Here is a 144,179-nt window from a genome sequence, read left to right as displayed (position 1 = left end):
TAAATGTAAGATAACAAGGAGGCTAGAAGAGGTCCTTTTCATATACCTTCTCATCCTGGCAGCAAAGCACTCTTTTGAAGTTTTACAGTACTTCTAACTGAACACAGGCATAACCAAGGAAAGGAGCTAAGGACTGGATTTAAGTACTGTTTGCTTATAATAAACTACAGCCGAGCTGTTGGCCAGTATAGTTGCTGCGGTTATGTAAAAAAAACTACTGCTAGTGCAACAGCTAATAATGATTACAGTTGGTTATAAACAGTTGCAACTCTAAATACGAAATCCTGAAGAGAATACTCCCTGTTTAGCACTAATGTACTTTACTCAAGCCGAAAAGCACTTTAAATGCATGAATAGAACCCTGTTACAGTCAAAGAAAAAAAGCATGAATTGGAATTAAGGACTTTAACCTATAAATGAAATGTGCAAAGTCGAAAACAATGTGGCTAAGAAATTTCTTCCCTCACTTGTTTAATTATAGCACAGTTTTTAGAAAGATTTTTAAATACAAGATCAATGAAGAATGGAGTTTTATAGGTATAGTATGATTTCCAATGAAGTATTTTTGTATTTGAATGTTTTTAATGAACTATGCAAATAAATAAACTTGAAACCACCAACACATGTAATCATGAATATTAGGTAAACAATAAGGAATACTACCCAAATTGTCTTGCAATGGCACCCTACTGGGCTAGCGTAGTGTATGATTCATTGTCAATTAGTCTCTAAAGTACGGAGAGGGTATAGTATTCGGTCATTCATGCTGGAGGTAAGATCAGTGGTGTCATCTCGGATGTTTGGACATTGGGATTTGGTACCAGACATGGAAACCCACAGTTGCCATTTATTTTTACAGTAGTAGTGGAATTACTGGCAAGTATTCCCCGCTCGGAGATGAGTGATTGGGAAATTAAGGTGAATGAACAATGCATGTGTTTATATATATTAATGTACATGTTGCATCCTGACACTGCAATATCAAAGCTTCTCTGACTATCAGAGGAGTTCTGAGATATATCTAGACTCAAGCTAAATTAGATTAAACTTTTTCACTCAGGTGAACTATCTGGGCGCAGAAATAGCCTAGGTGCCTGCCGTGAGAATGACGTGGCACCTAGGCTGGGCGGAATTTGTGTTACGTTAACATAATTGACGTAAATGTGGTTAATCTGCATTTCGCTGGCAAACCAAAATACCTGAACTTATGCTACCATGCCACATTGTGACGTATACACAGTTCAAGGTGAAAATGTAGAGCAAAATGGATATTTATAGTAAAAAGTTACAGTAAAAGCATGGGAACAAAGCGAACAATAGTGCACTAGTGTCAGTTGTATGCAGTGCTGTGGGGCTTTTTTTTGCACAATTCTTTTGCAAGATAGGTATCCTGGCATCCAAAGTGGACATAAAGATGCATTTAACACTCAAATACACTGCCAAACGCCACTTTCCAATTTCCCATAATTATGTGTAATGTTGCTGATAATTTATGGAATTTCCTAAAAGCAAATTGGGTCACTTTTCCACCACTCTAATGGTACTTTAAAGTACTTAGGTATCCAAATGATACACATGGAATAATATATTATTATTAGGCTTACTGCAGGGAGTGCGAAAGAGGTGATTGACAGAATAACTGATTTCTTTGGTGCTGTGCCTCCAATAGGGATGATGGCACGAATAAATATGGTGATTGTGGCCTTCTGCTTCAACATGTTCCAGGGAAAATGTTCCTGTTACTGAGAGTGATATTCAGGGAGTCATACCACATGGTTGCAACGCTGATTTGGGGTAAGTTCAGACTGATAATAACGTTGGCAATTCTCTAGCTATCATATGAACACGGGGCTTGGTACACTTAGACTTAGAATATTGCCATCTTGCCTCTGCCCCAGTAGCTAGATACGCAACCTGATAGGGAGATTTCTGATCTTCAGCTGGTGCTCTTGATGTCTCAGGTATGTGGCAGGTTGAGAAAAATGGCTATTCACTATTTACCAGTTTATTGTAAATGCCAAGCTATGGAGTCTTTCCCAGTTTGTAACCTTAAACGAACACATATGGGTCACAGAATGGAGAAGAGGGGGCTGTGGCAGGATGGGAGACATGTGCTATTTGGACATATTACAATCATTTGATGATGAACTAGACTGATTTAGTGCCTGACCGTGTCAGTTTGTACTGTACGCTGAATTTGCATGTGCCACGTGGCATTGTTGGGAGGGTTTTCCAGCCAGATCAACGGAACCCATACACTGGTGGAGTTGTATGTGCTGATAGAGGGAGGTAGACTCTGTGCGTTTACAGAAGCCTGGGCAGGGACTGCCTGGTAGAGACACTAGGGATGAAAGGCAAATGGGATAAAAGGTTTAGGAACAAAACTATAAGATGCAGACTGAGAATAAGTACTGACATACAACAAACAGGTGACAATTGAGGCCAGATTTCCATATATCCAATATAAAATATTTTATAGAGTCTACCTCAGGCCTAAGGCCTTTAACAAGACCTACCGAACTTCCTCGACCGAATGTCCTAGATGCTCCACAGTTAATTCTCTTTCCTATGGGAGACAGTTCAGCGATCTTACCGAATGTCTCCTGTCAGAAGAGTTGCAATGGAAATGATACTTATAGATGACAGATAATTTAATGGAATGGAGAGAAATGCAGGAGAAGTTGACTGAAGGGCAGACTAAGGAGGAGTAATTAAGAACATGGAGGCATATTATCAAGGGGGTTTATCTCCGCTTTTTTGGCTTTAAAAGACAAGAAAGCAGAGATAAAATTATCTCCCTATTACCTAGCTGTCGCTAACACTAGTTAGCGACAGCTAGTAGGAGATAGCGACCATCTTGGGCCCCGCTCTGCATGTCAGTCAAATTTATCACTAATGACATGCAAAGTGGGCGTGCCAAGATGTTAGCGACTGGAAACAGTCGCTAACATCGCTATCTCCTATTACCAACTTTTGGAGTTATTTGCGCTAAGCGCGAATATCTCCAAAAGCTAACACCTGCCCCTGAGCAGTTCTTAGCCATGTTATCCAATGGTAGGTGGACAACATGGCTAAGAGCATTAGCTCGGTAATGCATGAATATCGCTGACTTTTCAGCGATATTCATGCATTTCGGCCGATTTTTATCGCTTAGGAGATAAACCTTGATAATAGCAAGGTTCCAATGCGATAAAAATCGCCCCAGCTCAGCGATAAAAATATTGCCGCTAAGCCAACATAGCGATAATTATCGCTAGTTGTTGGTAATATGGCCCATGGTTTCTTACTTAACTGACTCAAATACCTCTTATGGAAAGGCGTACCTCCTGTCTTGCTGCACTCGTCCATATCTGATATATCGATTCTATCAGAAACCTGACCATTGCTCAACTTTGTTTATTTTTTTGTTTTGTGTTTGTCTTACATATTTGTCTTCATGTATGATAGTAGTTCAAGAAACAAATTAAATTGTTTTCAAGCAGAGTACGCATATCACGCTCACAGTATCACCCTGCTGCTACCTATAAGATATAACATAACATTGGGTTACCTCATTACCTTTAATAAGTAATGCATTTTGATTAGCAACAAGCATGAAACTCTTGTTTGGTGCCTGATGAATTGCAATTTAAAACCCTCTTTGATAGTATATTCAGTTAGCCTTTGAGTATTCGACCCAGAAAGCATCACAATAGAGGGTTTGGGAATTGTCAGGATGGGGTATCCTAGCTTAAAGAGGGGCCGAACTGCCATCTACCACACTTGTACCACAAGGGAACTGGCCCAGCTCACACACAATTGACTTCACACTCCCAAACAGACTGGGACTAGGGCAGAGAGCCCGGAAATTCCAGACACTTCTCTTCTGGGTAACACCAGAAGCTTCTGCCACTTCAAACGGGCACCATGTAGTAACAGGGGATCGTCAGTTGGACTTTTCAGTACACTTCGGGACCTTTAGATACTACTGTAGAAGGACACCATGCTGCCCTGCTGCATGAGGCCTGCCCTACTTGCTGAGAAGGAAGATTGGACCTGCACACTTCATCCCAGGCTGAAGTGACTCCAAGAATCATCTGAGTGACCTCCTGGTCTATACTACAGGGATATAATAAGCTCAAAAGGTCTCCCTGCAACTACCTAGCCGAGCTGCTGCAACTGGACCATCCTGGACCTGTAACTGGACCTGCCTGAACCCTGCTGGCCCCTGCTGGAGTGAGTTTCTGAGCTCAATTAGGTGCCTCACATGTTCTGTATCATTAGAGCAGCATTAGTGGAACTCTACCTTGAAGATAAGGAGAAATCCTGAGGTTTTGGGCTCCTCCAAACGGAGCCGACTGCCAGTGTGAAGCTCTGGTGAACTTCACACTTTACACAACATCAACCGCTAACAATGAGCAGAAATACAAGAACTACACTTCAGGCCCGAGCAAAGACAATCCACAGTGACCACCATCGTAAATCTCAAGCAGACATTATTCACAATGCCTGACAGGATCTTCGTGCTACAGTGACGACAATCCGCAGTGCCCGGCCTGCTCTTTGTGATAAAGTGACAACCATACATAACGCTTTCCCTGCTCCATATGGCCTCCTCCAGTATGAACTGGACGTGTCACACTGGATTTTGGAAGGTAACTTTTTCAGCCATACTAACTTAGTCCCTATATCCACCCACACTCTGTTGTAGTTGGCCTGAACTTCTGACTTTCACCCAGTTTCACACGCCTAGATGTGCTTTTAGGAACAAATACTTTCCTGAAATCTTTGAAATTGCATATCTCTGGTTCTTTTGATTGGATTATTGTTGTTTTGGTGTCAAATAACGTAATAAATTCCACTCAATTCTTTTAAATTGGAATGGGATTTGCGTGTGTTGTGCTTTTACTTTATTATTGTTTCAGTGCTGCGTAAATACTTTAAACATTGCCTCTACGTTAAGCCAGACTGCTTTTATGCCAAACAACCAGAGGGTTAAGCATATGTTAATTTAGTGACTCTTGTGGTTCACCCTGACAAGGATTGTGGCTGTTGCTTGAGAAGGGTTTCACCCCCATCAATGGACAACCCATTTACTCTCACCTACCATCTAGTTTCCCATTCACCAGTAAACACCACACCAGGTCCTGCACTGTTGCTAATGCCTGGAATGGATTGATGCTCTTCACCCATACAGACACACCTCAGCAATACGAGGAGTACAATGATGAGAAAAGGCTCCCCCTCCACTTCTTTTTCTAACAAGCATGCCCCTGCACCATGAGTTATGTCTCATAAAGAAAGGCTAGCAACACACCCCAAAAGTTTTCAGGAATTACAGTAATCCATGTTTTTTTATGTAGTCATTTAGGACCTTGACATTCCAAGAGATTGTTTTATGTGACCTAACATTAACATTGAGTAACTCATTATCAAGTGTTCAGTACAATAGGCTCTCTAACCTCTTTTCTCATTTCTCATAAGCACCATATATTTACCTATTCAGATACTAGCTTTTTGAATAGAACTCAACCCGATCAACTCACACCCAGGCAATGCAGTCTCAAAACATTTTCCTAATATTGTAGTTCAGCGGCCACACTCAAGAACGACACTGGCTGAAGGGTCAATTAAAAGAGAGCATCCATTGCTGTTCATGACTTAACTAACCCACCCCCACACTAACCATAACTGTCCAAAACACATAACAATTGCAGAGTGCAGCAGCCACCTATCCTATTATCCAATCTGAATTACCGGGGTCCCAAGAGCAATCAGTTAGATGCTTATGGGATTGATGGTGCATGCAGATAATTATCAAGGTTTAGTTCCCTCTAATGGAGCTACATTTTGTTGAAGAGGCAGCATGCCTTCGTAATTCACTACAACATGGTGGGAGAGTTGTTGCTCCATGATTTACTTTCTGTTTTGTTTTGTGGATAAATGCCAACTCCTAGCCAATCTGTCCTTCACTGTCTCCACTTTGTTTTGTGTCTCAGCCTTCCCATGCCTCGTTATTTATGCCAACTCTCCGGGAACTCCCATGCAGTTTCTGGTATGAGGAAGAAGAACACTTTTCCTTCAATGTTCACCTTTTTTTTGCAGGGTAGAGTAACATGTATATTAAGCCAGCCACACAAATTTGGCACATCATTGACTGAAACTATTTAGATTGCTGCTGGACCTGTTGAGTGCAGTCTGGAAAAACCTGTAATGGGAGTCTTTCCACTAATCACCTATTAGAAATGAGTTTCCTAGCTAGCTGGGGTAGGTACCTAAGCCAGGCAGAATCCACCATTCTAGCCGGGATAAACGGATTACACACCTAAAATAACCCCTGCTCACCCCCTTGGTAGCTTGGTATGAGCTGTCAGTCTTATCTCAGAGGCAGCGTGTAAAGCGCTTAAATAAAACAAGCAATAATACAGTGAAGAAACTACAAAAGGACACCACACCAATTTTTGAAAAATGTCCAATATTTATCTGTGTAAAAGAAAACCAAATGATAAAAAATCCAACATACAGTGATCAATATACGAATAATGAAAACATAGGCTTTATATAAAGTTCTTTGCAGTTGATAGCTCGGTCTGGGGCTATAACGGCGTGGTAAACAAACAAATCTAACAGATCCAACTAGCCTTGCCGTCGCATGCCAGCTACGGTGCCGGGGAGACCCATAAAACAGTACTTTTGGAGATATAGGGCGTCAGACCTTGCAGTGAGCCAGGGAGAAGTAACGTGAGCAGGTGTTGGTTCCATAAGTTAGTGCAGGAGTTTTCGGGTGCTCGAAGTCACACACGTTGCAGGTCAAACTTCGTGAATTTAATGTCAGAAGCGCTGACGTTGGCAGGCATCGGTGCTGCAGTGGGAAGTGGAGCGGTGCAATGTGTGGTGGCATTAGGTCGTGGTACAGCCAGCAGTGTCGGTGAGACCAGGGCTGCAGTGCAAAGTGGGGCAGTGTTTATTGAAGTGCTAACAGGTCAATGTGCAAGCAGCGGCATTGTTGTTGCTGAAACACAGTCGATGGTAGACCCAAGGCTGCAGTGCAAGGTGAGGCAATGCGGTGTGTGGGGGCTACAGGTTGCGGTGCAGGCAGTGTGTTGGTTGATGAACTGGAGTCGATGGCATTGGCGTCGTGGGCCAAGGTTATGGTGTGAGACGGGCTGTGCATTGAGTAAACTAGTAGTGGGGCCCTCAAACCACGGTGCAGGCAGTGGCATCAATGTCAGCTTAGAGCTACGTCGCTGGTGAGATAAGGGCTGTGGTGCGAAGCTGGACTGTGCTCCGTGTTCTCCATGAGTGGTGTCCACAGGTCATGCGGCAGGCAGTTGCGTCGGTGACAGCATTGCAGCACTGTTGGGGAGACAAAGGTGGCGGTGTGAAGTGAGGTGATGCAGAGTGTGATGCCACAGGTCATGGTGCAAGCAGTTGTTCGGCAGCGGGCAGCATTGTAGGTGAGACCAGGGTTGCAGTGTGAAGTGCAGCGGTGCCTCCTGCAGTGTCTTCAGGTCACAGAGCAGGCAGCAGTGTTGTTGATGGCGTTGGTTTACCTTTTTCCTCTGTGGCAGCTGAAACATCCAGTTCCAGAAGCTGGTACCCAGAAGTAGTTGAAGTCTTTGATTTCACCTGAGATTTCCAACAGGAGGCAAGCTCTACATCAAGCCCTTGGAGACACTTAGGATGCAGAAAGCACAGTCCAGTCCTTTCTGTGCCCAAGACAGAAGCAGCAACTGCAGGCCTACCCAGCAAAGCACACAGCAAAGTGGTAGTCTCTCCTCAAAGCTCTTCCAGCGCTTCTTCCTGGCAGATTTTCTTAGTCCAGCAGTAATCTAAAGGTCTGTGGTCAGGGCCCAATATGTATACCACATTTCCCTTTGAAGTTGGCACAAACAAATTTCCACTGGCATCCATAGTCCAGTTGGGCCTGGCTCAGGCCAGACTCACTCCAGGGGGTGAAGACAGCATTATGTAAGGCAGACATCATCCATACAGATGCAAGCAAAAACTCCTTCCACTACTCTAAATGCAGCCAGGTCTATTCAGCCTGGCTAGGAGTCACCCAGGAAAGGCAGGACACCTCAACCACCCTTGTGTCTGAGTAGTGTGACTGCACATCCCCTGCTCCTGTCCCTCTAAAACCCAGACAGTGAATATACAGCAGGCAGAGACACATAGATGGTTAGAACAGAAAATAGGCACCTTCTAAAAGTGGCATTTTGAAACACAGAACATTACAATCTTTTTCATTAAAATATGTATTTTTAAATCCTGAGTTCTGGAAGCCTAAACTCCATTTCTCTACTTTGTCTCAATTGAGCGTTATACTTGTAAGATGTTACAAAGCAATGCCCGTGTCAGCCTATGGGACAGATAGCCTTGCAATATTGAAAAACGAAATACACAGTTTTTCACTATCAGCACATGTAAAACACACCAGCACATGTCCTACCTTTCACATACTGCACCCTGCCCATTGGAGGTACCTTGGGCTTACCTGAGGGGTTGCCTTACAGTAAAGAAAACAGAAGGTTTGGGTCTACCAGGTAGGTGCCCTTGCCAGGTCGATATGGCAGTAAAAACTGTGTGCAGACACTGCAGTGGCAGGCCTGAGACACATTTGAAAGGCTGCCAGTCTGGGTGGCACAATCAGTGAAGCAGGCCCACTAGCAGGATTTGATTTACAGGCCCTGGGCGTACACAGTCACTGTAGTAGAGAATTAGTAGTAAATCAAATAAGCCAATTATGGAAACACCAATCCATAAACATACTTTACATGGAGAGCATATGCACCTTAGCACTGAATAGCAGTGGTAAAGTGCCCAGTTCTACAACCAATAAAGACAAGGTCAAAAACAGGAGGCCAGAATGCAAAACGTCCGGGGGTATACCCGCTGAAAAAGCCAAGCCTAACATCACATCACCCATGTACCAAAGTATCTTTAGGATAAAAGGCAGCAGAGTCTGAACCAATGCCCTGGGCATCCATTCAATTGAGGTGCAGCGTGTCTAGAATTCATCTCTCAACAAAGAGGTTTATCTATGCCCCATCCCCATTTTTCAGAAATCAAAGAAAGTGGAGGTATATTCGAGAGAGTCTGACTCTCAGCCTCTTCCACCCTTGTCTCCAATACTATTATAACCTTCCTTAGTTTAGTAAGTGTGGCCCACGTCATCCCAAAATTTCTTGTAATAGTTTTGTTCATGTCCTCTTTTGACTATCTGAGGTCTGATCTAATCAAAGACATTTGTTGGGCCACAGTGTCAATTTATAATTCAACTTCTGTTCTATAGGATTTAATTACATGTAACAGGTCTGCAACAGTTAGCATCTGTTCCCAAACTGATCAGGCTCTGACTGACTTAGAGGCGCGAGGACCTGACATCTCATTTGTGTATTGACCTATTTTATTAATCAAAGGAGGATGACCCACCCTCCATATTGTAGACCGTGTTCTTCAAAAATCATACAGACATGTGTAGTACTTTCAGATTATATTTTGTTTTTAGGATTGAGCATCAGCAGCATAAGTGGCTGCATATTCAGATCCAGTAGGGACTTACTTGAAAGCCATGTGCGCCAACACATGACCCTGCAATCACAGTCTTATGTGATTCTCACCTCCTGAAGCCGAATTTCAGGATGATATTGTCATATGTGTCAAGTATATCACATGCGCCATGCACATTGCATGGGAGATCACATCATAGTTTCTCTCAAAAGTCCTTCTCCCTTCCAACACTCAAGTCACAGCAGCATTCCAGCAGCACCTCCTGTGCCTCCTCCTCTCCATCTCAACAGCCTGTGCCTGAAAAAAAGTCCATGAGGAGTCACCCAAGGACTCACCTCTGTGAACGGGAACCTTGTGGCAGTGCATCCAAAGTTGGTCTGCTCAGCATTTGTAAGAAAGTGCTGATTTTTCTGCATGGTTGCCGCCACTTTTTACCAAACTGTTTATGTACTTTGACTGAGTGTGCCCTGGATCCTGCCAACCAGTTCACAGGGCCTATGTTCTTTCCCTAAAACTGCATTAATACAAAGCCAAACTGGCACTCTTTGGCCACATGTCAGTCCCTTGTAAATAGTACCATAGGTACCAAGGGCACTGTGGCCAAGGAAGGCCTCTAAGGGCTGCAGCACTTATTGTGCCAACATTAGAGACCCTGGGCCTCATTTATGAGAATGATACATCGCTGCGTGAAAGCAGCGATGCATCACTTCTCAGTGCGCACTCCTTGCGACATTCCTGATGCGTCATATTTAATGTATGACGCATCATGTCGCAAGGAGTTACAGATACGTCAGTATTTCTGATGTATCTGTAAGCGCAAAAGTGACGCATTGCTGGAGTGTGTCACAAAAGTGACGCAACTCCAGCAATACTTCCTTTCACATCGGGCAAGCCCCATGTGAAAGGGCCTGCGTCAGTCTTACGCCTGCTGTGAGGCAGGCGCAAGATTTTTACGCAATGGTGTCCTAAAAGTGACGCAGTGAAATCTCATAGATTTCACTGCGTCACTTCTACGACCCTTCCTTGTGTCAATACGCCCCCCTTGCATACCTTATACCTGGCGCAGGTATAATGTGGTGCAGGGGTTTACAAAGTGACGCATCTACCTAGATGCGTCACTTTGTAAATATGGCGCAACAAGGCGCATTTTTTACGCCGCTGGTGCGTCACAAAAAGTGACGCACCGGCAGCATAAAAGTGACGCACAGCCTCATAAATGAGGCCCCCTGTACCTTCACGCAGACACACTGCCATTGCAAGCTGCATGCTTTAATGCAGTAAAAACTGAAGAGTCGACATGGCACACATCCCCATGTGCCATGCCTACAACCAACTGCCCTGGCAGAGGTCAACCACCCCTCTAGCTGGATGCACTATACCAGTGGTGAGGGTACAGGTGCATGAGCCCTGTACCCCTACAGTGTCTAAGCCAATTCTTAGACATAGTAAATACTGTAATGCCATTAAGAGTATATGGTACCAGAAGTTTGTCATTATGAACTCCCCAGCATCATAATGGCTTTACTGAAAACTGGGAAGTTTGGTATCAAACTTCTTAGCACATTAAACTCACATTGATGCCAATGTGGGATTTATTGAAAAATGCAGTAAAAGGGCATCTTAGAGATGCCCTCTAAAAACGTAACTCTAGTGTCCTGCCTGAGTGGCTGCTCACCAGCTGCTACCACCAGACATGTTTCTGAACCCCTGGGTAGAGAGCCGGCTGCTCTCTGGGGTCTGAAACAAAGCACATTCTGGGACGAGGTGCAAGCTTCCTCCCTCAGGATGGACAGAGTCCACAAAGGGAAAGCTTCAAAGGATTGACGCCTTTGGGAGTTACCCCAGCCATTTGTTGCTTCTAGCTACTCGTGCCCATCGGTTCTAACCCCCACTTTGGGTGGTAGAATCAGCGGGGAAACCGAGTGAGGAAGTGGGGTGTTCCCACCTTTGCCAACCTGACCCCTCATGTGGGGGAGGCCCGGTGAAGCACAACTCTCAGTCCTGCCATCTTGCAGATGGCGGGACCCAGTCAACCAGAGAGAGACATATGCCTCCCTCCCACTGTAGGGTGGCATAAAATGGGGTTTGCCCACCCCATGGGAGGGACCCATTGGTCCTGATCTTTACCTGCCTGTAACACCCCTAATTCTAGTATTTAGGGGCAACCCTGAACCTTGACTCCTCAGACAAGAACCAACCAGAAGAAAAGAAGAAGAAGGACCAAAGAAGCTGTGCTGAACTAAGAACAGGAAGAAGCCCACTGACTTGGCCCTAGCCTTACGAGCCTGTCCCCACCTTGAACCTGCTCCAGTGATATCCTGGGGTGTCCTGCTGCCAGCAGCCCCCAAGTAACTGGAGGACCTGCCCTGCCTTCCCAAACCAAGACTTTGGGCCAGATGTAGGTAGCCAAATACCGGTCGGTAACGGCCAAAAATACCGAATTTCGGTCGTTACAGACCGGTATTTGGCTTTTGAGATGTAGGAGCCCAAAAAAAGGCAGAATCGGTAAATATGAGCTGGTAATTTACCGATTCGGAATTTATCGATTCAGTATGTACCGAATCGGAATATACCGAATCGGAAATTACCGAATTCTTATTTACCGAATCGGTAAATAAGAAATGGTAAAAAATTAGTTTTGAGATGTAGGAAACTTCTAAAATACTGAATTTCATGAAATATAAAATGTAAGAGTCGGTAATTAACATGGATTGAAAGCAGGTGGTAACCAGGTGCAGGCTATAAAAAAGGACCCAAAATGCAACAGTGTGACCAGAATGGCGGCATTCTACGTGATAGCAAGGCGGCTACTGCTACAGGCAGCAGGAGAGAGAGTCTGGAGAAGGGAGGAGCAAGTCAACAGACAGAGGATAATGCTCTTTCAACTCACAGAGGCAGAGATATTACAAAGGTACAGGCTAGACCCCCAAACCATCTTGGACTTGATCAGGGACCTGCACCCACTCCTGCAGCACCCAACACCAAGGGTGCACAGCATCCCACCCCATGTGCAGGTGCTCTGTAGCCTACACCTGCTTGCATCTGGGAGTTACCAGTGGGTGATTGCTGCGGTAGGTGGGGTGTCCCAGAGCTGCCTGTCCAGTTTCTTCCAGAAGTTCCTAGAGGCCATGATGCAGAGAATGTATCATTACATCAGCTTCCCTTACACACATTCAGATCTGATAAAGACCAAGACTGACTTCTATCAACTGGCACATTTTCCACATGTTATTGGCTGCATTGATGGCACCCACATCCCAATATGCCCACCTGCAGCCACAGAGTACATTTACAGAAACAGGAAGTCAACCCACTCTATGAGTGTGCAGGTAATCTGTGATGCCAACAACATCATCACAGACATTGTGGCCACATTTCCGGGAAGCAGTGGGATCTACACACGCCTAACAGTGGGGTAATTTGGAGAAGGATACCTGCTAGGTAAAACACTGTGACACACCCTGATAGGTATTGCAGTTGTATGTGTTGTTGCGCATTTGAGTAATGGCTGTATCATTTTCAAACAGGTGACAGTGATGGAGCAAGGATTTGCCCGTAAAACGCCTTGCTTGTATGCAAAACCCTTGTCTAAGCTGCATAATAATATTAACCTCATTGTTCGTCATTTATAAAGCGTTTTCCCAACACGCGGGTGTCCCCAGGATGCTTGCTTGTTTGTCTTTTCGTACTAAAACGAAGCTTGCACTGAAAATGGCTGCTTTGCCGAAATTCAGTCTGCGCATGCGTCGGTCATACCCATGTGATGTGACGCACTCGCATTCTGGAGGGATTCTGTGCTCATGCGCATTGATGCTAAATATGGCTGCTTGTCTCTCACCACGCTCTCTGCTTGCTGCAGCTGCTTTAGCCTATCTGTCTTTTCGCACTAATCCTTAATTGCTATAGTCATTATAAAGTAAGGGTTGGTTAAGTTTTATCTTGGTATACAGTGCGATCATTTTTATGTATGATTTTAATTTGTTTTCGCTTACTTTTCATGTACCGCGTCTTTGTGGGCTGGGGCAATCATGAGCGGAGCCATACTTGAAGCTCTGCTGGGCACCGTCACATGACCGGAGAAAGTTCCAACCGCGCAGAAGCTAAATCTAGCCAGCTGGCTCCTGAAGCACAATGCGCCTGGGAACATCGCTGGGAATACGGAGTCTTACCTTGGAAAAAGCAATACTGTTGCTACCTATTGTGAACTGTCCTGTACTGCTGTATTCCATGCATGGGAACGTGAACCCGGGGGGCGGGTGTGCAAAATTGAATATTAAACATGTGAAAACTGAATTCTAGGAGGTGGTAATGACCGCACCACCTCTCCTGACCAATCACAATGTGGGAAACTGTCACTTGCAACATTAGTGGGTGGTCTAAGGGTCCCCAAACCGTATAATTGCCCTAGTTTAGCTTAGGAAAATTGTCCGACTTGTCCGAGTAGCAGACCTGTCACTGACCCTACGATCTCAATAGGTGCTCATTCTGAAAGTGCTGCGGAGCACTTTGTCCATACTTTCCACAATCTCCTAAGGGGTGGAAAATCCTAAGTGCTGGCGAAGCACTTTGCTGGGGAATTCGAAAATCCAATCGGGGTTTCTGGCGGATTACTTGCAGGAGGGGGTAACGCAGGCGTTGCTGTCCGAAGCTGTGGGTGTTGGTCGTACCCTGGGAGGCCCAGACCTTGACCTGAACCTGAGGGGTATCCTGTCCTTACTGTCCGTGAGCTGTACCTGCTCGCATTCTGGCATTCCTTTTCTGAGGGTCCCTGTCCCCGTCTTCCCAACTGACCCGTGGCCAGGGTTGGTCTTCAATCTGAACTAGGTAATTACTTGATTGTGGGTTTGCGTATCTCTCTCTCTCTCTCTCTCTCTCTCTCTCCCGTTTATCTGATATTGCTTTATTGCCATCGCAATTATATGTGTCTGAATTTTAGTTGGTTCCTTCTCTCCCCCTCTCCTTTAGAAACTCATTGATTTTATAAAACCATAGCATGTTCCCGTTTTTCCCTTTCCTTTAGTGGTTTGCAGTGAACTTAGCAAGAATAGCTTAAATACTTAGGTTAAGTACATGTTCTAGGTCTCATCTCCATTCCTACGTTCTAGTATAAAATTGCAGTGACTAGTTTTGTTCTAAAACCTCCTACCTTTAGTCTCCCCATATATCCTAATGGTCATATTTTTGATACAAAGCTACCTATTGGTGTTGATTTTAATGTTTGATATATTACTCTGTGTATCGCTTATTATCTTGGCATCTTCTCTTTGAATTCTTATATAAAGTTTCTTTGACTTCATCAGGTGTCTGTGGTCATTTTACAGAATTGTGGAAAGTATATTACTGATTTTAAGGTGTATTGGATGTTAGGCCTGTCTACTATTTTCCCTAATAGCTCCAGGTCCGTCGAAATAACTGTGCCTGTGGTAAGTCAGGTGCATGGTAAGCAGAGGTAAATCCAAACTTGATTACTCTTAGCAGCGTGCAGGAGGAGAAATCCTCACCCGGATCACCCAATCAAATTAGTGGGGTAATAAAAAGGTTTTTTCCACGCCAAGGGCCCAGTGCGTGTAAAAGAATTGGTAACTCGGGTGACCTGGGGAAAACTGCGCGCTCTAGCAGTAATTTCTGGCAGCCAGAGGATGGTTTGGACTAGTTAGATTAGGTAGACAGGATAGTCATAAACAAACCTTGAATATAAAAACGTGCTGCTGATTTCTACTGTATTTTTCCCAAAAATTATGAAATGTGTTTTTTTTATATGTAAATGTATATGATTTTTGCATTGCTGCTATAAATATTGCATGTTGAATTAACCCAGAATTGTTTGTAAATGTTCAGTGTAGTCCGAATCCCCGGGGAAGTATTTTAGCTAAACGGTGAGTAGAATCCGGTTAGCTGTTGAAGTCACTAAGTTTGAATCATTAGTGCAGGGTTAAAGGAGTAACTGGAAGCACTAATTAGGACCTTTGTTTCTGGAGTGAATGATAGCTACGAGTCCATTATAAAACTTTCATTGCGATATCACCTAGTAAGGGTCGCATACGGAAGGAGTAGTAGGGTCTCCGAGGCTTGTCTGGTAAGTAAAATAGTTCGCTGGTGAAATCCTGGCTCAGTACATATCCCCGACTAAGGTGGATGAGCCAGAAGAATAACGGGTTCTATGTTACTAGTGTGAAGGGACAGGCAAAGAAGTCTATCCAGAGTGAATGAAAAGTAGACAGAAGTGGTTTACTAGTAGCGAAAGAAAAGTCTTTTCTCTCTTTAGAACACTCAGACATAGTGGCAAACGTTGTGTGTTGTTGACTAAAACTTGCACTCGCACTTTAGAGAGAGTAAAAAGTTTCCGTTACCTTGTGAAGGAGGGAGTCAGTCGGAGAGCTGCTCTGACGTCACTCCGTGCCGTGCTGGTATTGGTCAAAACAGCGGGTGGGTAGCGGAGCTGAATTTGTAAAGGAGGGGTGAGTGCCGAAGCGTGAGACTCTGTCTTGCGAAAAGGCCGCGCACCCATTGGTTAACCGTAGTTGTATTCTCTGACCTGATTGGGTGGTGCGAAATAAAAGTCGCGCTAGCATTGGAAGCACAAAAGTAAACAAAATTAATCAAGCCGAGTTAGAAGCGAGTCTGGAGAGTTGCATGTGGTATCCAGATTTCATACCGAATCCAAAGTACCTAGGATTTCATAAGGATCAGCTTATACGAGGTAGACCGCACATGATGTATGGAATAAAGAGAAAATTGTCATTCTCTGATAAAGTAAAGAATTTTTTCAAAACTGACAAGCCCATTAGAACGAGGGAAGGCGTACTCATTCCCCCACCAAATACCCCTGCCTCTTTCATGTTGTTTGATAAAGGGTATCACACTTGTGTCTGGCTAGAAAATTGGGCAAAGTATACTGTAGATGACGGAGTCCTAGCATTCCCTGTTGAAGGTACATTTAATGGTCGGATCCTGTTTAACTTAAGGACCTGCATGAATGAATTGCACCCTAGACCTAGGTTGACCCAGTACGAAGCTTTGGAGGAATGGGAGATTGAGGCTGCAGAGCGAGATAAACCTCGAATGGATAAGGGAGTGAGTAAGTGGTATCCCAGACTTCCAACGCCAACCAAAGAGCAGAAAATGAAACAGTGGAGGCAGTCTATGTTAACGGAAGGGCTGTTCCCCATGATGGGGGTATTAGAGGAGAAAAGAGGAAAAAGTAAAGAAAAGACCCATCACCTAGCACCTATGGGGGACATAGAAGATGAACACCTGGAAGACTTGTTAATGAAGAATCCACCTCCCTATGTAGCAGAATCAGAACCGGTGCATTCTCAAAATCCCTTTACAAATTACCCCCAAAGTAGGAGGGATAGTAATACAGACGGGACAGCTACAAGCAGTAAACATAGTGGAAGGGATGGGTTTTGCAGACCTAAATCCACAGTCCCGAATTATCAGCCATTCGGGGAAAGTCCCCCTCGATTGGTTGCCCCGACTGCCCCGAGTATTTATCCGTCCCTAGTACCTCAGGTATTGCATGGCAATTCTGCTGAAAGCGGGCTGCAGGAAAAAGAGAGAGAAGCCCTGACTAAACAGCGAGAGGAATTAGTCAGAACCATTGCCCAGATGCATCCCCATCCTGATTCCTTGACCATTCCGGTAACTATTGGTCCTGCTATCCCAATGTATAAAAATGACCTGACTAGTCCCCATCCTCCTGTTATCACCCCAATACTGCCTACTCCTAGCATCCAGACCCCGAGGAAGGAAATATTCATAGATGAGGATCAGGAAAGTGAGTGTGAATCTGGAAGTTTGATGGATCTGCCCATAAGGGAGTCAAGGGCCAGTGTAGTAGGGACAAGAAGTCAGCCCAGACAAAAGGAAGTGGTGATTGAAAGTGCAACTGGAATTAGGAACGCCTCTTTAGTTTCCCCTGAAGAATTAGACAGATGGACAAAGGAGATAGAGAAGGAGACCACTCCCCAACCTAAAGCATTGGAAATATATAAATTAAGAATAGAAATAGAAGAAATGATGGCTGGGAACGTGGGAGTTGAGCGCCTGAGCTCGTATAATGAAGAAGAGTTACTATTCATCAGTAAAAATCTTACCCGGAGTGCTAGGGTGCTCCATGAAAAGATAATGGATGCCGCCACAGAAATGGGAGTTGATGTTAGTCGCTCCAAAATTCTTCAGAAACCTTACAGAGTAGACTTCTCAGACAAGGATTTAGAAAGCCTGAATGTGATGGGAAAGCAGATCCAAGTAAGAGAGTTGTTGAAACTCTTGCAGAAATGGGGCGAAGTGGGAAAATGGAGAACCAGGTGGGCAAAGAAAAAGGAAGGCAGCAGGGCTGGGTCCGTAACTTCAGAATTCGTATTAAAGGAAGTAACCCCAACAGAAAAATTGTGCCCCATGAGAGAGGTCCCGGGAGGAAAATATGTCCATGTCCCTTGGTCCAGACAAGACATTGTGTCATTTACGAACGACTTCCCGAAATTACGTGAGAAGCCAGTTGACTGGTACAGACAGGTAGAACGTTTCATAAAAGTTCAGAAATGTCTGCTGAAAGACCTGGATGGGTTTTTCGACATTGTAGTCCCTGTAGATTTGTGGACCGACTGTAAAATTGAAATTGATTGGCCCAGTGAGGAATTCCCCAGAGATGAGAAAACAGGAGCTCCCGCACCTGAAGTAATGAGGAAATATGAGCAAGTCATACAATACCTCAAGAAAAAGGTGCCAGCAAAGGAAACAGATTGGACCAGAATAGATAGAACCACCCAAGAACGTGATGAAACGGTGCATTCATTTTACGAAAGGTTACTACAGGTATTCAAAACTTACAGTGGTATCGATAATGTAGACATGAAAGACATGACGCATTTCAGTTACAGATTTGTGCTAGGATTGAGGCCTGAAATATCACAATGGATTCGAGATAACAAAATCAGTTGGCAGGGAAAACCCATAGATGATGTCCTGAAATATGCAAAATACTGCGAAGATGAAATCGAAAATAAAAAGAAAGCCCTCAAGGAGAAAGTGATGTGGGCACAGGTAAAACTAGCTGAACAGCAAGAAAAACAGTTAAGTAAAATGACTTCTGATAATAATGTTCCGAATACCAATTCTGGGGGGGGAGGAAAGCCCAGACCTAAAATGAGTCGTGAAGAGGCCATGAAAAAGTTTCCGTGCCATGGGTGCGGCCAGATGGGGCATTGGAGAGACGAGTGTCCACACCTACAGGCTGGTAATGCCCCTGTAAATGGTTTGAATCCACAGGTGCCGAAAGAGGGGACAAGAAAAACCCAGCAACAGGTAAAATTACCTCCAGTACCCCGCGCTCCTAGACAGAATTTTAAGAGTCAGGGTCAGCAGAATGAGAGGGCGGAAGTATGGGAGGTTGAGAGTGAAAGAAATGCAGTCATTCCACAATACTTGCTAAATGATACCTTCCTTTGTGAAGATCAAGATTGACGGGGCCTGAGAGGGGAGGATGAGGAGTGCGTACTTGGCGCCTCCTTACCGGTAGACCAGACTGGACCATACATTGAAGGAAAGGTAGAGGGAAAAGACGTCACCTTTCTGTTGGACACTGGTGCTACCAGATCTACTGTAAGAACAGTGGATGTTCCTAACCTACCCCTCTCGGGAGAAGCAATCCAAGTAGTGGGAGTCTCGAATCAGATAATAAGTACCCCTGTAACTGAACCAATGGAGATTTCTATAGGAAATTTCAAGGAAATGCACAGATTTGTGGTCTGTGATTCCAGTCCTGTAAACCTACTAGGACGTGATTTGTTGTGCAAAATGCGTTGTACCATTTACTGCACACCAAATGGCGTTGAAATTCAGACCCCCGATGAAGATGGCCTGTACAAACTGATGTTAGTCAGACAAGATGCTGATATCAAGCCTTTGACAATTGAGGATTTACCTGAGGAACTCCAGCTAAGAGTGGTACCAGAAGTGTGGGATTTCACAGGAAAAGATGTAGGCCTGATGGCAAATGTGGACCCAGTTAAAATAGCAATAAAAACTAATGCTGTATACCCGAAAACCAGACAGTACAAAATGAGTGCAGAAGTAAAGGCAGGAGTAGCGACTGAAATTACGAGGCTGCTCGAAGCAGAAATAATAGAAGAAGTGTTGAGCAGCCCCTGTAATTCGCCTATCATTGGGATCAAAAAGCCTAGTGGGAAGTACCGGGTGGTGCAAGATTTGCGCAAGGTAAACCAAATTGTTGTGCCTTGCTGTCCTATTGTACCCAACCCTGCAGTAATACTATACCAGATTCCCTGGAATGCAGAATGGTTCACTGTCATCGACCTGTGCCACGCATTCTTTTCCATCCCATTGCATCCCGAAAGCAAATTCCTTTTCAGTTTTGAATTTGACAGCCATATCTATGTCTGGAATCGTGTCCCCCAGGGGTACACCGAAAGTCCATCGATTTTCAACCAAATACTGAAAAAGTGCCTTGAATCCCTAGTGCTGCCAAGAGAGTCTGTTTTGGTGCAGTACATAGATGACCTGTTAGTGGCATCTAAAACCCAGTCTGACTGTGTCACTGACACAATTGCCTTGCTGAATCACCTAGGAAAAGGAGGACATAAAGTGTCGCCTGACAAATTACAATTCTGTAAAAACTCAGTAAAATATCTGGGGCACCAGATAGAAAAGGGAATCAGGAAGGTCACTACCGAAAGGATCAAAATAATGAAAGCAATGGAACTGCCCACCACCCAGAAAGAGGTGAGAATGTTCTTGGGAGTTGTGGGTTACTGCAGACAATGGATTGTAGGATTTGCAGCTCTAGCCCGACCCCTAATAAATATGACAAAGAAAGGAGTGGAAGACCCCGTCCACTGAGACAGTGAAAGCATGAATGCTTGGGTAACTCTGAGAAACTGTCTATGTACCGCACCTGCATTGGGTATGCCTGAGTACAATAAGCCCTTTGAGCTGTTCTGTGACACGAGAGAGAATTGTGCTCTTTCGGTCCTGACCCAGGAGCACGGATTAGTCAGAAGACCAGTAGCCTACTTTTCAGCCACCCTAGATCCAGTGGCTGCTGGACTGCCTGGCTGCTTAAAAGCCGTTGCTGCTACTTGCGTCAGTCTGGAACAGAGTGAGAACATTGTCATGGGACATCCCGTCACTGTCTATGTTCCTCATTCTGTTGTCATCCTACTGACTAGAACTAAGACCCAGTACCTCACACCTAGTCGGCTGACTAAGTATGAGAGAATTTTGATTGGTGCTGAAAATGTAACTATTTCCCGGTGCAATGTCCTAAATCCTGCGACACTGTTACCTGTCCCTCTGGATGCAGAATCTGATGAGGACGGGGAACATAATTGCATCGATCTGACTGAATACAGCACCAAGCCCCGTCCTGACATTCGTGAAATAGCACTACATGACGGGGATAAAACAATGTTTGTGGATGGCTCGTGTTTGAGACATGAAAGTGGGAGTCTGAGTGCTGCCTATGCTGTGGTTACACTGACAGGAGTCGTCGAGGCATCTTACATGCGCGAGGTGAAATCTGCACAAGTGGCAGAGCTCATCGCGTTAACTCGAGCATGTAAGAGGGGAAAAAACAAAAGAATTACTGTTTACACAGACAGTCAGTACTGTTTCGGGGTTGTTCATGACTTCGGCCAATTGTGGTTACAAAGAGAATTCATGACTTCCTCTGGCACACCTATCCGAAATGGGAAGGTGGTGCATGACTTACTGGAAGCTATCCAATTACCCAAAGAATTGGCTGTGGTCAAGTGTGCGGCTCACAGATCTGGAAATGATGATGTGACTGCCGGTAATAGGTACGCTGACCAAATTGCACAGTTTTGTGCCCGACACCATATGTCCCTGCAAATTGCCCTGTGGGATGGAACCAGCTGCCAACTTATGTTGTTTGATAATGTGTCAACGTGGGAAGAATTAAAGGAGATACAACAAGCCACAGACAGGCAAGAAAAAGGCAGGTGGGCCGCAAAGGAATGCGAATTGCGAGAAGATGGTGTGGTGGTAGATCCGGCTGGGGTGCCTGTATTGCCTGATAGCTTGATCGACCCCATGGTCAGAATGATACATGAACCAACACATATGGGAAGAGACGCGATGTGTCGGGTGTTTGAACAAGTGTTCTGTAATTCAAAGTTCAGGGACCAGGCGGAAAGGCTTTGCCAGAGGTGCCTAGTGTGTCAGCAATTCAATGCAGGAAAGAAGACCGTAGTAAAGCAGAGCACTATTGGAAAGGCAGTAGGGCCCTTCGTTAGAATGCAGGCAGACTTCATAACCATGCCCAGATGCAAAGGATATAGATATGTCTTAGTCATAGTATGTCTATTCTCCAGGTGGGTGGAAGCATATCCAGCTAAGAAAAATGACGCTATCACCACAGCCAAATTATTGCTCAGGGAGTTGATACCTAGGTATGGGATCCCAGAGACGATCGAAACGGACCAAGGTGGGCATTTTGCCAACGATGTCCTAGAGGAACTCTGTAAAGCATTCAAAATGAAGCAAAGATTTCACTGCGCCTACCATCCAGAGGCTTCTGGGGTAGTGGAACAAATAAATGGCACCCTGAAGTCCAGATTGGGAAAAATGTGTGATTCCACAAAAATGAACTGGATAGAGGCTTTACCCCTGGTGCTGATGAGTTTGAGAAGTATCCCGAATCGAAAGACTGGCCTAAGTCCCCATGAAGTGTTGATGGGAAGAGTGATGCGCCAGGCATGGGTACCCGGAAACAAACTGCTAAGCATTTCTGATGATATGGTGATAGAATACTGCAAGCAGCTGGGTGACCAAGTGCGTTCTCTCTCTCAGCAGATTGGAGAGACAGAAGACGAGTGGCCAAAGGATCCAGCACACAAACTGCAACCAGGAGACTGGGTGGTGTTAAAGAAACACACCCGGAGCAGTTGCCTGAAGCCAAGGTGGGGAAAGCCACGACAAGTGATCCTCGTCACTACCACTGCTGTGAAGTGCGCTGGTGTACCGAAGTGGATCCACGCCAGCCACACAAAGCGGGTACCTGGAGAAAACGCGACTGGAGCTGAAGGCAGCGCAGCTGAAGAGGCTTCCGAGGAAGAAAGTCCGGAGCTAGCTGACATCGAACTGCCGAGCACAAGTCGAGACGTTGAATGGTATCCCGCCGACGAACCAGTTCATGATCCAATACGAACCAGGAAATATTCCTACTTAGACAGTGAGTGGGATAGTCCAGGTGAGTTAGAAATAGAAGAAGCAGGTCAGGTCAACGAAAGCCACAACACACCTGATCAGGACATAGGCCAAGTAGGGTCAGATCAAGACCTCGAGACTCCTCCTGAAACTCCGGAGCCGAGAAAGGGACAGTTAGAAATTAGAGCTGACGTTCATGCAGAAGAAAGCGAAGAGATCGAAGGGCATGAACAGGAACAGATAGAATTAGATCAAAGTGCTCAGACAACGGAAACAACAGTAACCAGAAATAAAAAGAAAGTGCGATTTGAATCTGAGCAGGGACAGATTAGCGACCAGGCAGAAGAAATAGACGAAAGACCTGGAACTAGTCAGACAGGCAGGAAAACAGAGGTGCCACAGCAAAAAGTGAAAAGAGTGCACGAAGAAGGCGAAGTCTCCTCAACCACTGGGAGGCACGGAGGAAGAAGTGCACCCCGATACGTCAAGAGACTAAGGCTCAGACTAAAGACAGTCGAAGAAAACGATAAAGACCGAAAACGGGCTCAAAGTGAAAGAAGTGCAGCCCAAGGCAAGTCGCTGAGAAAAAGCGACAGAATAAGGAAACAAAACCGACTGTATCGGAGCCCTGAGTGGACGTACTTTGTGTTGGAAGAAATTGACGAGCCACACCACAGTGGCAACAGTGACAACGAGTCCATTGCTGATCGGAGTTCGGACGAAGACCCTCCGTGAGAGAACCCCTGAAGTGAGCCTTTGGTACAAAGGAACGAAGAGGGGTAGCAAAAGCCACCTGTAAGCTAAAAATGTCTGATCCGAGTGTCTCTGGGAGATCCCGGTGTGGGTGTCTAAAAACCTGTTGTAAGATATGCTTATGTAGTGTAGCTATGCTAATAGTAATGTGGATAGGACTAACAATTTTTCTACCCTTTATGATAAGTAGAGATCCAAACTTGTCCCCTACTGAACCCGAAGCAGTAGATGTAGGGGTTGTACAGACTGCAGAAACACCACGAAGACTAGAAAGACGCGACAAAAGAGTAGGACTGACACACACACGACCTAATTTAGAAGCACCAGATGAGGAGGGACTACACTTTCACAAAATGAGAAACAGGACGCATTTAAATGTTTTTGCTAACTTGTTGGTGCATTATGTAGAAGCTATGGAAATAGAGGACTGTTATGTCTGCATGAAGCAACCAACCTCAGTGGCTGAGGGCGTGACATACCACCATCTACCTTTGACCTATGGAATCTCCTGTAGTATATTAGCTAGCTTGTTCTATAGAAGCACCTTGCAGTACTATTATTCAAATGATGACGTAGTATTTTCTGAACTTCCTGTTAGAGGACATTTGAACCGTGTACATACTACAAGTGACGTGACCCGCTATATGGGAGAATATTTCCTGACTATAGGGAACATAGACTTAGATCAAGCAAGAGAAGACAATCTGACCTGTTCACTGCAAGAGCAGGAAAAGATGTTTATAAAGATGGCAGACAGAAGGAGAGAAAAGTTCCAAAAGAAGGCAAATGACGAGAAAAATAGAATCCCTAGGTGGGCTGAGCACATGGATAACACCTCAGAAGGCGAAGCCAGTCCTGCCTTGTTGCTGGATTTTGAAAGAAAGGGGAAACTTTGTATCCATAGGGAAAAGACAGAGTACTATAACAATGTATTCATCGGTTCCAGCGAGTGTGAACATAATTATAAGGTAATTGGAGGCTGGGGTTTCAAAAATGGGTCAGAACCTGTGTTTCCCGGAATATATTATATATGTGGGAACAAGGCTTATTTCAAATTGCCGGATCACTGGTATGGAAGCTGCTATTTTGGCATTGTTTTCCCGAAAATATACCATGTGAATAATGCAGCTGGAAGCGATGATGAAACTAATGGCTTAGTGCGTAGTAGGCGCGAAAGTGTAGGTGAAATTATAGGTGATATTTTTAGTGCACTGATACCTGGAATGGGGGTAGTTCTGAACACCCATAGAATCTGCAAATTGTCTACAGTAGTGGACCGGTTATCAACGGACACTGCTGCTGGTTTCCTGCTGGTCAATACTGAAATGGTTGCGATCAGATCAATGGTTTTACAAAACCGTCTTGCCCTTGACACCCTATTAGCAAAAGAGGGCGGAGTCTGTAGAATGCTGAAAGCGCAACATTGTTGCACCTACATTCCTGATAAAAGTATCGAATTAAAACAATATGTGAAGAACATAACTAATTTGGAAAGGGAACTCAAACCATTGGAGGTTGACAGTGCCTGGACGAGACTGACTGGAGGTCTCTCCTCAATAGGTAGTTGGTTTACTAACTTAGGTAGGAATATTTTGTGGAAAATACTGATGCCAATAGTTATAATAGGTGTGATTGTATTGATCATTTTTATCTGCTGCAAATGTCAAAAGTGCAAAAAGAAATATACAGTAAATCCGAGGGGGGTGAAAAGAAATATTGATGATTTAGAATTAGAAGAGTTGAAGAGTGCAATTTACAAAAAGGCGAAAAATGACCACTCTCATAGAGAAGCTGCAAGAAAACTCAACGACAAATTTGTTGAAATTCGGATGAGTGATGTGGATGAATGAGAAAAGTTGGCATCTGTTTCCTTCATGTAGTGATGATAGTAAATATCATCAAAGAGGGGATTGATGGAGCAAGGATTTGCCCGTAAAACGCCTTGCTCGTATGCAAAACCCTTGTCTAAGCTGCATAATAATATTAACCTCATTGTTCGTCATTTATAAAGCGTTTTCCCAACACGCGGGTGTCCCCAGGATGCTTGCTTGTTTGTCGTTTCGTACTAAAACGAAGCTTGCACTGAAAATGGCTGCTTTGCCGAAATTCAGTCTGCGCATGCGTCGGTCATACCCATGTGATGTGACGCACTCGCATTCTGGAGGGATTCTGTGCTCATGCGCATTGATGCTAAATATGGCCGCTTGTCTCTCACCACGCTCTCTGCTTGCTGCAGCTGCTTTAGCCTATCTGTCTTTTCGCACTAATCCTTAATTGCTATAGTCATTATAAAGTAAGGGTTGGTTAAGTTTTATCTTGGTATACAGTGCGATCATTTTTATGTATGATTTTAATTTGTTTTCGCTTACTTTTCATGTACCGCGTCTTTGTGGGCTGGGGCAATCATGAGCGGAGCCATACTTGAAGCTCTGCTGGGCACCGTCACATGACCGGAGAAAGTTCCAACCGCGCAGAAGCTAAATCTAGCCAGCTGGCTCCTGAAGCACAATGCGCCTGGGAACATCGCTGGGAATACGGAGTCTTACCTTGGAAAAAGCAATACTGTTGCTACCTATTGTGAACTGTCCTGTACTGCTGTATTCCATGCATGGGAACGTGAACCCGGGGGGCGGGTGTGCAAAATTGAATATTAAACATGTGAAAACTGAATTCTAGGAGGTGGTAATGACCGCACCACCTCTCCTGACCAATCACAATGTGGGAAACTGTCACTTGCAACATTAGTGGGTGGTCTAAGGGTCCCCAAACCGTATAATTGCCCTAGTTTAGCTTAGGAAAATTGTCCGACTTGTCCGAGTAGCAGACCTGTCACTGACCCTACGATCTCAATAGGTGCTCATTCTGAAAGTGCTGCGGAGCACTTTGTCCATACTTTCCACAATCTCCTAAGGGGTGGAAAATCCTAAGTGCTGGCGAAGCACTTTGCTGGGGAATTCGAAAATCCAATCGGGGTTTCTGGCGGATTACTTGCAGGAGGGGGTAACGCAGGCGTTGCTGTCCGAAGCTGTGGGTGTTGGTCGTACCCTGGGAGGCCCAGACCTTGACCTGAACCTGAGGGGTATCCTGTCCTTACTGTCCGTGAGCTGTACCTGCTCGCATTCTGGCATTCCTTTTCTGAGGGTCCCTGTCCCCGTCTTCCCAACTGACCCGTGGCCAGGGTTGGTCTTCAATCTGAACTAGGTAATTACTTGATTGTGGGTTTGCGTATCTCTCTCTCTCTCTCTCTCTCTCTCTCTCCCGTTTATCTGATATTGCTTTATTGCCATCGCAATTATATGTGTCTGAATTTTAGTTGGTTCCTTCTCTCCCCCTCTCCTTTAGAAACTCATTGATTTTATAAAACCATAGCATGTTCCCGTTTTTCCCTTTCCTTTAGTGGTTTGCAGTGAACTTAGCAAGAATAGCTTAAATACTTAGGTTAAGTGCATGTTCTAGGTCTCATCTCCATTCCTACGTTCTAGTATAAAATTGCAGTGACTAGTTTTGTTCTAAAACCTCCTACCTTTAGTCTCCCCATATATCCTAATGGTCATATTTTTGATACAAAGCTACCTATTGGTGTTGATTTTAATGTTTGATATATTACTCTGTGTATCGCTTATTATCTTGGCATCTTCTCTTTGAATTCTTATATAAAGTTTCTTTGACTTCATCAGGTGTCTGTGGTCATTTTACAGAATTGTGGAAAGTATATTACTGATTTTAAGGTGTATTGGATGTTAGGCCTGTCTACTATTTTCCCTAATAGCTCCAGGTCCGTCGAAAGAACTGTGCCTGTGGTAAGTCAGGTGCATGGTAAGCAGAGGTAAATCCAAACTTGATTACTCTTAGCAGCGTGCAGGAGGAGAAATCCTCACCCGGATCACCCAATCAAATTAGTGGGGTAATAAAAAGGTTTTTTCCACGCCAAGGGCCCAGTGCGTGTAAAAGAATTGGTAACTCGGGTGACCTGGGGAAAACTGCGCGCTCTAGCAACAGCGCATATGCCGTCCGCTCATTCATCCTGACACCCTACCTGAACCCATCTACGCCAAGCCAGAGACGATATAACGTGGCACACAAATCCACTAGGATCGTTGTGGAGCGCACCTTTGGGCTGTTGAAAAGCAAGTTCCGCTGCCTCCACAAAAGCGAAGGCGCACGGCAGTACTCACCACTCATCTGCTGTAAGATCATTGCAACATGCTCAATGTTGCACAACCTTGCTACAAAGAAGGGCACAGAGGTGGAATTGTGCGATTTTCAGGACCATGATGATGAACATGCACTGCCTGACCCCAACACAGCAGGAGTTGCGCCAGCAACAGATGGCAGTCAGAGACGAGCAGTGATCACATGCAACTACTTTTGAGTAAGTAAAGAGACACAGACAGGTGGAGTATGTACCCAACATAGTTTAATATTTGGCACTATGCAGGTTCTCAAAGGCACAAATGTGCAACACAAATGGTATCCATTAGTAATGTGAGTCCTGGCTCACATCCCCATTAAAGGTCATGAAGTGTGGGCAGCATAAGTCATTTTCGGCCACGCCTACCAGTGCCAGATGAAATTGGCTGGCTGTCGTCACTAGGTGTGTGGACAGTTGGAGCACCATGGAGCCTGCTGCTCCTCCGTGTCTCAGCAACAGGGGGGCTTGTCATGCTGCTCCTACTGGTGCTTTCGTCACTCTCAGGTACATCCAGAGCAGCAGTATGTGTTGACTGAGCATTGAGCAGCACATCTACAGCACTTGTCACCCTTGCTAGGCCCCTGGACACCTCATTGCTGCTGTGTGTTAGTCCTTCTTGCATGTTGACGCATTGCCTGCACAGAAGGTAAGTTGCAGTGGCCAGGTGGTTAACAGCCATGGTGTGTCGCTGTGCTTCCTGCCTGTCCTTCCTCCTTGTTGTTCTGTCCTGATCCAGTTTTGTGCACAAGAGAAGCATGGATTTCGACATGTCCCGCATCCCTGCAGCCATCTCCCTCATACCTGATGCCATCTCTTTGTTCTCATCCACCAGTGCACTGATGCCCTTCCCAATGTTTTCCATGTTTGCATCCATGTGCCTCATCTGGTGTTGCACCAACTGGATGGCCTTCCCCTGCATTCTTTGTATCTTAACCATGCTACCCTCCAGCCCACGAAAGACACTGGGACCCTACACATATTGTGCAGCACTGCTGTCTCTGGGCCTGCGGCATCTGGTACCTGTGCAGACACCCTCTGCGCTGGACTGCTGTGTGGCAGTGCTTCCTTCTCCAGCCAAGGTTGGTGTCTCATCCCCCTCCATGTCACCTGCTGATGTTTCCATTTCGAATAGTCGGGCAACAACATACCTCTTGCTCTTTTGAGCTGCAGGTGTTGTTTGAGGTTCAGGTGAGGACAGTAGCCTAGGGGATCCTGAACGCTCTGGGGAGGCCTCCAGCTGTGGAGACATTTCAAGGTCTTGGTATGGTGGCTGTGTTGTTGGTGCACCAGTGTCCTCTGTGTCATTCCCTGCACTTGTGCCTGCCTCCTGGCTGTCGTCCCTCTGTGGTGCACTGCCTTCCTTCTCCCTGGTATGCCTGCGAGATGTCTTGTCTGTGGACATAAAAGCGTACATTAGCTATGTGCTCCTGCCTCACTGCTTATACAATCAAATTCTTCTCACTGAAACACTGTACATATTGCCGCGGCTTGATTATCACTGATATATGTTGCATAACTTGTTGTCTTGTGTGCTGTATGACATGGTAGGTCTTTCCATGACTACCTCTCTCATAATGCATTGCTGCTGTATATTGGTACCTCTACTGGAGTGGAGTAAACACATAGGGGAAAGGGAAGGTGATGGGGTGGGTGTGATTGCTGTACATGCTTCTTACCTTTTCTGGTGGCAGCTCTGGCTGAGCTGTCTGCATCTCCCAGTCCACAGACGCTCTCTGGTTCTATGGTGGACTCCACCAGCTCCTCCAGCTCTGTCAGGGGAGGTGCATGGTTCCTCCCTCCTCCAGTTTGGTTTGCCTCATTGTGGAGCTCTGCAATTTTCTTCTTAGTCAAGCTCCTGAGGTCGTACCACCTCTTTTTCACATCATCTATGTCCCGTGGAGTCACTTCTACAGCATTCACCTTAGACTGTATTTCCAGCCAAATCTTTCTTTTGGCAGATTCAGCCACAGTCACGGACTGCTTTCCAAGCAATTTATGGTGTTCTTTCACCACCCCCTCCACGAGGACCTGTAGCTCCATGGTGCTGAATTTTATTTTTCTCTTCCTCTCTGGGAGTTCCTTTTCACTGGTGTTTACCATTTTTCAAGTTCAAAAGCACAAAAGTTTTCCTGTGGCTCAGAGACTCAGCTCTGCTCTCACAGCCTCTCCAGAAGCTTCTAATTGCTTCCAGCTGCCTGGGTGTAGCCACTTCCAGGTTGGGAGGGGGGTGGTTGCGCCTGATTGGCTGACTCCTGAGTTTTACTTTTTTTTCCTAGCCGATTTGCTATTTACCGATTCAGTATTTAACATTCGGTATTTACCGAATCGGTAGTTCCCATTCATTCCTATGGGCCAAAAAGGCCCATAGGATTGAATGGGAATTACCAATTTGGTAAATACCGAATCAGTAAATACCGAATCGGTAAATACCGAATGGCTGATACCGAATTTGACTGAATCGGTAAAAATTACTGGATTTTTACCTACATCCCATTTACCGATTCTAAAATACAGAATCGGTAAAATTCTGTATTTTAGAATCGGTAAAATAGGATAAACTACATCTGGCCCTTAGTCTCCTGTGAGCACCGGATTTTCTCAACAACAGACTCTGGCCAGATTCGCAAGTCTGCACCACTCTGCACCTGGTGCACATGGCCCAAGTTCGAGTTGCTCAACACCAGGAGGACCTGCCTCAAATCTTCAAACAACACCTACAATCCCTCTCTGAAGCATCCCCCCGACGCGAACCGAGCAGGAAAGAAAACCCAACACCTAAAGACACCCCTGCACACGATATCCATTGGCCTTTGGTGGCCCAACCGACAGTGCCCCAGCATCCCCAGGCACCCCAACTTACCTCTAAATCTGGTGGTCACCTCCAGAAGATCTTTGACCCTGAGCCTGCGGTGTTTGTTGCAACAAGAGAATCCCTATTGAAATCAACAGGGCACCCAATGCCAAAACAGTACCCTGCAACCAACCGCCCCTGTACAGCAGTGGGTGTACTTTGGGTGATAACTGGGATCCTCCTTTTCCCTGAGCCTAAACCCAGGAGCTTAGTTTCCACAACCTTGTGGCCTGCTCGTGAGCAGCCACCAACTTGATGCCCACTTATTCTCCTTTGGGTAGCTCTGGGCCTCCGCACTCTGCCCTTGGCCGTCCTAGTGCCACTGAGGGTGTTCTGAGAGTGCATCCCTGTCCCTGGGGGAACCCTGGTTCTAACCCTAGAATACCAACTCCAACAAATAAGTACTTACCTGCAAACCATTAACTAAATTTTTCTCCGATAGGATTGCATTGACTGTTTTTCCTTGAAAATTCTTCTGAGTGTGAAGTTGTTTTTTTATGAAACATTGTAAAAACGCAAATGTACTAAAAGTGAATTACCTTCCTTTTGTATGGGAAATGTGTCAGTTTGATATCTAGGCATATCACACTGATTAGCAAAAGTAACCTAAAAAGTAATCTAAAAAGTAATCTGCAGAGTAATCTGTAAAGTAACTGAAAAGTAATTTCGAACTGCTGACATACCTGCAATTTAACCAACTGCAATTGAACCTGCATTCAACTGTAAATCACTGCTTTAGATTGTGCAAAGTATTATTTCACTTACCTGCACCAGGCTTGGCTTGGCTCTAGAAATGAAATAACGAAATATTATTTTTTTATACAAACAAGTTGGTCTGAGTTGTTTCTTGTGAACTTACATTGCCTTTTATACAAAGGCTAGGCCTTCTGACATTGTTCGCTAAGTATTAAATCCCTTTTCCTCACTTTTTAAACTTCATTTTGTATGCTTTGCAGTTCACCATCATATTTTCAACCTTAGCTTCTGTTGAAGATGGATGCAGAAAGGCAAAGTCTGCTTGCTCGATAAAGAACAAATCTCAGGATGGTTTTTTGCAAGGTCATTATCACAAATCGTACTGACAGAGAGATAAAGAAAGTGAAATTGGAGAAGGAGGAAATGATTTTATTCACTCAGATAGTAAAGAAAAAAAACGAAAAACATATATATGTGTTAGCCTCCAGTTGACAAGGATTCTTTATATAATTCAAAACTTATTTTGTTAGAAGCCAAAAGCGGTAAATGTCTCCATGCTGAGGTCACATAATCAAGTGATAACAGAAGTTTTCTTTTACTTACCTACAGTTACACAGACAACTGAGTGAAAGGGGCATTCCATGGGTGTTGCTGAGGCAGCGCCAAAAACCTACACCTGGGGGCGTGGCTACCGGCCGATCAAGATGGCCGCTTAGCCTGTGAGCTCCGGGGACCCAGCCGCCCTTTCAACTAAATCTGTGCACTAATCCGACTCTAACACGGCCATGAAGGCGACCCCTGATACCGGAGTGCGAGCGGCGCGGCCTGATATGTTTCCCGTCTGATTCGGGCTTGATCTTGCCCTGTGTGACCGTCCGGCGACCTGAGGCCTAACGGCGTTACCAAGACCGGGGACTGCAGTAGTGCGCTGGCCGCCATCCGCCGCCCGGAAGCGCAGGTCTGGCGCCTTCTTCGGCGCGGGTGACACACTACACGGGTTGAGCCCTTCGGCGCTGGCGCGCGCTCAACCAGCGGCACGATATTTATCACTGCAGATTACAGGAGGTGAGGCTGCCTGCCCCCGCCCGACGCTGGGTGAGGCTTGATGACGGCTCCGGCCGCTGGCCGTGTCGGTGCCCATGATTGTGGAGGAGGTGGGACTGGGGCTCTATTTGACCAGCTACTGGCACGAAAGGAAGACTCTGCATGGGAAACGAGTCCCCCCCCTCCGACCCCCGCTGTGACCACCAACTGATGCTGGCGCTCGCCCTGATGGCCCACCTTAGCCGGAGGTCCTGCCCTTCCCACATCACCACCCCACAGTGCAGTAAAGCTGGGAACTGAGTAGTGGGGCGCTATTGCACAGCGCTGCAGGCCCATGCCTTCCCCCGCGTGCAAATGACACCCCCACTGGCACACTAAAACGCAGTGAGCCCCCCCGGGTGACGGTTACTGGGCCCCACGCGCTGCATTGATCCTCCTGCTTTGTCTGAGACTCTCTCCCCCCCACTGGACATACAAGCGGCCACGTGGTGCTACAGGATCGGGAGGCCATGGCGGGCAGGGGACCGAGACACACCGCTACTCAGGCAAAATTAGAGAAATACACCTATGACAAAGGATCCTCCCCGGCCACTCACAAACTAAACCTACAGAGGATGAGAGATCCAAAAAGATTACCCTGGGGGGCGCTGGCTAACGTGCAGGCAACGGTGGGCCTATATCTACGGACGTCACCCTGCTGCGAGCAGATCTACACAAGATGGCGGACAGGGTCAAGGAAGTGGAGATAGTGGCGAAATCTCTCGTTGCGGACACCTCAGAGTTACAGACCTCAGTTGTCCTGCTTGAAAGAGAAAATAAAACACTGGCGGAGAAGCTCGATGAGCAAGAAGGGAGGGCAAGACGCAATAACATGCGGATTATTCGCATTCCGGAATCAGAGGGTTCAAGAGCGATGGATCTGTATGTTGAGGATTTAATTACCACCAAACTGCAACCTAAGGGGCTTTCGTACTTTTTCTCGGTGGAGCGGGCACACAGGGTGCCCGGTGGCAAACCTAAACCGGGTGCGCCTCCTAGACCAGTCCTCGCGAGATTATTCAGTTTCAGAGACTGGGACGCCATCTTACAGGCAGCCAGAAATTCCCCACCGGTTCGTGTTCTGAACTCAACAGTGACGTTCTTCCCAGACTATACAGCGGCCGTTTCTAGGAAGCGTCGAAGCTTCTTTGAAGTCAAGAAGCTACTCAGGACACAGGAGTTACCCTACTCGATGCTCTTCCCTGCGAGGCTTCGGGTGGTAGCAGACGAAAAGACATGGTTTTTTGACACGCCAGAGGCTGCGCATGACTGGCTGGAAGGTTGCCGCACTGTGGGCAGATCACACCATCGACCAAAATCGCAACGGCACGAAGACACGGAGGGTGCAACTGGAGGTTCAGACTCAGAAGGGCTTGACCTGAACTGCTCTCCACTCAACGAAGAGGAATAGGCGCCATGCACATGCCACGGAGACCTGACTTTGACAAGTGATCCTGCTTTGCTGCGGGCTTGTGCCACCTCGGGCTCCGGGCTGGGGCAAGACTGGGGGCTTAAGGGACTGGTACCTGGTTGAACTCTCCCCCCGACAAACAGGTATTGGGTGATGGGAGGGATAAAGCGCTCTGCTGAGTTGGGGTGGCGGGCAGTTGAAAGTTCGTCTAGCAGGGAGGCAGGGAGGGAGGGTGGGTCTCAGGGTGGGGGAAATCAGGGATTGTTCTTTGATGTTTTTTCTTTTTGTTTGGGAGGACGGCTGGTTGGGTTGTTTTTCCTTATTTCCCTCTTTTCTTGTATTGCGATGAAGACGACCTGTTTCCTGAAAGTAGATGCATTACAGGATCTACCCCTCGCAATATTATGTACACTGATAGATGGCTGCACAAGTGGCAGATACAGCTGAGACTCATATAACCCGCCAGTCAGCTTTAACAGTCCTAACTTTGAATGTTCGGGGATTGGGGGACAAGGTGAAGCGTGGCCTAGTGCTGCAATACCTAAAGCGCTGTAGCCTGGCCATAGTTTTACTGCAAGAAACTCATTTGGTATAAAAAGCAATGGATAGATGGGGATATAAGTTCATTGCACATGCAGACTTCTCATCGGGTTCAAGGGGGACAGGGATACTAATAAGAAAGAACTTTCAGTTGGTGGTTCGGCAGACACGTGTAGATAAGCAGGGACGCTTTGCAGCGGCAACGGTACAGTGGGAGGGCCAGCTTTTTAATTTTGTGTCCGTATACATTCCACCAGGCCTACATGCTACAGCGCACACAGCCCTCACGGCTTTTCTCTTGACTTTGCCGACCGCAACATTGGTGATAGGGGGCGACTTCAATGACATTGCTGATCAGGAGTTCGATAGACACCCACTCACGGTAGCGGCGCGGGGAGCCGGACGACTCCACGGACTACTTGACGCCCTGGGACTCACGGACTGCTGGAGACACAAACACCCTTATGATAGGCAATACACTTACTACTCAGCTGCCCACGATTGTCTCTCCCGGATAGATTACATCCTGATGTCAGGGGATGGGCTGCAGGGCATTGAGGGAATAGACATCCGCCCTAGAGGAATATCTGACCACTCTCCATTGCGACTCACCTACACGAACCACCGCCCCCATAGAAGCCGAATTTTCCCAATCCATGCGAGCTACCTGCAGGTCCCCTCTCTAATGAAAGGTTTAAATAAGGCTGCCGAACAATATTTCCAGGAGAACTCTGGATCGGTGAATTCACACAGTACCCTATGGGAGGCTTACAAAACAGTCCTACGCGGACAGGCGATAGCCTCCGTTGCTGACCATAAGCGAACACAACGACGGGAACTTGGCGCTTTGGAAGAGGCGCTTCACACTGTGATCCAGGAACAGGAGACTCGACCGTCTCTCGGGGCTGCCCAGGCTGTCCGGCTACGGCGCACCGAGTGGATGACATACCAAAAAGAAATGGTACTGAATACAATTCAGGCCACCCGCCATAGGGTTTATGAGCTTGGAGATAAGGCCGGAAAGATGCTGGCTTGGTTGGACAAAAAGGAGAGACCGGGTAGGGTCATTGCACAGCTGACGTCACCTTCTGGCCATTTGACCTCGGATCCCGAGGCCATAGTTGACCTTCTTGCAGACCACTACAAAACACTGTATACTCCCCAGGCGCAGTACTCGATCGAGGAGGCATATGATTATATCAAAGACTTGACCATTCCTGGCCTTCCCCCAGAAACGGCGTCCAACTTGAGGCAGATATCACAGTGGAAGAAATACAAGAGGCAGCCTACGCATTGGCGTCTGGCAAGGCACTGGGCCCCAACGGGTTCCCAGTGGAGCTGTACAAGAACTCGGCCGAGATCACGGCCCCCCATCTCCTCAGAATGTTTACCGATAGTCTGGAGACAGGAGAACTCCCTAGAGACCAGCGCCTCGCCACAATCATTCCGATCCATAAACCGGGTAAGGCGGCTGAGGCTTGCGCCTCTTACCGCCCTATCTCTTTAATAAATGCGGAACCAAAAATCCTCGCCAAATTATTAGCGCACCGACTGGCCCCGCACCTTATTACCTTGGTGCACCCGGATCAGTCTGGCTTTTTGCCATCTCGTAATACGTCGCATAACCTACGACGTTTGCAGGCGGTTTTGGCCCGCCGGGACAGCATAAAAGAACCAGCTGTTCTCCTTTCCCTTGACGCCACTATGGCGTTTGACACCGTGGAATGGCCCTATTTATTTGCAGTGCTTCAGCATATGGGCTTTGGCCCCAAGTTCTGCGCCTGGATCCGATTACTTTATACCGGGCCACTGGCCCAGGTGGTAGCAAATGGCCACATATCTAGGGACTTCCCGCTCCGTCGAGGGACTAGGCAGGGTTGCCCACTCTCCCCCCTACTGTTTACTCTGGTCCTTGAGCCGTTGGCAATTTGGATCAGATGGGAACCATCCATTAAGGGTATCAGATGGTCACCGACGTGGGAGGATCGCATATCTCTCTACGTAGACGACATCCTCCTCTATCTCACCTCTCCCAAGAAGTCAATTCTTGAGATTCTTAACGTCTGCGAAAAATTTGGGAGAGTGTCGGGATATAGGATAAACTGGACTAAGTCGGTTCTATTCGTTCTTGCAGGCCACCCACCATTGCTCCCGGCGAGCTGCTCCTTGAGTTATACTGACGTGGCGTTTAAATATCTGGTTATTTATGCTTCGTCAGACCCGGACGAATTCTACGCCCTGAATTTGAAACCCCCACTGGACCGTTTCAAACGGGATGTGAAAATATGGCGTTTCCTCCCTCTTACTCTCCTAGGCAAAACTGCACTGTTCAAAATGATGACGCTTCCCCGCCTCCTATACATTTTCGAAAATACATCGTTCCCGGTCCTCCCCTCCTACTTCGCGGCGATCTCATCTGCGATCTCGGCCTTGCTGTGGGATGGTGGGCCGGCACGGATAGGGCAATGCAAACTGGTAAAAGATTGATATGATGGAGGTATAGCACTTCCTAACATAGAACTATACTACTGGGCGGACCATCTCAAACAAATTAACTACTGGTTGCATTCCCCGCAAGATAAGCCCGCTTACTTAGCTGATAGACAATGCTTGGAGCCCAGAGAGTTGTTGCGAAACCTCTACAGCCGTAGTGTGCCGACCGACCTGGTCGGACCGACGCGACACATTATTCAACTCTGTTACAAGGCACACAGACACCTCCAATGCGCTAACATAATCACGCAAATGACACCATTGTGGGACTCTTATAAACTAGGTTTCCTTTGCAACAGTAAAGGATTCCAGGCTTGGGATAACTTAGGAATATCGGTTGTGGGAGACCTTTGGAAGAAGCGCAAGGTAGTGGACTTCGCGTTTCTACAAAACAAATATGAGTTGGCACAGTCTGAAAATTATAGGTACATACAAATCCGCCATGCACTACAGACAGCCATCCCGGCAGAGACAGTCCTACAGGAATCCACTCCTCTTGAGGATAGATTGCTAACAGAAAACATGCCCCGCAAAGCAACGTCACTCACATATCGAAAGCTGGTAAACAATCTTCCGGACAGGTTGGCTAGGTTACGGTTGAGCTGGGCGAGAGATGTGGGCGACTTTTAGGATTCAGAATGGCAGGAGGCTATCGCCTCGCCGCGGAAAACAGCGATCCCCTCCAGACTTAAATTGGTACAGCTGAAAATACTGCACCGCATGTACTACACCAGAACAGTCCTGCATAAGATAGGGAAGACTTCTCACGAGTATTGTCTTCGAGGATGCGGGGAAAGGGGAACGTTCTACCACACTATTTGGGACTGTAGTCGAGTGGCTGTGTTCTGGGCCGCTGTGATGCGCACCATATCCCAAACCATGACTGTTTCCCTGCTCCCTGAACCCCGGTGTTGCCTGTTAAATGTATGGGACGCAACTGATTTAACCCTTCGACAGCTGGACTGGGCCATGTTGGGGATGATGGTGGCAAAACGAAACATAGCCAGACTGGGGTGCTGAAGCTTCACCTACGCTGAGGGACTGGTGTAGGGATGTGGATGTAGCGATGGTTGCCGAGAAAGCGGTGTTTGTGCATCGGGGGTGCCCCAGGAAATGGAGGAAGACTTGGGGGGCGTGGAACTAGTTCAGGGGAGATATTTGTGAACCGCCCCAGATTGACTCGGATGAAGCCCTTTCAGACTAAGAGTCCCATTCCCACGAGGCAATGCTGTAAGGTGGGTTTTCTGTTCGTTCCCGAATTTAGCCCCTAACTGCAGAAGGTTTATCGATGGGGACTTACCTGTATTTGCGCTACGAATTTTCAAAACTACTGCATACAAGATTGTTTATGTCGTCTTCCATATTTGATGCGATACAAACAAGTTTAGTTAAATAAAAATAGAAAATGGACCTGATTAGATTTATGATCCTTCTGTGAATTAGGTACTTGCATGATTATGGAACGCCGCTATACCCCTGGGATGTCGGCACACGGGCTGTGTCATTATTGATATTACAGAGTAACGGTAAATACGCTGCGGCCGGCCCAAGGGGTTGTAGGCCAGACGCTGTGTATGATGGTGAAGTACAATAAAGGTCTTCAAAAAAAAAAAACCTACACCTCTCCAGTGGAGGTGCAAGGAGGGCACAACGAGGAGAATTATCTTAATTTGTCCTTGTTTTTCTCCTTTTTATGTGTGCTGCATCATCCCTGTAATGTAGGCATCCTTGCACCATGGTGCAAAGGTGCCTCTGTTGGCTCAGGGCAGCACATTGTGCACCAGCGCAGTTAAAATGGACAGGAATGCACAATATCTAAAAGATATGGCACATTCCTGCCCTTTTCTTCTGCCGTGGGGCAACACAGCTGCATGGCCGGGTGTGCTGCCCTACAACAAAGAAAACGCATAGATGAGGCCCAATATTTTAGTTTCATCAGTTAACCTGCAGATCATTCAATTTGTTAAACTCACATAGCCTCGTCAGTTGGAGCTGAAGCGCTTTTAAGGCAATACAATATCATCTGCATAAACAAGATAACTAATGGGCTTAGTGTCTAATTTGCGGGCAAGTTCATTTGGATGACCCAAAAACAGGGACAGGTCTGCCATATATAAAAAGAGTCAATATCAGGGGTGCTAAAACAAAAACAGACCCATGTTTTAGACTGGGGATGGGTGGGAAACATTGCTCTGCTGGTGGAGTTCATGGCTTTTTGCCACTCCGCTCTCTTTTTGGAGCAAAGAGTTCGGCAAAAACTGCACCAACCACCGGCGGGGCAGAGTTTACCGGCGTGCTAATGCATTGCGAGTTTACAAGACAAGTGCTACTCTCTGCTTAAATTGCTTGCTATGCACTCTCCTGGGTTCTTGTTCTGCTTTGTGACAACATCTTAACAACTTAGGGCCTCATTTACAAGCCCCTTGCGCTGCCGGTACATCAATTGTTTCCATATTAAAAGTTACGCATCAACATTGCAAGGGCCTTGTAAATAAGCCCCCTAAAGTTTATACAAAGTAGCACCTTTGCACCACTTCTCAGTCCCCTCTAGTTCAATCTGCGCTTATCCGCTGCAACCAAGTCTTCCTGCCTTAGGTACGCATTGTAACTAGTCCCCTCCTTCACAGCTGTGTGTCTGATAATTATTCTATGGCAGCAAAAACCAATTTTCTTCTTGGTGCTGAAGCACTGAATGTTATTGTTTTATCAACCACAGAAGGCTGAAAGGCCAAATTAACCCTGCTAGCATGCCAATCTGCAGATTACACACAAGCCTCAGCAGCAAATTCTAATCCCTGACTTTCATTACCAGTTCTGATGAGAGGATATTTGCACCTGTCAGTATGTGCTATGATGGTCTGAGGAAAAGGATTTTTTATGACATGATGTGGATCTGCATGGTGGTATGTGCCAAGCTATCTTTGTATGTATGCAAACGTGTTTAACAGGAACCCTGGGAGAAGGTACAATGCTGGACATTGTCAAAAAGTAGGTCAATCTCATTTAGAGAGTCAATGTAGTCTGTACTGTAGTGATATCATTAAATTGTACATTCACATCTTAGTAATGATTGTGAATGCAGATTTCTTAGAACGTTTTCCGAATTCCTTGATTAATTGGCCCTCATTTGTTTTGAACCAAGGCATATCATTCTTATCATCCAACTAGACATCCATTTTATGGTTAAGTCTAAGAAGGAGGCATACTCTGGTTCATTCACTCTATCTCCCGACCCTAACATCGCTACCTCCCAACTCCACAACTGGGTGAGCTCAGCAGCCAAAGACTTGGTTCAAGTCAAACAACGGTCACGCAACAGATCTACCCCGTCGGCCCCATGGTACACAGAGGAATTACGTACACAAAAGCAACAGTGTTGAAACAGAGAGAGACACTGGCGGAAGGATTACACTCTCGAAGCCAAATCTCTGTACAAAGAGTCAGTAGCAAAATACAAAAATCTCATTTTTGACGCTAAGAAAAAGTATTACTGTGACAAAATAGAAACTGCACAAAACTCGAACAAATCTCTATACGAGACAACCAAACAATTAGCAGGTCTCTCTGTCGATCTCACACCTCCCCCGTCCCAAGCTCTCTGTCATGCTCTGTCTAAGTTTTTCTTCAGCAAAGTTGACGACATCTATCGGGTCTTCGCCAACAATGCAAACCCTCCCCACAGGCCTTCAACTCACCTTGACGGTCCAATCTTTCCTCAGTTTAGAGAGGTCACCTGTTCTCAGGTACAGAACATCGTATCCTCTATTAAATCGGGCTCGGCCCTAGACCCTTGTCCCCTGAAGGTTCTGCGGCCAATCATGGATGCAGTTCTCCCGGACATAACTGACATCTGCAATTCCATGTTTAGCACAGGTACTTACCCAGAGACATTAAAGAAAACCCTTATAAAACCGCTCCTCAAAAAACACACCCTTGACAAGGAAGAACTCAAAAGTTACCGCCCCATTGCCAGTCTCCCACTACTAGCGAAAATAGTGGAAAAAATCATGAATGCCCAACTCTCTCTCTTTATTGAGGAAAACAAATGTCTGGATGAATCGCAGTTTGGCTTCCGCCGATTCCATGGAACTGAGACCGACTTGGTCAAAGCGGCGGATGATATCAAATCCATTCGGGATGCGGGAGGCACAGCTGTCCTGATCCTGTTGGATCTATCGGCGGCCTTCGACACGGTCGACCATGCCATCTTGGTCGACCGTGTCGAGAGCATAGGCATCCGAGGTAACGCTAAAAATCTTCTTGCCTCCTTCCTGGCTAACAGGACCCAGGTCGTCACTGTTGGACCTTTTGAATCCTCCCCCCTGTCACTGCCATGTGGAGTTCCCCAAGGCTCATCCCTAAGTCCGACACTATTCAACATTTATGTGTCGGACCTCGCCAAAGTCATCAGGGCACATGGGATGAGCCTCACGTCCTACGCAGATGACACTCAATTGGTCCTCGCCGTCAAGAATGACGGGCTTCAAATAGTCAACATGTTCAATCAGGGCATGCTGGCAATTGGGAGCTGGATGGCCCACAACTGCCTGAAATTAAACTCCGATAAATCGGAAGTTGTAATTTTTGGCAATCTTTCCCCGGAGTGGTCCCCCCTTTGGTGGCCTTCACCTATGGGCCAGCCCCCAGACCCGGTCAACAAGGTGAGGAACCTGGGAGTCTTGTTCGACAATCGTCTGAACTTCTTACCACATGCCAACCAGATTTCCTCCTCAGCCTTTCATAAATTAAGGCTCATTAAGAAAATTCTGCCCTTCCTACCCGAAAATGCCGCCAAAACACTGGTGAGCTCCCTGGTACTCTCCACCCTAGACTACTGTAACGCTTTGTTTCTAGGTGCCCAGGAGAGAGTGCTATCGAAAATACAGGCTATTCAGAACGCAGCCGCCAGGCTCCTAGGGCGAATCCCCAAATACCAACCGGTGTCACCCACCATAAGACAGCTTCATTGGCTACCGGTGAAGATGAGGATTAAGTTCAAGTCACTGTGCCTGGTATACAAGGCTTTACATAATGCCGGACCTGTGTTCTTCACTCAGAACCTAATCCCCTACTGCCCTTCTAGAACACTGCGCTCTTCCAGTTCCTTTGAACTGGTGGTCCCCCGAACCAAATCTGTCAACTGGGGTGACAGAAGATTTCTCGTAGCCGCACCGAAACTGTGGAACACACTGCCTCACTCAATCAAGACCAGTATAGGCATGGGCGGAAAATCCGTTCCGCTCGCGGATTTTGCGGATTTTCGGGAAATCCGCAATCCGCGAGATTTGCGAATTTCCTGCAAAATCCGCAAATCCGCGAGCAGCGGATTTTGCTCGCACTGCTCGCACTGTTCGCGTGAGTTCGCGCCCCGCGAATAAGTGCGAAATTGCAGAAATACGATCTAAGCAAAACTGAAAGTAACTACTTACCAGGTTCAAAAGTTCAGGCACATCATTAGTAGCCATTTCCTGTAGTGCTTCCTGAGGGGCCCCTCCAGAGTTCAGTTGCCAGTTGAAACTATTATGTGACCCTGCTCTGAACCTCAGAATAGTTACACATATGCCACAAAGGTCATGAATTACAGCTAAGGGAGACAAGCAGGAGCCAGGCTGGAAGTTAAAATCCATTAATCAGCCCCTAATTCATTATTGTCAGTTGGGGCAGGGCAGGTGTTGTAACTAATTTTGCAACAATGAAAGCACTTAGCAAGTGCAAAAGATCACTAATCAGGGCGCACTAAGGAAGCAGGTGCCAGCTAAAAAAATATTCTGTGACACATTAATCAGCCCCAAATTAATTCAGGTCACTTGAGGCAGGGAAGGTGTGCTTTGCTTTGCCGAAAATAATGTACACTGGACAACCAGAGGGTGTGGTGATGAAACAGAGGGTGGCATGGGTGGGCCAGAGGGTGGCATGAGTAGTCAGAGAGTGGCAGTGGTGACAGAGAGTGGCAGTGATGAAGAAGAGTGTCCCAAACAGGTTGGACTCGTAGAAACAACAAGTTCGCAAAACTTGCGACCCGACAGGTAAGTTCGCAAATTGCGAAATTGTAAAAACCCTCGCGAACTGGCAGAAACACGGGCGAACACAAAAAAAAAAAAATCCGCAAATTCGCGGGAATTCGCGGATTTTGCAGATTGCGAATCCGCAAATCCGCAAAATTCGCGAACGCGAGATCCGCAAAATTCGCTCATGCTTAGACCAGTACCTCCCACTGGTCTTTCTGCAAAAATCTCAAAACCTGGCTTTTTAATCAATGAACATCAGCTACCCTTGTTGGCTAAACATTGCAGTAACCTAGCGCCGAGATGCCCGAGGGCCTTCGTTCGCGCTTTACAAATGTTGTTATAAATAAATAAATAAATAAATAAATAAATTCAAGCCCCTCTTCTATTTCAATACTTTAGAATTGACCTGAAACTGAGCAGAAACCAGCACTATTAAAGTCACTCTACACAGCAGAGGTCTTCAAACTTTTTTGCACTGAGCCCTCCCTTAAACAAAATGTTTTGCGGTCGGACTCCCCTCCAATACTTTATGGCAAGGAATAGGAGAGCAGGACGGACATGGCTACGTGCAGGAGTTGTAGCTTATGAGATTCTCTCAGGAGTACTTTTTCCATAGTTTATAAACCACACTAAATATGGGACTTATAAAACAGCAAATGCTTCAAACAAAAACATGTATTGTCCCAAAAACTGCTCTCCAGAATTGGGTTTATTTGTGAGCTCCTCACACCCTTGGACCTCAATGCAACTACACCTACTGTACTAATGATAACTGCAGTCCTGAGTAGCAGGCTAGCTCCTCTGCATCTTTCACCTCATCGCAATCATGCCTGACCATCACTCCAATCTTGAAACAGGTGCACTGTCCACTTTGAAAAAAAGAGCTCCTATGTTGTATCCCTTTCTTCTGCAAGGTTGCCCTCAGTCATAATCGTAGAATGGCTAATAATCTCCCATGCCCCCTTTTTAAAGGTAGACAGGCATAACTGTGATGCAGTGGGCCCCTCAAACCCCTGGGCCCCAGCCCTGCTCCATCTGCTACTTTAATGATAACCAACAGTGGCCACTTACACACCTGACAGCAGTACCTGCTGCACTGATGAATTGCCCCTTCTTTGGGGTGTCGCTCTGACGAGGCTGTCTCTGGCCTTTTTTAAACATAAATATTAGTCCCCATACAGTGCTATATATTCTGGGCCATCTATTTGACAACATCCATAAATCTCCCTCCTTTCCTCTTTCTCCTGGACCATTACTTTGATGCCCCAGGGGTCGAGAAGAATAGGGTTCTGCATCTGAATGCAACCCAGCTGGCCTTCCACCTGCCTCCTCATGGACTTAGCTATCACAATAAAAACTGTCCCGAACAGTTAATGCTGACATTGAGGTGCCTCTGCCTGAAAGTGAAGGGTTTGGTGGTAGTGTAGAGGTGGGCCTCAGCAAGCCCTACCAGTGCTAGGGGGTTCGCTCTTCTCTGCACACAAGTCATCAGACCAATAAATAGAAGTTGGCACGGAAACTGAAATGTCAAAGAGATAGTTTATTAAAACTAATGAGGTGGAACTACATTCACACAACACCCTCCGGTACAGTAAGAAGTATAACAAGGAGTAGAAGAACCATGGGTCTGTTATACCCATACAGGGGCTCAAAAGAAGGCGGTACAAGCACACATAGGAGAGTTAAATACATAAATAGTCATACAGAAATGCACAGTCAACAAAGAACGAGGAGCCAACAGTTGCTGACTTTAGTAGAAACATCCTGACAGTAACATACCTAAACGGGTGCATGAGCAGCTTCAAACTTCTCTGCACATGTGCAGAGTAGCAGAGGCTAAATATAGCCAGTTCTTTGAGCAAGTCACAAGGGCAAATAACAGAGAAGAAGGGAAGAGCACATGGCAAGCACATGACAGACAAAATGGCTTCTGGAAACAAGATGGCTTCAGCTAAATGCTAACATCGATCTCTGCCAAATTTCCACTGACGACCCATTTAGCATTAGCTGAAGACATTAATTTTCTAGAGGAGTCTAAATATACATCATGTATGCCTATTTCCATCAGTCTATCAACTTTTTTGTCTAGTATACGCTGAGCATTCATTTGTTTAACAATACGTCTCGCGGGTGTACAAGCAGTGATGCAGATGGAGCAAATCATTAGACCACATTGTATACATAGGCAGCATGTCAGCAGAATTGCAAATAATACACAAAGAACTGTCAACAGTTTCCAGCCCCAGGTGACAAACAGTGTCCAAAACCAGCTGGCGAAAGTCCATTTGCCAGTATCAGGGTGGATCTCAGCAGCAATTTTGTGAAGCTTGGAGATCTCCATCAAAAAATGAAGGGGCATGATCTGGAATGTATATACAGCTGCTGCTTCCGATGATGCGACATGCACCACCTCTACCAAAATCACATCTAGAACCATACGATTTTGGAGCGCCACAATCTTTGCAATTTGCAGTTCCTCTGTGATGTTTCCAAGTGCCATAGCTGTCTGGCTTGTTACAGTTTCTACGACACAAGTGAAACATCTGATTTTCCTACTGTTCAAAGCAGCACCAACAAAGAAGAACAGTCCCAAATTAAAATCAATGTATTGCTGTAGTGCGGTGTCAGTCTGGTCCATCTAATCATTACTTATCGTTCTTTTGTATCTGTTTTTAGAAATATCATTAAACAATCGATAGTCCTTGTGATATGATGCAGGTGCCAGAAAAACAGGAGGTAGTAAAAAGGACACATAACAGACTCCAGACCATCCAAAAGGTAGATGGTAGTATCCCTTATTCGCAAAGATGAAGCAGGTATTATGTGATGACGTAAAGCTCCTGTTGTTACTACCCTCAATGGTGAAAACCTGAGTACATTCGCTTCTTCCCACTGGAATTTTCCCAACGCTACTCACACACAAATCTGCTCGAGCTCTAATTACAGCAGTAACAAATGGTCAATTACCCTTTGCAGTTCGTGTATTTGGGTAAACATAATGTGTAAAAGCATTTCTTGGTCGGTACTCCTCCCACTCCCATTTAGTCCTTTTAGCTTGTGGATCACCTTCTTCATCAGGATAACAAGCTTTATTAAGATAATAGTTTAGTCTCCCTACAGCCATATCAGTAATATTTGTAGAAGCAAATAGGAGTGCAAACCAGGCTTGACAAGAGCCATTATTGGAAAAGGGAAGAGGAATGAAAAGTGTTCCTCCCTTTTTCTGATGAGCTGGCATCATTCCACACACCCAACAGTCAGTAATGTTTATAGCATTATGATTGTGGTGCAACATCTGGATGAACGTGTTGTTCAGATAAGATTGTCTATGCCTCTGCTCATGATAAGGGAGAGTAAAATAGTAGTGTTCAATGGTAGTCGGAATAGTGGCAGTTAGAACTTGTCGAGCAGGAGCTACTTCCTCTACAACCCAAGTTATAACTGTCATAGCAACAACAGTGACAATAAATCCAGCAATGCACATTATCTTTTTATCACCGATCCTTGCAGCAGATGATTTTTCCTCCAAGGCATATTCATCTCGTTGTTGAAGTAACAAAATTGTTGGAGCTCTCAAGTCCTGGGCAGCTGTTGGTTTCTTCACTGAGGGTTAGGACGGGTGTCACTACCCAGGATCCCCACCTCCCTTTTCAGCTCAGTTTCTCACTAACCCAGGACGGTTGCTCAAACAGACTTTTTCAACAATAAAGTTTCTTTGCGGGGCCGCAGTTGATATCGGGTTACACCAGGGATCGTGTGGTATGGGAAGACTTCTGTAGGTTCCTCAGAAGATATGGCTTGGCCTTTCTCTCTATCCAGGATGTCTCGATGGTCAATCAGGGCAGCAGGTTCCACCAGGGTAGACGGCACCATCTTGCAGTGAGTAGAGTGCACCCAGTTCCTCCTGTTCATCACTCAAACTGCAGTTCTCGTTGCGAGGAGCACTTGCTCTGGCCGCGCCACCTAGGCTCCAAGCTGCTCGACCTCTGGAAGGATCGGACCATTACATGGTCCCCGGGCCGGAGTCCATGGCTCTCACCTGCAGACCGTCAGGAAGAGCTTCTTGAACCTGTTGATGAATAGAAATCAAACTGTCAGTTAAATGTGATAGGTAGTCACTCATCAAAACACATGGTACATCATGTATGGGGCTTGGCTTAGGAATTCCCCAAATATTCATAGGCCTTCCAAATACCACCTCATATGGTGTAAGACCAGATCGTGAGTGTGGCACTGATCTAATGGACAACAATGGCAAGGGTAGTGCATCAGGCCATTTCAAGGATGTGGAACCCTGGATTTTTGCTAGCTTCAGCTTGAGAGTAGCATTGTATCTATTCACTATCCCTGCTGAATGTGGATGGAAGGCAGCATGAAACCTCTGCTTAATCCCTAATCCTATCAGGACATATTCAACAACTTGCCCAATAAAATGGGGTCTAGTTGTAAATAGGCTATGGCCAGGTTCCACCTAGGCATGTCTTTATATCGCCAACAGCCCTCATCTTCCAATGTTCCTTCTTTAGACCATTGCTCTAATTCTTCATCAGAAGCAGATCTCTGCATGTCTAGCACTTCCTGCCTAACATCATGCCAATGTTCAGTTTGTGACTTCACTAAGTACATTGATGTGGTGCTTCGCTGCATTGCAGTTTCACGAGCTGTCTGATCTGCTAAAGCATTGCCTTCTCCTATTTTATCGGTCACTTTCTTGTGTGCACTACATTTAACAGTTGCTATTTTCTTCGTGTATATCAAGGCAGTCAGAAGATTATGTAGCAATTCTCCAAGCATTATTTGCGTCCCGTGGGATGTAAGAAAGCCTCTTTCCTTCCAGAGTAACCCAAAATCATGAGCCACTCCGAAATCAGTATAAATGTTCACAGACAAGCTGATACTAAGCTCACACGCTTGTGTCAAAGCTATTAGCTCAGCTGCCTGGGCTGACTTCTGTGGAATAGGAACTGTCTCAACTACCGTCTGAAGTGTTATAATTGCATATGCAGCTGATGCCGTGCCATCTGGTGATTTCAAACAGGACCCATAAACCCACAGTTCCCCATCAACATTTGAAAGGGAAGTATCTTGCAAATCGACCCAACCCTTTGTCTGTTCCTCAGTAAGGAATATACAATCATAAAGCTCTTGTGACTGAGACTGAGTTGCTGGGTATGGCAACAAAGTAGCTGGATTCAGGGTTGAACATCTTTTCAAAGACATATTAGAGCAAAAAGGGTCAATTCGTATCCTGTAAACCTAGCACTAGTTAAATGCTGTGTTTTAGTTTGGTTCAGAAGAGCATCAACTGCATGGGGTACTAACACCAAGAGTCTGTGTGACAAGACTATCCTTTCACTCTAACGTATAGACACAGCTGCCACTGTGACAGAATGGAAACACTAAGGCAATGCACGGGCAACTGGATCAAGAACAGCTGAAAAATATGCACAAGGACATTGCTTATCACCATGTGTCTGTACTAAAACTGAAAGTGCACACCGATCTCTCTAGTGTACATAGAGTGTAAAAATCGTAGTGTAATCTGTAGTGCCCAATACTGGTGCAGAACAAAGAGCTTGACGCAACTGATAGAAAGCATTCTGACATTAATTCATCCATGGAAGGGGCATTAGAGTATCTTTAGTCAGAAGAGCTAGCAAAGGTTTAACAATGTGTGAGCACCCTAAAATCCATTGCCTACAAAAAGAAGTAAGACCAATGAATGCACAAACATCTTTCTGAGTGTGGGGCACTGGTGTGTCTAAGATACCTTGAATGGGATCTGGTGTAAGTGCCCATCCCTCCTTAGACAGGAGGTGACCTAAATATGTAACCTTCTGTCTACAATACTGCAACTTCTTCCATGAAACCTTATGATGGTGTGATGCAAGAAATGAAAGCAATGGCAGCATTCCTTCTTCAAACTGTTCAGGCGTATCAGCTGCCAACAAGATGTCATTGACATATTGTATGAGAGCCACCCCAGTCGGCACAGGAGAAGAATCAAGTTGTCTTTTCAATGCTTGGCTGTAAATACTAAGACTTTCAGTATAACCTTGTGGAACACTACAGAATCTAAAGGATCGGTTACTCAAAGCGAAGCGGAACAAATATCGGCTGTCAGGATGAATAGGGATTGAGAAGAAAGCATTCTTCAAATCAATCACAGTAAAGGTAGTAGCAGTCGTAGGAACCATGGTAAGGAGTGTCGTGATGTCAGAGACTACCCGGTATTGTGGCAGTACAATCTTGTTAACTTCTTGTAAATCATAGACAAACCTGTAGATTTTATTATCAGTATCTTTCTTCAAAATAGGAAGGATAGGGCTATTGCAAATATTGTAAGGGACTTCTTTCACTATCCCCACATCAATCAGATCATGAACAACGCGTCCAAATGCCTCTTCACCTTCTCAAGAAATTTTGTGTTGAGGCAATCTTGGCCATGAAGCTCCCTCCTTGACATGAATATGCACTGGTGGAATAACCATTTGCCCCATATCAGTGTCTGACGTAGCCCACAAAGTACTAGGAAGTGAAGCCAAAGCAATATCCTCTCTGATGAGACAGGACTTTTCAGTCACCGGATAGTTATCATTCAAAATAACACGCACACCTTCTGGGGAATAGCATATTGTAGCACTAAAATACTTGAGCATATCAAGACCCACGATATTGTCTGGTGTGTCAGAGGAAAGCAAAAATAGACATAGAGCAGTAAATATATCAACATGGAATGCAAGTGGTTGTGACAGTGGGCTAAGGGAAGGTGTCCCATCGAAACCTATTGATGTAATGGTTAAGCCAGACAGGGGAGCCCTTGGAACCTATTGTTTAGACAAGGCACTATGAGTAGCTCCTATAGCAACCAGAAACCGATCAGTAGAACCCAAAGCATGTGCTTGGACATATTGACCCTTCTGATTTACTGCGACTTCAACTGATTCCTTACCCCATCCTAGGCATTCCTATGCAATAGTAGAGTCCTTCAAATTTGAATCCACATAATCAGATATTTGATACTGATTGCGCCTGTCAAATGTGTTAGAAGAATTCGAAGGATGCCCAACAGTCTCAAATCTAGCACAATCATCCATACTTTCCCTGGATCCTGGATACCCCAGGCAGCCTCTCATTTGTTCCCGACCATGCTGATACTGCTGAGTGCGCGAACGAGGACATTCAAAAGCCCAATGTCCAGTCTCCCTGCAGTAAGCACACTGATCAGAAGACAAAGTAGCTCGGGAAAAAGAGGGTGTACCTCGACGATACATTGCACGTCTGCCTCGACCACTATTTGAATAAGATGAGCCATAAACCTGAGCAATCATAATCTTTGTTTTCAGCTCCCTATTCTTTTTATCCTCATTGCCCTTAGCTTCAAATGCCTGACATTCATAATACTGGGCCATAATAAAAAGACAGACTGGGGAAGACGTAGTCAATGAACTTTCGCGGGCTTTTAGGCAACTGGCTATTCCTGGCAACATGTTCGCAACAAATTTATCGACAAACAGATACCTGATCGTGTCATCTGTCAATGAATGGACACTAAAGTCGTGAAATGCCTCCTCAAAACGTGTGAAAAAATCAGAGACCGATTCATCTGCCTTTTGCTTGCAGGATGCTAACACAGTCCAATGTATATTTTTAGGAGGGATATGCGTTTTCAATTTAAGTATTATAGCTTTTGGAAGGTCTAAAATCTCTTGCTGTGGTTTTTGTGCGGGTTCCCTTTCTGCATTAACCCTTTCTAGTTCTTTCCAAACATCCCCAAAAGTTGTATGATCATTGACTTTACAACTAGATATCCACATATCAAGGGGTAAAATAAGCCCAAAAAACATATCAATATCAGAAAAAGTCATAGTACAAGAACTAATGGCTCCTTCAACTTCTTCATAAAAAGCAGCCAGATTTTTCTGCAGGTCAGGCAAAGCAGCTTTAAGAGCCATGACATCTGCCCTACTCCAAGGAGTGTAAACCCAATTATAAATAAAATAACCCTTCGCATCCATGGAATTTTTATCATCATCTGTTTCCGCACCCCTAGGAGAGACATACAAAGGTGCGGCTTCCCGCACGGGTCTTTCATGAATTACAACATTCTTATCTGTCCTTGAAGTGTCGGCGTGAGGCATGGTGGTCTAAAGTGTTTGCGCAGCTGCAGCAGCTGCCTTTTTCTCCTCTCGCAAATGGAATGCATCAGCTCGCTGGTTAACCACTCATCTAATTAAGTCAGCCACCTGAGGGAGAAGAAAGAGACCATCACGCAATTGCTTATAATCCTTTGCTATATCAGCAGGCTCTAACTCTGTGGAATGCTTCCTAAACCGTTAAATTACTTCTATCGCAAAAATTTCTGCAAAATACAACTGCTCCCTTTCCTGCAATTATTGTATGTCAGCTAAAAGTTCAGAAGTAGAAATACTATCACAAGCAGCTTTACGAGCAGTGGTGGATCAAAGGATAGCAGCACGATCAGCGGTCAGCATAGAGTGAGTCTCTCGCAGAAGATCTGATCCTGACTGATCCTGATCCGAAAGAGAAGCATCATCATCAGAATCAGGGACAGGAGCAGAAGGAAAAGTATATGGAGGTGGAGAACGATCTAGCAAAATTAAATCATCCTGTGGTTTACTAAGGAGAGGGTAGAGAGGCGCCAAACAGGGTATTGGCCATTTACCAGTAAATGACGCTCCCTATCCTCTCTCTCTTTTATCTCCTTCATTTCTTTATTTTTTAATTCCAGCTCTTTCGCATGGATATTTTTGCGTTATTCTTTATCTATCAAAGCTTGCCCTCTTCTCACTCATTCATGTGCTCCTTTCACCCACATTCCTACACAGTCAAACATATCTTGTCTACTTTTGCGCTTAAACATACATTGATCCACATACTGAATTTTTCTAAGATCAAATGACCCATGTACAGGCCACCACAACTCAGGATCCTTGCTAGTATATTTATTCCATAATGTGATGTACATTATAGAAGAAATACAATTTTTAATATACATGTCCCTATTAGGTGTCCCCTCGGGAGGAGCCAACTGACTTCGCTCAATACTCACATTGGTACCTCCAAAGAAGCAATATATTTTACGAAGTGTGCTTGAAACTGGCATGCCAAAATATTGTAGCATATACAATACTATACAGCAGTGGCACTTAACATGATGTGTGCTGTTACGGATTATTCAAAAGTTGGAGAAAAGTCCCCTCATTACATGCCTATATAAATTTCAATTCATATATATATATATATATCCAATCAAATTCCATATATTGGCCAATTTCCACATTATTATTATTATTATTATTATTATTATTATTTAGGCATTTATAGAGCGCCTGGTGACCCGAAGGCATCCCCACGCTATAAAAGTCACATACAAAGTGTCGCATCAAACGACCTTACCAAACAAAAGTCTTCAGATTCCAACTGCCAAGTTCTGAATCAACCAAATGGTCTCCGCACGGCGAACACCAGAAGAGATCTCAGTCGAGGACCGGCCTGGAGTGGAGACCAGAAAGAGAGAAAAAAAACGCAGTGGGTGCCAATACGCGGGTCTCCTCGGGCAGTGATCATCCGCAACGAGATTCCAATCCTTCGTTTCGACCACTCCTTTGGGCATTCGAGTCGCCGATGAGCCCCACATGGTTGGGCGCCAAACGGTAGAGGTGGACCTTAGCAAGGCCTAGCAGTGCTAGGGGTTTGCCCTTCTCTGCACACAAGTCCTCAGACCAGTAAATAGAAGTGGGCACGGAAACTGAAATGTCAAAGAGATAGTTTATTAAACCTCATGAGGTGGAACTACATTCACACAACACCCTTCGGTAGAGTATGAAGTAGCACAAGGAGTAGAAGAACCATGGGTCTTTATACCCACACAGGGTCTCAAAAGAAGGCAGTACAATCTCACATAGGAGAGTTACATACATAAATGGTCATACAGAAATGCAAAGTCAACAAAGAAGGAGGAGCCAACAGTTGCTGACTTTAGTAGAAACCTCCTGACAGTAACAAACCTAAACAGATGCATGGGCACATACAAACTTCTCTGCGCATGTGCAGAGTAGCAGAGGCTAAGTATAGCCAGTTCTTTGAGCAAGGCACAAGGGCAAACGACAGAGAAGAAGGAAAGAGCACATGGCGAGCAAATGGTAGACAAAATGGCTGCTGGAAACAAGATGGCTTCAGCTAAATGCTAACATCGATCTCTGCCAAATTTCCACAGTAGTGCAGAAAGTTACAAAAGAAACCAGCATTCTTACCAGCCTTAATTGATTGAGACACTAAATGCCATGGTCACCAAAATTATGAGCTTCCGCAGTAGCAGCGTTTCCCACATTATTATGAGTTTACCGCATTTGCTACATAATCTATCATCTGCTGCAAAATCTGCAGAATTTAGCCCATAAAAAATTGATTCCAGCTCAACTGGAACAAAAGTTACTTAAAACGTGACAAAGTGATCAGGAGCAGTGGAAGCCTTTTGCAAAGATTGACTTGTAATCTTATAGATGCTTATTGCTGTATTTGGGTGTTAAAATGGTACTAATGAGCTGAAATATTGCTCCTAACAGCATACCCATGAATTAAAATGTCAAAATAATGAAGAAATGCTAACCACAAAATGTGCTGGATTGTGCCACATGATTTATCTTTTCTTGCTGCATAATTTATTCAACCATGTCACATAATGTGGTGCTCTCTTGCTAAATAATTCCAGTAGATCTGCTTAAAGCTTCATGGTGGCAAATATTTATTCTGTTTGAGGTGTAATGTTGAGGTGTTATCAGCTGAGTCCTGGAATAATGGAAACACATAGACATGGCTGCATTAGATACAGTCTGATTAATTATTACTAAAAACTATATTTTGTAAAAACTTGTTTTATCTCAAACACTGCCTCAATTTGTAGCACGCTAGCTTAGAATGTCACGTTCTAATCTAGGACCCTGATCAATACTGTGACCTTATGCCCCTATACGGCTATAATCCCTTTGTACCCCTATATTGGCATATCCGAGCAAATGCAATATTCAGAAATTCGTCTCTGGCCTCACACGAACAGTGCCACATTTCAGAATCGCTTCCTCTGCAACTTCCTTTGCAGCTCATTAGTGCAAATGACACAGCAGAAGCTACTATCTAAGATTCCTAGATTACACTCCGAGTTCTTCAACAAGATAAAACTCAGCAACATGGGAAAGCCCCGCTTGCTATGTTTTGATTAGTAATAGAACTCTAATGAGCACTGAGAGACGATCACTTCCTAGTGACATCTTTATTGACGTCTTATGTCCAAAAACTTACGTCAAACCAGGCACCTTTATGGTATAAATATTACCAACGTTGCCTTAAGCAAATGCTGATGCAGCTGATCCTAACACGGCTGCTACTATCGCTACTGCTATCGCTGCTAACGAGCGAACGATGGTGTGGTGAACACAGGAGCTGAACAGCTGTCCCCTTCAGAGCCCAGCAGATGCAAGCTGCCCGCGGACTCTGCCCCTCCTCCTCTTCCTCAACGCGCTGAGAGAGACGCTGTCTTTTCTCCTGCTGAGAAATCCAGCTCCGGCGTTTCCAGCCTACTCTTGCGAGTGACTGGGATATCGAGTCCCTGGAAGGAGATACCAGACCTCCAACATTCTATTTCAGAGGTATGGTGTTCACTAAACCCTTAGAGAGAATTCTTGAAGCAAACCTTGGCAAAACCAACTTAACTTAAACTGCTACTTACTTACTCCCTCCCAAGTATTAGGCTTAGGTCAGGTCCCCTGGGGTAGGCGTAGTTAGAAGCACCAGTTGAGTACGTTAGCCTAATGTATATATGAATGTATATATGTTTTATTCATTTTAAACTATTGTATGGCTAAGAAACCATATCAATGCTTTTCCAGTATTATTTCGCAATACTCATTTTACTGTACGCACTTTTTATAATAACTAGTCTTGCAATTGTGGCAATACATTTCTCTTGTGCGAGAAGAAAGACTGTTCAATAAATAATACCTTATATTGAAAACGCCCGTCTCTCTATTCTCTGCACTTTGGTGAAATTAATCTGCACAAAACTGACTGAGTAAAATAACTGTCTATTGTTTCACACAACTCTAGAGATTGACTATTATTCTAAGGAGCAAAGTTGTCATGTTTATGCGGTTGTTGGAAAACTGAATCCCTTCTTGTCTGTACCAGGGAAGCTGATCACTTCCTATTCAGTCAAGAAAGTTTCCAGTGACCTCTGAGCAAGTTGGTAACAAACCCAATTAAGTTTAGCATAGTCAGTGGAGACCTGGAAGATCCGCACTTCTACGTCTATACTACTGTTTATGTTATTCCAATGCGCAGGGCCTATTGGGAAAATAGGAACTACACTACAAGAATAAGTGAAATACTATTTTTAAATAATGACTTACATATTTACAGTGCTTTCTGCCACAGACAGTGACCACTAGCCCTATAAACAGGGCTACTGGAATTATGTGGCAGGAGAAGGCCAAATTATGCAACAGGGTTAACAACATTTTGCAGCAAGCAAAGGCAAATTATGCTAAATAATGCTGAACATTTTGTGTTAATATTACTGAATTATTTTGCCACTTTTACACTTGTTAACAGTGTCCTGGCATATTTCCCTTCATAAGTACCAGTTTAATACCCACATATAGCAATAATGCACTTCAATTACTGTGAATACACAAAATGAAGACCTTGATTTTAGCAACATATTTAACCCTGTCAGCACACACAGTGACCTCTGACCCCAAGGCACTCCGATCACAGTTCTGACTTCAAGGGCCCTGAGTAAATGAAGACAGCCTGGAAATGCCACAAATACACGCCATACTTCCAGGCCCTCTTCATTTACATGTGTTTGCAGAGGCATTTGCTCCCCCATGGGTACCCATCCAACCCCTCCACCCCCCACAGGGGTCACGCTCCCCAGTTTGAAGATCTCTGCTCCACAGCCTCATTACATGCGAAAAGTTATTCAGCCTCATTACAAGCGAAAAGCGCTATACTTTTCTAAGCATTCGGCGCTGCTCATGTATCTCCTTCACAATGGGTCTCTAAGGTTGTTAAGGAGTTGGTGTTCATTGATCCAGCTTTCCTGGCAAATCAGCAGCTCACCCACGCTCCCAGAGCCAGCTCTCTCAGAATCGCCCTCTGTGACAGGCAGATAGCCTTTCATCAATCTGCTCTCCTGGAGGGCACATCTGGCCCCTTCTGCTGTTCCCCATCTCCTGCTCCGGATCAGGCTGCATCGCCCGGGATCACACAAACAACACACAAAAGACATGTAATTAAACATATTAACGCCTTATTCACCCCAAACCCTCAACCCCAGTTCCTGATCTGTCCTCCGCTCTCCAGACTTAAGGCAGGCACCAGGATGGGCCTGGAGGCTGGACGCTCAGGCGCAGGGAACTCGGGTAGGTGCTCCGAGTCGCAGAAATGCATTAATGCAGACGGGCCGGACTCTAATCTTGTCACCAAAAATTAACTCACTGTGGCCAGAGTCCAATAAAAATTTACACATATACTGAATTTAAGGCCGCTTGAGTGCCTACCAATTGGCAATGATAGATAATAGAACATCTAAAGGTGAGTCCGGTGGATCCTCATAATTGAATAGTAAGTATTATTAAAATCACCACTAATCAACACATTGGCAGTCGAAAAGAGAACTAAGAGATCTTCATTTTCTTGCAGGACATTAAAAGGTGAGTGACTTAAAGAGCCCTTCATCGTACTTTGGCTGAGCACTAGTTTAATTGCAGTTAGTAAAGCATTGTAAGGAAAAGAGTTGTTGCTGTTGAGAAAAACCTTCTTTTATATATTAACCAAGTCATTCTAAATAGTGTGTAGGAAGCCCACAGTCCTGGGTGCTTAATATACACAAGTGGGTGTGCTAAAGATTAAGAAAAGTATGCCCCCACAGTGAAGTATTAACAAATCCACAGTTTGTCACCATGTAGGCAAAGCTGTGTTTTCTATCAACAGACCTCTTCATGAATATAATTACATTTTCCAATCTTAGTTTTGCAAAATCATAAAGTGATTGTTGGATTTGGCCCCCAGCAGGGTAATCCCCAAACTTGTTGTATTCAACACTCCTGTTTTCCGAACCCGTTTTCCTTGGCCTTTAGGACTCTGCACACTTTACCACTGCTAACCAGGGCTAAAGTGCTGTTCTTTCCTTTAAACATGGTGAAAGGCACTTACACCCAATTGGTCCATTTTATTTACTTGTAAGTCCCTAGCAAAGTGGTACTACAGATACCCAGTGTCTTCAAATGAAATGTTACTAGCGGGTCTTCAGCCCTGATTGCCCCACCTACTTGAGTAGCTATTTAAACTGTGTCCCAGGCCTGCCATTGCAGTATGTGCAACCAGTTTTAAACTGCCATTTCGACATGGGAAAATGAACCTTTGCCTGGCCTAAATCTTCCTTTTTAATACATATGTCACCCCTATGGTAGGCCCTAAACAGCCCATAAGGCAGGATACTATGAATTTAAAGAGTTAGACATATACTTTTCAAGTTTTACATGTCCTGGTAGTGAAACACTCCCACGTTCATTTTTAGCTATTGCAAGGCCTACACCTTCTATGTGATAACTTTAGGTTAATCTTATTACACTTAATTAGTGATAACGTTTGATTGTTAGCAGGTATGACAGCCATGTTTGATGTCTGAGGAATCAGATTTTAATTCACTTTTTTAATTCACCATTCTGTAAGTGCCACTTTTAGAAATGTAATGTTTTCCTGTTCTAACCACTTGATACTTGCAGCCTGATTCCTGCTTCATATGACTAGATATAGTTAGCAGTTGACCTTTGCGTAATCCTCCTAGACAGCATCACTATAGAGCATCTGGGTGCTGGCAGGAAGGGCCATCTCTGGCAGGATGGGGGTGGAGCTGTCACCTACCACATTTCCACTTCAAAGGCACTGGTCGAGCTAACACACAAAGGACTTTACACTAACCTATTGTGTCCCCAGACAGACTAGCAGTAGGGAAGGGAGGAAGGAAATTCCTGACACCTCTGTAGCAATAAATACCAGAAGCTTCTCACACTTCATAGTGGGCACTAGGTAGAAAAAGGGGAACCTAAAACCCACTCTTCTGTACACTTCTGGACCTGTGGATACTACACAAGAAGGACACTCTGCTGCCCTGCTGCTTGAGGTCTGTCCTGCTTGCTGAGAAGGAAGACTGGACCTGCACCCTTCATTCCAGGTTGAAGTGACTCCAAGGATTAACTGACTGACCTCCTGTTCTGAGCTACAGGGGCACATAAGCTCCAAAGGCCCCTCTGCAACTGCCTGACTGACCAGCAGCAAACAGACCTGATACCGGAACTGCCTGAGCCCTACTGGTCTCTTCTGCAGTGAGTTCCTGATCCCCAAGAGGTGTATCCCAGATCTTTAATCCTTGGTGTGGCATCATTTGAGCTTCTCCTTGATAAAATGACAAATCTTGAAGTTTTGTGCTCTTCGCAACCACTATTGAACTAATCCATGTCAAGATATTGCTGCCTGTACTGACCGCATTGCAAATCTCCAGTGAATCCAACTCTTCTCGCTACAGCAACTTCCAGTTACAACTGCCAATGTGAGATTTACACTTCATGCTACAGCATTGAGAGCCGGCAAAGACCACCAACACGAATGTTTAGCAATGAACATCTACAACTCCCAACAGACCTTTGTGCGATGACCAACCTTAGCGCCTGGCTTGCTCTTTGCGCTACAGTGATGACAATCCTCGATGCTCTCCCTGCATCTCGCGGCCCCCTCTACCATAAACGGAACTCTTCACACTTAGAAGATAACTTTTTCAGCGGTACAAACCTGGTCCCTGTATCCTGCCCACGCTCAATCGCAGACAACCTGAATCTATGAAACTGCATATCTCCGATTGCACTGATTCGATTTTGTCATTTTGGTGCCAAATAATTTATATGAAAAAGTACTATATTTTTCTAAATTGGTGTGGGATTTTTCTTGCTTTATGTTTTCACTTTATTACTGTTTACGTGCTGCATGACTACTTTACACATTGTCTCTAAGTAAACCATTGCTTTTGTGCCAAGCTACCAGAGTATGGAGCACATTTAATTTAGTGACTTATTTGGCATTCACCCTGACAAAGATTGTGGCTGTTTCTTGAGCAGAGTTTCACAGCCCTCAACCAAAAATCCATAGTGATCAATGAAGTGTTTTTTCAAAATCGAATTCAGTATTTAATAACTTTGGTGGAAAAGTAACAAAAAACATATGCTTTATGTCGGAAAATCAACTGATTTTGCAATTACTGCATACACATCCTTGTCTGAAAAATTCTCCTGGAGCTACTTAATGGCACTAGCCATGTTGGAGGGACAGGAACAAATGACAACACAAAGGACAAAGTTGAACCTAAACTGGAGGGACAGAAACTATAACCACTGATTCCTAGTGCCACCCTAAACATTTTGTTTGTGTCTCCAGCAGGGGGATATAGGTTGTAGCACTGGTAGGATACCTCTTTTCAATGAGGGAATGGGCAGAGCTGAGTATTTCATTCCTACAACTAGAGGCACTCTAGGCCATTTGAGCTGAAGGATTCTGGGAAGGGAAATGTTTAATGCAGCGCACATGGAAACAGCAAAATGCCAATGATTGTTTACGTGCAGGAGGTGTCTGATTGTGCACATAAACAATAATGTTAAAAAAATGAAGTTTTAAAACTTGTATGTGTACTGCATTGAGCAGCACACATATCATTTACAAAACACCATTTAAAGATTGTTTATGTGCAGGAAGGGACACATTCCGGCACATAAACATTAATCCCCCTAACGATGGCACCCTTGCACTGTAGTGCAAGGGGGCCTGTGTTGGCGCTAAGCAACTAAATTTAGCACCTGTGCAAGGAGAAACACTGGGCTGCACCATATTCTTGTAAATATAGTGAAACCCTCCGTTTCTAAAGTGAAAGAGTATGTCTTTAGCTTCTTGGCTTAATGATACGCTTTGCCACTTTACTAGTAAATATGCCCCATAGATCCCAACACTGCTACTCCTTTCCACTGCTGGTGCTAAATCCCTAAAACTGCCCTTCAATGGTCAAGTGGTTGGTCTACAGTTACCTTCTACAGAGACAAATAGCACAAGATCTCCTGACTCCAAAAAGGCTCACTAGTATTGATTGGACCTTGCAGAATGTCTAGGTGGGGAGATACCTGGTGACCTGACTTTTTCCCTGAAGGCATGGGGGCTGAAGAAATGACAGAAGGTATCTTTCCCCGTAGTTGAAAAAAGTTGGAACTGTATGCTTTTTCCACCTTTGGGGAACCAGGGTGCTCTGACTTTCCACAGGGGGCTCATATTTGGAGGGGAAATATATTCAGGTGTATTCCTTCAGACAAAATTTACAAGAAGAAAAATACCTCAGTAGGATCTCATCACAAATGTGTCTGACCTTAAGAAGCTCTGCCTGGCTACAACTTCTAGATCTGCCCACTGGTGGATTTTGAGATCCCAAAAAATGTGATTAATTCTAAATGAAAAATCTTGGACCTGGGGTGATACGTCTACAGCAGTGGCCAGTGCAGTTAAGCACAGTGGTGCAGCCGGGTGGGAGGGGGGAAGTCTACAGATGTCGGAATAGGTAAAATTAAATAAAGAAACAAATCCTATTCTGACGTCTGTCAACATAACCCCGCTTACCTGCCCAGCCACCCCACTTACCTGCACCAGCCGCTGCTGGACATCAAATGTACCCCAGCAGCTCAGAAACCTCATTGATAATGGAACCCATTTTGTCTGTCATTGTGCATGAAGATGACAAGTTAAGTTTTATTTTGATTTTTGCAGCACACCAGAGTCCCAAATCTTAAAGGGTCATATGACTGTCTTCTCCTCGCATCATCTAGTTTTTATGCGGACCTGCTTTCTCATACTGGAGCTGTGCCCTCGATGGCCTGGTTGAGTAATTTGTCATGAAATAGCAAACATTTCAAAATTTTGCAATTCAGCTGAGGTTCCATAGGGCCAAGGCTCCTCAATATTGCCAGACAGCAGGTACGAATCCCCCTCTCGTTGAATATCCGTTGTAAAAATGAGAGGAGTGCTTTCTTTAATGTGAGACATATGCAAACCAAATGCAAAAAATCCTCTTTGAAGGCGCCACATTGGAGTTCTGGACTTTTTGGTTCCGTCCAGAGGTGTCAGGGAACAACACCCAAAGACCCCGGAGTTCCCACCTGCCTTGGTGCGCAAATGAACAGAAACACGGGCTTCTCGATGGTGGCGTCAAAGACCAAAGGTTTATTACTGCAGGGACACAGAAGTCACAGATACTACACACGGGCAGTAACCAGGAGCCTGTTCGATTTGTACAAAGAGGGCTGCTCCTTATATACTGTTTTTTATGCTAGGGGCAAATTCTTTACATGTAATACATTCCCAAAACCTTTGTGTCTAAAACAATAAATATTTGGCGTTACACAGGAACCGTCGATAATATCTGAGGCCAAACATTGCGAAAAGAGGGGTTCCCACTAGTTTGTCACAATTCCCTGTCAATATTGCATTCAGGACTCGGACCGCCTCATCGTAAAGTTCGTTACCTCCCCCTAATAAAGATTCAGAAAGAAAGAAACAGAGCCAGGTGTGGAAGATAGAAAAGTGGGATAAGGGATGTTTGTGGGTTGTAAATGGGCAAGGCTACCGGCTTCGGCCGCCTAATCATGATCAGGTACAATGGACACGAAGACCAGTTTGGCAGGGCTGGCCTCGGGCAGAGGAGGCAGCCCTTGTCGAGTCATGCAGCTACAGCGTGATCTGGTTTAAGGTGTACGTGTCATGTAAGAGGTGAATCTCCGGCTAAGGCTACGTGTCCTTAATCAAAGTGGAGTGATCAGAGTTTATTGCGTATGTGAGGGCAAGAATCACAAAATGGCGGCCATGATCTAAGATGGATGCCGTGGGTAGATCAGAAATATGTCAATAGAAGGAATGCTCTTGCTTGTAGCGTAGCGAAAACACCAGGATATACTAAATGGATCATTTGCGGTTCGCTGATACCAATATTATGTATTTCCGACAAATTTGAAAACACGGGTTCAAATTGTCACGGAACCGTCACGGAACCTCAGACCCTCCTTTTGCCCTTACATAGGCAATTACTCAGTCTATGTCTGAATCTAGTTCTATGCTCATCAGGTCAGTGACATGCTGTTGTATCATCATCCTTTCTCGTGTCTTTTCTCCAAACGCAGGTGGTTTTCTGAGACAAGTTGCAGCACAAAGACTACACAGAGCAGGACCACACTGGATAATCAGACAACATGAGAATAGGAATACTAAGATGACACCAATGACCATTAGAACCTTCCATCCCCACGCTGATATCAGAGTCCAAAACCACTCCATGAAGGACCAGTTTCCCTTGTCTACATGTATGGAGTCTGAAATCTTGTGCAACTTAGAGATCGCCTCATAGACTGTTGGAGCATTATTAGGAATAAAGACACAGCAGCTCGATTGGATCATTTTGCATACCCCACCTCGATCTGCAAGTATAACGTCTAGAACCATACGATTCTGCAACGTCATGAGCCTATCCGCCTGAAGCTCAGCTGTCAGATTGCTAAGGGCACCAGCAGTTTCGGTAATAGTAGATTCAACTACCCGTGTTAGCTGACGTATGTTTCTACTATTGGCCATAGGCCCCCAGAACGGAAGGAAGCCTTTGAAGAAGTCTCCAGCTTCCTGACTAGCGGTATCTTCCTTGCTGAAGACACCTCTCGCTACTCTGGTTCGGTGGTAATCAGGTGAAGCAGTGTATGTCGGAGGCAGTAATCGAGCAATATAACATGATCCTGAAAAGTCGGCAGGCAACCATGTATAAGCTCTGTCTCGACAAATGAAGTAGGTACCCCTAGCAGTGAGAAAGGCAGGGGAAGAGTTAGCCGGAAACACGTAAGTCTCTACGCACTCACTTCTCCCTAGCTGAGCTCTCGGATTTCTCCCGTTACCTTGCAAACAGACCTGACCTCGGTGAGGTACGACCCAGATTGGAGTTGAGCTTTTACGCTTGCTTTCTCCTAAACTAAGGCGATACTCTGAAGTATTCCAACTTAAATATACTCGCAATTCGTCTCTAGGGTAAGATGGAGTATTATTGACGTCCTTGACCATGTCAATAATTCCCTGGACTAAAGCTTTGTTGGCAGAGTTATATTTAGCGGAACGCGGTGGACGTGGAGGATAAGTTTCATGGGCATAAGCAAAGATGGTTTGGAAGGCCTGAAATGATCCATTATAGCTGTAAGGCAAAACCAGATAGGGAATACCTTTATCCATAGTGTGGGGTATCAAGCCACACACCCAGCAGTCTGTAGTGTTAACTACCAGTTGGTGTTGGTGCAAGAGCTGTACAAAAGTGTTGTTGATGAATTCTGAGCGTCGGGCTTGCTCATGTTCTGGAAACGAGTGAAAAGAGTGTATAGAAGAAACAGTAGAAATAGCAGGATCAAGGGGAGGTACTGTAGTAACTGGCACAAAAATCAAATTTATACTAAAGACGATTCCACCCACCAATGTTGCTAAAACAATCAAAAATGTAATGGCACATTGCATCAGAAAGCATTTGCTATGAAGAATTCTATTAAGTCTGTTTCTGCGAACAAAAATCACATTTTCTCGTTGCAGCGCAGGAAGCTCCATCTTCTACAATCCGCTCGCGACCACTGATGATGTGTACGTAGATGAAAATGCCTCTATCAGCCCTGGGAGTTCCCAGAACCAACAGAAAGATCGACCTTGTGTCAGACCCCTGCAAATTCAAACTAGGCACACAGCCACGACCCTACGGCTACCCAGACGGCAAGGCAATTTTTAAAAACAATAAACAATAGTAAACTTCCTGGCTGAAGGCAAAAGTTCAATATATATATATATCAAAATCACAATATGCAGTTGCCTGCTTTATTTGTCCATTTTACGGCTTCTTAGGTTGTATCTCTGCTTCGCTGGTACTGTCTGATCGGAAAATAGCGTATCACTAGCAGCTGTTGCAGAGTTCAAGTTCGCAGATAGCAAAGTTTCTTCTGATGCTGGAGACAAATGTTCAGTGTTCAAAGGAGTCTTTTCAGGAGGAGAGTCAGGTTTTGAAGTGTCAGTAATCAATTTGGCATCGCTGAAAGAGATGAACTTCGGTGTGCTTTCAGATTCGGAGGCACCAATTCCCTTTTTCACCCAGTCGTCGTAAGGGAGCGGCAAAGGAACACGCTTAACATGAGAAGCGTGTATCCAGTGCTTACGGCCAGCTACACGAACTGCTGTCCTCGTTGCCAGTAAGATCTGAAAAGGCCCCACAAATCTCGGCTGAAGGTTCTTCGTCCTCGCGAAGTTCTTGATGACAACCAGATCTCCTGGTTTCAGCTGATGCCCTGGACTCTCCGGAGGTTTTGGCAAAGCATCGAAAACCTGTTGATGAATAAGACTCAATTTAGCAGTCAAGTCGTAAAGGTAGTCTATCAACATAGGATATTCAATGGAGCAAAATTGTTTAGGCCTTGGCACACCCCAGACATTTGCCGGGCGACCAAAGACTATCTCGTAAGGACTAAGCCCTATTCTAGAATGTACTGTTGCTCTCGTTGATAACAAGGCCAAAGGCGTCTGGCCAGGCTAAACCTGTGGATGCTTGTATTTTGGCTATTTTCAGCTTGAGGGTGCCATTGTAACCCTCGACTAAACCAGCAGACTGGGGATGGTTTGCACTGTGAAATTTCTGTTTCAATCCTAAGCCGGCACACACACTCTGCATAACTTTCCCTATAAACTCACTTCCGTTGTCCGACCATACAATCCGTGGCATTCCATATCTAGGGAAAAATTCCTTGAGAAGAATTTTGGCAGTAGATAGGGCAGTGTTGTCCTTTAGTGGGTATGCTTCTATCCACCTGGAAAAAGCACAAACTACCACCAGGACATACTTCAAATTGTTGCAGCGTTCCATGTGAATGAAGTCTAACTGAATTACTTCAAAGGGACAGGAAGGAGGAGCGAAATGACCAGCTGGAGTTGGAGTTCCCTTGCCAGGATTATGCATCAAGCACACCATACAATTTTTCACCACTCTCTCTGCACACTTACTGATTCCCTCATTCTTCCAGACCGGAGCCAACATCTTACATATCCCTTTAGAACTTATATGCGCTACTCCATGCGCCATCGTCACTACTGCAAGCACATATGCATCGGGCAACATCCAACGCTGCTGTTCTGTCAAATCAATCCAACATCCATTCGAGTCCAACTTGCCCGTACTTTCTCTCCATACACGTTTCTCTTCCTCAGTTGCTTCTTTCTGAATCTCTTTCACACTTTCCATAGTGTCTTCACACATTCCGGACTCAGCAATCCATCTTGCAGACGTAGCAACATACATTCTACTCATCGTGTCTCTAGCTGTCTGTTTAGCAATTTCATCAGCAAAAGCATTCCCACGACCAACATCATCCGTGATTGCTTTATGAGCACTGCACTTCACAATCGCAACTTCAGTCGGCAAGGTTAGAGATTCCAACAAGTCGTTAACTAGCTGACCATGTTGGATCTTAGTCCCATGGGACGTAATGAAACCTCTTTCTCTCCACAACCGGCCAAAACTATGGGCCACACCAAATGCGTACTGACTATCTGTGAACACATTCACTCTCTTTCCCTCAGCTAAAACACACGCTCTCGTTAGAGCTATTAATTCTGCAGCTTGGGCAGAATTCTGACTCACTCTTGCAGTCTCCACAATCGTCTTCAAAGTCGTTACCGCGTAAGCAGCAGTCACATCACCATTCTCCAATTTAAAACATGACCCGTCCACATACAGCGTACCATCCGGATCTGATAGCGGAGTATCTTTTAAATCAATGCGTCCTTTTGTCTCTTCCTCCGTTTTGAAACAGCAATCATGTGGCTCGGAATCACTCGACTCTTGATCAGTCGGCAACAGTGTTGCTGGATTTAATACATTGCATCTTTTGATCTGAATATGACTCGCTAGTAATGTCAGCTCGTAACCAGATAATCTCGCACTAGTAAGGTGTTGTGTCTTCGTTCGGTTCATGAGTGTATCCACTGCATGAGGAACCATGACCACTAGCATATTGTTCATCACCAAACCAGCAGATTGTCGAATGGAAGCTGCAGCTGCCGCTGTAGCTCTCAAACAACTAGGCAACGCTCTGGCTACCGGATCTAATGTTGATGAGAAATACGCACAAGGGCGTTGTTTATCACTAAACTTCTGTGTCAGAACACTCAACGCGCAACCTTCCCTTTCGTGAACGTAGAGCGTGAATGGCTTACTGTAATCAGGTGTACCCAATACAGGAGCTGAACACAATGCTTTTCGTAATTCAATAAAACTCTCTTGACATTCATCAGACCATGGCACCGGACTCGGAACATTTTTCCCAGTCAAAGCTACCAATGGTTTCGCTAACAGAGAAAAATTTGGGATCCACTGCCTACAGTAAGAGGTAATGCCTAGGAAGGCACGCACTTCTCTCTGTGTGCGTGGAACACTCATCTGTGTAATTGCTTTTATTCTTTCTGGGGTCAACTTCCTTCCCTCCTTTGACAAGAGATGACCTAGGTAGGTCACTTCTTGGCAGCAGTATTGCATTTTCGAAGGAGACACCTTGTGATTCAAATTAGACAAATGATGCAATAGGGAAATTGTAGCTGCTTTGCAAGTTTCCTTGTCATCGGCAGCCACTAAAAGATCGTCTACGTACTGTACTAGGGCAGAACCTGGAGGAAGGACAAAAGAATCTAACTGGCTTTTTAATGCTTGACTATAAATTGATGGACTCTCACAATAGCCTTGTGGAGCGCGTTTAAATCTGAAACTGCGACCTCCTAGACAGAAGCCGAAAATATCCCTACTTTCTTCAGCTATCGGAATGCTGAAAAAGGCATTCTTTAGGTCAATAACTGAGAACCATGTGGCTGTGGCAGGAATCAATGTTAACAAGGCAGTAATGTCTGGCACTACAGGAAACTGCGGGACTACAATCTTATTAACTTCTCTAAGGTCTATGACAAACCTATAAACTGGAGGTTTTGTAGGATCAGTTCGTTTCAGGATCGGCAATACAGGACTGTTACAGACATTTCCTCTAGTTTCTTCAACCACACCTTTCTTAATCAAATCTTGCACAATCAATAAAAGTGCACGCTCTCCTTCACTAGATATTTTATATTGGGGAATTCTTGGAAATTTTACATTCGCTTTCAAAGTTACCACATACGGTGGAATTTCTAGGAGACCTACATCATTAGGACCAGTCGCCCAAAGAGAATCAGGGAGTGAACGTAGCTCCGGGGGGAGTGCGTCCATTGACAAGTACATCGGAGAGGTGATATTTTTACCCAATGTAAGCTGTACTCCTTCCGGAGAACAGTACAATGTCGCATATAGTCGTTTTAACAAATCTAAACCAAGCAGGTTTTGCTTACAACCTGTCGTCAAAATCAGGGGTGCTTTCAATTGGCACGGTCCAACAGAAATAGACAAAGGACCAGATATCGGGTTGTAAACAGGGGCGCCTGAAAAACCTACGGAAACATTTGTTGAGCCAGACAAAGGTGCGCCAGGGAGTTTCGCATGAATGATAGAACTTTTTGCGGCACCAGTATCCAACAGAAACGGTTCGACTACACCTGATGTTGCTACTGCGACATAAGGCCCACTCTGATCCACTGGAACTGATACTACTCCCTCTCTCTGTCCATGGCTGTCCTAGTACCCATTTTGTTGATAACCCTCATCTACTTCATTATAGTCCTCGACAAGATATTGTTGAGATCTATTTTGCTGAGTAGATTGTCCATTTCGTTGATCAAAGTGATTGGAGGGACGATCATTCGTTTGTGGAGGCATAGCACCTCGTCCTCGACCTCTAGAATTCTGCACAAAACCACCACGACCTCTCTGAGCTGCTGCTGCATTATTTTGCGCTAAGATCGGACATTCATTTTTATAGTGACCCTCTTTCTTACAGTACGCACACTGATTCCACTGATATTGAGGTCTTGATGAACCATAATCTGTCCTTTGGTACGAACCTTGCTGCGTATTAGTCTGATTCGTGCGAGGCGGATACGCCTGTTGCAAAAGAACTTTAGTTTTTAAATCTTTTGTTTTCTTTTCTGATTTTTCCTTTTCCTCTTTATCCCTATTTTCGTAGTACTGTGCAGTCGCAAGTATTTGCGCTGTCGTAGATACAGCCCACGCACTTTCTGAGTCTTTTAATTTATTGCATAATTCAGGTAACAAATTATGCACAAATTTATCGACAAACAATCTCTGTCCTCCTTCTGTACTCATGTCCTGACCACTATGATCTACAAAAGTCTCTTCAAACCTCGTGAAGAAGTCGGAGACACTTTCGTCTTTCTTCTGCCTGCATGCTGACAGCTTGTCCCAATTAACACGCAATGCTGGCATCAGAGTCTTCATTAGATCAATTATTCTACCTGGCAGATTAGCAATTAGAGGTTCGGGTTTCGCACCACCTATTTGCTGACCATCTGCTGCAGTGATAGCTGCCCAATCACCACCTAAAGCAGCTTGATGATCCTCTCTACGAATTTTAGCCCACACTGGTTGCAGAACTACGTTACCAAACAACATATCGATGTCGGCTAAGTTCATTATACAAGCCTCAACTGTCTGTGTTAATTCCTTGTAATATCCAGCTGGATTTTTACGTGGGTCTGGCAAGGCCTGTTTCACCGCTAGCACTTCTGCTCGCTTCCATGGAATGTGTATCCACACTCGTTGGAACTGTGCTGGAGCAGCTGCAATACCTGCATTATCATCACGTTGTATTGCTTCGCGCCAAATTGGAGGAACCTCCCTCATAGGATATTGGCGACTTAGCTTCACTTTACCTTTTTCTAAATCTCTCGGTGAACGAAGAGATGGATCATTCCTAAAACTTAAAATAAGTTCCATCGCTTCCTTTATATTCTCACCCACTATCATTCCAGCAGCAAACTCTTTTTGAACTCTAATTAAATCTTCCAAATCTGATTCGACATCGTCTTCTTCTATTTCTTCACGTAACAACGAGCACATCTCATCAAAGACGTACCGTTGCGTTGGTTCCTTCCACTGCATAAATGTGTCTAACACATCTCTCGTACTATACCTTCTACTCTTCGAAATCCATCTGAGAGCCGTGGAATCTAAAATTCCCCGTTCCTCAGTACTTGGTAGCTGACTACGTCTCTGAACTGAATCAGGATTAGGAGTCTTAATCAAAGTTTTATATATAGGAGACAGCATATTAGTAACAGAATCAGTGATTCTTCGACGAACAGAAAGTGGAGTTAGCACACTCGCAGACGTAGAGAATGCAGTAGAGGTAGGAATAGATAACGGAACAGTAGGAGTATCGAGCAAAATAGTTTGAGGAACAGTAGGTACGGATGTAGGTATAGAGGCTGGCAGTGTAGGAAGAGGAGGAGCTGTAGGAACATTCACATTCATCACAGGAGGTACGGGAACTTGATTCTGGGGGACAGGAGCAGGAACACCAGGTAGTCCAGCAACCGGTAATTGAACATTCGGGATGAGTGGAGCCGCAGCACCTTGTGCATACGGTGGAGGTGACCGTAACAGATAAGATAACAGAGGATCGTTTTCGGAATCCTCCAGTATCTTAGCCATTTTCGATGGCAAGGCAGGATAGCACTTGTCGATCGCTAAGTTATGCTCTCTAATTGCTATATCTATGGCCTTCTCACACTCGTTAGCCTGCAACTGTTTAGCCGCTTGCTCTAGAGTTAACTCTTCTTGTTCTTTCTGTTCTTTCTTCAACCTTTTCATTTCTCTCTGTTTGGATTCTTTTCGCCAATAACGGAAAGAATCAAACATTGCCGGCCGGGCTTTTTTCTTAAACAATTTCGCTTCTAAGTTGTCGAGAATCTCTGGTTTAAAACTACCATGCAGTGGCCAACTAAGGACACCATCCTTCTTACAGTAACGGACCCATACCTCATTATAGGATATAGGACCCACGCCATGCTTACAATATAAATCATATAGGGGAGTCCCAATCGGAGGAACCAGACAAGAGTCCTCCAATCGTGAGTCACTGTTGCAACTAAAACAAGACAACATTTTCCGACTTACCATTTTCAGTCCGGAACACAAAACAAACAAACACGGAACAAATGTGTGCACTCGAACCAAGAACTTAGGCCTACCAAAACGAACTGATGTATCGATACCCAAACTAAACCAAAAAGATTATCGTAACTAGAACAACCAGTGATAATCTTATAAGACTAAACCAAACTAAGAACCGATCAAGGATTTTAACAATCCTCACAAAAGTAACCAGCTAGCTATCACTAAATACTTAACTGAGTCACTGAAGACGTCACCAAGGAGAAACCCGTCACGTTTCGCCGTACTAAGGACTGCACCACGGGTCCAAGACAGGGCGACGGTCAAGGCAACGGCCCACTGCAGCCGTCCTGAACGGGAAACCCTCGTGGAAGAGAACTTCGGGCCACTTTTGCGATATGCCGGGATCGATGAAGTGGGGCGCCTCCCTCAGGAATCTTCACACGAAGCTTCTCGAACTCTTCAGGCTTTTGGACCGGTACCGAATGACGTCGCCCTACGTTGGGCGCCAATTGGAGTTCTGGACTTTTTGGTTCCGTCCAGAGGTGTCAGGGAACAACACCCAAAGACCCCGGAGTTCCCACCTGCCTTGGTGCGCAAATGAACAGAAACACGGGCTTCTCGATGGTGGCGTCAAAGACCAAAGGTTTATTACTGCAGGGACACAGAAGTCACAGATACTACACACGGGCAGTAACCAGGAGCCTGTTCGATTTGTACAAAGAGGGCTGCTCCTTATATACTGTTTTTTATGCTAGGGGCAAATTCTTTACATGTAATACATTCCCAAAACCTTTGTGTCTAAAACAATAAATATTTGGCGTTACACAGGAACCGTCGATAATATCTGAGGCCAAACATTGCGAAAAGAGGGGTTCCCACTAGTTTGTCACAATTCCCTGTCAATATTGCATTCAGGACTCGGACCGCCTCATCGTAAAGTTTGTTACCTCCCCCTAATAAAGATTCAGAAAGAAAGAAACAGAGCCAGGTGTGGAAGATAGAAAAGTGGGATAAGGGATGTTTGTGGGTTGTAAATGGGCAAGGCTACCGGCTTCGGCCGCCTAATCATGATCAGGTACAATGGACACGAAGACCAGTTTGGCAGGGCTGGCCTCGGGCAGAGGAGGCAGCCCTTGTCGAGTCATGCAGCTACAGCGTGATCTGGTTTAAGGTGTACGTGTCATGTAAGAGGTGAATCTCCGGCTAAGGCTACGTGTCCTTAATCAAAGTGGAGTGATCAGAGTTTATTGCGTATGTGAGGGCAAGAATCACAAAATGGCGGCCATGATCTAAGATGGATGCCGTGGGTAGATCAGAAATATGTCAATAGAAGGAATGCTCTTGCTTGTAGCGTAGCGAAAACACCAGGATATACTAAATGGATCATTTGCGGTTCGCTGATACCAATATTATGTATTTCCGACAAATTTGAAAGCACGGGTTCAAATTGTCACGGAACCGTCACGGAACCTCAACATAGCCTGCACATTCCCAGGCCTTTCTATCTCTAGGAGGGTTTGTCCGCTAAGGATGGCAGTTCTCCTAGGCAAATAGCTTAATAACTTCTTCTTTATATACACAGGATAAGGTAAGAAAATGTATGCTGCTGGTTGCAAGGTGACGTATGTTTGGATTGCCATCCAGACGTGATCGCCACGAAGATGTATTTTTATTTTCAACAAGTGATTGACTTTTTGCTGCTTTGTCGATCAAACGGCAGAAAGTGGAATGCGAGAGATTTAGCTCCCATAAGTCGACTGTATACCTTTTTTCAAAGGACGACAATAAATAATTGTTATAACTCAAATTTGTATCGTTCATCAGTGACTGCCATAGAGCGCTGACTAGAGGGCTTAACTTTTTGTTTCATATTTTATGCCAGGATTTAGTTGTGGGGTATCTTCTTGCTGTCTCTTATTGCTTCAATCCAATGTTGCATTGATAACTGCTAGCAATGGCTGAAAAGAGGCTCCTTCCAGTTTTTTTTACAAGTGCGCAGAAGGCATGCATTAAGCATTGTTTCTTCTAGGCATATACTGCTAGTGCCTAAAAGTTGAAGTTCTTATCAAAGTAGAAGCCTAAATATTTTTTTATGTTAACCTCTTCTATGCTTGCATTCCCTAGTTTGATTTTCACAGGGACATTGGATCTGTTCCCTATTGACATGGTTTTTGTCTTTGTAATATTGATTTCCAATGTATTAGTCTTTGTAAATACAGCAGTTTCCTCGATTAATCTTTGAAGACCCACCCTCGTATGGCTCAGCAACACAATATCATCTGCATATGTTGGTTTGGGAATTTCAGTGTGCTGTTTTCTGAACAATAAAATTGTGTGTCACTAAATAAACTTAAAACACATTTCTCCACAGAATGGCCTGTGGGTTTTACCACTGCTATCGTAGGTTATCTGGGGTTAAGCAAAGATAGTCTTAAAACTGTGTTGTGACCTAAACAGACTGTATTCATTAGGTTGTTAGGGACATCCCTCACAAATTAATAACCCAGTGTTAGTTTTAAATCTTTTTATTGACAAATAAGATGCTGTGAAAAATGAGGCGTGCATCATAGGCCGGCAGCTGTCGTATTCATCCGCAGAGCCTCAAGATAACGCCACAAAGAACTTCCCCGCCCCCTCCCTTTCCGCACCCTCTCCTCCCCCCTTCCATCTCCTCCCCTGTTCAGGATGGCTAGTCAGAAAAGTGAATAGCAGACTCAACAGTCCATTGCACGGTATAACAATGCTTAGCTCACGCTTTGGCTTAACTCGGGATGACGTGGCAGTCGTAAACATCTAGGGAAGGACAGATCATGGAATTTAGTGCACAAATGGCCGCCACATATCAGCAAAAGAGGCCCTATCTCCTTGAAGTGAGGAGGAGGTGCGTTCCATGCCAAGAACATACCACAATGGACCCAGCCATCCCTCCACAGTTGGCATTCTGTCTGTGCCCCTGTGTGTTTGTATATTCTGTAGTGCCACCCCTAAGGCTTTTACCTAATTGTTTACCTTTACGAGGCTTGAGCTGAAAGGTAAGTCTATCAGACACACCCAGGACCACATATTCAGGGAAGCGTAACGTGTCGAAGTGACTGTCAATTTCATCCGGCACTTACGTCCAGTAAGTGGTGAGGGCAGGGCACTCCCACAGAAAGTGCAAATGTGTGCCTTCAGTATCACATCCTCTCCTGCAAGTGCGAGAACGGTAAGGGTTGCTCTTGTGGAGTCAGGAGGGAGTAAGATACCAATACTTCATAATCTTAGATGACGTCTCGGTGCTAGATATATTACGTCCTGAATGCCAAGCTCCGTAATAAATGTCTGTCCATTCTTTAGGGGTCAGGGTCCGACCGAGCTCAACCTCCCACCATCTTTGACCCGCTGACTTACCTGGCTGTTCTAGGGTACGCAAGCTGTGATAAAGTTCTGTGATAAGTCGCTCTGTGGATTGTTTTGAGAGCAACCAGAGCTCATACTGAGTGAGGGACCTCTCCACCCCAGGATGGATTTGGGGTTGCATAGCCCAGGTCATATTTGCAAATAATGGTAGCCTTCTGTTTTGGGTATGTTGAAGTCAGACTCAAAATCATCGAAGGATCGAGGGCCCTCCATATCAAAAAGATTCCCTACACACCCGTGTCCTGCTGTGTCACAATGACCAAATGCTTCCCAATCAAGGCCCAGGGGGAAGTCCGGATTCTCTGCAATAGGAGTGAAGGGCGAAGGGAAATTTGTCAGACCGTTGCAGGTAGCTGTAGCGTCCCAAACTTTCAATGTGGCACAAGCCACCGGAGAGCCATACAGCCCAGAGGGCCTAGAGCCCTTGCACAGGAAGGAGATATTCCAGAGAGCCTTTTTCGCTAGCGCTCGCACCATAAAAATCCAGCACTTCTCAGATTTTGTTTGAGCCCATTCTAATAGAGTCCGCAGCTGCGTTGCTTTAAATATAGCGGTCAAGATCGGGTATCCCGGGGTCTAAAGCTCTATTCATTCATGGCATTTTGTCCGCCCAGACAAAGGTGACAAATTTGGATTGTAGCTGCTTTAAAACACCCGAAGGAGGTTCTACCGGAAGGGTTGGGAAGAGGTATAGGACTTTGGGGAGTAAGCTCATCTTGAGGGCTACCACTCTACCCAGCTACAAGAGAATAAATGGCCACCATCATTTGAGCTCCTGCCTTGTCTGATGCAGCAGCAGAGAGTAGTTCATGGATGTCTTCTCAGCGATGGGTGAGGACAGCATAATGCCCAAGTATGGCATAAACTTTTGATCCCACTGAATAGGGCATGCTTGAGCCAGAGTTGTGACCTTGGTCTGCTTCAATTAGAAGCCCAACGCTTGGGACTTGGCCACATTAACCATGAATCCGTAAGCTGCTGCGAATTCCTCTAATTCAACCAAAAACACCGGAACTGAGTTGTGGGGGTCTCCAGCATGGCGATGACATTGTCCGCATAAAAGCTAATGGTATTAAGCTCTCCTCCAAAAACGATCCCCTTAATCCGCTAGTTCTCTCAAACCCATTGGGCTACAGGCTCCATGTAGAGAGTAAACAATAGGGGGGAGAGCGGGCAGCCCTGGCACGTGCCCCTGGTGAGGTTAAAGAGGTCATAGGTAATGCCATTTACCCTAACAGTAGGTGAAGGGTGGCTGTAGCCGCTAAAAACCCATTGATGAAAACTATTCCCAAACCCCTCCAGGATAGTCTCCAATTAGGTCCAATGGACCCTATCAAAAACCTTCTCGGTTTCTATTCATAGGAAGACGCACTCCTCTGACTGTTGGTGGGACTTATCCAAGAGAAGTAGCAGCCTTCTGGTATTATCACTACACTGCCTAAGCGCAATAAGTCCGGCCTGATTCGGATCTATCAATCCCGGCATCAAAGCCCCAATCTAGCCGCAAGGATTCCTGTGAAGATCTTGAAATCGATGTTCAAAAGAGATATTGGCCTATAGGAGGTGCAGTATCTATTGTCTTTGCCAGGTTTGGGCAAGACTGCCACTGACGCTAAAAGCATTGTAGGCGCCAGCTACGTGGTGTCGTCGATGGCATTTAAAAAGCTTGTCAATATTGGGCTACAAGTGAAGAAAAAGGTTTATAAAAAAAAGGGCGGTACGTCCGTCTGGGTCGGGGATTTGAGACGTTTAAGTCGAGCTATGGCCAAGATAACTTGTTCGGTTCTAATAGGACTATCTAGGGCTGCCTCCTGGTCAGCCGTCAGCTTAGAGTCTGTTATACCTTGATAATACTTGGAGGGGTTCTGGTCAGACAAGGACAGTGCAGTATACAAATTTGAGTATAAATCTTGAAATGTATTGCTCTATCCTCACCCTGTGTGTGCTCGATGCCCTCGTCAGTCAGAATGAGTGGGACTGTCATCGCCTGGCTCTGCGTGCAAATGTTTTGGGCCAATAAGCAGCTGCATTTGTCCTCCCCAGTGTCAAATGTATGCTTACACTGAAGCACAGCATATTCCTGCTTGCCTAGATCAAGGCTGGCTAGCTGCGCCCTGGCTGCTTTTAGTTTTCTCCATATGCGAGGTGCCCCCGTCCTTTTATGGATCCCTTCCAATCCAAGCACTTGTGTGGAAAGTTCATCCCTCTTCTCTCTGCAAGCGCTATTATCAGCAACTGACGTAGTTATGCGGTCGCCCCGGGCTACTAACTTGAGAGTTTCCCAAAGGGAGACAATTGAGGTGTCTTGGGTGTAATTTATTACTAAGAAATCTTTCCTGTGAGGCCTGTGACAACTTCAGGGCGGTGGAGGAGTATATCCCTAAGTCTAGAAGAGTATGACGGTCTAGAGATAGGTGGGAACAGCAGAGTTGTATTCAGGGCTGCATTGGTTCGAGAGTGCCTGGGGTGTAATTACTGAGTTCTGTACTATCAGGAGGAGAGAGCAGGTCGTTCGAAAGTAGTCCAGCCTTGCATAAGTTCCCCGGGCATGAGAATCAAAAGTGTAGTTAAGTGTGTGAGGATGAAGATGCTGCCACAAGTCCACAAGCCCCCGGTCGTGCAGCCATTAGCGATGTGCATGAAAGAGTGCGCCCATCTGTCCCGGCCTCTGTGCGGATCAGTTAAGCTAACCGTCAAACACGATATTCAGGTCGCACCCTATAAGAAACTGTCGATTGGGTGTGGAAGTTAAGTCACCTATCGCCTTGTGCAAAAAAATCTTCTGTCCCTCGTTAGGGGCGTATATGGTCGCCAGTGTTAGCGGGTGCCCCTCTATGGCCACAGATTATGCCAGGAGCCTCCCTTTAATCTCCGCTACCTTAGTTCCCATCCTTCCAGGAAATGTACGTGCAACCAGGATGGCTACCCTGGCCTTCTTAGCAGGAAGGGTAGAGCCAGAATTTTTCAAGTAAGACAGGATAGCTCTACGCTTAACTGGGTTGTTAGGCCCTTTTACCTTTAATGTTAGGATCTTGACTCTCATCTACGTGAAGGGTGGGTGCTATGTGCCGTTGATATCTAAAGGCCAGTCGAGCCAAATCTTCCTAGCTAAGAGGTGTCCTAAGTAATTTGCTGATAACGTACATGACGTGCTGTCCTGTGTGCACAGCGAGGAAGGCTCAACAGGGGAAAGGAGACCCCAACATTGAAAAAAACAAAACGCCATAAAGATCTATAACATAAGGTGACGCAAGGAAACAAAGTCAATGTCCAGGGCATTGTGCTCTTAGTAAAGAGAGAGAGAGGTACTCGTGACTCCCGGCTCCCACCAGCTAAGCCCATAAAGATTAATCAACACCACCGGCTAAGAGTGAGGATGTACTGACAATATACCAAAATGCAGGTAATTAAAATCCCGCCTCACTCCGAAGATGTCCCTGTGAGAGATGACAGCACCTCTTGCCGTTCTTTAGCCATAGTGTCGGTATCAGGGCATGCCGGTGAGCTTGGGGGGTTAATGGTGGTCCATCCATGGCCGCTTCAGTGTCTGCGGGGACGTGAGTTCTGACTGGATTGATCCGGTGCAGGTTCATCAATGCCCAAGAGTTTATAAGCCACTGGGAGTGAACAAATTTGCCTTTGTAGGAGAAAATCAACCTGAACGGGTGCCTCCAAGAGTACTTTATGCCATATTCCCGGAGGTGGAGCATGATTGGCCGGAAGGACTTGGTTTGAGCAGTGTGGAGGCAGCCAAATCCTGGTATACCATGGGTTTCTGTCCCTGATATGTGAAGTCTGGGTTACGCCAAGATTCACGGAGGATCCTCTCCTTTAGTTGGTAGTCATGGGTGCAAGTCAGGATGTCCTCCGGGGGTGCAGGAGCCGCCCTTCGTGGGCCCACCTTATGGGTGCAACCCAGCTCGACAGGGAACTCCAGTGATTCTCCTAGGATGGAGTGAAAAAGGCTCGCCACGGGGGCCTTGAGTTCCTCATAGCCGTCATTGTGCGCCATACATCGTATGCAGACTGAATTCCGTTGGGACCTGTTTTCCAGGTCCTCTGTATGGGCCTGCAGGTCAAGGTTCTTCTCTTGCAGCCGGAGGACTTCTTGTTGGAGATTCTCAAGCTCCTCGTCGTTTCCAGATTCATGCTCCTCCCGTGTGTGAACTTGCTCTCCCAGGGAGTCCACATCGGCACGTACATCCCATAGGTCTGCCTGGAGTTCGCGTTTCATTGTAGCTAGGTCAGCTCGGAGGAGGGAAAAGAGGGACTCCAAGAATGATCGGCTGAACGGGGTCTCTGGACCCTCGCTCCCCTCAGTTTCATCTGCACGGCCCAGGCCCATCTGACTTTCAGACTGTTGAGTGTACTTAAGCAGCAACTCTTTTACAGACCTGTCTTTCTTGTCTTTGGTGGCAGCCATGGCTGCTGCGCACTCTTAGCCTGCTGAGTGAGGATGAGGTGTACAGAAGTCCGCCGGGGAGAGAGACCTTATAAAAGCAATGGAGGGCAATATCAGGCAGCAGGGCTACAGCCGCTCACCCTCCAGCTCGAGCCCCCCCCACCTCCACCTCACTATTGACAATGGGGTGGGAGCGTGATAGGTGTCAGCGGCCTGCGTCTGATACCTCTTCGTCCTGGCACTATTGTGATGGTGCTGCCCTCTCAGCCAGGGCACCCGGGGATAGTGCTCTTCTGCCCTGGGACCCCACTGCCCACTAGGAGTGCTGGTGGAGGCTACTGTGGCCCTAGAGATCCTCAGCGTCAAGGCAGTGTATGAAGGGGCCCCATCGTGATCCCTACTGGGGTAGCCCTTTTACAGAAAGCAGTGCGCCCGGGCCTGGGTGCAGAACTATTGCAGTCGCTAGAGCTCTTTGTGCAGATCCCCACTAGATGACATCAATTACTGCCCAGCCAAGCCGCCAATTAATATGCCAGGCTAATCGGGGAGCTCCGCTGAGGTGGGAGGTGCGGCTTTCGATATGAGTGAGTCCAGGTAGCCTCCCACCTGGGCCGATATGCAAATGGACGCAGCTTGGGGCCTCCGCTGTGCGTGCTCACCTCTGAGTACTTAGGAATGTTCAGGCCGGATCCCAGGGTCTCTCATGGCAGGCGCGTCAATGTGCACACTCCTTCCCACCACCATCGTCCGGAGCTCACTGCCCTGGATCCGGGGGGGCATCCTACCAGCAACTAGAGGCTCCCCTGCGCCCCCTTCAGGAGAGCATGAATAGCCAGTGATGCGGTGGTAGCAGGATACCGCACGGGTCACAAGTGTGGTGGCTCCTCCCCTGCCAAGTCTTCAGAAGTGGGGCCTTCTCCCAGTAATGGCGCCAGGGCCTTGCGTGGTTGCTGGTTCTGGGGTCAACACATTCAGCGCCAGGCAAGGTCAGTGTCTGCTCCGCCGGGGGGACTCTGCTTAGGTAATGTGTTGCGGCAGCCTACTATGATGCACAGGGGCCACCGAGAGGCATCAGTCCCCCAACCCCGCTGTCTGGATTGTCGCAAGCCCCTCCACACACCCAGCAGCTCCGCAGGGTGCTCCTGCCGCAGCTGTATGGCTGGCTCCGGAGCCTCGACAATGCCGCCTCACCGTCTCAGTAAGGCAGCATTGCTCCGAAGAGGCTCTCCGCTGGGATTGGCACCCTCGCACTTCGGGAATTGCTATAGATAGCCTAGTTAGGGCGGAAAGCTCTGAGTAAGCATCCTACCTAGGCACCATCTTGGCCACACCCCCCAATACCCAATTTTAGAATATCTACATGCCCATTGTTGATGTATCTGAAGTGAATCAGCAGTGATTGATTATTCATTATAGACCTTCATAATGTTTCACTTATGTGTAAAAACGGTGGCCCATAATTATCAAGGGTTTGCGGCACCCTTGCGTCACAGAAGGGGGCACAAGAATGACGCAAAATCTAAGGGAGATTCAACAAGCCAAACAAGGCCATCTTGCGTGGCCTTATGTGGCTTGGTAAATCTGGAGTAACGCAAGGCAGAGCAAGTCACTGCCTTGCATTACTCTTCCCCAGGGAGGCATTCCAAAGATGGAGCATGGGTGTTCCCATGCACCCATCCATTGATTTTGGTGCATTCCCAGATTTACCATTAGTGGAAGACAAGGGAATGTGCCAAAATGCTACGCCTCGCCAGTTTGGGCGTAACAAGGAGGACTATCTTTATGTTACTTCTTTTTGTCCTGTTTCTACATGTGCTGCATTCTGCAGCACACACAGAAAGAGAAAATACCTCTCAGGATTGTTTTTGTGCCAGAAGGTGACCCTTCCTGTACAAAACCAAGCCTGCCTCCAACACGGGCACCCTTGCAATATTACGCATGTGTGTCGGCACGAGGCAGCCAAAAGTGCCCAGCGCTAGGAAATTACATTTAACCACTTCGATGCTCATGACGAGCTGAGCTCGTCATGAGACACGGTGCTCGTCATGAGCACACCCACTTACATTATGGCCCAGCACCGGGGGTAAATCTGCACCGCACGCAAGGTGTGAATGGATTTATATATGACTGTCTTTTTAGTGATACCACATCATTCCTTGACTTTGCTTTTTACTTGCAATTGTACACTCATAGTAGTGGTAGAAAAGACTTCCACTGGCCCTATGTTATGTGTCTTTTGTTAGAAGTGATGCAGTCAGATTGTTGCGGTGGGAAACAATACATTTATTTTTTAAAGATAAAGTTATCTCACACTTCTCATAAAGCCCTAAAGTGAGTGTGCCATGATTTTGAGGTTAGGCAGTAGTTTTGGCACTGTAGAGATAGTGGTGGTGTGGCAGTGTGAATACATATCTCAAACTCAAACATTGATCTAGCCATCCATATTTTGACTAACACTCATCCATCCATTGATCATCCAGCCTCATATTCTTGCAGTGCGTTCCATCCTGTGTGTACATTTGTTTCGAATCTGTGAATAAATGTGCATATGCATTTGTTTTGGCTATTTGAGTTTGTTCCTCTGTGTGCTACTGTTATGTATTTGGGTGTTGGATATGTGATGCGGTGTATGTGAGCATGAGTGCCTGTATGCATTCATTTGTGTGTCTATCGGTGACGAGTACCTACAACTGCATATGTGCTTCTGTAACAGGTCTGTTTTCTTGTACAAGTTTTTATTTGTTAATGTTTTGGAACTCTAGACAGAGGTCCACATAAAATCTTTCAACATCAACATTTAAATTATTATGAGCAGGTTACAAAAAAACAAATCTAATATAAATTCAAAAAACTTTTTAAAAAGGTAAAAATTATACAGCAGAACCTCTCATTTGGTGGATTATACATGGCATCGAGGAAAGCAGAAGAGGAGAGAATATTTAGTTTTAGACAAATAGGTCTCAACCATTTTAAACGATAATTTTTTTAAGCCGGGCAAACAAATAGCACGTGTTTAACATCTTGATTGTAATTATAGCAGAAATTACACTTTACTGAAGAGCCATACCATTTTGATAACAGCATATTTAGAGGGAGAAGGTCCTGTCTCAAGAGAAGCATAAAACGACGCACACCATGTGGGATATTCCATGAGACAAAAGGTTGAGGGATTCTAATTTGGTAATGGTTAATAAAAGGAGACGGACCCCATTTGGCGATAAGGGCCTCTTTATCCAAGTCAAAGGTTAGATTCCAGGAGGCCAGTTTTAGGGTCAGTTTTAGCTGGTAGGTAGATAAATAAAAAAGGGTCAATTCATCTAGTTTCAGGAGTTTAACTGCTGATCTAAAATTCTTTATAATAATAGAATGTTCGTTTAGGGGACCAAGAAGTTCTTTTCGGATCAGGTATCTTAAGGTATCCGATTCACCCTTGGCCAAACTAAATACCCAGCGTACTACCCCAGCAAGACCCTGGACCCATGCACTGCGTAAACCAAATTCCAGTCTAAAGGCTGCAATAGTGCACATAGTATTGACCGTATACAGTTTCCGTAGGATTTTTCCCTCTGTGGTGTTCAAAAAGCCCCAACTCCCCACTTCTAGTAGTTCTATGCCATATAGTTAGGTAGCTGGAATTTTTGCTCTAAAAACCTCCAATAAATAGGCAAAATGCCTCTGACCAGTAGATCTATAGAGGGTATTAAGACCCCTCTCATGGGACATAGTCTTCCAAATGTTATTGGTTATATGGGCTTTCTCACTTAATGAACTGGAAACTATTTTCCCCAAAAAGTATAGGATTGGACAACTTCCAAACGAAGGCCCCCTATATTCCAAAAAAGTTCCCAAATTTTTGCTTTTTTCTTCCAGCCATACACATGACTTTACTCTTGGTTACATTTATCCTTAAGTGATGGGATTCTGCAAATTCGTGGAGCACTTGTAACCGATTATTCAATCCAGTGGGGGTCAAATCCAGGATTAGAATATCGTCTGCATATAGCAGACATACTATTGGTTTGCCCCCCAAAGACGGGGCAATACCATCACTTAAGGAAAGAGATTGAGGAAGGTCAGATAGATAAAGTGAGAACAATAGTGGGGCCAACAGGCACCCTTGTTTTAACCCATTGGCAGATGGGATAGCTTGAGAAAGACCCCTTTCACCTCCCATAAGTATTCTACACCATGTGTCGGAGTGAAGCTCCCGGACCAGATTTAAGAGCTCGGGAGGCATGCCCAGGATCGATAGCTTTCTCCACAGCAAAGGGTGATCCACCTTATCAAAAGCTGTGGAGAAATCTATGAATGCTGCGTATAGTCTCCCTCCTCGGAGCTTGATGTATTTCTCCGATAAAACATGTAGTGCGGTCAGGTTATCTAAGGTGCCATGCCTTTTTCGGAGCCCCGTCTGCTCGAGAGGCAATATATGATTCTCATCAACCCACTTATTAATTAATTGCAGGAGGCATTTAGAAAAGACTTTACCGACCGCGTTGAGGAGGGCAATCTGTCGATTGGGGTAAATTTCTATCACCCTTCTTATACAGGGGTATCAATATACTACCCTTCCATGAGGGAAGGATTACAGAGTGTAAAAAACAAAAACTAAAGACTGGAAAAAGAATCTTACTCCAGATGTCACTATTCTGTTTTAGTACAGAAATAGGGAGCTCGTCAGGGCCCATTGCTCCAGATGAGCACATACCTTTGATAGCCAATTCGATAGTTTTTTCCGAGGGAGGAATAAGGCTGGACTTAATCTGTTTTTCCCTGTTGGAGGCTATTACCTTATCATTTTCAGCGTACAGGTTCAAAATATATTCTACCCATTTCTGTTCTCCAATCGGGACAGGCAAGGATCTACATCTAAGACCACAACCTTCCCCGATCAGAGACCAGAATATCCTAGGTTGGCCATTAACGACCGTTTCCCGCAGTTTGATCCATACCGAATCCTCATTTTCCTTTTTTTGCTTAATTTTTAATCTTGTCCTCCTTCTTTTTAGTAACGCCAGTCTCTGATATCTTAAAGGGCTGTGCCTCAAATATTGTTCTCTTGTAAGTTTTCTGTTTTCTTGTACACTTACATGACTGTTGTGTCTTTTTTGTGCATGTGTTATTCAAGAGCCACATATTCTAAATTTGTTAATGTTTGTTAAATGTTTTTATGACAGAGTCCCTGTTTCCTTACTAGCTGCTGTTCAAGAAAGGCAATATATCTCTCGTTTTAAAAGTTATATCTATCAAGTAGAGATATGATGCTTTTTTGCAAGGTCATTATCACAAATAGTCCTGACAGAGGCATAAAGAAAGTGGATTACGAGAGAAGCAAATGTTTTTATGCACTCAGCTAGAGAAGGAAGAAACACAATAGTCATACATGTGTTATCCTTCAGTTAACAAGGCTTGTTCTTAATATTGTTCAAAGTCTGTTTTGGTAACAAGCCAAAAGCCGTAAATGCCTCTATGTTGAGACCATTTCATCAAGTAAGCTAAGAAGTGTTTCCTCTAAAGTGGATAGGTGTTACAGATAACATTTGAAGTGCTGAAACTGTCAAACTTCCCTCAATTAGGAAATTAGGAATCTTGATTGCAACAACTGAATTTCAGCTAAATTTTTCACTCCCCAAAATTGTCTCTTGTATGTCCTATCACCAAACTGCAGCAATAACTAATAACGTAAATATGTTTGCTACTCTGTGTCTGTAATCCGCCTTTTCTGATTGGTTCCCTGAGATATATTGTTTTTCTTTGGACCCTATTTTTGCAGGTTTTATGAATTTGCTTTGTACAGTGTGTCACAGTTCATGTGCTCTTCTCCTAAACCTGTACTATACAAATTAGCTTTCACCCAGTTGGGTTACTTTCTAGTAAGTCCATTGTAAGTTGCATTACTAAAAGGAGGTTGAATGTAAAATATGGGTTTCAGTGTGTAGTTACACCACCCTCATATATGATAAAGGGGGCTTCATTGTGTTCTGGCTTGGTGTGAGTTTAATAGCATTGTAGTAACGAATGGCAAGAAAAAAGTGCCTTTGCTATTTAGAAAAACCTACTTTTGTTTATTAACTAAGTCACCTTTAATTGAGTGTATTAAGCCACAGATATGTGTCCTTAAGATATGCACGTGAGTGTGCTTATTATTGAGAAAAGTATGTTCCCACAATAAGGAGTTTCAAAAATCTTTTTCTCATCATGTAGGCAAAGCTGCTTTTACTTGGAACCGCCCCCTTCGTGAACAAAGTTACCCCTTTCTATCTTGGCAAAATGATCAATAAAATTATTTTTTCTCCTTAGTTTTCAAAATCAAATAACATTTTTGATAACTTTTATTAAATGTAACTTTAAAGTAGTATACTTTGATCTGCCAGACAGTAAACTGATGCAGTCATGGTTTACTATGCTCCAGAGACTGCAAACACAACCCTCGCTTTCATTTAGTAAATACCCTGTCATAAGGCACTGACTTGGCCCTTTGCAGCTTCAAAGTCAGAGTAATTTTCACAAATATATGAAAACACAATCTAACCTAGTTCAGTTTTGTGATAGGTTCGCTGTAACACAGCTCATTAGATATATTAAAGTACACAATAGTGGCAAACACTTTTTCAATTAATAGTTGACAAAGAGACAATCACGTTTTTTTAAAAATGGTGCAGTGGCTCTAAAATTCCTCATTGGAAGTCAGGAAAATGAAAACCACAAGTCTTGACAGAGGAAATATTAGAATAATGTTTTCACTTCTATGCCTTCACTGTGACTGGCTTATTTTGGTGAGATTTTTGTTTGTTAATGTTTGTGACTAGAATCCCATACTAATCAGAAACATGGGACTAAATATTGTAGGCCTTATGTACTCCACACTGCCAAATATGGGTTGGTGTGTGTGTTCGACAGCAGGATAATAATGTGTTGCGGCCCCTTCAGGGTGGTCGCATGTTGTTTTTGGCTTCAATGTTCACTATGAACAGGTCCCACTGCTCACTACCTGAGCGGGCTAGACCTCTGTCCATTACAGGGCCGGACTTGCCATAGCGGGCACCCGGCATTTCCCCGGTAGGCCGCTAGGGTGGGGGCCGATTTTGGGCCCCTTGGGGCTGTTTTTTATACCAGGGATCGCAAACTGCTCGGCTGCACTCCCCCTCCTTGGGGGGGGGTGGCGGGGGGCAGCTGAACAGTTTGCCAGGGCCAGTTTCCCTTCCCAGTCCGGCCCTGGTCCATTAAGTAGCATAGTGTACACGCATCTGCCCACGCCCATTGTAACAACGTTTAGAGCCATTTAGTGGTGTTGGGTGTGGCAGGAGGTGACCACTGCATCATAGCGAGCCTCTTGAACAGTACAAACACTTGGTGGTGGATATAGTTCGCAGCCCGAGGAGACAAGATTCAGGAGTGGGGGACAGTGGGTGAGAGGGCAGGTCTGCCGTTGTGGCTGTTATTTATTGCCAAGTGCGTTGTGTGGGTGACAATACCCCACCCTATGACAGAACCTTGCTTCATGCAATCTGCAACACATTCATTCCGTCCTGTTTGTAGGGAACATACGCTTGATGCATTGGGGGGATAAATATGCCTGGTGGAAATAATTAAATTGGGTGAAACGGAATCTAGGATTACGAGAGACCTCCTTCACTTGCTGAAGAGCACTCCTCCACTTCTTGGGAAGTCAAAGGGTTGTAAGGACAGCATTCCAATGGTTGAGCGCACCTGCCATGCCTGTAAAGGTGCTTGCATTAGGGTTTCATAAAGTAGAGAAATAGCACATCTCTGATGAACCCCAAACAGTAGTGCATGAAGGATGCCAGACAATAGTGGCTGAAGGTTGGTAGCTCCCAGGTGTCTCGCACTAATCAACGTTTAGTCTGGTACATCAGGAAGTTAAATAGGGAGCTATGATGTCCTCATAGGTAATGAAGGACCCTTCTTTGAAAAAGTCCCCAACCTTCATCAGCTCAACCATGGTGCACTGAGTCTAATTGTGGTGCAAAGTCAATGTAACACCAGCTGGCAGCTGGTCCACCGGTATCAAGAGGGAGTAAGGGAGAAACATGGACTTACCATGGACGAACTGATGCCATCGCACCCTAGCCATATTCATTAGGTTATACCCTTTAAGCAAAGGACATGTGTGATCTGTCAACCAGGTGTACACACTGGTCCGGTCCAAGCTCGCACTTATGGATGTTTTTTCCACACTGGGGGACTCACTAAGCCAACATAAAGGACACTGAAGTTGAGTAGCAGTAAATAAGAGCTTGAAGATGGGCATGCTCAGTACCCCCTCAATAAGTGGTCATTGTGTCATGGCCAGGGCATTAGGCGGCAGTCTTTGCCCACAGCAATTCTATTAACAGCCCATTCAGTTTGTGGAAAAAGAGCTTAGGCAGCATAATTGATAGGGCAGCAAAGTAGTACAGCAAAGAATAGTATTAGCATCATAGATGTCTCTACTCACTCCAATGGGGAAAGTGGCAGAGACCACGAGAAACGGAGCGATCCCTATTTGAAGCGCATACCACGACCCAGGTTGCCCTTCTTAAGGTGGTCATTGGAGTGCTATGTATGTATTCCCAGGTACTTGATTGAGTTGTGGCACCATTGTAGGTGATGGTTCTGGAGCGCAGCTCTGAGATGGTTGGAACCTGTGTGAGTCGAAACAGGCAGGACTTCGCTCAGTTCACCCAAATGCCAGATATAGTTCCAAAGGTATCCAATAGGGTCATCACTGCTGGTAGATGGCCCCTCCTTTATGCAGAAATATCAATGCATCATCTGCGTAGAGTGACAAAATGTGATAGGTATTAAGTTCACAGACATGCGCAAGGCATGTAGGCACAATTCACAGGAAAGAGGTTCCATAGCTATCGTGAACAGCATTGGTGATAGTGGACATTCCTGTCTAGTGGCCCTGAGAAAGGAGACAGCATTGGATATCACTCAGCCCATTTTGACTCTTACCGGTAGGTTTGAGTACAATGGACAAATCGACTGCACAAATCCTGGACCGAAGACCAGCGGTTTAGGAAGTCAGCTAGGTTAATCCTCTGGAACAGTTTGAGGCTCAAAATGGGTCCACCTCTCCATATCCTCAACTCTGAATTGCTATGATAGCTCATATGGCCTGGAACTGCCTAAGTCCCCTCTTCCGTTAAGACCCATGACTACCCTAGGATGTTTGTATACTCCCTCCACCCAGAGGCAAGCATTTCAAACCACACTCTTTTGGATTAGGGGGAGTGATCCCCCGGCCGTATTTATTACATAATTAAAAAACATTGATTATTACTTACATTATGTACAATTAACCCAGAAAATCAAAATATATTGATAGATACATGATGTCACTTGTCTAACCTTAACATGTTCTAATATAAATCCACTCCTACCATAATCTAAAAATGTATATACTTTACTTTCTGTGTGTACTCCCTAGAGCCTAAGGCAGGGTCACTGACTGGCAGCCCCCAGATCCCGGTAAACTACAAATATTCCCCTGGAGTAACCTTGCAAAGGGGTACAGATTGTCGGGCCCCCCCTATGCCCTGAGCCTTAAACTCCATACCGGGGGCTACAATTCTGCATACTTGTGCCCTGATGCGCATGCGCGTGCAAGGGTGGCCACAGGCCTACTGGAAATAGTAACCCCCCTAGCCCCCGCACCCGACAGCTTAACAACCGGCTGTCACTGCCCCTGGAGTTGCCTGGTGCTGGACGCTAATGGCCGAAGACTATGCTTACCAATAATGACCTAACTCCCACAGGCCAGTATAGTTGCCTGACTATCTGGCCTCCCCCTCTAGCCCTCTAGGAGGTCATGCCCTGTGTCTCAAGCCCTCCAACCATGCTTTAATGTCCTCCATGAATGCCTGATTCCCTTTGGATGATAAGCAAACCCCGTCTTGTAAAAAGAACTGATCACCCCCGATGTACCAATGTCTCATTGACTTGAATTTTGGGGTCCAGATCGGATGATCAAACTTATTGTTGATCCACTTTACCGTGCGATTGAATGCTCGCACTGACTCGTCCTCTCGCCATTGGAACCTTGGGATCATGTGAGACCAGACGATCATGGCAATGGGGCACCTCTTCACCAACCTTCCCACCTTAGTAAGCAGCTCCTCAACTAATACCCTTCATCCCAGGCAAGCCAAGTCATTACCCACTAGGTGCAGGATCCCAGAATGCTTGTTGTCCCTTACTTTCTTTTAACCCCTTCCATGCTCATGACGAGCTAAGCTCGTCATGCAGTACAATGCTCGTGTGCTCATGACGATCTGAGCTCGTCATGAACAGTGATAAATTCCACTTTGCAGCACATGAGGGGAAAAGCTCTAGCAGCCAAGGTGTTAAAGAGCGGTTCACCAGCTCCCTGAATTGCCCCACGCACAGTCTGCCCTGTCCATGAAACACTATTGTTGCTCCCAACTTATGCGCCCTGGCCTCGTGAGCTCCTGAAAAGAAATGTTTTAAATGACGGACATATGAATGACCCACGAACCAGATTTCTTGCTGTTTCGGGGTCCCGGAAAGACCTTGGGCCATCACCTGTTCTGTTAGTTCTTGGACTGTTGATTGCCGTCCCCTTGAGTGACAAGCTGATATCCTCCTATCGTGAAGGTGGTCCGATGCAGACTTCTCCCCTGAGTCACAGGATGAAGAAACTGCAAGCAAACATTATTATTATTTTATTTTATTTTATAGCATTTATAAGGCGCAACAGCTACCCACAAAGGGTTTCCCGGCGCCGAAAATCAGCAAAGACATATGGCACAGCTAGAGAGAGAACAGGTCTGGGAGCAAAGATTATTGATCAAACAACCAGGTTTTCACGCTTTTTCTGAAACTCCTGTAGTTTTCTTCTTTGCGTATCTGAGTAGGCAGTGTGTTCCAAAGGGTTGGTCCCAGAAATGAAAAAGATCTTCCACCCAATCTAGCCCGTTTGTACCTTGGCACCACAAACTTCGCAGATGTCGTAGAGCGAAGATTGCGATTTGGAAGGTAAGGCTTGGCAAGGTCTTGAAGATATTTGGGGGCAGTCCCAGATTTAATTTGGAACAGATAGCTCAGGGCTTTAAAACGGATCCGATTTTCGACCCTAAGCCAGTGAAGATCTCTGAGATGTTTAGTTATTCTGGCATATCTGGGGATTCTACAAAGCAGTCTGGCCGCAGCATTTTGTACCAACTGCAGGCGTCTTATGACTGCTTTGTTTGCACCCAGGTACAGGATGTTGCCGTAGTCAAGCCGAGATGTCACTAAGGCATTGACTACGGTCTTCTGGGTGATTGATGGTAACATCCAGACGATTTTACGAAGCCATCTGAGAATAGTAAAACAGATACCAGCCACTTTATTAGCTTGCTGAACCATAGATAAGCTGTCATCAATGATGACTCCAAGATTCCTGACTTGGGTGGCAGGGGTCGGGAGCTTGCCCAGTGAGGTCGGCCAATGGGAATCGCTCCAGAGATTTTTGCTGTTTCCTAAAAGGAGGATCTCTGTTTTCTCCCCATTTAACTTGAGTTGGTTGGCCGACATCCAGCAGAAAATTTCGTGGAGGCCTGTTTTAAGTGCAGACGAGTCAGACGAATCGGATTTAGATAATGAGAATAGAATCTGAGAGTCGTCTGCATAGGTCATCAAAACAAGACCAAAATTCTCTGCAAGGGTGGCTAATGGGTGAAGGTACAAATTAAATAAAAGGGGACTCAAAATGGATCCCTGTGGTACACCGTGTTGGGAGTAGAAAACATCCGAACAAGCCTCAGAAGAGGTGATCTGAAAGGTCCGGGAGGATAGATAGGATTTGATCCATTCTAGCGCCTTGCCCTCAACACCACTCTCCCCCAGCCTGCGAAGCAGTCTGGAGTGAGAGATGGTGTCGAAGGCTGCGCTTAGGTCCAATAGGACTAGTGCCACTGTTTGGCCATCATCCCTGAGCTCTTTAATTTTTTCCGTGATTCCGAGCAGGGCAGTCTCAGTGGAGTACCCACTCCTGAATCCGGACTGAGAAGGGTGGAGTAGTTCATTATTTTCCACATATATGGAGAGAGCTTCATGAATGTGCTTTTCCAGCATTTTGGAAAAGGCAGGAAGTAACGATATAGGTCTATAATTGGCCAATACCGTAGGATCGGCGGCAGGCTTTTTCAGCAGAGGGCTGACTATGGCATGTTTCCACATGGCAGGAACTGAAGCCTGTTCCATAGACGCATTGAGAATGTCCGTAATGGGCGTCAGGGTAGAATCCTCCAGTTGGCTGATAATTCTAATAGGTATAGGATCACGAGGAGAGCCTGATTTAATAGCTTTAAGAAGTTTCCTCGTTTATCCGCTGTTAAGGGGGGCCAGACTTCGAGATGACAGTTTCCTTTAAAACTTTGGAAGGTGTCCTCTTGATTATGAGAAATAGAGCTGTTGTTATTGATATTAGAGACGATTTTTTCGATCTTTTCAGTAAAAAAGGACGCCAAGTCTTGACATTGCTGAGTACTAAGAGGGGGGGCCTCCGCTCTAGTGTTTTCTCCTGCCAATTCCTTCACCGTATTAAAAAGAGTCTGGGATTTATTGACCGCTGAATTAATTGGAAATAGAACAGTCATCAGTGCATTGCCCTACTGAATGGCTAAAAACATATACTACTGCACATGATACTACATAACAGTGTACTGATGCAAGCTTCTCTCTGAGTCACAGGATGAAGACAGTTGCAATTCACATGAAACAGAACCAAAAAACGGACTAGAGCATGTGCAGCCGCACAAAGCGCTTATAGCAATTAGATGACCACCTACAGTTCCTCTTGACTTGCTCCTTCCTTAGGCCCCTTGCCACTGCCTCGGTGGCCGCCCCAATCCCAAAGGAGTGGGTCCCAAAAGTAGCTGAAACCAACCCGGCATCTTGGATGGCCAAACCCATGACTCTTTTGAACTGAAAAATAGTGAGGGGTGATCCATCGCCATGTATCAAAAGTGGCCCTGCTGTGACCCACATCTGCTGTGCCATGAAGGCCTCCAGTCTGGCAACAGGGCAGCATGCATTACCTTTAGCCCGGTGAAGCACTATGCTCTCACCCCTTCCTCCCTGATCAGTTTTGGGCCTATGTAAGGAGATCAGCACAGAGTCTGTTGTACTCTGTACATGAAGACACTGGTAGCCATGTTGTAGGTTCTTAAGTCTTCTTTATTAAGTCCAAGTCAAGTGGTATCAATCAAGGATCAGCCATGTACCAGGTCCTACACTAGCCCCACCAGGAGCAGCCCGCCTAGCTGCTCAGCCCATCTCCAACTATCACCACTCATCCACACAAGCACCTAGGCATTCTATTCATCACAGTCACACCAACATTCTGTTACCATCTCTCATTCTAGCTGAGCAGCTAGGAGGACCTAGGCTGATTTATATATAAATGTAAACTTTAGACTATAACAGAGTTCCCGTTCATTTTGACATGTTCCACCTGTAGGCCCCCCTGCCAATCTTGTTTGTTCTGCGGCACCAGTTCTCCTACCCTGAAAGCGCAATAAAATGCGAGGGAGAAAGTCGATTGGAGCAATGTAACTTCCCTTGGGAGCTACAAACTCGCCGTAAAGCTGCCAACAAGCTAGCCAATTTCTCTAATCCTGTGGGTCTCCTTTCGTAAGGCTGCACCCCCAGCAAACGTTGCCATCCCTTCAAAGCCTTGCGCACTACCAAATTCTTTGTTGGATCCCCTTTTCCCTTTGCTTTAGCAAAAAAGGAGATGGCCGTAATGTGACGCCTAGCCCGAGCTACTGGGTGTCATTTATCCCTCATAAAGCCAAGATAAGCGACCACCGACCCTGGCTGGTGGCAAGTTTGCTCCCAAATATGCCCCAAGAACTGAAAAAATTACCAAAACGCCCCTTCGTAAGCTCTCCTGGTCCTGGGTGCTAGGCTTTCTGCCACGAGGTCCGATAGGTGGGGGCTGTAAGAAAGTGGCTCTGTGCATACTGAACCAAAGGAAGGTACAGCATGTATAGGGTCCACAGTCCCCAGAGGTTTGGCAGAGGCTAAAGTTAGATATAACCTTACTCTCTAAAGTGGTAGCTTGTCAAGCAGTAAGGCAGTATCAGATGACAGTGTAAAGCATTTGTTGTACACACTCAGTCAGCAAATGGTCTCACACACTCAAGAACTGAACTCTAGGCAAATTGTTTTGCATCAAAATATATAGTTGTTTTATTTTAGAACCAACAAGGTATCAAAATATACATTCTCGGAATGAATTACTTTAGTTTAAATACTTTGCAATAGGCAATTGACTTTTTACGTACAGTAGTTACAGATGTTGCAATGGGCAACGCAATTTCAAACACAATGCAACATTGAGCTCAATGGGAATTTCCAGTTAAATGCAACAAGTTACTTTATGGATTACTTTTCTAACCACAGGACTGGATCGTAGATTCAGTCCTGGGACATCTCCTGTAAACAGTTGAGTAAAAGCGTTTTTGTTACAGTAGTGATTTTAAGGAATATTATTGTATTTTAAAAGTTGACACAGAAACGTTTTCACATAGAATCACCAATGTTATCCTATGGGAGGAAATTCACTTAGCAGGTAAGTAGTGTTATCGTTACTTTTTCGTACTCAGTGGTGGATCCTGGATCCAGCACTGGTGCATCTCCTGTAAATAGTTGAAGGGAATGTGTTTAAGTCATACAAGCGATTTTTAAGGAATATTTGTAGTTCGTGAAAATCGACACTTAGAAACTTTTCTGGTGAAAACCAGGCAATGGATTCCTATGGAAGGAAATGCAAGTTACTGGTAAGTACGGTTAAAATTACTTTTCAGGGTCAGTGCTGGGCTAAAAGATGCTGAACTGAGTTCTCTCCTGATAACAGGTGAGTAATTCCGAATTTGTTGTTCAGCTGATTTTAGATGAATATTTAAAGTTTCAAAACTCCACAATTAGAAGAATTTCCATGTGAAACCAGTCAATGTTAACATATGGAAGAAAAGTAAGTTATCGGCTTTTGGGTATGTTCTCGACTGGCAGAATTAAGGTTCTGGGCTTAGACTCAGGGGTCTCCCAGGGTCAGGTAGGTACAGTTGGTACACCCTCAGCGGCACAGGGGCAGCCAGGTGCAGAGGTAGTTAGGCCCAATGTTATTCAAAGAGAGGCAGGGGGCCTGCGGTTGGTGACTGATGGCTAGCAGGCCATGCAGCTGAGGGAGCTGGGCTCCTGGTCACTTGTTCAGGGCAAATGGGGAAGTAGAATAGGACAAAGGTTGCACTGCCAGAGCCACTTGAGCGGCTGGGTGCAGAGTGCTTTTGAGCCGTTGGGCGCTCAATGTTAGTCAATGGAGATCATGGAAGGTGAACAAAGGCTGCAGGCTCGGGGACGGAGATTCTTCAGGAGCGACCAACAATTCAATGGGTAAGTTGGGATCTTGGATGATAGGTAGACACCCAGGAGTTTAGCACAGGGCGCCAGGGGCGCCGGGTGCAGGGGTGTCTTTTGATGTCAGTAAATCTTGGTCGCGGTTGGAGGGGTCTCCTGTTGTGAGACTGCAGGCATTGTCTGGGTCTTCGAGGAGGGACCTGGGGCACTGGATTTCAGATCAAAACTGCCGGGGGGACGTCCTCAGCCTCTTTGTCCACTCGGGCACAGGCCGGGCTCGGCGGGTGCAGAGTGTGCTGGATTCCTGGCTGGCACCAGGGTTTTGCTGTTTGAGCAGAACCAATGCTCATGGGAGTCCCAGTCTTTAAAATGTTCAAGGCAGGCAGGTCCTCCAGGGTTTTCAAGGTTGCCGTCCGCAGGAGACGCCGGGATTTAGCAGGTAGCAGGTTCAAGGATCAACAGGCCTGTAGGGCTGGGGCTAAGTCAGTTGGTGTTGTCCTCTTGTTAGCAGCTGCATGGCAGGTCTTGTTCTTCTTGATCTTCTTTCTTGTTTTCAAATTGGGATCTGAGGAAGGAAGGTTCAGGGTGCCCCTAAATACTACATTTAGGGATGTTACAGGTAGGGCAAGGGCAGGGACCAATGGGTCCCTGCCCTGGGCTGAGTACACCCCCTATCTTGCTCCTCTCCTGCGGGAGGGGGGCTGGGGCCTAGCTCTGATTGGGTAGGGCTCCCCATCCTCAAGATGGTGGTAGCCCGGAGTTGTGCTTCACCTCGCCCCTCCTACCTGAGGGGTGAAGTTGGCACAGGCTGGCACACCCGCTTTTCTCATGTAGGGTTTCCCACCAGTCTTCCTGCCAGAGTTGGGGTCAGAACTGGTGGGGGACAGTTGCTGAGTACAGCAAGTGGCCTGGAGAAGCTCACAAAGGCGGCATGCCTTTGAAGCTTCCCCTGCCCATCCTGGGGAGGAGACCTAGCACCTCGCCCAGGACATGCATTGTTGCAGGACCAGGAGTGCGGATGACTTTCTACCCAGGGGTCCAGCAACATGTATGCTCTGTGGTAGCCTAGGCAACCTCCCAGACAAGACATGGATGGTAGGTTAGGTTCAGGGGCAACTCTAAGTTGCCCTCTGTCGTGCATTTGGCATTAAATCCCACACTGGCATCAGTGTGGGTATAGTGTGCTGAGAAGTTTGATACCAGACTTCTCAAACTTCAGTGTAGCCATCAAGGTGCTGTGGAGTTTGTAATGACAACCTCCCAGCACCATATACTCTTAATGGCATCACTGCACTTACAGTGCCCAGGAATGGCCCTGGGTATTGTAGGGGCACAGCACTCACGTACCTGTGCCCACACCACTGGCATAGTGCACCCAGCTGGAGGGGTGACTGATTTTTGCCAGGGCAGTGTGTTTGTGGGCATGGCACACAGGGATGTGTGCCATGTCAACTCTTTGTTTAGTTCTGTACCAGAACACTCAGCCTGCTCAGGCAGCGTGTGTGTGTGTCAGGGTACAGGGCCCCTAAGGGTAGCACAATAAGTGCTGCAGCCCTTGGGGGTCTTCTCTGGTCACAATGCCATGTGTACCTAAGGTACCATTTACCAGGGACTGACATGTGGCCGGAGATGCCAATTGGGTTTTAGTTTCAACACAGTTTTAGGGAAGAAACACAGCCCCTGGGTACCTGATTGGCAGGAGCCCAGGGCAACGCTCAGTCAATTCAGCAAAAGGTTGGGGCATACCGTGCGAGAAAGATGGCACTTTCCCACAGGGGCACCAAGTTGCCAAAGCTTTTCTGGGAAAGGTGTTGGGTGCATCGCTGCTTCTGGGAGGTGGGACCTGAATGCCTGCATTTTAAAACGAGACAATGCATCAACAGCATGATTTAATATACCCGGCACATGCTTGGCTCTGAAAAGTATATTTATTTTCATATATTGTAACACAATCTCTTTTAGTAGCCTCAGGATCATAGTGCATTTTGCTGTTTGATTAATGCTTTCCACCACCGCCATGTTATCTGACCAGAATATTACAGACTGATTTCTCAAATGTTCAGACCAGACAGGCAGTGCCACCAGGATGGGAACAGGCTGAAGGAAGCTTATGTTACTTGTGAGCCCTGAGTCTCTCCACCAAACAGGCCAACGCCGTGCAATCCATTCAGAACCCAAAATGGCATTGAAAGCCTCGCTACCCACCGCAGCGGTCATCAGTCCCAACTCAGGACTTGCCCTAGGCAAGTTAGGCCACACCACCCTACCATTGAAATCGCGCAGGAATGCCTTCCAAATGAGCATGTCCTGTTGACCTCGCTGGATAGTCTGGTGTGATGGTGCTTCTCTTTGAGCCCAGACATAGCCTGTGCAATGGTGCCGGAAAAAGGGTGTGCCATCAGGATTATGTGCAGTGCAAAGTGCAGCTGTCCCACTACTTGCTGTAACTGATGCCTAGTAACCTTTTCCTTTGAGTGGCATTGCTGTAATGTTAATCTGAAATCTTGTACTTTTTCTGCCGGTAACCTAAATACCCCTTCCACAGAATCCAGCTCAATCCCTAGGAATTCAATCTTTGTGCTAGGACCCAGCATCTTACCTGGTGCCAACTGCACACCGAACTCATGCATGAGGGTGCAGAAATTTTCCAAGGCTGTCCTGCAATCCCCCGTTCCTGGTGCCCCCAAAAAGAGGAAGTCATCAAGGTAATGTAAAACCCATTGGTGACCCATGTTCCGCCTGAAAGCCCACTTCAAAAAGAAGCTACATTTCTCAAAATAGGCACACAAGACTGAACAACCGATTGGCATACATTTGTCCACATAAAACTTCCCCTGAAATTGAATACCAAAGAGGTGAAAATCCAGAGGGTGCACTGGCGGTAAGTGGAATGCTGATTCAAGTCAGATTTTGCTAGCAATGTCCCTTGAACCAAAACTCTCAGCATGTCCACAGCCAGTTAAAAGGATGCATATTTCACACTGCACAGTCTTTGAAATTGCCTCATTCACCGAATTTCCCCTAGGCGCTGAAAGGTTGTGGATCAAGCGGAACTCCCCCTGCACCTTCTTGGGAACCACCCCCAGTGGAGAGCAGACAAAATCCTCCATTGGGACGTTGTCAAATGGGCCCGCCATGCTATCCAACTTTACTTCCTTCTCGATTTTTGCTGCTGCTATACCTTCGTTGGCCCTAACTGAATGCTGATTCTTGCAAAACGCCACACTGTTGTAACCCTGCGCCTGGATCCTAAAACCTGCTAAAACCCCTCTCTGATAGTCCTTGCAGCTTTAACCAAGGGATTATGGTGCTAATGTTTAAAGGGGAGCTAGCCTTTTCAAAGTGTGGTTTGTCATTTCTGTTCCTTGCCTCCTTTTTCTCTGGATTTCTTGAAACACTTGGAGTCGTGATGGGATGCATTTCCACAGAAACCACAGGAGTGTTTGAACCTACATGTGCCTGGCGCTCTATTACATGTCGGTTTATTGTAGTCAAAACATACACCCTTCCTCCCCGGGCCCCCTGCCTTCCCTGCGGAGTCCCCGTGTTTCCAGTGGGGCCTAAATGAAAGGCTTGTACCGCACATTGTCTTGTGCCTGCCCCGACTGTCAGATGGACCACGAACCAAATGCTTCAGATGAATAAACATGTTGGTCAGATTCCATCCTAATGATGGATCTTGCGCCTTTGCACGTCTGAATTCCTTAGCATACTCCTTCCACCTATTGCCCCCTATGTTGCATGTGCGACAGTAATCCTATTCTGATAACACGCCATCTCAGTCCCAAACTCCGGGAAACGCTCCAGAATGATTGCCATGTATATAGTCAAACCTTATATCCAATTGGCTAGATTCTCCTCTAGTCTGTACTTTAAAATTATGTTCGACCGCTCCTTATGGTTTGTCCACTCCTTATTCTGCCTTGCTTCGTATCTTTCTGTCTCATCTATCAAAAGGGAAAAGATGCTCGCATACGCCCCTTCCAGATCTTTTCTTTTGTCTCTTGGGACAAATGTCGCCCCAACTGTTCCCTGGCTGAACGCATCTCCCCCAAACCTAAAGCAGGTAAAGGCTTATTTATACCTGCTGGTGCCTCTGTATCAACCTGTCGTAATTTGACGATGGCCGGGTTAGCGCTTAGCTTTGCTACACGTTATTTCCCTTAACTTGGCTTTACTCAAAAACGCCATTTTGTATATTACGGCGGCCATTTTAGGGAATGAGCGGCCTCGTGGTCAGCATGCCCTTTAGTCCGTTGTCCGTACCACTGACCACTCGACTTTGCCCAGCAACAGGCTATTTTTAGCAACGGTCAAGCTTGTACATGCGTAGTTCCAACTGACCAGTCACCCCTCAGGAATGTGCCACCAAACTGACCAGTGGAGTTGTAACCCCTCCCATGAGTTGGCTGTGCTCCAAAAATGACCATATATGTACATAAACTCTGTAACCTTGTTCCGCCTATCTTTTATTGCTTGTAAATTGTATAAAAGAAGGACTCACACCAACGTTCGGTGTGATACTTCTTGCATTGCCGAAGGGTGCTGTAGGAATGTACCACCACCCCATGGGGTCTTAATAAACTTGTCCTTTGTACTTTTCAGTTTCCGTGCCAACAGTTCTTTTGGTGTAAGTGGGTTATCTGCGGAGCATGTAGGCCTTGGGAACCCGATACCACAAATTGGCGACCACGAAGGGACTCATCGGTGACTCAGATGCCCGAAGGAGAGGTCGTGACGAAGGATTGGAAACTCGCCATGGACGCGTACGCTGCCACTGAGTGACCCGAGTCTTGGCACCCACAGTCTTTTCTTCCTTTCCTTCTGATCTGACCTTCCAGGTGGCGCCGGCCTCCGACTGAGATCTTGATCGTCTGCGTTGCTGTACAGTGCCTATTTGGCTGATTCGATTAAAGACCTTGGCAGTTGGAACCTGGATATTTGAGATTGGGTAAGATTTGTGATCGGTAAGGTAGTCTACGGACGCTTACTGAAGTTCTAAGATTTGTGATCGGTAGGGTAGTCTACGGACGCTTACTGAAGTTCTATGATTGTGACTATGATTTGAGTTAGCTAACATTTTGACTTTGTGAACTTTGAATATATGTGTAGTGCACTTCACATAGGCAGGCATGTAGAGATGTTTCTCTAACTTTGTTTTGTATTCTGAGCGGCACATTTGTGTGAAGTACTGTAAGTGCCATTTGTATGGTATCACGCTTTCGTGGTACTTTTTGAACATGCCTGTTTTCAGCACACTCCGAGGGATGTACTGTCTTGGAAATGGTACCACAATTAGGTTAGCGGAATCTCAGCCGGCTCCCCCAGAAGGAACTCCAAACCGTGAGATGTACGTCAAATTTGGTCTTCCCCCTATACTGTACAGTAAATTATGGCATAAATATACTAGAACTGATCCTGAGTTGCAATGGCCACTACATGGGTCGTTTAATTTGCGAAAGGTGCAATTTGTGGAGCAATGTTTGTTTCAGCGCAGGTCTAGACAGAATATGTTCGATTGTGTGCGAATGTGGGAGAAAGCGGTGCGTGAACGTATGAAGCGTGAAGTTGCCTTGGCGGACAAAGAGCAGTGCAAGGCTGCTCGAGATAAGGCTTTACAGCTTGAGGAAAAGGAGGCACAGGAAAATAAAGAGAGGGAGGAACGGGAACGTAATTTGCAAACAACCGGTCAATTTCCTGTTCGACGACCACTTTATCCTGTCCTTAATAATGAAATTGATGATTTTTGTTGTTAGATCGATCGCCGCCTCCTTACGTTCCTCCTACGGCCCCGACCGAAGATTCTGGCGATGAAGACCAAGATAAAACGGATAAGTCGAGTGTCAGGTTATCTGCTCAGAGAGGAGCGGAGTTGCGTAGTCTTGCTAGGAAGTTGAATTTGAATCAAGTTACTGTGGCAGAAGTTGTAACTGAAAGGGCTAAATGGACAGACCGAGAATTGTTGTGTTTTATGAATACTCTTGCAACTGAAGTTGTTACTCGATTTCGTAAATATTCAGACACTCTAGAGCCTAAAGCTGTGTCGGTTTATTGTGAGAATTTGGATAAAGGTTTATTTGTCCTTTCAGATGTTGATGACCTTTTCAAACAACTGCTCCAACTACGGGATGATGCGTCCAGATTGCGGGAAGAAGGGAAAAAGGCTACAGAGTCCGTGCCGGGGTCGACGGAGCAGTCCAAACTGTGTTCTCTCCGGGGTTCAGATAAGAATTCTAAAGTGCATGTTATGCCTATGCGTGAAGCTGCACCTTTGTATGTTCCCCCTAAAGGGGACGGTACAGATGAGGATAAAACATCGAAGGATGCAAAGGGGTACTTTGTGTATAATTGGGTATATATGCCTTGGAATAGAGCAGATGTTATGGCATTGAAAAATTCTTTACCCGATCTTCGTAAAAATCCAGCCGCATTCTATGAAGGGGTGGAGGGGGCTTTCTCTTCCTGTGTTATGACCCTTGTTGATATAGATCTATTTTTTGGGTTAATTCTTCCGCCCGATATGTGGAGATCGATTCGTAAAACCAATGATGAAACGGCGTTTGGGGCAACTTGGAAAGAACTAAACAGGGCTGACTTAGACAGGGAACCTGCATGTAAACCATGTGATATGATTTTAGACCTTCCAGCGGCTATCTTAACTAAACTAAAAACGCTTGTTCCTTCTAAAAAGATCGATTGGACTATGCTAGCCTCATGCAAACAAAAGTTAGATGAATTGGTATCAGATTTCTTTACACGTTTTGAAGAGGCGTTTCACGATTACAGTGGTCAATTGTTAACAGATGATACGGGTAGGCATCTGTTTGTAGATAAGTATGTGGCTAATCTCCTACCGGAGATTGCAAAACAATGAAAGACGAGTGAAAGTTCCTGGGCCACGGCGACCCCTGCGTCTTTGTTAACTATGGCTCAGTATTATGAGCGGCAGGAAATAGAGGCTAAAGAAAGTGTAGATAAGAAAGCGAAGGAATTGAAAACGAAGGTGATGTTGGCGCAGGTCCGCGGGACACAGTTTAGAGAGTATGAGAGAGGTAGACGAGGAGGGAGTAATGCGTCGTACGGTCGTACTGATATAGCGGAGGACCAGTGTGCATATTGTAAAGAGTTTGGGCATTGGGCTGACGATTGTCCGGTACTTCGTGAACAGCGTAGTCAGCGTGGTCGAGGAGGTGGTAGGGCGAGGAATAATTATTCAGGAGCAAGAGGTGGCGGAAGTGATCGTGGTGGGTTTGAGACGAGGGGCCGTGGTCAGGATGAACGCAATACTTTTGATAGACGAAACCAATATCAGATCTCGGAGGGTGAGAATGTGGAGCATCAGGATTATGTGCATGCATAGGATTGCGTAGGATGGGGTACGGAATCAGTTGAAGTGCCAGTAGATCAAAGAGGTCCATATGTATCAGCGGGCATTTTGGGTTCTACTGATCAGTTTTTAGTCGACACAGGAGCTACTCGTAGCGCTTTGTCCAAAAACTTGGTTCCAAGGGCTCCCCTGTCTGGCGAAACGATAACATGTATAGGGTTTGATGGCACACCCTCTCCTAGCCCATTATCTCAACCTCTTGCACTTTGTATTGACACATTTTTCAGTTTTGGTCCATTTTTGTTGTCACCTCACACCCCAGATAACATTATGGGCATTGATTTGCTTAAATACTTTCGAGCAACGATACGCTGCGCTCCCGAAGGAGTGCGGGTTATTTTGAATGACAATTACCCAGATTCAGACAGATTTTGCACCATGAAGGAAATTGAAGCATTAGCCTCTCTCCCTCACACGCTGTGGGCGACCTCAGATACGGATGTGGGACAGATGCTTATTCCACCTATTCGAATTACTGTAAAGGAGGGAGTACTTTTGCCATGTGTACCACAGTATAAGATTTCCAGGGAAGGTGAAATTGCCCTGACGCTCATTGTTCAGGATTTGATCATTGCAGGAGTGGTGGAGGAGGTTCCTTACAATGTTTGTAACAGCCCTATTCTTCCGATTCTTAAGAAAGACACTGACGAAAAGGTTTATCGATTTATTATTGATTTGAGAGAAATTAACAAAATTGTCATTCCCCAATACCCGGTGGTGTCTGACATCACGACATTGCTTACATTGGTCCCCCCAACAGCGACGACCTTCACTGTAATTGACTTAAAAAATGCATTCTTTTCCATTCCCATCCACCCCGATAGCAGGTATTTATTTGGCATTACGTTAAATAATAAATCGTATAGATTTTGTCGTGTTCCTCAAGGTTACACTGAGAGTCCTAGCATCTACAGCCAGGCTTTAAAAAGACAGCTTGATTCTTTTGAATTACAATCTGGAGTAGCCCTTATACAGTATGTTGACGACCTCCTGTTGGCTGCAGACACTTATGCACAATGTGAGGAGAGTACGCTTGCCTTGCTTTCCTTTTTGGCTCAGAATAATCATAAAGTTTCAAAGAAAAAGCTTCAATACTGTAGACCCAAGGTGACCTACCTCGGTCATCTTTTGTCTAAGGAGGGGCGTGCATTAACATCAGATCGAATTCAGGCGATTCTAGACACACCATTCCCCCGCACTCAGAGAGATGTACACGCCTTCATAGGATTAACGTCCTTTTGTAGACAGTGGATCATGGGGTTTCCGCACATTATAAAACCTTTGTTAGCGTTATTGTCCAAAACTACACCAATGCTCCTTGAATGGACAGATGAATGTCAAAATGCTTTTGAACAATTGAGACAGGCCCTTTGCTCTGCTCCCGTGTTAGGTACACCAGACTACTCAAAGATTTTCACATTGTACGTGCACGAGAAAGATGGGTGCGCGTTATCAGTGTTAGTGCAGGCACACAGGGACAAGCAGAGGCCATGCGCATATTTCTCAGCCATTCTTGACCCTGTAGCACGAGGGTTACCTGGGTGTTTTCGAGCAGTTGCAGCAACAGCGGTAGCTATACAGCAGAGTGAGGGAATAGTATTATCGCACAAACTGTTGGTGCTAGTTCCCCATGCAGTAGATGCTCTGTTAAATCAAACAAAGACTCAATATCTTACTTGCGCACGTTTAACAGGATATGAGCTCACACTTTTGGCGCCACATATCACACTGAAAAGATGTGCTACCCTGAACCCTGCCACTTTATTGCCCTATCCGGTTGAGGAGGGTCAGGAAGAAAAACATCATGATTGTTTTTTCCTGACCGAGGAACAGACAAAGGGTCGTGTCGACTTACAGGATATGCCACTTTCAGATGTGGATGGGGAACTGTGGGTTGATGGATCGTGTTTGAGGCTGCCAGATGGTACGACTTCCGCAGCATATGCGATTACGACACTTAAAACAGTGGTAGAAACAGCACGAATACCACAGAAATTGGATCAAGCAGCAGAGCTGATAGCCTTGACAAGAGCCTGCGAACTGAGTGCTGGCCTATGTGTGAACATCTACACAGACAGCCGGTACGCCTTCGGAGTAGCGCATGACTTCGGGCTACTCTGGCTACGTGGGTTTTTGACCTCTCATGGAGTACACATTATGCACGGAGAATTGGTGCGTGATCTCCTAAATGCGTTGCTTTGCCCAAAGAAAGTAGCGATAATTAAATGCAGTGCACATAAAAAGATCACTGATGAAGTAGGACAGGGCAATGCTTTTGCAGACAGTATAGCAAGACAAACAGCTATGTCTCGAAATGACTCCCCCATGTATGCAGTGAAGTCGCAGGCCGAGCGATGGCACGATGCTAGAACAGAGATACTAGATATCCAAAAATCAGCGACTGAAGCAGAACTTGTAACATGGGCAGCCGAAGGGATACTGGATGACGAGGGTTGTTGGAGGAGTAAGGACATGGAGAGATGGAAATTGCCGGCAGCTTACTTGCAGGTGATGGTTCAGATGACACACGGGTTACCGCATGTGGGGGCTCTCGCAATTACTCGATTTCTAACGCGAGTTTGGGAGCATCCTGAGATTGCCAATACTGCTAAGAGAGTAGTGCAGACCTGTTTGATATGTTTGCAACACAATCCTGCGAAAGGGACGCATACTCCGAAAGGAGGTTTCGTTCCACCTTCTGCACCATTCGAGGTACTTCAAATGGATTATATCCAGCTTGAGCGCTGCAATAACCTTAAGTATGTCTTAGTGGTGGTGTGTGCCTTTAGCAAATGGGTCGAGGCCTTCCCCACGAAAGATAATACAGCTTTGACAACAGCTAAGGTTTTGCTCAAAGAGTACTTCCCTCGATTTGGAGTTTGCAAATTTTTGTGGAGCGATAATGGTCCCCATTTTGGTGAGAAAATTGTGGAGTATGTACTGAAGGGGCTGGGGATCCAGCAGAAGTTTCATGCTGTGTTCCACCCTCAGTCAGCAGGTCTTGTCGAGCGGTACAATGCTACGTTGAAGTTGAAACTGGCTAAGATTGTGGCGTCCACGTCATTGAAGTGGCCGGATGCCTTGCCGCTAGCATTGCTTTCTCTTAGATCAGTGCCCCACTCTCGAACTGGCCTCACACCGTATGAAGTCGTGTTTGGAAGGCCTATGAACATATGGGGAGTGCCTAAGCCGCGATTGATACATGATGTGCCTTGCATAATGATGAACGATTATTTGGCACGATTAACAAATGATTTGCTTTCTATTCATCAACAGGTTCGAGAAGCGCTCCCTGACAATTCTGCTGGAGAGGCTCACAATCTTCGTCCTGGCGACATTGTGATGGTGAGGTCGTTTGAGAGGGCAAATAGCTTGGAACCGAGGTGGCGTGGCTCCGAACAAGTCCTCCTGGCAACTCGAACAGCTGTGCGAGTGACCAACAGAAAGCGGTGGGTGCACTCAACTCACTGTCGCCGAGTCTCTCCGGATCAGGTGAATCCTACTGTGCTGTCCGACTACAAAGACATTTTGGATAAAGAAAAGAGCCCAGCTGTGACATCGGCCGAATCTGAGGGAGCCTTCCCGGACCACACCGTTTCTGGACGACAGCGCTACGATCTGCGGCAAAGATAGGAAGAAGATTTTTGTGCGAGACTGGTTGGTTACCGCTCTGGGGTTTGTGAAACGGAAGCTGGGAATCTCAAGGGGGGGGGATCAGTTCTGCCAAGAGTAGCGACACCCGTCTTGACCCCGGAGAAGAAAACAACGGCTACCTCGGAGCTCAGCACCACTGTTTTGTTTTAATTTTTGTAGTTATATATTCGAGACTATTTGAGGCATTGTGTACTTTGAACTATGGCTTCCTCTGCATCGCGAGACAAGAGAATTCTTGGTGCCATCTTGTTCGTACTGACAATTGTGGTGATAGCAGTAATAGCCTGGGTAGTAGAACTTGTGGTGCCTGTGCGAGAACATTTGCTGCCAACTACCCCGGCTCCATCGGAACATTTTCACTTCACCTTACCCTACCATGAAGAACGGCACCAACAGACTTACTTGAACAATAGCTTCATTCAGATTTTACATCATACTCACAACATGACGAACACTTCTAATTGTTGGGTGTGTGGGATGTTGCCTGGACATCAGAAGAAAGGGGGCACTCCACTCATCCCACTCCCATTCTCACACAATGGTTCTTGCAATGCCTGGTATACTCTTCTATTCATTTTACGATGGCCAACAAAAGGGGGGGTGCTCTTCCGTTTGAACAAAATTTGTTACCATGACCGGGATGGGTATCCACGAGCTGAGGGTACTCGATTTGAATGGGAAGAGTACCGCCCCGATAATGTGTCTGCACCCCGTGTTTACAGCAATCAAAGGAATATTAATATGTCCAGTTCACATGTTATTAATGTCATCAATACTAAGGCTGATCTCTGCATACTTAATAAAGGTACAATCCCGGTGGGGAAAAGTGAATGTAACACCACACTTACATTTGACAGTCCGAATGGCATATCATTTGTGGCATCTCGAAATACCTACTTTATCTGTGGTAATAAAGGTTATCATCAGCTCCCTTTAGGATGGTTAGGCACATGTTACGTATCTTTTGTATTGCCCCCTGTATTCATTGCCCCTCCAATGTACCATAATGATTATGTGCTTTATCATGACTTTGTACTAAATCGTGTTAAGCGTGCTGTGGTCTTGGATGACATTGACCAGACCGATACTGCCTTACAACAGTATGTAGATTTTAATCTGGGATTGTTCTCTTTTGTGGGGGCTGCTTTGAATAGTCGGAAAATACGACGATTGACTCGTGTAGTTGAGGCTGTGGCTAATGACACTGCAATTGCCCTAGGTAATATCAAAGAAGAACTGCAAATTTCTAGAATTGTTACGCTTCAAAATCGCATGGCTCTTGATGTGGTTCTAGCTGATCGAGGGGGGGCATGTAGAATCATCGGAAGTAGCTGCTGCGTGTACGTGCCAGATAATTCGCCGTCTGTTTATGATGCAATATCAAAGCTTCACAAGATAGCTGCTGAAATAAACCCGGACAATGGCACTTGGACTCTTTCAGGATGGTTCTGGTCAATGCTTAGTACATGGGGTTGGAAGCTGCTGACGATTTTATGTATTGTAGTTGGGATACTATTCTCTGTATGTTTATGTACACAATGTGGCCCTGCCTTATGTTCTATGTGTTTATCAGCCTGTATTCCATCTAGACGAGCTCTTGCCCAAAAGGAAATGATGCTTCATACAGAAGTAGCTCAAATAATGTTAATTGATATTGAAGATGAGCATCCCGACTACGTCCACTATGAGGTAGCTTCAGCTAAACGCTAAAAGGGTCGTCTGTCGTAATTTGACGATGGCCTAGGTTAGCGCTTAGCTTTGCTACACGTTATTTCCCTTAACTTGGCTTTACTCAAAAACGCCATTTTGTATATTACGGCGGCCATTTTAGGGAATGAGCGGTCTCGTGGTCAGCATGCCCTTTAGTCCGTTGTCCGTACCACTGACCACTAGACTTTGCCCAGCAACAGGCTATTTTTAGCAACGGTCAAGCTTGTACATGCGTAGTTCCAACTGACCAGTCACCCCTCAGGAATGTGCCGCCAAACTGAACAGTGGAGTTGTAACCCCTCCCATGAGTTGGCTGTGCTCCAAAAATGACCATATATGTACATAAACTCTGTAACCTTGTTCCGCCTATCTTTTATTGCTTGTAAATTGTATAAAAGAAGGACTCACACCAACGTTCGGTGTGATACTTCTTGCATTGCCGAAGGGTGCTGTAGGAATGTACCACCACCCCATGGGGTCTTAATAAACTTGTCCTTTGTACTTTTCAGTTTCCGTGCCAACAGTTCTTTCGGTGTAAGTGGGTTATCTGCGGAGCATGTAGGCCTTGGGAACCCGATACCACAAACCGGCTTTGGTGCTTCTAGATCCGCTGGTGCGCTTACTAATATTACTGGGCCTCCGCCACCACTTACTGGTACTACTGGTACTGTGACGACAGGTGTTGCCTCACTAACCGGTATTGCGGGCACCCGATTTGGCACTGGAGGGCTTACTGGTACTACCGTGCCTCCACCACCACCTACTGCTACTGTGACCACAGGCGTTTCAACACCAACCAGTATTGGCGGCAAACCATTTGACTTATTTGTCCCCAACTGAGCCATAATTTATCTGGCCTTCTCAAGTGCATCTCCCCCGTTGCCTGATGCCCTTGCTGCAGGAGACCATTTCCCAACCATCTCCAACCACGGAAGTACTGCCACCAGACTGGACACTATGTCTGGCCGGTCCGGCATGGCCCCCCTCGGCCCACCCAACAGAGGAACCGATGGGACCAGAGGCTGTCCCTCCACTGGCACCGTGAGCCTAGATGTACTACGTTCCCCATTACCCTGCAGGGTTGGCATGGGGCCTGCCATTGTTTTTGTGCCTGCTTCGCTTGGGCAACGGTGGAGAAAAAGTTTTTGGATGCACAATAACCCACCTGGGCCTCCCTTCCTCCGCTTCAGGACCATCCACCTTCTCTTGTAATCGATTTAAGGCTTGTCCCATAACCTGAACCTAATGCATCAGCACCTCCAGCATGAAGTCAGTCCTGGAACGATTCTCACTCCGCTTCACCTTAGGGGCCATTGCGGTTCAATGCACTTTTTATACCCACACTACAGTGAGACCTTGCGCACTGATCCAAACCACTGCACAAACCAATACCTGGAAGTTGTAGCAGCCACTGGCCAGCCTCTGCACCCATGCCACCAGAGCCACGGCCCACTAGCTAACCCAGTGAGCTCAGGTGAGTCGCCCACTCAAACCCGCGTGGCTCCCGGAAGCAATGGAATGCTGGCCTGCTGGTGCCACCCTCACAAGCAATCCACAGCTACCTCTGATAATCCTCCTTGCCTTTGGTATGTTGAGAGAATGCCACACTCCACTGCATAGCTTTTTTCCCCCCAATGTCGCTGCCGCTGTGGGACACAAAAGAATATTCTCATTTTGGGCAGCGCGCGCCCCCTCACCCTGTGCGATAACAAGGTATCCGTAGAAACCAGCATCCCCCCACACACAGCTGCTCCTTCTGTCCTACACAAAAGCTCAACAATAGCGTAGACCAATGTTAATTGCCTGCTTGCCCGTATGTAATCAATCAGTGATGGCAAGGAAAACTATCTGTTATTGCCACTCTCTGTCCCCCTATGCTCAAATTATTAAAAACGATTGCTCAAATGATTCAATGCGCGCAGTAATTGCTCCCCCAATAAATTTGGCTTTGTACCTTTAGGCTATGAAAATGCGGGGCCAAGCCAGAAAAAGACTCCCTCCACCCCACGCCCACAGACCACTAGCGACTCAGCCCACCTAGGCACACGCCACTGAGGCAGAACAATCCCACCGGTCGCAACGCTGCAGATATTGAAAATTGAAAAAACGATAATCGTGCACACACGTGTCTCCAATAAAACTGCTGATTGGGCAGCCTGCACACGGCAGCGCTTCCTTAACAGGAGGCAGGCTGCCGAAGACGCCCTTTGCCCCACACGCGCTTGCCGGCTTCGCCAACTCTCTGCCCAAGGCACTCTGCTTCCTCTGCCCACTCGTTCCCTGAAATAAAACGCCCTAGCTTGGCACCCGGATGGCTTGACTCCTTTCTCCCTGCCGAAATGCCGCTTCACAATCACTGTTCCTACTAGAGGCTCCGCTGGACACACGCGACCTCCAAATTGATCCTCAACCTATAAAACAAAATGAAAACAAATTATGGGCTGCGGATGGCCCGGGTGCAGTTCCGGGGGAAGCAAGAAGTACAAGAGACTTTTTCTGCTCCCCTGCACAATTCATTGGACGTGGACAGATGAGGACATCTCTCTCTATGCTTTGGATCACCTGCGCGGCTTCTCTAACTAATTCCACCAGCTGGTGAAGAATCATTTCAGTTTTCAAACACAGACCACAATCCACGAATGTGAGTCTAACGTGTCGGCTGATACCTCAACGGACATCAAATAATTGCATGCCCAGTTATTAGGAGTGGACCCCCTGTTCTCAGCTGTCACTCCCTTCTTTCCCTTCTGTCCTGATGAAGATCCACCTTTGATGCTTCACATACTGCACTATTGCCAAGGGTCGAAACGTTGACGTTACTGTCTTACATAAGTCCAAACAATCGCCCTGACTTGAATTGGAAATCATTACCATTTTTGGGATCTATCGGCCATATGTATGAAGCTGTTTTGCGACTGCAAACACTGCAATTCGCAAAAAAATTGTGTTTGAGATGGCAAAACACAGCTTCGCTATGTATGAGAGACATCCTGATCGCAAAATTGCTAATCGCTAAATTAGCGATTAGCAATTTTGCGACAGATGGAATCTGTGAATATTTTTGCGAATTCTCAAACTACTACACCACAATTGCGAAAGTCGCAATTGTTGACTTCTCAATTTGCAAATTTGCGAAACGGAATGTATGAAAAAATCGCAATTTGCAAATTCTTTAAAATCGCAAATTAGCTAATCGCAGTTACCACCAAGTCTGAACAGGTGGTAACCAGGTGCAACCTATTTAAAGAGGCCCACAATGCCACAGTATTTTTCCACAATGGCTGGGCTGTATGTCATAGCCAGGAGGCTGCAACTCGGAGCTGCTACACAGAAAGATACACCAGGAGAGGATCTTTAGAGGGCACATTACCCTATTCCAGTGGACTGAGGAGGAGATCCATATTAACTACAGGCTGGATGAAGAGAGCATCCTGGACTTAATAGAGGAGCTCAAACCTATACTTGAAAACCACACACGCAGGACACACACCATCCCCATCCATATACAGGTCCTGTGCTCACAGTACCTCTTGGCATCAGGGAGCTTCCAGGGGGTGATAGCCACAGCAGGAGGGGTGTCACAGAGTGTACTTTCGCGATTCTTCCACATGTTCCTTGATGCAATGGTACAGAGGCTGCATCACCACATCCACTTCCCCAGCACACCACTGGCACTAGACCAGACCAAGCCGGAGTTCTATCAAATTACGCAATTTCCCCACGTCATCGGCAGCATAGATGGGACCTATGTCGCTATATCCCTACCCGCGCAGAATGCTTAAGTGTTCAGGAATCGCAAGTTCTACCATTCCCTGAATATACAGGTGGTGTGCAATGCCAGTTTAACAAGAAAGAAAGGCTTAATGGGGTCTCTGCAAAGGACTGATCTCTAAAAGTAGAAAAGTAGAATGCATGAGAGTTAGAAAAGAGTATGCAGAACAATGGAAATGAATCCCATCAGCCCACCCATATGGCGACCACTTTATCATCTTTTAGGGCAGTTATTATATTGCACTGTCTTACACTTCAGTTGTAATCTTGACCCCATGGTTCATTTCCTAATAAAGTTTCCCTAGAACATGGTAGTCAATTTTATCTCACTATTTTTCTCATATATTTTTTGTTACACTGCAAATCACTCTTCTTTTGAGTTCTCACACCATCTTACCCACTGTACACTGGAGGTCGGATCCGCCTGGGTGGTCCTGGATGATTGGAGAAAAAACACACAATCTATCAGGTGTGTCTCTTCATTTGTACCAGGACCCAACAACTAATCCCAGATGATGAGGCTCCGCCATATGGGTGGGCTGATGGGATTCATTTCCATTGTTCTGCATACTCTTTTCTAACTCTCATGCATTCTTCTTTTCTACTTTTAGAGATCAGTCCTTTGCAGAGACCCCATTAAGCCTTTCTTTCTTGTTAAACTGTCTAAACAGGGGGTGTAGGCTATGAGTGGTCTTTAAATATTTTCACCCCTTGGACCCTCCCCCAACCTTCCGTGTTATATGGTGTGCAATGCCAAGCATATTATCACTGACATTGTAGTGAAATACCCAGGCAGCACCCACAACTCATTCATCTTCCACCTCAGTGGGATCCACCGCTGACTCACAAATGGGGAGTTTGGGGAGGGCTGCGTATTAGGTAATTGGATTGGAAACTAGGACACATTAGTAAAGTACAGCAGTTGCAGGACAGACACCTTATTCCTCTCACCCCACAGGTGACAGTGCTTATGCTGTTTGTGACTACATATTGACTCTGTACCTGAATCCTGCCAGCGCAGGGGAGCCGAAGTACAACTGAGCCCACACAGTCACCCGCTGTACCTTTGACCGGACCTTTGGAATACTCAAGAGCCATTTCTGCTGCCTACATAGGAGTGGAGGGACACTACAATGCAGATCCGAGACCTGTTGCAAGATTGTGTTTGCGTGTGCCATGCTGCACAACATCGGCACCAGGAAAGGCACCTCAGTGGAGCTCACCGATTCAGAATCATCAGATGAGGAGGGGCCAGCTCTAAGATGCAGGCCAGCCAGTGTTGAGGTGAGATCACACAGAACTATTTCTAGGTGAGAAATGATGACACAATGCTATATATTTATGCAAGACTGTGTTTAATTTCCTTAAGTTGAGGCTATATTACATCACACAGCCTGTTTAGCACACAATGTAGTTATAAATGTCCCTCACATGTTGGACACACAGTGCGAAGAAACAATACTTAGCAAGTGTCTGTGTGCAATGAGTTAATACACCCATTGCCATTTGGTAGTCAGGGCAAATCAACGTCGGTGCTGGAGGCTCGTAGCTCCTCGCCCTGAGTGCACAGTGCCCTCTTATGTAGCATCTGCAGCCCTGCCATGATGAACACTACAGTGTCATGATCTAGCTAATGCGCCTGCCAAGAAGAAAGAAAAGGAAGCGCACTAGCAGAAAGGAACTACGAGTCCCAGAAGGCTCAGGGGGAGGAGGAGTCATTAAAAGGATGAAGCGCGCACCATGGCGCGTGCGTAATTCGTATCATTTCGGAGAATCGTCGGAAGGGGAGGGAAGGTGCCCATGCCGGGAGACTGTTTGTAACATCGGAGTTCTACGGAGCGAGGATCCGCTCATACTGGACCCGAGGTTCTCTCTTCGCAAGTCGACGTTAGGTAGGGAGTGAGGAGTCGATACTCTGTCTCTCAACCTATCTAAACCGGCTGACTGTTAAGGACCTAACTAGCGAAGCCATGAAGTTAACGGACTCCGCGACCTTTTGTTGCCGCCTCTTGAAGCAAAGAGGGCGGAATATTTACTGCAGTTAATAGTGACTTTAGCCGTAGAGGCTGCTGTTGATGTGTTTGAATCGCGTTGCTTCCCCAGTCGTAGCGGAGTGCGGCTGTGGAATAAAGGCATCTTTTGTGCACTTCTGAGGAAGCGTGTTGATTCCCCTGAGAGGAGGAGCTCTACACCGTTTTACTGTAAAGGCGGCGGTTGTTACACCGTGGAAGCCTATAGTACACTGTTTAGTGACTCAAATAAGGTGCAACATAAACTTGTATTTACAAGAGGCCATTCGGAAAGGGTTATTTTGCTAAAAAATTCATTCTGATGAAGTAATCAGGAGTCATTTGGTGCAGGACCATATTCGTTGAACTTGTCTTGGATCTGGGTTTTGATTGGTCATTTTTGATGTGGCAGAGGATCTGCATTGAAGGTACTTATTGCCTAGCGAGACCACATGAGAGTAGCATTTGGGGGGTGTGAGAGTGCTAATATTGTCTGCTTGTGTCTTTCAGATCCTTTGTCCCTGCTGTCCCTCCCCGTCCTATATCCCCTGCCTGATCTGTCTTGAACTCAGTGGATATCATGTGGAGTTCGGAACGATCTGGAAGTGGAACCCTTATAGCATCATCCGGACCCTGAGGAGCAAGAGGAGCATAACATACAGCGCCTGTCCTGTGGGAGCGGTGGAGTGATGCTACTCCTGCTTGATGGGCGTCCTCCTCCAGTGGACTGAGGACTCCTGTTCCAGCAGTGGCAGCTGCCAGAAGCTGGTCCACAGCACATGTGACCTGGACTAGCCCCCTGGCCACGTCCTGGCTGCAGTGTGCCACCTCATGCTGCATGCTGATGCAGCGCCGTGACAGCACCGAGGTGGCTAAGGCCAGACAGTTGACAGCCCTTGTGTATAAATCAAGGCGTGTGTGGAGGCGCTGCTTTTCCCTGCACCTAGCAGCACGGTCCTCTCTTATCTCAGCAGAGAGTAACTCCAGGGCACCCGTGATGCCCATGAAGCCCACCCTAATTTGTCTCTGAATGGATCTTATGCTTTTTCCCTGCAGGCGCTGCACTTCAAGAAAGTGCCCCTCAAGCCCTCTGAAGACTGCCTCCTCTCCTGTAGCAGGTGCACTTGTGGCTGGACGTGCCCTGCGCCTGGATGGTATAGCTGGAATGGGAGTTGAAGGTTATTGAGCTCTGTGTTGTTGCTCTGTGCCTGGACTTGGTGGGCATCATCATTAGTGTCCTGTGTTTTCTGCTCCAGTGGTGGCAATGGTGGCACTGCGAGGTGCCGGGGCGTTTTGCAGGGATGACAGGGTTGCCTTCCTCCTCCGCCCCCACTTGCCCTGACACCTCTGCGCTGTGGGACTCATTCTCGCCTCCGGTCATCGGTGCTGTGGATGTAAATGCACACATTAATTTGGATGGTATAGCTGGAATTGGAGTTGAAGGTGATCGAGCTCTGTGCTGTGGCTCAGACTGTCCCGGGACTTGGTGGGCATCATCATCATTGTCCTGTGTTTCCGGCTCCAACGGTTGCAATTGTGGCACTACAAGGTGCCTGGGTGTTTTGCAGGGGTGACAGGGCTGCCCTCCTTCTCCACCTCCACTTGCCCTGACACCTCTGCGCTGTGGGATTCATCCTCCCCTCCGGTCATCGGTGCTGTGGACGTAAACGCACACATTAATTTGGTGTCCTGCCTTGCATTTGTCATGCAATAAATTACACTGTTTGTAGTTACATGGGCCCTGACTGTCTGCATTTTGCCTTTCCTTATGCACACATACTGGTCAACGCTTGCTGGGTGTCACTGGTCCACGGTTAGGTGCATGTAACTACATCTCCCATAATGCATTGCTGTATGTCCTTGTGTGCCTGCACTGGACTTGCATTTTTGTTGTGTGGCTGGGTCTCTCCGGGGTGTTTGGGTGTAGTAGGGAGGTATCAGGGGTGTGATGGCATGCTTCTTACCTTGTCTTGGGTCTGGGTGGTCGGAGCTGTTGAGGTCTGCCATGCACCTCATATTCTCCGGTAGCAGGGTCCCCTCGACCATTTCCTCAAGTGGCGTAGAAGCGGTGGCAGTGGGGGTCCCACCACCAGTCTTTATAGCCTCCTCCAGTCAGGCAGCAACCTTTTCTTTTGAGCGCTGGCGCATGCCATACCAGCATTTTCGCAAATCCTCAATGCTGTGGTGGGTGACGCCAATGAAGTTTACCTTCTCCTGTATGTCAGCCCATATCCTTCTTTTGTGTGTCTCTGGCACGCGTAGGAATTTCTTCCCGAAGAGCAGCTCATGGCTCACCACCATCTGCTGTATCAAGACCTCCTGCTCCCTTTCAGAAAACGTGTGTTTTCGCTTCCTTGTTGTTTCCACCTTCTGCTTGTCCTGGCTGGCCATGTCTCCTTTCACAGTAGCAGTGCAGTGGTGCCTCAACTCTCCTCCCAGCCTCTCACTCTGCTTCTGAAACTCAGGTGCAGCATGGGTAGCCACACTTCATGGTTGTGATGTCATCAAGCTGCACCTGAATTTCTGATTAACAGATTTGGGATTCCTTATTTGCGAGATCGCAAAATTAGTGAATACACAAATTTGGAATCGCTATTTGGGTAATTGCAAATGAAAATGCGAATTTTAGGGAATCGCTATTTATTTGCAAGGTTTTAATTACATACCGATTTGCGATTCTCAAATTGTGATTCGTTAAAAATCGCTATTTGAGAATCGTAAATTCGAAGTTTGATATATGTGGTTCCATGCATTTATCCTTGGACTTGACAGATGAACATTTCTCTGTGTTCTGTAAATACTACATATGTCATTTATGTCACATTTGTATAGCATTTTATCACATTTCACTACCAGTCACTAAATATACACTGTATTAGTTTGTTTTTTCGCCGTATGTGTTGTATATCACAGATAGCCATTTCATTCAGTTGCCTATATATGAACAGAAAGTAAATAAATTAATTGCTTATATAAACAAGTTGTTGTTCTTGGTGTGATATATAAATGTATGATTAATACATACTTCTTCTCTTTATGTATTAAATACTGTGTGCAAATTAGTTGCATACACCCGACAGAACCATTGTTTTCTCTGGTACCCCTTTTAAATGGGGGGCACAGGGAAGCCAGTCTTAGCCAGCTTGCCCCTATGACCGGCGATCGTGCGAACCAAAAGCACTAAAGTTCTTCCGGTTCATCTCCCTGCTGACCACCCATTGGACGTTCAGGGGAGGTGGGGGTGCCACGTCATCACATGGCCCGAAGACCCCCCCACCTCCTCCTACCCTGGGGACCAGTGCAACCTCCATAATGGAGGCGAGCGCCAGGTCGCGCTCTGCCGTGACAAGAAGTTAGGGTGATCAAGCGAGGGTAGGAAAGAGTAGAACAGCAGTTGAGAGGGAGGCCTGAAGAAAAGATAACATATAAATGATTGTGTTCCAACTACCCTTATGTAACTGAACTTAACAAACATTAACAAAAGTACCTGTAAAGAAGGATAACATTTCCAAAATCCTACAAAGAGGAATACATGCACACCTTTCCTTAACAGCGCATACATTCTTCTGTTTATGTAAACTCTGTAATGGCATAAACACAATTTCCACTAAACTTGGTTTTGGCAACAATAACGTTTTCCCATTTCAAGAAAAAAACAATCAACTTTTTACTGTGTTTAATGGCTCCACACCAAGAGCAAGTCAGTTGTTCACATCACAGGGGGCGAGCAGGCACCCACCTCTTTAACCCCCTGTTAAAATGCAATCAAAAATATCAAAGGTAATATTTCTTGGTTTAAACAACACTGATCAATTTAGCAGATAAATTGTCTTGGAGACTCCATTGATTTCAGAGTCAAAGGTGCAATATAATTCCAATATAAAAAAATAAATAAACAGAAGGTACTGCCTCTGTTCGATTCACAAAGGATAAACAAGTATTTCAGTGCAGATCCAGTGCTGGTCATAAGCCCCTTGCTGATACAATCTCTGTATCACCACGCACAAGCAGGAGAAGTTGCTCCCATGCAGAGATATCTCATAAACTATAAAAGGCTACGGCACCAGGAAGTCCATGCAAGCTGTAATTCACCTGATTCAGGACTCCGCCCTCAAATGACGTCGAAAAAGTACTGAAGGGATCGAGTTCCAGTGCAAGTGCACCCTTACCGCTCTTTCTGAAGAGAAGGTGACTCAAACACCTTGAAATGCTGATTTTACAGGAATAATCAGCAGTTTGTTGAGGGAGTCGGGAGTTAAGTAGACTTGCCTCCCTTCCAATGAAGACGCTGTTTCTCTTGCGAATGCGGTCAGTTTTGCTTTGCCTCATGGGAAACGGAGTCTGCAACATGGACCTTCACCCCTTTTACCCCTCTTCTGGTTTACTGAAATTAGACTGTACCTTGCTCTATTCTTATGCTCTCTGTCTTTGCTCTTCCCACCATGCCTCTAACTTCCTGAATATTTCTTCATACTGGGTGAGTACCCTGTGATGATCTACAAACGCAGATCTGAAGGTGTTTAATGTTTTGGGTACCTCAATGTGAGTTTTGCATGTGACATAGTGAAGAAAACAGCAAACCTTCTCAGGGGTCCCACTGGTACTTGGTCCTTTAAAAACAAACAAAAAAGAAATTGACACAGAAGCTGTAATATAAAATACATATTTATTAAACCTCAGATGAGGGAGACTACGTCACACAGAAGCCTTAGCAAATGAATGAGGAAGTCTAAGGAGTACAGAAAACTGGGGCCTTATATATACTTAGGGTTACATAGTCACCATAAGACCAAGGGGCAGTCCTGGCTCACATAAGCATGCAAAATGACTAATATGGGCATACAAGATCTGCTTGCTCCACAAAGTGGGAGAAGCTAACAGTGGCTGTTTTTGGCAAACACATCCTGACATTTACATACTAGGAACAGTTGCAAGGACAGCTGCAAGCTCAACTGAGCATGTGCAAAGGTGGAAGATGCTGAATATAGTTTGTTTCTAAGCAGATTACAAGAGCAGTCAACACTGAATTTGTATAGAGCACACGGCGAGCACATGGCAGCACATGGCAAACAAGATGGCTGTCAGAAATACAAAATGACTTTCGGCTCATGCTAACAAATGCATGTAATATTTCACAATAGGGTCGCAAGCAGGTAAACCCAACCAAGTTTATCAAAAGCTTTCTCAATGTCTAGAGAGACTGACACCCTGAAATACTTGGCTCCCAGCCTTTTGTGTAAGTACTTTGCTAAGTACCTTGCAATCAAGGTTAAAAAGGGGTAGAGGTCTGTAGGAGCGCACATCCAGTGGGTTGCGTTCCAGTTTCGGCAAGACTGCTATCAGTGCCTCACGCTGGGAGTCCGGGAGCTGACCTCTAGACTGAGCTTCATTAAATACATTCTGAAAGAATTGGGTTAGGTGTGTGGAAAAGGAAGCATAATACTCGACTGGCAGGCCATCCATGCCTGGCGTCTTGCTCCTGGCTATTTGAGCTTTTGCAGCTCAAACCTCTTCAGACCGAAAGGGCTCATCAAGCACAGTCTGCTGAAGTGGAGATAATTGAGTCAGAAGCAGACCCTCCTGGAAGGACTTTATTTGCTCAGTGGCGGGGGCTGGAGCTGCAGTCGATAGCTTGCTGTAATAGTTACGGAAGGCATTGTTAACTGTTGTTTGTGTGGTAGCCAAGTCGCCATCACTCAATGTGGTGGCTTCTTTCAGGGTGTTCTGAAGCAAGTCCCGCATGAGCCGTCTCCCCAAGCGGTCACCCTTGAAACAATGCTTATAGTCTTGCATGCTTAGGCACGTCTTCACTTTCCTGTATTTTCTTCGAAGGTCCCGGTGGTGGGCGTGCTCAGCGACACAAGCCACTAACTCTTTCTATTGCAGGCTTAATTCTGATTTAAATGTTGTCTGTTCATTGTGTTATGAGCACCTGTTGCAGATAGGCACCACCACTTTATGGGCATCCCATTCTGTAGCACAGAGGGAAGTAGTATTTTTGTTGAGTTCAAAGTATTGCCTGACACAGGCCAAGAGGTCCCCCAATAATGGAGGATCACCAAATGCCTCAGTCTGCAGTCGCCACATGGGCACACACTGATGCCGACTGCCCCATAGCATCTCCACCTGAAGCAGATAATAATCGGACAGTGTGCAGGCCAGATATTCTGCCTGCATCACCATCTCCCCCAAGTACATTATTTCTGGAATCAAGTCGATCCTAGTATGGAGGTCGTGGACCGGAGAATAAAATGAGTATTCATGCAACAGAGGGTGATGGATGCACAACATATCTAGGAGCCCCATGTTCACGAGCCAAGGACAAAATCCCTGGGACACCCTTGCACTCGATGCCCAAGCAGCAGCAGGCTAGACCTATAAGGGAGAACATCCACCCTACAATTTAAGGGCCAGATGTAGGTGGCTGTTTGAGGGCATTTACCGAGCGGTAACGGCCGATTTTGGCCGTTACCGATAGGTAAATGGGTGACAGGTATGTAGAGGGCATTATTTTACCGAATCGGTAAAATTACCGAATCAGTAATTTTACCGATTGGGTAAAATAAAAAATCAGTAATTTTACCGATTCTGAGGCACCCAGATGTAGGTGGGACTCTTCAGAGTACCAGAGGCCTTACCGAATCGGTATTTTACCATCAAATCCAATTTGCATGCACACCTATGCCATGTGACAGGCAGACCTGCCCTTAGGGCATGTATGCCTGCCACATGGCACCCAAGCCTGTTTTGGGGGTGCCAGAGGGTGTCAAAGTGACACCCCCTGCACCCTTGTGAAAATCGGTATTTACCGATTCGGTAAATACTGAATCGGTAATGCCCATTCATTCCTATGAGCTTCAAAGCTCATAGGAATGAATGGGCATTACCGATTCGGTATTTACCGAATCAGTAAATACCGAATTCTTCAGCACATCTGGAATACCTACATGTCCACCCCTTAGATTTACCGATTTTTAATTACCGAATCGGTAAAATTCGGTAATTAGAAATCGGTAAATCTATTTTACCTACATCTGGCCCAAAGTCTCCACACACACCTAAGGGGCTGCCGGGTCACAAAAAGACAGCCGATGTGAGTGTATCAAGGAACCCGCCGAGATTATAATTAGGTGTATATATTCACACCATCAAGAAGGGCAAATCGTCTGGCTGTCCCACCAGCACCATGTACCTGCCTCCTAGGTCTGCACTATAGCTCTCCATTACATAGGGGACTCCCATTGCTACCCATTTGAGCACCTCCAAGATGAATGCCAACAAGGACATGCCATACACCTGCCCAAGCCATTTAGATTTACTTCTTTACAGTTCTACCTCATTAAAGTAGGTTTCTGCAGTGTAGCAAAGTGCTTATGGCGGTGCTTGAGATATGCATGGATTCTATAGCGTTTGGCATGAGTCTCCATACCTCACACATAACATGTCAGGACATTATAGTGTGGAACTACTGTGTCAGTGTGTGTACCCATGGCAATCAATAGAAAAGGACCAGCCCAACAATAAATTGCACAACCATGCTGTGTACCAGTTCCCACCCCTCTGAATGGACTCACACATACCATGGTTGTCTCCTCTCTGTGAACAGCCACCCTCCCCGGCACTAACCCACCACAAACCTGTACCAAACAGTACTAAGGAACATCCCCCTAGGCAGGTGGCACTTGGGTCACTTGCCAAACACACCTAAACAGCAACACATTTACCAAAAAACAAACATGGGGAAGTCTTTCCGATAACTCAGAATGCAGAATGCAGCACACATAGAAAAAGGAAAAACGAGAAGAAAAAAAGATATTTCTCCTTGTTGTGCTTTCCTTATGCCTCCCCAGGGGAGGCGTACATGTGTGTCGATACTCAGAGTTACAATTTCTTGTAAGTCTGGGGCAGTGTCAAAATGGCATGGATGTTGCTGGGAACGCACCCAGCAACACCCATTGCACGCCCCTTTAACACAGAAAACTGTGTTAACGGGGACAATATTTACGAGGCAGCATTAAGCCCAATAAGGTGGCTTAGTGCTGCCTCGTATATATGGAGCAGGCTCCTGCACTACGGAAAATCATATAAAGTGGCATTCTGCCGGCGCAGAGGCCCACAAAGTTTTGTGGAGGTCAAAGATTTACAACTTTGAAGCTATAGACTGGGAGAGCACCTAGACAATGGATAAATGTTGTAATTTATTTCCCATTGTAGCATCCAATTTTATGCCAAAACAATGCTGCCAGAATTTTTTTTTAATGAAACCACCAAAAATGTATAGTTTTCTAGTAAACCAGGCACATTGGCCGTGTCCTCTTGCTCCAGCATTCCTAAACAGTCGAGAAATATTTTTCTCTATGCAAAAAAAGTCATAGGCCTAGATGTAGGCAATTTCATTTTACCACTTCTTAAATACCGAATTTTACCGATTCGGTATTTAAGAAGTGGTAAAATAGAGGGGGGTGGGGATGTAGGTATTTCAGAATCGGTAAATACTGAATCGTTAAGATCCGGTATTTACAGATTCTGTAAATACCGATTCGTTAATGCCCATTGATTCCTATGGGCATTGAAGCCCATAGGAATCAATGGGCATTACCGAATCGGTATTTACCGATTCGGTAAATACCGATTCCAGCAAGGGTGCAGGGGGTGTCACTTTGACACCCTCTAGCACTCCAAATACAGGCTTGTGTGCAATGTGGCACACATACATGCCCTGAGGGCATGTCTATCTGTCACATTGCACAGGTGTGCATGCACACCTGAATTCGGTATTTTACCACACAATAGGATTGTGTGGTAAAATACCGACTCTTAAGGGCCTGTGGCACTGTAAACTGTACCACCTACATTTGTAATTACAGAATCGGTATATTTACCAATTCTGTAATTTACCGATTCGGTAATTTTACTAAATCAGTAAATATACTGATTCTGTAATTTTCAGCCCCCTACATCTGAAAACCCTAATACCGGTCGGAAATGGCCGAAATCAGACGTTTCCGACCGGTATTAGGGCTCCTACATCTGGCCCATAATGTCTTCAGAGTTGATTACTAAGACCTAAATCTAGTGCTCTAGTTTCAGGGGTTTACCTACTTCTTTAATTCACGCCCACAGGGACATAGCCAAAGTGAAATATCCAGTTCAAGCTGATTCTTGGTATTTCTCTGAATCAGCCCACATTTTCTTGTCCACAGCACTTCAACCGTTCAAGAAGACTTCACAAGCAGGACATGAGCCCTTTCATCCTTAATGGTTGCAGGAGTCCTGCAGCACTATCTCTAGAGCAGCTTTCAGATCCCAGAGATTTAAGAGATTACTAAGGATAACCTTATTCTATGAGGCAGGCATGCATTCTTCAGTCCAGGAAACATGAAATCTTTCTTCTACTCTGGGTAGCTCTCTGTAGAGAGATTATCATCGCTGAGCAAATAGGATTCAAATGCCCTGTCAGTGCACAGTCATGCTTTTCTGGCAATGTTGTACAGTTCCAATTTAAGGATACGTTTTTGGTTAAAAAAAGTTTTATGTTACAATCTCTTTCACCATTGAGGTTCCCTTATTTCCTTTTGCTGAATATTAGAAATGAGATTCCTGGTTGGCTAAGATATGCACTCAGGACAGGCAGGAACTACCACTCTAGTCAGGGTAAGCTAGAATTACACTAAAAGATAACCTGTGATGGCTTGGCACAGAGATTTCAGACCATTTTAAGGAAGCAATGTATAAAGTTTTTTTGCAACACAGAGACACAGCAACACAATGAATACACCACATAAAGACGCCACACAGGTTTTGAAAAATAGATATTATATTCTGAACAAAACAAGACCAAAATGACTTAAATCCTATATATAGAACTTGAGATGTGGAATTTTAAACACTGTCCAATGTATTGATCTCTGGAGTCAAAGCGCAAGTTCCACGTCGATGCACAGATTTTACTTCTGCAACCGGGTCAATGTGCTGATTCTACTACTCGCAGACAGGAGATGAGTCAAAGTAAATTTTGCAAGTATCTGGGCTACTTCCAGAGAGCCAGGCACTTGTGCAGGGATAGAGAATTTGATATCTCTGAGTCTCAAGCAACTGTAAGGAAGCCTACAAGCCAGTGCATGTCACTTGGAGTGAAGGCAGAGTCCAGCTCTCCTTCAGCAGAGTCAGAGAGCAGCAGTCAGCAGGGTAAAAAACAGAAAAACAGTCTTTCCAGATCAGCAGTCCAGATGAGTCTTTTAAGCAACACAGCAGTTCTTCTAGCAGAGCTTCAGCTTCTAGTCCAGAAGTGTCTGATTTTAGGGGGTCAGAGACTCAGCACTTATATCAAAAAGTCTGTGTATATCTTATATCACTTTACAAGGTACTTACTAGTAAATCAAATATGTCAACTAATTTATTATGCACCAATGTCACCATGTTTAGGGGGGAAGCACATGTACTTTAGCACTGGTTAGCAGTGGTAAAGTGCTCAGAGCTCTACGCCAACAAAAGGAATAAGCAAAACAGGTGGTAAAAGGCAAAAGGTCTTAGGAAAGACCACCTAAGGATGAGAGGTCTTACTCCTAGTCTCCAAACTCCACCCTAGGCTACTCATTACTTATATTAAAGTAGAAAAACAAATATCCTCCAACACCCTCCTATGTGCACTTGCCCAATCTGTGGTTTTTTACAGTTTTTAATTTGCCATTTCCAACTCAAACAACAAGAGTGCTACATTATTCACAAGATGATGGGACCAGTATGGCCTGGAGGTTAATTTTCTCTTCATTTCGGCCCCATTGCATAGCTTTCTGTTGGATTAAAGGTAACAAACCAGCTTGAGGCAGTATTTCCCCATACGAGATGGCAGAAAAATACAGAATATTGACAATTTGCTTGCCGATGGGGATGGCTCCCTCTGTGGAGGACTGTGCAACTTGGGGTACAGTCTTTGCTGCAGTATGTACCAGATCACATGGTACCCATTCTCTGACTGTTCTGCCTGAAATGTTGAAACAGACCCACAAAGAGTACAGGGCAGCACCCGCCCTGGTTCTAGAGATGAAACCTATGGGCAATGATGTTGCAGTATCTGCTATAAAGTTGAGCAACATTAAAGGGGAAGCAGCAGCATTAGCTATACACCAATGCCGGAGGGATTTGACTCCCACACAGCAGAAGGGCAAATTACTTATAACTTTCAAAGAAACATATGCTATGCTTGGTAGATATACTGTGGAAGCCAGACCTGGATAACCACAGTCAAGGAGTAAGTTTGATAAGTATCACTCTAAGCAAGCACCCGACTCCTCAGCAAAGAAGACGTCGGATAATAAGAAAAAAAAAGATAAAACAAAATAACAGGGTGAGTCTCCGACATAGGAATACACTGAGAAACATTACAACTGTGACAATGTTAAACCACTTGGCAGGCATCAGGATACTGACAAAAGTTCCTTCAAAGATTCATCCAATAAATGTTCGGCGAGAGGAGGACGGTCAGAGCACAGATCAGAAGAGCACGAGAAACCAAGTAAGTACTCACAACACTCATCGGATTTTATTATTAAGCAAGAAGAAAAGCCTAAAACTTCTAAATCTGAATTAAAAAAGAAGAAGGGTGTCAGACGTAAGATCAGATATACCCTGGATAGTGAGGGCTCTACTTCTGAATGGGTAGATATACTGTGGAAGTCAGACCTGGATAACCACAGGCAAGTAGTAAGTTTGATAAGTATCACTCTAAGCAAGCACCCTACTCCTCAGCAAAGAAGAAGTCGGATAATAAGAAAAACAAAGATAAAACAAAATCACAGGGTGAGTCTCTGACATAGGAATACACTGAGAATCATTATAACTTATGGAACCGTGACAATGTTAAACCACTTGGCAGGCATCAGGATACGGATACAAGTTCCTTCAAGGATTCATCCAATAAATGTTCGGCGAGAGGAGGACGGTCAGAGCACAGATCAGTAGAGCACGAGAAACCAAGTAAGTACTCACAACACTCATCTGATTTTATTATTAAGTAAGAAGAAAAGCCTAAAACTTCTAAATCTGAATTAAAAAAGAAGAAGGTAGTCATACTTAAGTTCAGGTATGCCCTGGATAGTGAGGGCTCTACTTCTGAATGGGGAATGGGCATTAACAATGCTGGACAGTGTCGCAGAAGTCACAATAGTTTGCCAGAACCTGATGGATTATCTGGTGGGAGTAGCACTGAGTGAGTACATCATGGTGGAAACACCAGATACTACGGCATGCCTTCCACATCATTTATAAGAAGCCCTACTGTAGAAGTAGACCTCAGCAAGGCCTACCAGTGCTAGGGGGGCACCCTTCTCTGCACGCAAGTCCTCAGACAAGTTAATAGACGTTGGCACAGAAACTGAAAAGTCAAAGATTCAATTTATTAAACCTCATGGGGTGGAACTACATTCTTACAACACCCTTCGGTGGTGTATGAAGTAGCACAAGGAGTAGTAGAAACATGGGTCTTTTTTACCCACACAGTAGCTCAAAAGAAAGCGGTACAAGCACACATAGGAAGAGTTACATACATAGATGGCCATACAGAGAATGCACAGACAACAAAGAAGGAGGATCCAACAATGGCTGACTTTAGTACAGACATCCTGACAGTTACAAACCTAAGCAGGTGCATGGGCAGCTACAGACTCTTCTGAGCATATGCAGAGTAGCCAAGGCTAAGTATAGCTAGTTCTTGAGCAAAGCACAAGGGTAATCAACAGCGAAGAAGGAACGAGCACATGCTGAGCACATGGTTAGACAAGATGGCTGCCAAAAACAAGATGGCTTCAGCTAAATGCTAACAGCGATGTCTGCCAAATTTCTACAGATTACTCTTTTAGCATAAGCTGAAGACATTTATAATCTAGAAGAGTCTTAGTATACATCATGTACATCAATCTGCATCATTTCATCAACTTCTTTAACTAGTAGACGTTGGGCATTTATTTGCTTAACATTACATTTGGTAGGTGTACAAGCAGTGATACAGATGGAGCAAAGCATTAGACCACATTGTATACATAGGCAGCATGTCAGTAAAATTGTAAGCAATATACACAGACCTGTCAATAGTTTCCAGCCCCAGGTAGAAAATAATGTCCAAAACCGGCTGGCCAAAGTCGATGTGCCAGTATCAGTGTGAACCTCAGCAGCAATTCTATGCACCTTAGAGATGGCATCAAAAACTGAAAGCGCATGTTCTGGAATGTACACACAGCAGCTACTTCCGATGATGCAACATGCACCACCTCGGTCAGCCAAAACCACGTCCAGGACCATACGGTTTTGGAGCACCACAATCCTTACAATCTTTAGTTCCTCTGTGATGTTTCCGAGTGCCTGGTTGGTCACAGACTCTACAACACGAGTCAAACGTCTAATTTTCCTACTGTTCAAGGCAGCACCACCAAAGAAGAACAGCCCCAAATCAACATATTGCTGTAGTGCGGTGTGAGTCTGATCCACCTCATCGTGATTTGCTGTCCTCTTAAATCTGTTTTTGGAAATGTCATTAAACAGTTTTGAGTCTTTGTGATATGATGCAGGAGCAAAACATACAGGTGGCAATAAAAAGGACACATAGCAGATTCCAGACCACCCAACAAGTAGATGGTAGTATCCCTTGTTACCGCATATAAAGTAGGTATTATGTGAAAACGTAAAGCTACTGTTATTATAGCCAGAAATATTCAGAACTAAAAGTATATTCACTTTTGCCCACTGGAATTTTCCCAACACTACTAACACATACATCTGCTTGGGGTCTAGTTACAGCTATAACAAATGGTCCATTACCCTTTGCAGTTCGAGTATTTGTGTAAACATAATGCGTAGAAGCATTTCCATGTCGGTACTCCTCCATCTCCCATTTAGTCCCTTTAGCTTCCGGGAAAAACTTCTTCATCAAGATAACACGCTTCATTAAGATAGTGGTTCAAACCTCCTACACCCATATCAGCAATTTTATCCATCTCAGAAGCCAATATAAGTGCAAACTAGGGTTGACAAAAACCATTATGAGAAAAGGGAAGAGGAATGAAAGGTGTTCCTCCCTTTTTCTGATGAGCTGGCATCATTCCGTACACCCAACAGTCAGTAATGTTCATAGCATTGTGCGTGTGGTGCAACATCTAGATGAACGTGTTGTTCAAATAAGACTGTCTATGCTTCTGCTCATGATAAGGGAGAGTAAAATAGTGGTGTTTGATAAGCACTGGAGTAGTGGCAGTCAGAATTCATCGAGCAGGAGCAACTTCCTCTACAACCCAAGTTATCACTGCCATAGTGATCGCAGTGACAATAAACCCAACACATTATCTTCTTGTTGCAAATCCTCGCAGCAGTTAATGTTTTCTCCATAGACATATTCATCTCGCTGTTGAAGTAAGAAAACCATTGGAGCTCTAAAGTCCTGGGCAGCTGATCGTTTCTTCACTGAAGGTTAAGACGGGTGTCACTACATAAAAAGATCCCCCTTTTAGCTCAGTTTCTCACTAACCCAGGACGGTTTCTCAACCAGTCTTTTTCAACAATGAAGTGTATTTCCGGGGCCACAGTTGATATCGAGATGCACCAGGAATCGTGTGGTCAGGGAAGACTTTCTCAGGTTCTTCAGGTGATATGGCTTGACCTCTCTCTGTGTCAAGGATGTCTCGGTGGTCGATTAGGGCAGCAGGCTTCACCAGGGTAGACTGCACCTTCTTGCAGTGGGTAGAATGCACCCAGTTCTTCCTGTTCATCACTCTGACTGCTGTTCTCATCGCCAGTAGGACCTGCTCAGGGCCGTGCCACCTAGGCTCCAAGCTGCTCGATCTTTGGAAGGACCGGATCAGTACATGGTCACCGGGCCATAGTTTTTGGCCTTCACCTTTTGACCTGTCAGGAAGAGCTTTTCGAACCTGTTGATGAATAGAAATCAAACTGTCAGTCAACTGTGATAAGTAGTCACTCATCAAGACACAAGGTACATCATGTATGGGGTGCGGTTCAGGAATTCCCCAAATATTCAAAAGTCTTTCAAATACCACCTTATTCGTGTAAGGCCATATCTTTAATGTTTCAGAAAAAAGGGGGTGGTGATGGACAGAGTATCTGAATTAAGCAGAACACTCCTACCCAGTCAACAGATCAGGGCTTGATCCATCACCGTTTTATAGCTCACTGCACCGTCCCAGCTCAGAACCTGGCTACATGCAAATTAGTTTGTCCCTGGCCCAGTGCATCATGGGAACAGGGCAGACCAAACTACCAAGCCAATTCTTTTACTGGAAAGGAAACAAGCTTCCGGGGACCGGTTTCTGGCATTACAGCCGTCTTCGGCCTGGCTTGCTTGAATCCTGATGGTGAAGTTAGCAAGGGACTCATGTCTGAGCATACCCTTCCACGCTTATGGTGGACAAAACGATTCAGAAAAACGGGTGGTGATGGACAGAGTATCTGGATTAAGCAGAACACTCCTACCCAGTCAACAGATCAGGGCTTGATCCATCACTGTTTTTTAGCTCACTGCACCATCCCAGCTCAGAACCTGGCTACATGCAAATTAGTCTGTCCCTGGCCCAGTGCATCATGGGAACAGGGCAGACCAAACTACCAAGCCAATTCTTTTACTGGAAAGGAAACAAGCTTCCGGGGACCGGTTTCTGGCATTACAGCCGTCTTCGGCCCGGCTTGCTTGAATCCTGATGGTGCAGTGAGCAAGGGACTCATGTCTGAGCATACCCTTCCACGCTTATGGTGGACAAAACGATTCAGAAAAAGGAGGTGGTGATGGACAGAGTATCTGAATTAAGCAGAACACTCCTACCCAGTCAACAGATCAGGGCTTGATCCATCACCGTTTTATAGCTCACTGCACCGTCCCAGCTCAGAACCTGGCTACATGCAAATTAGTCTGTCCCTGGCCCAGTGCATCATGGGAACAGGGCAGACCAAACTACCAAGCCAACTCTTTTACTGGAAAGGAAACAAGCTTCCGGGGACCGGTTTCTGGCATTACAGCCGTCTTCGGCCTGGCTTGCTTGAATCCTGATGGTACAGTGAGCAAGGGACTCATGTCTGAGCATACCCTTCCATGCTTATGGTGGACAAAACGATTCAGAAAAAGGGGGTGGTGATGGACAGAGTATCTGAATTAAGCAGAACACTCCTACCCAGTCAACAGATCAGGGCTTGATCCATCACCGTTTTTTAGCTCACTGCACCATCCCAGCTCAGAACCTGGCTACATGCAAATTAGTCTGTCCCTGGCCCAGTGCATCAGATACTCTGTCCATCACCACCCCCTTTTCTGATATCTTTAATGTGGCACTGATCTAATGGACAACAATGCCAAAGGTAGTGCATCAGGCCATTTCAAGGACGTGGAAGCCTGAATCTTAGCTAGCTTAAGCTTGCGGGTAGCATTGTATCTCTCCAATAGCCCTTCTGATTGTGGGTTGAAGGCAGCATGACATTTCTGCATAATCCCTAATCCTTTCAGGACGTACTTGACAACTTGCCCAATAAAATTAGGTCCGTTATCACTCCACTAAAGTTTGCAAACACCAAATCTGGGGGAAAATTCCTTTAGAAGCACCTTTGCTGTAGTAAGAGCTGTGTTATCTTTCGTAGGGTACGCCTCTATCCACTTGCTGAAGGCACATACCATTACTAGTACGTATTTCAGATTATTACAGCGTTCAAGCTGGATGTTATTCATTTGCAAAACTTCAATCTGTGCAGTTGGTGTAGCAAACCCTCTTGTAGGAGTTGGTGTCCCTTTCCCAGGATCATATTGAAGACAAATCAAACAGGACTGCACTATCTTTTTAGCTGTTCCAGCAATTTCTGGATGCTCTCAAACTTGCATAAGTAACTTCGTTATCGAGGAGGCTCCAAAATGTGCCGCCCATATGTCATATGAATCATAGGCTGTAAATAGGCAGTGGACAGTCTCTACTTGGTCATGTCTTTATTTTTCCAGCAGCCCTCATCTTACAATGTTCCTTATTTAGACCATTGCTCAAGTTCTTCTGCAGAGGCGGATCTCTGCATGTCTAGCACTTCCTGCCTGGTATCATGCCAACGTTCAGCCTGTGACTTCACTACATACATAGATGTGGTACTTCGCTGCATTGCTGTCTCACGGGCTTTGTGATCTGCAAAGTCATTACCTTGTCCTATTTTGGCAGTCACTTTCTTGTGCACGCTACACTTAATAATCGCTATTCTCCTCAGATATGTCAAAGCAGTCAATAGATTGTGTACTAATTCTCCATGCATTATTTACATCCCATGGGATGTAAGGAAGCCCCTTTCCTTCCAGAGTAACCCGAAATCGTGAGCCACTCCAAAAGCATAGCGGCTATCTGTATAAATGTTCACAGACAAGTCAGTACTAAGTTAGCATGCTCGTGTCAAAGCTATTAGCTCAGCTGCCTGAGCTGACTTCTGTGGAATACGAGCTGTCTTAACTATCTTCTGAAGTGTTGTAATTGCATATGCAGCTGATGTTGTGCCATCTGGTAATTTAAACAAGACCCATCAACCCATCAACATTTGAGATGGGCGTATCTTTCAAGTCGACACAGCCCTTTGTCTGTTCCTTAGTAAGGAATACACAATCATGAGGATCCTGGGACTGAGTTGCTGGATATGGCAACAGAGTAGCTGGATTCAGGGTTGAACATATTTTCAAGGTGATATGAGGGGCCAAGAGTATCAATTTGTATCCTGCCAACCTAGCACTAGTTAAATGCTGTGTTTTAGTTTGGATCAAAAGGGCATCAACTGCATGGGGTACTAACACCAACAGTCTATGTGACAAGACTATCCCTTCACTTTGAGATACGGACACAGCTGCCGCTGCGACAGAACGGAAGAAACACCCAGGCTATGCACAAGCAGCTGGATCGAGAACAGCTGAAAAATATGCACAAGGACGCTGCTTGTCACCGTGTGTCTGTACTAAAACCGAAAGTGCGCAACCATCTCTCTCGTTTACATAGAGTGTAAAAACCTTAGTGTAGTCTGGAGTGCCTAATACTGGTGCAGAACAGAGAGCTTGCTGCAACTGTTGAAAAGCATTCTGGCATTTAATCGTCCATGGAAGGGGCATTGGAGTATCTTTGCTCAGAAGAGCCAACAAAGGTTTAACAATGTGTGAGAAGCCAAGGATCCATTGACTACAAAAAGAAGTGAGATCAATGAATGCACAAACATCTTTCTGAGTACGGGGCTCAGACGTGTCTAAAATAGCTTGAATGTGATCTGGTGTAAGTGCACATCCCGCCTTAGACAGGAGGTGACCTAAATAGGTAACCTTCTGTCTACAATACAGCAATTTCTTCCGAGAAACTTTATGATGGTGTGTTGCAAGAAATGAAAGCAGTGACAGTGCACCTTCCTCACACTGTTCAGGCATATCAGCTGCCAACAATATATCATCAACATATTGTATAAGAGCCTCGCCAGTTGGCACGGGCAAAGAATCCAGCTGTCTTTTCAATGCTTGGCTGTAAATACAAGGACTCTCTGTATACCCTTGGGGAACTTTACAGAATCTAAAGGATCGATTATTCAAAGTTAAGCCAAACAAATATCGTCTGTCTAGATGAAAAGGGATTTAGAAGAAAGCATTCTTCAAGTCAATCACAGAAAAGGTATTCGCTGTCGGAGGAACCATGGTAAAGAGTGTTGTGATGTCAAGAACTACCGGGTATTGGGGCACTACAATTTTGTTAACCTCTCACAAATCAATATTAAAGCTGTAGATTTTAGTATCAGTGTCTTTCTTCAGAATGGGAAGGATAGGGCTATTGCAAATATTATAAAGGACTTCTTCCACAACCCCCACTTCAATCAGATCATGAACAATATGTACGAGTGCCTCTTCACCTTCTCGGGAAATTCTATACTGAGGCAATTGAGGCAATGAAGCACCCTCCTTCACCTGAATATGCACTGGTGGAATAACCATTTGCCCCTCATCGGTATCTGATGTAGCCCACAAATTACTAGGAAGTGAAGCCAACACAATATCCTCTCTAATGAGACAAGACATCTCAACCACAGGATAGTTATCATTCAAAATAACATGCACAGCTTTTGGGGAACAACGTATCGTAGACCTAAAATACTTCAGCATATCGAGACCCACAATAATGTCCGGCGTGTTTGGGGAAAGCAAAAATGGACATGGAGCAGTGAATTTATCAACATGAAATGCAAGTAGTTGTGACAGTGGGCTAAGGGAAGGTGTCCCATCGAAACCTATCGATGTAATGGTTAAGCCAGATAGGGGAACCCTTGGAACAAATTGTTTAGACAGTGCACTTCGAGTAGCTCCTGTATCGACCAGAAACCAATCAGTAAAACCCAAAACATGTGCTTGAACATAGGGACACTTCAGATCTACTGGAACTTCAATTGATTCCTTACCCCATCCTAGGCAGTCCTCTGCGTAAGCAGAATCTTTCACATTAGAAGATAAATAATCAGACATTTAATATTGGTTTCATCTATCAAAAGTATTAGAAGAATTCTGAGTATGCGCAACAGTTTCAATCCTGGCGCGATTATCCATGCCTCCTCTATGCCCTGAATACCCCGGGTGGCTTCTCATTTGCCTCTGTCCACGCTGATACTGCTGAGCACGCAAATCTTGACAGTCAACAGCCCCATGTTCAATCTTCTTACAATACGCGCACTGATCAGAAGACAGAGTTGGTTGAGCATATGAGGGTAAGCTCGGACAGCACGACGCACGCCTGCCTCTGCCAACACCACTATAGGACGTGCCATAAGCCTGAGCTAAAATAACCTTTGTTTTCAACTCCTTAGTCTTTTTATTCTCATTGCCCTTAGCTTCCAATTCCTGACGTTCATAGTCAAAAGAGAGACTGGGGAAGACATAGTCCATGAACTTTCACTGGATTTTAGGCGACTAGCTATTCCTGGCAACATGTTTGCGACAAATTTATCGAAAAACAGATGCATGCCCATCTCATCTGTCAATGACTGGCCACTAAAATTATGGAATGCCTCTTCAAAATGTGTAAAGAAATCAGAAACCGATTTGTCTGCCTTTTGCTTACAGGATGCTAACACAGTCCAATCTATCTTTTTGGGAGGAATGAAAGTTTTTAATTTAACTAGTATAGCCTTTCGAAGATCTAAAATCACTTGTTGCGGTTTCTGTGCGGGTTCCCATTCTGAATCAATCCTTTCTAGTTCCTTCCAAACATTCACAAAAGTTGCATGATCATCAACTTTATGAATAGACCTCTACTTATCAGGGGGTAGAATAAGCCCAAAAAACATATCAATATCAGTCAAAGTCCTAGTACAAGAATTAATAGCTCCCTCAGCTTCTTCATTAAAAGCGGCTGGATTTTTCAGTGTGTCAGGTAAAGCAGCTTTCAGAGCTATGACAAATGCTCTACTCCAAGGAGTGTATACCCAATTATAAATAAAATAACCATTCGCATCAGTGGAATCTTTATCATCATCTGTTCCTGCACCCCTAGGAGGGATATATAAAGGCGCTGCTACCCGCATGGGTTTCCCATGAACCACAATATTCTTATCTGTCCTTGGAGCGTCATCCTGTGGCACGAAGGTCTGAACTGTTTGTTCAGCTGCAGCAGCTGCCTTTTTCTCCTCACGCAAATGGAATGCATCAGCTCGTAGTTTAACCACGCGTCTAATTAAGTCAGCCATCGGGAAGGGGAGAAAAAGACTGTCACGCAATTGTTTATAATCGTCCGCTATATCAACAGGCTCTAACTCTGTGGAATGCCTTCTAATTTGTGCAATTACGTCTGTGGTAAACATTTCTACAAAATATAACTGTTCTCTATCCTGCCATTGTTGTACATCGGCTACAAGATCTGATGCAGAAATTTTATCACAGGCTGCTTTGCGAGCAGCTGACCTAAGAGTGGCTGCACGATCAGCTGTTAGAATTGAACGAGTCTGACACTGAGCATCGGATCCTAACTGATCTTGATCTGCAGGAGAAATATTGTCAGGTTGTCAGTAGCACACAATACAAACAGCGCCACTAACCTTTTCCTTGTGGCCAGCGGGGACGATGGTTGCTGATATTTCCCCCAATTCCCCTGAACGCAACCCCCAGCAGAGGAAGAGAAACCCTACTGCCTGAGGCCGTGCCCGGGGGGAAAGGAAAAAGGGAGAAAAAAAACTGGGCTACAGGTGCTCTGGTCCTTCTCTGGTCTGGTCTAGGAGCTTGGAAAGCACCCTTCTGGGTCGTCCCTCTGCCGGACAGGAAAAAACACAACAGGTATAAAGAGCTCACTCTCAGTATAAAGACTACTTCTACATTTGATATATACACACTCACTCACCAGAAGGCCTGTAGCCAACTCTTAGGAATAGACTAGAGGGCATGAGCAGTCTGCTAGTAACCACAACAAAATAATTTCTAGGGATCAGCAAGGAAGTCTCTAGTACCCAAGGCAGAGCTAAGTTTTTACTGTTGAGATACAGTATTATTATAACAATACCACCTTGCTGCACTGAGCAAAAGACACCAGGTTAATAGTGGTAAAGATGGTTATACCCCTGTACTTCGAATATTTCTGCGTTGTAAGGAAACGACAATGTACTATAAAACAGAAATAATATGTCCGGTCCGCATAACGAAGCACTACACCAGCCAGTGCTAGAGAGGAACAGCTTGAAATGTCATTTCAAAATGAAAAAATAAACAAATACCCTCCGGTATCTAGTAGCAGTATCTGGACCACTTTGCTATAAACAGGCAAATGTTCAGAGAAAGCTGATAACTCTCAGCAATCTACAATTGTGTAAACAGTATAAAAATGGAAGAAAATCCTCCTGCGTGTCTTCCATAAATCAATGAAATGGGAAACAGTACCTAGCAGCGCGGCGACTGAAAGAAACATTCCTGCGTTTCTCTCGAGTTCTCTGCTGGCGCTGACTAGTATACACAGTCACGAAACGGAGGGAAGCGCTCCTGTGCTTCTTCCCAAATACCTGCACCTTCCCTGAAACTCGGCCTGAGTTCAGGATCGGGGGTCGATTTCCAACGGCGCGTCTCTATGACAGGAATGGAGCTGGAAAATGCGGCAATTCTTCATGCTGAAATGCGGCTGGGAGTACCTTCCACCATCTTGAATCCTCTGGACACGGATTGTCAAGCACTTCCTTCATGAGGAGGGCGTGCTCAAGGACAGGGTTGTCCCTGGCTGTTTTCTGTCTTGCCCTACTGCCTGCTGGGAGTTGTAGTCCCTACAGCTTCTTCTCAGCCACCACCCGGGTGTATGAAAACAAAAGCGGCGTGGATGTGCTTGCCGGGTTAATATCTGATGGATTATTGCTACAAATATCATCAAAATCAAGGGTAGGGGCAGAAGGAAATGTATATGGAGGCGGGGAGCTATCAAACAAAATGGAATCGTCCTGTGGTTTATTAAGTAGAGGGTAAAGGGGGCGCCGGACATGGTATTGGCCATTTACCTGTAAACGACACTCCCTATCCACTCTCTCTTGTATCTCATTAATTTCTTTCTTTTTTAGTTCCAGCGCTTTCGCATGGATATTTTTCCGTTGTTCTTTTTCTATCAAAGCTTGCTCTCCTCTCACTCGTTCACGCGCTTCTTTCTCTCACATTCGTACACAGTCAAACATATCTTGTCAACGTTTGCGCTTAAACATACGTTGTTCCACATACTGAATCTTTCTAAGATCAAATGAGCCATTTATAGGCCTTCGCAAATTAGGATCCTTACTAGTATATTTATTTCATAATGTGCTGTACATTATAGAAGAAATGCAATTTTTAATATACATGTCCCTATTCGGTGTCCCCTCCGGGGGAGCCGGCTGATTCCATTCTGTTCCATATTGGTACCTCCAAGAAAGCAACACATTCCATGAAGTGTGCTAGGAACAGGCATGCCAAGAATATTGCAGCATGTGCAATATTATACGCAAAGTGGCACTTAACACAATATGTGCTGTTCAAGTCCTCATTACCTGTCTATATAAATTGCAATTCATATATATCCATGCAACTTCCAAGATTTTTTTGGCCAAACCAAGACAAGAGATGTCACATCAAATGACCTTACCAAGCAAAAGTCTCCAGATTCCAAGTGTCACATTCTGAATTGACCAAATGGTCTCTGCACGACAAACACCAGAAGGGATCTCAGTCGAGGACCGGCACCACCTGGAAGGTCAGATCAGGAAGAGTAGAAAAACATTGTGGCTGCCAAGACACGGCCCTCCTCAGGCAGCGATCATCCGCAGCAAGATTCCAATCCTCCATCAAGACCACTCCGTTGGGCATCCAAGTCACCGATGAGCCCCACGTGGGGCACCAATTTATAGAAGTAGACCTCAGCAAGGCCTACCAGTGCTAGGGGCTCGTCTTTCTCTGCACGCAAGTCTTCAGACCAGTAATTAGACATTGGCAAAGTAACTGAAATTTCAACGATACAATTTATTAAACCTCATGAGGTGAAACTACATTCACCCAACACCCTTCGGTAGTGTATGAAGTAGCACAAGGAGTAGAAGAACCATGGGTCTTTTATACCCACACAGGAGCTCAAAAGAAGGCAGTAAAAGCACACATAGGAAGAGTTACATACATAGATGGCCATACAGAGAATGCACAGTCAACAAAGAAGGAGGAGCCAACAATTGCTGACTTTAGTAAAGATATCCTGACAGTAACAAACCAAAGCAGGTGCATGGGCAACTAAAGACTCTTCTGAGCATGTGGAGAGTAGCAGAGCCTAAGTATAGCCAGTTCTTGAGCGACAGCAAAGATGGAAAGAGCACATGGCGAGCACATGGTTAGACAAGATGGCTGCCGAAAACAAGATGGCTTCCGCTAAATGCTAACAGCGATCTCTTCCAAATGTCTATAGACGACCCTTTTAGCATTAGCTGAAGACATTTATTATCTAGAAGAGTCCAAGTATACATTATGTACATCAACCTGCATCATATCATCATCCTCTTTATCTAGTATACGTTGGGCATTCATTTGCTTAACTTTACGTTTGGTAGGTGTACAAGCAGTGATACAGATGGAACAAAGCATTGGACCACATTGTGTACATTGTCTGCCAAATTTCTACACTACCACGATTGGAAGGGAACATGCCCAGGTTTAATAATGTCCTCTTTTGGGTGAAACTCACTCAAGGGTACAATATTCTTCTGGTCGAAAAGGATTGGCCACCAAATTTCATAATGGACTGCCCAAACGCAAATTTTTCCAGCTTTCTCGGACCTCGTTCCAGAATCAACTAAACATTCATACGCCACAGAGTGGGTCCTAGCGGTAGCTCCTGCATTATACCACAACCATGTGGAGTGGGATGATTGTTCAACTTATAATAAAAAAGAAACAATGGATGGACGGAATGCTGGACGATGCAAACATTCACCCCCCCCAGTCACAAGGATATGGGTTAAATGCATAATTCTTTTGCTCACCACACCACCCCAGTTTGGACCCAGCCATATGCAAATCAGTCTTGACCCTGTTCCTTGTGAGAACAGTCCAGCCCGAACTGCCAAGCCAGGTCTTCCCTGAATCCTGAGATTGATTTAAGGGCATCACCCTTCATCAGCCAGGCTAACTTGAATCCAGTTGTGCAATGAGCACCTTATAATGACATTCCATTCCATTCCACTACCTCAAAGAATATGTCCCCCAAAAACTGAACGTCCGACCGCCATCGTGTTGTGGATAGGACCGCCCAACAAGCTGTCGGCAGGCCCACACCGTGATGCGACTGCCTTCAAGGCGGTAGCAAAATGTATTTTTCGAATTGTGGCATGTGCTTCTGGCTGGTGCATGCACCAAAGTCCAAAAAGTGCACATTGTGCATATGCCTGCACTAAGTGGCAGGCACCATGTGTCTGTGCAACAGTAGGGAAAGTGTTGGATTATAGAAGGGTAACATTTTCTATTCCCACTCCAGTCAGTGCAACGGTAGGGAAAATGTTGGATTGTGGAGTGGAAATTTTTTATATTCCCACTCAGGCAGTGCAACTGTTGGATTGCGCAGAGGAAACATTTTATATTCCCACTTCAGTCAGTGCAACAGTAAGGAAAAAGATGTATTGCGGAGGGGTACACTTTTACTATTCACACTCCAGTCAGTGCGACAGTTGGGGAAGTGTTGGATTGCAGAGGGGTAATATTTATTACTCCCACTCCAGTCAGTGCAACATAAAAAAATAGTAAAATATCTGAAACAAAATGAAAATAATTTAAAAACAGTAAGTAAATTAAAAAAATTGTTGAATACAAAATGGAAATATATTTCAAATCAAAAATATAAAATTAGTTTACTTCCGAAAGCATACCTCTACAAAACCCACAACCCACATGTAAATTTAAAAAAAATACTTAACATAATTAGTTATCAATTAAACAAATATAATTTATGAAAATCTAAATATACATTCATTACAATTAACTTCCCACCCTTTACCCATATAGCCCAACTACTCTAATCTAAAATCAAGCGGAAAAAAAATAATAACACAATTTGTTTTAGTTTATAAACTTTATTTTGTTTACAATTAAATAATTAGAAGTATTTCTCAAGTATTAACAAATAAAATAAAATAAAATAGTTTACTCCCAACCCTTTACCCTTATAAACCCCACAACTCAAAACTAAAAAAAACATTTAATTAAACAATTAACAAAATAATTATCTATTAATTAATTAATATTAATTAACAATTACTTATTATTTATTAAAAAATAAATTACTTCCCAACCTTTACCCCCATAAACCAATTACACAATTATCGTGATTAATTATCAATGAATTAATTAACAACTAATTATTAAATCAGTCAATCGATCAGGGGAATTGTAGGTGCGCTACTCACCGTGAGGGTCTCAAGCATCTGAGAGCTGAGCCACTCCCTATCAGTCGAAAAGCCAGTTCTTGAGCGTGTTCCAAGATATTTGTATTGCGATATTATGGTAGTTTGAAATTTTGTCCTCAATATTCTGTCTTATTACCTTTTATTCTACACTACAAACACAAGCCTTTAAGCAGTGCGAACAAGAACATCCTCTGCCTAATGAAATAATGTCTCTAGATCTCTATGACTACATAATTTACACTGATGGTTTTGCTCAAACTGCCGCTGGGACAAAGCACCAATGCTCAGCAGCATGCACAATAATGAAAAGGCATATGATGAAGAATTCTATCCTTAGAAAACCTAGACACAGTCACTAGGTGATTGCACAGCACAGCTGGCAGAATTAAAGGCTCTTGTAATGGCACTACAAAATACGGATGCTGGATTCCTCGTACTTATAGTTTGTGATTCTTATTATTGTATGCAGTCATAAAATGAATATCTGCACTATTGGAGCCAGAATGGATTCAGAGCCTTAAAAGACTGCACAATAAAGCACAAGCTGCTTTTGTAACAAGTGGCAAAGCTGAAAGAATGCTTGGCAGTGTATGTAATTCATACACTGAGCAATCAATGTGTTGGCGCTCAAGCTGCAGGGAATTTAATAGCTGATAAAGCTGCAAAGCTGACAGTTCGCACTGCTGCAGTTGCTGAAATCACTTGTTCTAGTACAAGGATAGACAGACATCATGGTGGGCGCCAATGATGCTCACAATAAAAAACCTGCTGAAAGGCTTTCGACTCAAGTACTCCATCAAGTTAGATGCATAAAACATACCTTATGTTCAGATTCCAGGAATGGGAGATAGAGTAATACCAAATAGTGATCTCAGACCATTGTTTTTTTTTTTTTTTTTTTTTTTTTGAAAACCTTTATTTATCAGAGACATGGTACACAGCGTCTGCCTACAACCACTGCGGGCCGGCCGCTATGACAATAAATAGCCTTCCAAGGTACCTTGCGTTGCAAATAGAGGACAAAAATAACAACACTACGGTAGACAGGCAAGGAGCCACAGGAAAAGGATAGAGAGGGTTTCATTTTGTAATTTTGACAAATCGTCCTAAAGTCAGATAGGGTAGCTGAAAGGAAGGACCAAGTAAAAGGATATACACGAGTTAAACATCATTATCGAGATACTGGCGTAAATCAGCACAATAAGGATAAACAAGCACCGAAGTACATATCACCCCAGTTAGCGCCCGCCCAGTCAATTTATCACATCAGGAGTTGCAATCTAGCTTGTATACGGTATAGTAGGATATAAGAGGGATCATTCTATGACAACAATGAAAGGATCCTACGACACGCAAAAGGGCACTTATTACATGGGAAAATTCGCAGTAGAAAATGCGCCCTCAAACAGTAGTATAAGAGGGAAGGAAAAGCAGGATGTGTAATCATTCAGTAACTATGCATTAAAATCGATATCATGGTCGTGAATCAATAACCTTGCGATAGTGACACAGACGCAAAGCGCGAAAATCCGTCCCGGAAAGAACTAAACCCAACCCCCATCTGACCCGAGATACATAGGAAGAAGAAAGGAAACAAGAGAAAAAACAAGAAGAAAAGGCCATAGAAACAAAAAAGAAAACGAAAATCAAGCCCCAACCCCCCCACCCTGCACGTAGAAGAGGCTACGGCCCCCCCCCCTACTAACGTGCCTGTCGCCCCAAGAGTACCCACATAAGGGAAAAGACGGGGGAAAGTCAACACAAACAGACTCCCGCCCCACCCCATTCGCACAAAACAGCTCAGGCTCGATCACCAACAGACCAGCAGGTCGACAAGCAATGGCGGCGTCGTAGTATAGTTCAGCAAAGCGTCCACATCATAATGGGTGACCGGAGATCAGTCCTGCGATGCATAAAGGAAGAGTTCACCCCTGTCCCAACTTGACCCGTCCGTCAATACGTAGCCACTGAAAGTTTGCAATGGGGCGCCGCCCCGGACGAACAAGGCGGCCAGGCGGGTAGAACAAGAGCAATTCCGTGAGAGATCCCAGAAGCAAGGGACTGAAAAGTGATCTCCTTAAGACATGTAGGCACAGGAACAGGGCTCCCAGCAAATCCCTCGGGTCGCGACCCGGTAGCGGCAACACAAGATGGCCGGGTGGTGAAACAGGCCCATGAAGGGAATCCGCACTTTTTGCAGCACTAGGCCCCGATGTCACATTCACGCGGCCGGTTAAGTGGGATCTGTGACCAACATCATCCAGGGCCCTCCACGGCACCACCAGTAGACACGTAGCAGGCACATCTAATGGCGGCAAAGATCCGCCCACGACATTACTTCTTCAGGGGATCGCCGGAGCCTTCTTCCAACGGCTGGGTGATAATAGCGTCTAGGCGCCGTTCTAGGTCCCCGGCCCCATCAAACCAGGTAAAGCGCAGGGAGCTCAGTGCAGCAATGAGGTCGCGAGCCGTAGGTTCCATGGTACTTAGCCGATATAAGCTCACTCGCTCTCAGGATATCTTCTACCTCGGCCAGTGTCAGTGGCCCCCACCGAACCGCCCAGCCAAAAAGTTAGTATAAAATGCACCAGAGCGGGGGCTGGCGCCACCTCCAGCTGCTACGATCGATCCGCCATTACACTTCGCCAATACACAGTTCACTCAGTCACAGGATGCCCCATAAGAAGCGCGGGCAGCATTAGCGTTATGTGGCACAGAGTCTCAATAGCAGGGACAGACCCATAAACTGTGCGCAGGAGCGCCGACCTCCATACCTCCGAGGTCTGAAAACAATGCACCGGTCTGCCCCAGGTCAGCCAGCGCCAGCAACGTTGCTCCCGTCCCAAAATGGCGATCTCAGCCCGTCCAGTAGATCCACACGCAACACAGAGAACAAAGGAACAGTCTTACTAGGCGGTGGATCAGATCTCCAGCGTGTGCGTCCGTGTCTGTGGCGGCGCCAAATCCCCACGTCCGTCTGGGTTGGCGCAGTGTCTCTCCCGCAGCTCAGAGATATGGGCTTCGTGGCCCACAAAGCCGCGACCTCAAGTGGCATCCGCGGCCGGCACCAACATCCGGTCCCTCGGCCAGCAGTCGGACGCCGCCACGGCAGCTAGCGAGAAAGGGTGAATGGAAGGGTCGCCGGTCACGGCCAAGCACCGGAGTTGCCGCCCGCTGATCCTCGCACCTTCCGACGCCGTGTGAGCACTGCCCGAGCCTGTGCGACCCGGGGAAGAGCAGGATATTCAAAGGATAAATGCCGTGGCGAGCGGAGCTCGCTGACTAAGCGGCCATCTCGCTCCGCGCTCGGCCACGCCCCCCCTAGACCATTGTTAATTCCAGCAGCAGACAAGGGTCTGAGTTCTGCACATTTAGAGGTGGCTGCTACAATTTCATCATTGCAGTAACGCTATTGGTGGCCAAGTCTTTGCAAACAGACCTAAGACTTTGTCCCTAGATGTGGCATCTAACAGCAGATGAAGGGTTTTACCATGGCGCGTCCACCACAGACACCTCTACTAATTTCAAACACACCATTGACTTGTGTTCTTTTGGACCATTACGGCCCCTATCATAGGACGGGGCTTACAAGCATATCTTGGTAGCAATGGATTCCTGCTCTCAATTCCTTTGGATATGGCCTCAGCATTCAGCTGATGCCCGAACTGATATTTATGATCTGCAAGGCTCTCCTGGGAGATACGCAGTGAGCACATCGCATTTTGACTAGGGTCCGGGGTTTAGCTCTGGGGCTTACAAGGAACCCATGGTAAGTTCGGGTGTGGCCCTGCGTTGCTCGTCTCCATACCATCCTGAGAGAAATATGGTAATTGGAGAGAAAAAAACGTGACTTAAAGCAGTTTTTAAGGTTCTAGGTTCTAGTCACAGTTGGGCCGATCACATATATGGGGTCCAGAGGGCTTTAAACAACATGCCCATAAAATCCAGGGTGGTGAGACTCCCTATGAAATTCTGTTTGGGGTTAAGATGTGGGTCCTGTCCCCAACAATGCCAGCACAGTGGCGGGAGAAACACAATTTGACATCAATGAATATTTTGCTGTTTTACAGGAAATAAATGTTTTCTTGGAACAACAAAGCAATATCCAAGTAAAACGCATTGCCACTGGAGACGTGAAGGTAGTTACATCAAGGCCAGCTGGATCCTGAAGGTTGAAGGACTGGGTTCTTTAAGACCCAGCGGTGCCAGGGCACAACACCTGAAACCTTCGTGGGTAACCTGCTCCGGCGTACGAATCACAGAGACACGGGACACTTCCTTCGACGTCAAAGATTCAAGGTTTATTAGCTGCAGGGAACACAGAGATCACGACAAGTACACAGCGTGCAACTTGGGGAGACTGCTTCAAATTGGTTCTGTGGATCGCTCCTTTTATACAGTTTTTACCCATCGGATAACATTGAACACAAAAGTTTACAACCCGGTTCCCACAATTATCCCCCAGAGGGGTCACTTTGGTCACTTTGAAACACACGTGGTCCGGAACATAAGTGCGGAAACATTTGGCGGTTCCCAACTGTAGAAACCATCTTCCCACCATTAGCAAATTCCAATCAGCAGTAAAACAGATCGAAATAGGAACAAAGACAGGTGCAGAGGAAGACGGAGACAGTGGGGAGATCGGAAAGGGTGTAAAAGGGGAGGTATCGGGAAACACGAGATACAGGCATCAAAGGGACGTGCCTAATGAGATGCACGGCTGAGACAATAAGTCCGTGCGGCAAGATGAGCCTCGAGCGGCGCCATCTGCCTTACAGTAGCAACCCCCTCGTCATAAAGACACTCACAAAGAACATGTGTCTTCCGCAAATATCTTGGGAGTCCCAGGGTCGCGAAGCGGACAGCGTCCGTTCGCTGGCTACTTGAGGGCAAGAGACAAAATGGATGCCGTATCTAAGATGGAACCTGTGGGTACAGATGAAAAACCCACATAACAAACGAACGGTTTAAGTTAGCACAGCGAAACTGCGCACACTTACTAAACTCGTCATTTGCGGTTCATAGACACCAGACTCGACCATATTCGTGCGAGTCGAAAACACCATTTACGATTGTCACGGAACCTCAGACGCTCCTTTTGCCCTCATGTAGGCAAGCACTAGTCGGAATCATATTCGATATTCATCAGACCATCGAGATGTTGCTGTAGCATAGCTCTGTCCAACCGAGTCCCCTTGGTAACAGATGGTTGTCTCATACACGTTGTAGCACAGAGGCCACATAAGGCAGGACCACACTGCACACAAAGGCAACACGTGAACAGGAACACTACAACGACTCCGATGATCATCAGAATCTTCCAACCCCAAGTCGACATCAGGCCCCAAAACCATCCAAGTAGCGTCCAATCCCCTACATCCACGTGTATGGATTCGGAGATCTTATGCAACCTCGAGATGGCTTGATAGACAGTAGGAGCATTATCTGGAATGAAAATGCAGCAGCTCGAATGGATCACCTTACATACCCCACCTCGATCTGCTAAGATGACATCTAAAACCATACGGTTTTGTAACGTCATAAGTCTCTCCGCCTGAAGTTCTGTGGTGATATTACCAAGGGCACTGGCAGTAATATTAGCTGTCGATTCTACCACTCGAGTCAACTGTCTCAGGTTCCTACTATTGACCATAGGTCCCCAAAACGGGAGGAAACCCTTGAAAAAGTCTCCTGCCTCTTGACCGGCAGTATCCTCTTCACTAATTACGCCTCGCACAACTCTAGTCTTATGATAATCGGCATCTACAGTGAACGTCGGAGGCAACAGATTTGCAATAAAACATGAGCCCATGAAGTCTGCGGGCAACCATGTGTATGCACGATCATAACAGATAAAGTATGTACCCTTGGCAGCCAGAAACACAGGGGACGAGAACATCGGCAGAATGTAATTTTCAGTGCAGGCACTTGCTCCAAGTCGGGCTTGCGATCTTCGGCCACGACCTATAAGACAAAAATTACCAGTGTGGGGTACGACCCATATCGGAGGCGAGCTTTTAAGCTGCTTTTCACTAGTGAACACACTATATTCACCTCTACTTAGGACCTTATAGGCCTGTACCTCTTCTTCGGGAATAAGCGAAGGATCATAGATCTCACTATCTAAATCCTCTATTGCTATCGACAAAGGTTTTTGGTACGAGGTAGGACCAGAGTAGGGGGAACGTGGTTCTCGAATGGGGTGGAAACCCAGTGCGCTTCGAAACATTGTTTGAAATGCTCGAGCTGACCCTTGGGAACTATACGGTAACACCAGATATGGAATTCCCTTATCCGTAGTGTGTGGCATCAACCCACACACCCAACAATTAGTAGTGTTAACCACTAACTGATGCTGATGGAGGAGCTGAATAAAGGAATTGTTGCGGAATTCTACACGTCTAGCCTGCTCGTGTTCCGGTAACATGTGGAAGGAATGGGGAGAAGCAGTAGAGGTAAGATTAGGGTAAGGAGTAGGAATAGGTGTAGCAGGTAAGAAATAAGAAATCGTATAATACACCCCACCCGCCAATAATGCAGAAGCAGTCAAAAACAATACAAACAGTTGGAATATGAAACATTTGGTACGACTGAGTTGCTGCAGCTTGAATCTGTGGACTTGAGCTCCCTCCAA

This window comes from Lissotriton vulgaris, chromosome 8 (assembly GCF_964263255.1).
Source record: "Lissotriton vulgaris chromosome 8, aLisVul1.2, whole genome shotgun sequence".
NCBI lineage: Eukaryota > Metazoa > Chordata > Amphibia > Caudata > Salamandridae > Lissotriton > Lissotriton vulgaris.
Note: the sequence above shows the minus strand (reverse complement) of the source record.